At 47.5% G+C, this 144,179-nt stretch overlaps 4 protein-coding genes across 4 annotated transcripts in view; 3 read left to right on the top strand and 1 right to left on the bottom strand.

The window, feature by feature from the left end:
* Positions 1-62,853: 62,853 nt before the first annotated feature.
* LOC132832719 (zinc-binding protein A33-like) lies at positions 62,854-78,655 on the bottom strand. Its single transcript, XM_060850829.1, has 6 exons — positions 78,231-78,655; positions 67,330-67,425; positions 67,016-67,249; positions 65,559-65,581; positions 65,323-65,465; positions 62,854-63,825 (listed from the first exon to the last, which is right to left on the bottom strand). Exons 1-6 carry the CDS (start codon positions 78,645-78,647, stop codon positions 63,296-63,298), a joined length of 1,443 nt encoding a protein of 480 aa, XP_060706812.1. The 5' UTR covers positions 78,648-78,655; the 3' UTR covers positions 62,854-63,295.
* Positions 78,656-87,527: 8,872 nt separating this feature from the next.
* Positions 87,528-107,751, top strand: LOC132832718 (zinc-binding protein A33-like). Its single transcript, XM_060850828.1, has 6 exons — positions 87,528-88,110; positions 98,969-99,064; positions 99,147-99,380; positions 103,919-103,941; positions 104,024-104,244; positions 106,760-107,751. The coding sequence occupies exons 1-6, from the start codon at positions 87,694-87,696 to the stop codon at positions 107,299-107,301; spliced, it is 1,533 nt and encodes a 510-aa protein (XP_060706811.1). The 5' UTR covers positions 87,528-87,693; the 3' UTR covers positions 107,302-107,751.
* A 2,974-nt stretch (positions 107,752-110,725) lies between these two features.
* Positions 110,726-128,746, top strand: LOC132832473 (zinc-binding protein A33-like). Its single transcript, XM_060850508.1, has 6 exons — positions 110,726-111,196; positions 120,351-120,446; positions 120,526-120,756; positions 122,365-122,387; positions 122,480-122,625; positions 126,458-128,746. Exons 1-6 carry the CDS (start codon positions 110,780-110,782, stop codon positions 127,000-127,002), a joined length of 1,458 nt encoding a protein of 485 aa, XP_060706491.1. The 5' UTR covers positions 110,726-110,779; the 3' UTR covers positions 127,003-128,746.
* A 13,295-nt stretch (positions 128,747-142,041) lies between these two features.
* Positions 142,042-144,179, top strand: part of LOC132832469 (zinc-binding protein A33-like) — a 26,152-nt gene continuing 24,014 nt past the window's right edge. Inside the window, exon 1 of the mRNA XM_060850499.1 lies at positions 142,042-142,482. Within this exon, the coding sequence (XP_060706482.1) occupies positions 142,066-142,482 (417 nt within the window). The 5' untranslated portion in view covers positions 142,042-142,065. The remainder of the gene's footprint in view (positions 142,483-144,179) is intronic.

The following is a 144,179-nucleotide window of genomic DNA, read 5'->3' as shown; positions in this document are numbered from 1 at the left end:
AATGGGAGGTGGGTCTGGGTGGGATGCCCTTCAAAGGGTTGGTGTGGACTCAATGGGCAGAATGGCTGTTTCACGCTGTAGGGATTCTATGATTTGATTCGGATCCACTAACTGTGGCTGACTTCAGGGCTCAATGCTCCCTGACTGGTCTGCTGTGTTCAGGACTTCAGTTCAAAAAGCACTGAGAGTCAGTTTGATTGAAATTATATGTTCAGATCGTACGTTTAGGTTTTCAAAAGGAATTGGACAAAAGACCTGGTTCTGTGCTGTATGACTCTATAAATAGATTCCTTCAACTTACATGTGCCTCAAGTTAGAAGAAATAGTGACTTAGAATAAAGAATGTGATAACAAATGGGGTTGGCATAGACTCGTGTATTGTGGACAATTCGGGACACTTCCAGGAAAGTATAAAGATTCAAGATGTAAGTTTGCTTGCTGAGCTGAAAGGTTTGTTTTCAGACATTTTGTCACCCTACAATGAGCCTCTGGTGAAGCACTGGTGTTAGTGACCCATTTTCTATTTATGTGTTTGGTTTCCTTAGGTTGGTGGTGTCATTTCCTGTGGTGATGTCATCTGCTATGGAGATGTCATTTCCTGTTCTTTTCCTCAGTGAGTGGTAAATGGGGTCCAGGTCAATGTGTTTTTTGATAGAGTTCCAGCTGGAATGCCATGCTTCTGGGAATTCTCTTGCGTGTCTCTGTTTGGCTTGATCCAAGGATGGATGTTTGGTCCCCGTCAAAGTGGTGTTCTTCCTCATCGATATGTAAGGATAGTAGTATCCACGCTCACTAGTATCCTTACATACAGATGATGAAGGACGTCTCTCCATCTGGGACAACACATCCACCCTAGGACAAGCCAAACAGGGACATGCACAAGAATTCCTAGGAGCATGGTATTCCAACCAGAACTCATCAGCAAACACATAGAGTTAGACCCCATTTACCACCCACTGAGGAAAAGAACAGGAAATGACATCACCACAGCAAATGACATCCCACAGGAAATGACAGCACCAACCTAAGGAAACCTAAACGCATAAATAGAAAGTGGGTTACTAACACCAATGCTTCACCAGACTCTCACTGACGATGTTAACTAGTAGGATGACAAAATGTCTGAAAATGAACCTTCCAGCTCAAACTTAACTCAAACAGTGAGCAAACTTACATCCAGAACCTCAATCTGAGCTACAAATCTTCTCCAAACTCACTGGGTATAAAGATTTGAGAAAGGGTACAGAGGAGGCTTGTCAGACATTGTCTCACCCTATGTAATGAAGAGAAATGGGGAATGTCAGGATGGTACGCTGTGAAACAGTGGGGTTCAGCATAGGTTACAGTGTCGAAGTTGACTTAGAACCAAAGCAAAATATTGCAGATGCTGGAGACCTGAACTAAAAACAGACAATGCTCAAGAAAAGCAACAAGTCTGACAGTACCCACGGAGAGAAGACATAAAGTTAATGTTGCAGTATGACTCTTCTTCAAAACTGAAAGCTGTTACACAACAGTTTAGATTTTGATACTTTTAACGGAGGCAGAGGAGGAGTGAGAGGGCAGAGACCAAATGCCTAAGACATAGGGGTCATTAATAGTGAATACAGGAAGAGATGTAAAATGGAGGCAAATTAAAGAGTGAAGGGGAGAGAATGGGCCCTCTCTACTAACTGCAAAGAAAACAAGACACAAACTGAGGCGTTGGGGAGGTTGGAGGATAGACGTAACGTGGTCAGGGACTGAAGTTGATGAATTGGTTATTGAGAACAGCAACCTTGGATACAGCCATCCTGACTCCCAACCCGTAATTCTGATAGCCGCTCATTGGCAAACCAAGGAGAGTGATTTTAATGGCATGGGGGGTGTGGGGGGGGTACCACAGCCTGGCAAAGCCCTTGCTTCTCAAAACCTGCTCTTCCCCCTCCTCACTACCTGAGCATGCAGTATTACGGTGAGATCCACCTAGCCTTTACCCAAAGGTTGCCAATAGACAGTGGAATACCACTTCCCACAGATTGTGTGGAATTGCATTCCTTAAAGATGAATCCCACTGGGAACTGATGGGGAATCTAAGGCCGATAACTCTGGAACTCACTCAGAGGACTCTCGTGTTGTGCAGACTTAGGGAAATTGCCGAGCCCGTTGGAAGCTGTCCAGTTCACCCGCTGCAAAGCGATACCAAAGGAAATGCAGCCGGGATGGAGAAACAGGGAGCTCTCATCATGCTGGCAAAATCAAACGCTCTGTGGAGGAAGGTGTGTCTGTTTGTATTTCACTGTCACTGTCCTCTAATGGTTTGTGTGTGTGTTGTATCTGGCACACAGGAGTCGGTCGTGTCAGTCACAGTATTTGGCCTGGCCCAGCGCTGTGCCTATTCACCATGTTGGCAATGGCGGTAGGCGCGGTGTAGTGGACAAGTGCAGTGAGGAGTGTGGGAAAGGTCCGAGCTCAGGTGAGGAAAGACCTGCTTCCCGGTCTGACATCCCATTCAACATCTAAAAGCAAGTGATAATAAGTGACAATGTTCTATTTCTAATCACCTCCTTCTTCTCTTTCCCAGAGAAGCATTAATTGCTGAGGCGTTGCTCATCTCTCACCAGTTGCCCAGCGCTGAATCCATGACTTCGAGGCTATTTCTTGAAAGCAAACCTGAACTGTTTCAATGTCGCCTCTAACACGATAATCCACTGGACTTTGCTGATTTGCATTGTTTATCTCTTACTAATAAATTTTGAAATGTTTGTTCACTCCGCATCTCAGATCTGTACAATGGCCCATGATCTTTGAACCCTGACCCCTGTACAGCCTCCGGTCCTTTTCAGTCCTAAGTTTTCAACCGTATCATCTTGTGGATGGGCCTGTAATATCCAGGACCAAAATCACCGCTGTGTGCAACTCAAATGAAAAGAACCCCACAGGGATGTTCTTTTTCAAAAAAGTGATTTGTTTTTTGTTTTTTCTCCAATTTCCTGATTAAAACTGATTGGAATCCCACACGCTGGACTGTGAGAATGGACTGTGAGCCAAACCAAGATGGAGTGTGCCGGGACTCAGTGGTCAGCACTGCTGCCTCACAGCACCAGAGACCCAGGTTCGATTCCACCCTTGGGTGACTGTCTGTGTGGAGTTTGCACGTTCTCCCCATGTCTGTGTGCGTTCTCCCCGTGTCTGTGTGCTTTCCCTCTCGGTGCTCCGGTTTCCTCCCATAGTCCAACCATGTGCAGGTAAGGTGAATTGGCCACGCTAAATTGTCCATTGTGTTCAGGGATGTATAGGTTAGGTGCATTAGTCAGGAGCAACAGGTTCAGGTGGGATACCCTTCAAAGGGGTAGTGTAGACTTGTTGGGTCGGAGGGCCTGTTTCCACACTGTAGTAATTCTAATTCTTTAAAAAAAATGGGGGTCCTGTAACAGAATGAAATGAATATTCCAAATTAATTCTGTGACTTTTATTACCGAGCTTCTAGTTTGCCATGTGTCTTTTGGAGGTCGATTGTCGCGCCTTTCAGACTTGGTATATTCCAGTCCATTTTGCAATACTTTTGCAGGTGCTCACTGTTCGAACACAGGGGCTGAGGCAGCCAAATTGTGCACAGCACGCTCCCACAAGAAGGAATTTGCTAGTGACTCAAAGTATTCTGTTTCTTTCCAGGTGTTTGTTATGTGGAATGAATTGGCCTTGTTGTGGTCCAGGCCAGACCCCCCTCAAAACTTGTGGGTGGCACGGTGGCTAGCACTGCTGCCTCACAGTGCCTGAGACCTGGGTTCAATTCCCGACTCAGGCGATTGACTGTGTGGAGTTTGCACGTTCTCCCTGTGTCTGCGTGGGTTTCCTCCGGGTGCTCCGGTTTCCTCCCACAGTCCAAAGATGTGCAGGTCAGGTGAATTGGCCATGCTAAATTGCCCGTAGTGTTAGGTTAGGGGTATGGATGGGTTGCGCTTCGGCGGGTCAGTGTGGACTTGTTGGGCCGAAGGGCCTGTTTTCACACTGTAAGTAATCTAATCTAATCTAAAATGTGCCAAGAAGAAAGCCCAAGACCCTCACTTTTCGCGCTGCTTGTAGAGTAGATATATTTCTGGAGAGATGCAACTGGTCAAATCAGTTTTCAATGAAACAGAATTTATTTGCAGACTACTGAATGAAGCAAGAAAAAGAAAACAGAGTTTATAATAATAGCTATTTCAGAACCCGACTGACTCGATAACCCCCGCAACTTAAGAGCTTTTCTTACAACATTTCATAAACACGCCCCTTGTCAAAATCAAACCCAGGTTCTCACAGGGGAGAGGGAGAGAGAAAGAGTTTGCAGGGATCATGAGATGAAAATTGGAATCTCTTCTTTTCTCAACATTTCTCGGGGTCCCCAGCTAAAACTCAACCAAGCTAGCAAAATCCCTGAACGGGGAGAACCGTCCAATTCTCTTTTATTGTACAAGGGCTTTTAAAACAAACCAGAAAAGCCTTTCCTCTGATGGTTGCCTGAGGCAGTATTTGTTAGCCATAATCAAAGTGGCCAAAACCAGACAAAGTGGAACCCCTGCCTTTTACAACCCCTTTTGAGAAAAAAAACCAAAGGACAACATAACCTTGTTCAATGAGCAGCATTGTCGCACCTTTCCCCTTAAATAACGACCCATCAATATTCAAAGATGACTTCATTTTAACACCTCTTAATCTTACACTGTTAGTATACTGCAATACATATGCATTAAATTGACTACAACCATGCATTAGTGCATTCTAAATCAGCCCATTTACTCCTGCCACCAAATGCCTCCATTTTCATCCTAGTCTCAAACATTCGTCAGCAATCACATTTTCTTGTCTCACCCCATGTACAATTCTCAAACTGAATGACTGTAATAACAAGCTCCATCTGAGCAGTCTGGAATTTTTGTCCTTAAATTTCTCCAAAGACTTCAATGGGTCTCAGACACATTGCTGGCAACATGAATGCTGAAATATTGTAACGCCAACACCACGTTCAAAGTCTCCTTCTCAACTGCTGAACATTTCTGCTGATGAGTGTGTTCAATTTCCTGGAGAAATACCCGATAGGTCTTACTATCTTCTCGTTGTCTTCCTGTAAGAGCACAGCACCAACACCCGCATCACTCGCATTGATAGCCACCTTGAATGGCTTTGTGTAATTAGTTGTGGCTAACACTAGTGCAGTGGTTAACACTGTTTTCAGGTTGTCAAATGCCTTCTGACAGTCCACTGTCCACTGCAACTTTCTTGCCCTTCTTTAGTAATTCAGTGAGTAGAGCAGCCACACTGCGAAAATTTCCGATAACATCCAGTCAATCCTCAGAACCGTAGTACTGCTCTGTTTGTCGATGGTATGGAAAACTGCCCAATTACCTTTGTTTTTGCACCCTGTGGGGCCATTTGTCCATCTCCAATAACGTGGCTCTGAAAGGTGACTTGGGCTTTGGCAAATTCACTCTTCACTCAACCCTGCTTTCCAAAGTTAATTGAACAATTCTGATAAATGTGGCAAATGTCCCTTCCATGTGTGATGAAAACTCACCAGGTCATCTGTATGTATGATACAATTGGGTAATCCGGCAATGACCTGATTGGTTAGTTTCTGAAATGTGGCTGGCGCATGTTTCATGTCAAATGGCGTGACTTTAAATTGATACGGTCCATTCGGTGTTACGAAAGGCAAAATTGTCTTTGCTGTTTCGGACAAAGGTACCTGCCAGTATCCTCTTAGTAAGTCCAACTTAGAAATATATGTTGCTTGTCCCCCTTTTCTCCAGTCTTCCAAATCAGGAATCAAGTATAAATCAGTTTTTGTAACCGCATCGATTTTGTGATGGTCCACACATAATCCAGGTACCATCTGGTTTTGGCATCATTATTTTGGGTGAGCTCCAGTCACTGCAACTTACTTTGATTATGTCGCCTTGGAGCGTGCGTTCTATCTCCTTTTGAACCTGTGCCAACTTTAGAGGGTTAAGCCTATAAGGATGTTGCTTAATTGGAACAGCATCTTCTACATCTACATCATGCATAATTCAGTTAGTACTTCCCAGCTTGTTGCCACATATATCCCCATGCAATAGCAATAACTCTTTCAGGTCATTTCAATTTTCCTCTGGAAGATAATTCAATAATTTTTGACAACTTCCTCATTGTCCAATTTAATATGAGGAATGTCCAATTCAGAATCCTCTGGACTTGGTTCTTCCCGCTGTGTTGTAACCAGCAACATCTTCTCCTTTTGCTTTCCTTCCCTGTTAAAGTACCTTTTGAGCATATTCACACAACAGACTCTTTATCAAACAGTTCACCTCACTGAATCTCTATTCAACTTGATAAGATCCACTAAACCTTGCTTTTAAAAGTTCACCTATTACTGAGAATAGCATGGTGGCGCAGTGGTTAACACTGCTGCTGCTTCACAGTACTCGGGACCTGGGTTCAATTCCTGTCTCGGGCAACTATCTGTGTGGAGTTTGCACATTCTCCCCATGTCTATGTGGGTTTCCTGTGGGTGCTTCGGTTTCCTCCCACAATCCAAAAGATGTTTGTTGTAGTTTCTATCACTCATGCATTGAAATTAAGATTGGAAACCAAACTTTGATTTATGGACCAACTCATAATCATTAGCCATTTCAGCTGCTAATTGTGCCGTTTCAACTCTCTACTCTTCCACATGAAGAGTATGGGTGGCACAGTGGTTAGTACTGCTGCCTCACAGTGCCTGAGACCCGGGTTCAATTCCCGACTCAGGCGACTGACTGTGTGGAGTTTGCATGTTCTCCCTGTGTCTGCGTGGGTTTCCTTCGGGTGCTCCGGTTTCCTCCCAGAGTCCAAAGATGTGCGGATTAGGTGAATTGGCCATGCTAAGTTGCCTGTAGTGTTAGGTAAGGGGTAAATGTAGAGGGATGGGTGGGTTGCGCGTCGGTGTGGACTTGTTGGGCCGAAGGGCCTGTTTCCACACTGTAAGTCTAATCTAAAAATGAGTTCACACTACCTCGGGAACCGAAATTTTGAACTGGTTCAAAATAATCATCTCTCGAACAGTGCCATATGCTTCCCAATTTTTAATGCCCTTGTCCACCTATCAAAATTACGTTGATCCTATGAACCTCAATGTAGATTTGACCAGGATTCCTCCTTAGATTCCTGAAATGTTGTCTGCAGGCTTCTGGCAATTGCTCCTGTGCACTTAAGATGGTGACCTTCCCCTCCGCATACACCCCAGATACCTACACTGATACTGATGCAAGTACCTCATTAGCTCCACTTACAACAAAACCCACATAGTCACTGGCCATTTCATTTGCTTAGCTACTTCCTCAAATGAGATGAAAAACACTTCTACACCCTTCTCATCAAATTTATGCAATGCTTGAATATATTTAAACAGATTTCCAACCGGGCCTTCGGCCATGGTGGGTTTGCTTATCCTCACTCACTTCCGCACTAAACTTACCCTCTCCCTTCATCTCCACCCTTCAAAGCCAGCACTCCCTCAGTACTGACCCTCAGACAGTGCAGTACTCCCTCAGTACTGACACTTGACAGTCGGACCTTCCTCAGTACAGACACTCTTACAGTGTGGCACTCCCTCAGTACTGACCCTCTGGCAGTGCGGCACAATCTCAGTACTGACCCTCTGACAGTGTGGCTCTCCCTCAGTACTGACTTTCTGACAGTGCCATACTCCCTCAGTTCTGACTTTCTGACAGTGCGGCACTCCCTCAGTTCTGACCCTCTAGCAGTGCGGCACTCCCTCAGTACGATCCTCTGACAGTGCAGCACTCCCTTAGTACTGACCCTCTGACAGTGCGACACTCCTTCAGTCCTGACCCTCTGACAGTGCGGCACTCTCTCAGTACTAACCCTCTGACAGTGCGGCATTCTCTCAGTACTGACCCTCTGACAGTGTGGCACTCCCTCAGTACTGGCCCTCTGACAGTGCAGCCCTCCCTCAGTACTAACCCTCTGACAGTGCGGCACTCTCTCAGTACTAACCCTCTGACAGTGCGGCACTCTCTCAGTACTAACCCTCTGACAGTGCAGCATTCCCTCAGTACTGACCATCTCGCAATGTGACTCTCCCTCAGTATTGACCCTCACACTGGATGTTTTCCTGAGCTGAGCTGAATTGTTACCATTCAGGAGTTACTTACAATGATTGATATCACCCAGATCACAGAGAGGAACAGAAATGCTCCCGTGTACCTCCTTGCTGTCCGTGACTGAGCAGGTAATCATTTGCTGATTATTTTGTATCTATCACTGTCAGGATGGGAAGATCAGCTGCAGACCCACACGAGGGTAACTGCAGCGCCGATTCCACCTGAGGTGATCGAGACCAGGGGTGAGGCTTCATTAACCTTGGTGCAATTATCGTCATGGCGAGTTGAAATTGCTGTGGAGAATTTGTGAGTACAGCAGACCGAGGTAACCCCTGGATAACCCCAGCTTTCTGACCTGTCCAGGGTTTGTTCCTCCCAGTGCTGGTGTGGGTCTGGAAAGTGACACCGTTGGTCTCGAATTGAGTCCGAAATATTCGCCGTTACCCTTTCGGGAAGGGAGCCGGCCATCCTCACTGGGGCTGACTGACACGTGAATCTAGAATCAGCGCAGTGTGGCTCATTTCTATCTGCCCTTTGAAGGGGCTCTGCAAGCCACTCTGTTCAAGAGGCCGTTCGGGAAGGACACCAAATGCTGGCCCAGCCTGTAGCACCCACATCTCATAAATTATAGTGAGCGGCAGAATGCAGCTTCCCTCATCAGAAATACACAGGCAGGAAGCTGGGCGAACACTGCAAGCCAGACAGGTGCAGAAGTCAATGTTTCGGGTGTAACTCTTCTCCAGGACTGGGAGTGGGTGTAGGGGGCCCTTCAGATAAAGGGGGAGGCGGAGGCAGAGTGGTGAAGTGGACATAGGTGAAGACAGGTAGGGGTACGACCTGGTTGGTCAATGGGAGGAAGGAATCCAGCCACAAGGATCGGTGCCGGGTCCACTACTTCTCGTTGTTTATATAAATGATTTGGATGTAAACATAGGAGGGACAGTTAGTACGTTTGCAAATGACAATTGGAGGTGTCGTGGACAGCGAAGGGGGTTACTTCAGAGAACAACAGGATCTTGATTAGATGGGCCCGGGTGTCCTTGGAGAAGGAGCACGCGGTGTCCACCAACACCCTGGAGTTGTTCAGGGAGAGGTGGGCGCCGCAGGGAGTAGAGTGCGTCATTTCCCCCTCCAGCTCTATTTGATTTAGTCCCTGCCCTCCCCTTCACTGTTTGATCACACAGCATTGCCCTTTGATGTGAAGGGCACTGCTTGTCACTGGCCACTCGGGTGTTTCTTTTCTTCCTGGTGGTGGAAACTGAATAAAGATTCGTACACCTTGTGTTTCTCACTGTGTCTCACACCTGCACACGCACACACCATGGATGCTGGGGAAAAATAAGCACTACCGCAGTTAGGCGGTAGTGTGGGGGTTAATTTTTAAAAAAAGATAAAGAAAAAAAATAATAAAACTGGATTAAGGGCACTGCTTGTCACAGGCCACTCGGGTGTTTCCTATCTTCCTGAACAAAAGAAACACAAAAAAAAAATAAAAAAGAAAAAAAAAATTGCAAGGTGTTGCATTTTGGGAAAATAAATCTTATCAGGACTTATACACTTAATGGTAAGGTTTTAGGGAGTGTTGCTGAACAAAGAGACCTTGGAGTGCAGGGTCATAACTCCTTGAAAGTAGAATTGCAGGTAAATAGGATAGTGAAGAAGGCGTTTGATATGCTTTCCTTTACTGGTCAGACTATCGAGTGTAAGAGTTGGGAGGTCACGTTGCGCCTGTGCAAGCTCTTGGTTCGACCATTTTTCGAATATTGCGTTCAATTCTGGTGTCCTTCCTATCGGAAGGATATTGTGAAACTTGAAAGGGTTCAGAGACATTTACAAGGATGTTGCCAGAGTTGGAGGATCTGAGTATGGGGAGAGGCTGAACAGGCTGGGGTTGTTTTCCCTGGAGCGTCGAAGGCTGAGGAATGACCTATAAACGTTTATAAAGTCATGAGGGGCATGGATAGGATAAATAGACAAAGTCATTTCCCTGGGGTGAGGGAGTCCAGAACTAGAGGGCATAGGTTTAGGATGAAAGGGGAAAGATATAAAAGGGACCTAAGGAGCAACTTTTCACGCAGAGAGTGGTACGTGTATGGAATAAGCTGCCAGAGGAAGTGGTGGAGGCTGGTAAAATTGCAACATTTAAAACAAATCTGGATAGATATATGAATAGGAAGGGTTTGGAGGGATATGGGCCAAGTGCTGGCAAATGGGACTAGATTGGGTTGGGATATCTAGTGAGCATAGACAAGTTGGACCGTAGGGTCTGTTTCCGTGCTGTGCATCTCTATGACTCTATGGTGACAGGGAGCAGTGAAAGGGATGGGAAGGGGTTGGGCAGGGAGTCCAGGGATGGGGAGGGAGGTGATCACCTTCAAAACGTCAGACTGACAGCCTGCACAACATCCTGTACCGTGTTCCCATTCCTCTGAGAAATCAGGACAGAGCTACAGCATCCATCAGTTCCGGAACGGGATTCAGAATGGAATGAAGCTGTACAACAAGGGGATGTTGCTGGGGATTCCTCAGAATCCTCTGTTTGCACATTACAGGAAAGACAAGGAGGTGTTAGAGAGGGGGCAGAAAGGGTTGCTGCCTGCACTAGAGAGTATGAGCTATAAGGAGAGGCTAGAAAAACTCTGGCTGTTTTCTCTGGAGCAGCCGAGGCTGAGGGGAGACTTGATAGAAATCCATAGAATGATTAGGTGCATAGATAGGGTTGACGGCCAGAAACTTTTTCCTAGAGTTCAAATGCCTAATACTAGGGGGTCATGCGTTTAAGGTGAAAGGGGGAAAGCTCAAAGGAGATGTAAAGGGCACATTTTCTCCACAGAGAGTGGGAGGAGTGTGGAATATGCTGTCAGGAGTGGTGATAGTTTAAGAGACTTTTAGATAAGCACGAGAGGATGCAAGGAACAGAGGGGGATGGACCAAGAGGAACTAGTTTAATTTGCCTTCATGTTTGGAGCAACATTGTGAGCCACTATTCCTATGATGTATTGTTCTATGTTCTATATTCTATTGAAACTCATGGACTTGACGTCACTTCAAGTGGGAACCTATGCATTTTGGAAGGCAGAACAAAGAGAGGGACCAGTGGTGAATGTTTATGCTGTTAGAGGGTGTAATGGTCTGAAAGGGTTAATGCTACAGAGTGCATTCAGCACCACCCACTGTGATGGACGCACGCAGGGGGGTACCACTTGAGACATTGAAAGAGTGAGACCTAATATTGAGTTCTCCCTCATTGTCTGTGTAACAATGTCTAATGTGTAACACAATACAAACAATGGGGTTCACTTCATCTTACAGTGTGATAGTAGGCCAGTGGAGGGCTGAAGAACATTCAGGCCTAGCTTGATACACGTTTCTGGTACAGACAGAGAGCAGATGAAAGAGACCCACCTTCCAGAGCCCTACGAAAGAGAAACTTGTTTCAAAATTCCAGTCAGACATAAACAGCATTGCAGTCCTGGATAGAAACACGCAGAGAGGTGTGTGAGTCACCAACTCTGTATAGCTGGAAGACTGGTCACATGTACACAGTGCTAGATTGCCAATAATCAGTCGGAGTGATCTTGTGGTGAATATTAGCGAGAAAGCAAATAGACACTGGGGCTTCGTGAGTAAAATTGAAAGAGCTGGTGTAAAAAGTAGTGCTGCAGAATTACAGGCTGGAAAGCAAAGATTAGATCAAGGAACCTGAACAAAACTGGACTCAATCGGAAACTCTCCAGGGGTTGGAGTCATACCTTGTTCAAAGGATGGTGTCTGTAGTTGTTGGAGGTCAGTCATCTCAGCTCCAGGTGATTGTCAGGGGAGGTAATTTTCTGATTATCTGTCTAATACTGAGCCCTGTCTGATACTGAGTCCTGTCTGACACTGAGCAATGTCTGATGCTGAACCCTGTCTGATACTAAGTCCTATCTGATACTGAGCGCTGTCTGATACTGAGCGCTGTCTGATACTGAGTGCTGTCTGACACTGAGCCCTGTCTGAGACTGAGCCCTGTCTGATACTGAGCCCTGTCTGATACTGAGCGCTGTCTGATACTGAGCGCTGTCTGATACTGAGCCCTGTCTGATACTGAGCCTTGTCTGATACTGAGCCCTGTCTGATACTGAGCGCTGTCTCATATGAGCGCTGTCTGATACTGAGCACTGTCTGATACTGAGCACTGTCTGATACTGAGCACTGTCTGATACTGAGGACTGTCTGATACTGAGCCCTGTCTGATACTGAGGACTGTCTGATACTGAGCCCTGTCTGATACTGAGCCCTGTCTGATACTGAGCACTGTCTGATACTGAGGCCAGTCTGATACTGAGCGCTGTCTGATACAGAGCCCTTTCTGAGACTGAGCCCTGTCTGATACTGAGCCCTGTCTGATACTGTGCACAGTCTGATACTGAACCCTGTCTGATACTGAGCCTTGTCTGAAACTGAGCGCTGTCTGATACTGAGGCCTGTCTAATACTGAGCCCTGTCTGATACTGAGCGCTGTCTGATACTGTGCGCTGTCTGATACTGAGCCCTGTCTGATACTGAGCCCTATCTGATAATGAGCCCTGTCTGATACTAAGCCCTGTCTGACACTGAGCCCGGTCTGATACTGAGCGCTGTCTGATACTGAGCCCTGTCTGATACTGAGTGCTGTCGATTACTTAGCCCTCTCTGATACTGAGCCCTGTCTGATACTGAGCGCTGTCTGATACTGAGTGCTGTCTGAGACTGAGCCCTGTCTGATACAGAGTGCTGACTGATACCGAGCGCTGTCTGATAGTGAGCCCTGTCAGATACTGAGCCTTGTCTGATACTGAGCCGTGTCTGATACTGAGCCCTGTCTGATACTGAGCACTGTCTGATACTGAGGCCTGTCTGATACTGAGCGCAGTCTGATACTGAGTGCTGTCTGATACTGAGCCCTGTCTGATACTGAGCCTTGTCTGATACTGAGCGCTGTCTGATACTGAGCACTGTCTGATACTGAGCCCTGTCTGATACTGAGCACTGTCTGATACTGAGGCCTGTCTGATACTGAGCCCTGTCTGATACTGAACCCTGTCTGATACTGAGCCCTGTCTGATACTGAGCACTGTCGGATACTGTGCGTTGTCTGATACTGAGTTCTGTCTGATACTGAGCCCTGTCTGATACTGAGCCCTGTCTCAAACTGAGCGCTGTCTGATACAGAGCCCTTTCTGAGACTGAGCCCTGTCTGATACTGAGCCCTGTCTGATACTGAGCCCTATCTGATACTGAGCCCTGTCTGATACTGAGCCCTGTCTGATACTGAGCGCTGTCTGATACTGAGCGCTGCCTGATGCTGAGCCCTGTCTGATACTGAGCGCTGTCTGATACTGAGCCCTGTCTCATACTGAGCCTTGTCTGATACTGTGCGCTGTCTGATACTGAGCCCTGTCTGATACTGAGCGCTGTCTGATGCTGAGCGCTGTCTGATACTGAGCCCTGTCTGATACTGAGCGCTGTCTGATACTGAGCCCTGTCTGATACTGAGCCCAGTCTGATACTGAGCCCTGTCTGATACTGAGCGCTGTCTGATACTGAGCCCTGTCTGATACTGAGCCCTGTCTGATACTGAGCCCTGTTTGATACTGAGGCTTGTCTGATACTGAGTGCTGTCTCATAGTGAGTGCTGTCTGATACTGAGCACTGTCTGACACTGAGCCCTGTCTGATACTGAGCCCAGTCTGATACTGAGCTTTGTCTGATACTGAGCCCTGTCTGATACTGAACCCTGTTTGATACTGAGCGCAGTCTGATACTGAGCGCTGTCTGATACTGAGCCCTGTCTGATACTGAGCCCTGTCTGATACTGAGCGGACTCTGATACTGAGCGGAGTCTGATACTGAGCCCTGTCTGATACTGAGCACTGTCTGATACTGAGCCCTGTCTGATACTGAGCGCTGTCTGATACTGAACCCTGTCTGATACTGAGCCCTGTCTGATACTGAGCGCTGTCGGATACTGTGCGTTGTCTGATACTGAGCCCTGTCTGATACTGAGCCCTGTCTGATACTGAGCCCTGTCTCAAACTGAGCGCTGTCTGATACAGAGCCCTTTCTGAGACTGAGCACTGTCTGATACTGAGTGCTGTCTGATACTGAACCCTGTCTGATACTGAGCCCTGTCTGATACTGAGCGCTGTCTGATACTGTGCGCTGTCTGATGCTGAGCCCTGTCTGATACTGAGCCCTGTCTGATACTGAGCCCTGTCTCAAACTGAGCGCTGTCTGATACTGTGCGCTGTCTGATACTGAGCCCTGTCTGATACTGAGCCCTGTCTCATACTGAGCTTTGTCTGATACTGTGCGCTGTCTGATACTGAGCCCTGTCTGATACTGAGCGCTGTCTGAAACTGAGCCCTGTCTGATACTGAGCGCTGTCGGATACTGTGCGTTGTCTGATACTGAGCCCTGTCTGATACAGAGGCCTGTCTGATACTGAGCCCTGTCTGATACTGAGCCCCTCTGATACTGAGCCCTGTCTCAAACTGAGCACTGTCTGATACTGTGCGCTGTCTGATACTGAGCCCTGTCTGATACTGAGCCCTGTCTGATACTGAGCTTTGTCTGATACTGTGCGCTGTCTGATACTGAGCCCTGTCTGATACTGAGCGCTGTCTGATGCTGAGCGCTGTCTGATACTGAGCGCTGTCTGATACTGAGCCCTGTCTGATACTGAGCCCTGTCTGATACTGAGCGCTGTCTGATACTGAGCGCAGTCTGATACTGAGCGCTGTCTGATACTGAGCGCTGTCTGATACTGAGTGCTGTCTCATACTGAGCGCTGTCTGATACTGAGCGCTGTCTGATACTGAGCCCTGTCTGATACTGAGCGCTGTCTGATACTGAGCCCTGCCTGATACTGAGCGCTGTCTGATACTGAGCGCTGTCTGATACTGAGCCCTGTCTGATACTGAGCCCTATCTGATACTGAGCCCTTTCTGATACTGAGTGCTGTCTGATACTGAGCACTGGCTGATACTGATCGCTGTCTGATACTGTGCGCTGTCTGATACTGAGCGCTGTCTGATACTGAGCCCTGTCTGATACTGAGCACTGTCTGATACTGAGTTCTGTCTCACACTGAGCGCTGTCTGATACTGAGCGCTGTCTGATACTGAGCCCTGTCTGATACTGAGCCCTGTCTGATACTGAGCTCTGTCTTATACTGAGCCCTGTCTGATACTGAGCCCTGTCTGATACTGAGCCCTGTCTGGTACTGAGCACTGTCTGATACTGAGGCCTGTCTGATACTGAGCGCTGTCTGATACTGAACCCTGTCTGATACTGAGCCCTGTCTGATACTGAGCGCTGTCGGATACTGTGCGTTGTCTGATACTGAGCCCTGTCTGATACTGAGCCCCGTCTCAAACTGAGCGCTGTCTGATACAGAGCCCTTTCTGAGACTGAGCCCTGTCTGATAATGAGCCCTGTCTGATACTGAGTGCTGTCTGATACTGAACCCTGTCTGATACTGAGCCCTGTCTGATACTGAGCGCTGTCTGATACTGTGCGCTGTCTGATGCTGAGCCCTGTCTGATACTGAGCCCTGTCTGATACTGAGCCCTGTCTGATACTGAGCGCTGTCTGATGCTGAGCGCTGTCTGATACTGAGCCCTGTCTGATACTGAGCGCTGTCTGATACTGAGCCCTGTCTGATACTGAGCCCAGACTGATACTGAGCCCTGTCTGATACTGAGCGCTGTCTGATACTGAGCCCTGTCTGATACTGAGCCCTGTCTGATACTGAGCTCCGTCTGATACTGAGCCCTGTCTGATACTGAGCCCTGTTTGATACTGAGCCTTGTCTGATACTGAGTGCTGTCTAATAGTGAGTGCTGTCTGATACTGAGCGCTGTCTGACACTGAGCCCTGTCTGATACTGAGCCCTGTCTGATACTGAGCTTTGTCTGATACTGAGCACTGTCTGATACTGAACCCTGTTTGATACTGAGCGCAGTCTGATACTGAGCGCTGTCTGATACTGAGCCCTGTCTGATACTGAGCCCTGTCTGATACTGAGCGGAGTCTGATACTGAGCGGAGTCCGATATTGAGCCCTGTCTGATACTGAGCACTGTCTGATACTGAGCGCTGTCTGATACTGAACCCTGTCTGATACTGAGCCCTGTCTGATACTGAGCGCTGTCGGATACTGTGCGTTGTCTGATACTGAGCCCTGTCTGATACTGAGCCCTGTCTGATACTGAGCCCTGTCTCAAACTGAGCGCTGTCTGATACAGAGCCCTTTCTGAGACTGAGCCCTGTCTGATACTGAGCGCTGTCTCAAACTGAGCACTGTCTGATACTGTGCGCTGTCTGATACTGAGCCCTGTCTGATACTGAGCCCTGTCTCATTCTGAGCTGTGTCTGATACTGTGCGCTGTATGATACTGAGCCCTGTCTGATACTGAGCGCTGTCTGATGCTGAGCGCTGTCTGATACTGAGCCCTGTCTGATACTGAGCGCTGTCTGATACTGAGCCCTGTCTGATACTGAGCGCTGTCTGATACTGAGCGCTGTCTCATACTGAGTGCTGTCTGATACTGAGCGCTGTCTGATACTGAGCTTTGTCTGATACTGAGCCCTATCTGATACTGAGCCCTTTCTGATACTGAGTGCTGTCTGATACTGAGCACTGGCTGATACTGATCGCTGTCTGATACTGTGCGCTGTCTGATAATGAGCCCTGTCTGATACTGAGCACTGTCTGATACTGAGTGCTGTCTCATACTGAGCGCTGTCTGATACTGAGCGCTGTCTGATACTGAGCCCTGTCTGATACTGAACCCTGTCTGATACTGAGCTCTGTCCTATACTGAGCCCTGTCTGGTACTGAGCCCTGTCTGATACTGAGCACTGTCTGATACTGAGCCCTGTCTGATACTGTGCACTGTCTGACACTGAGGCCTGTCTGATACTGAGCGCTGTCTGATACTGAACCCTGTCTGATACTGAGCCCTGTCTGATACTGAGCGCTGTCGGATACTGTGCGTTGTCTGATACATAGCCCTGTCTGATACTGAGCCCTGTCTCAAACTGAGCGCTGTCTGATACTGAGCCCTGTCTGATACTGAGTGCTGTCTGATACTGAACCCTGTCTGATACTGAGCCCTGTCTGATACTGAGCGCTGTCTGATACTGTGCGCTGTCTGATGCTGAGCCCTGTCTGATACTGAGCTCTGTCTGATACTGAGCTCCGTCTGATACTGAGCGCTGTCTGATGCTGAGCGCTGTCTGATACTGAGCCCTGTCTGATACTGAGCCCTATCTGATACTGAGCCCTTTCTGATACTGAGTGCTGTCTGATACTGAGCACTGGCTGATACTGTGCGCTTTCTGATACTGTGCGCTGTCTGATACTGAGCCCTGTCTGATACTGAGCACTGTCTGATACTGAGCACTGTCTGATACAGAGCCCTGTCTGATACTGAGCGCTGTCTGATACTGAGCCCTGTCTGATCCTGAGCCCTGTCTGATACTGAGCCCTGTCTGATACTGAGCGCTATCTGATACTGAGCGCAGTCTGATACTGAGCGCTGTCTGATACTGAGCCCTGTCTGATACTGAGCCTTGTCTGATACTGAGTGCTGTCTCATACTGAGTGGTGTCTGATACTGAGCGCTGTCTGATACTGAGCCCTGTCTGATACTGAGCCCTGTCTGATACTGAGCTTTGTCTGATCCTGAGCGCTGTCTGATACTGAACCCTGTTTGATACTGAGCGCAGTCTGATACTGAGCGCTGTCTGATACTGAGCCCTGTCTGATACTGAGCCCTGTCTCATACTGAGCCTTGTCTGATACTGTGCGCTGTCTGATACTGAGCCCTGTCTGATACTGAGCGCTGTCTGATGCTGAGCGCTGTCTGATACTTAGCGCTGTCTGATACTGTGCGCTGTCTGATGCTGAGCCCTGTCTGATACTGAGCCCTGTCTGATACTGAGCGCTGTCTCAAACTGAGCACTGTCTGATACTGTGCGCTGTCTGATACTGAGCCCTGTCTGATACTGAGCCGTGTCTCATACTGAGCTTTGTCTGATACTGTGCGCTGTCTGATACTGAGCCCTGTCTGATACTGAGCGCTGTCTGATGCTGAGCGCTGTCTGATACTGAGCCCTGTCTGATACTGAGCGCTGTCTGATACTGAGCCCTGTCTGATACTGAGCGCTGTCTGATACTGAGCGCTGTCTGATACTAAGCTTTGTCTGATACTGAGCCCTATCTGATACTGAGCCCTTTCTGATACTGAGTGCTGTCTGATACTGAGCACTGGCTGATACTGATCGCTGTCTGAACGGTGCGCTGTCTGATACTGAGCCCTGTCTGATACTGAGCACTGTCTGATACTGAGTGCTGTCTCATACTGAGCGCTGTCTGATACTGAGCGCTGTCTGATACTGAACCCTGTCTGATACTGAGCCCTGTCTGATACTGAGCCCTGCCTGATACTGAACGCTGTCTGATACTGAGCGCTGTCTGATACTGAGCCCTGGCTGATACTGAGCCCTATCTGATACTGAGCCCTTTCTGATACTGAGTGCTGTCTGATACTGAGCACTGGCAGATACTGATCGCTGTCTGATACTGTGCGCTGTCTGATACTGAGCACTGTCTGATACTGAGCACTGTCTCATACTGAGTTCTGTCTCATACTGAGCGCTGTCTGATACTGAGCGCTGTCTGATACTGAGCCCTGTCTGATACTGAGCCCTGTCTGATACTGAGCTCTGTCTTATACTGAGCCCTGTCTGATACTGAGCCCTGTCTGATACTGAGCCCTGTCTGGTGCTGAGCACTGTCTGATACTGAGCGCTGTCGGATACTGTGCGTTGTCTGACACTGAGCCCTGTCTGATACTGAGCCCTGTCTCAAACTGAGCGCTGTCTGATACAGAGCCCTTTCTGAGACTGAGCCCTGTCTGATACTGAGCTCTGTCTTATACTGAGCCCTGTCTGATATTGAGCCCTGTCTGATACTGAGCACTGTCTGATCCTGAGGCCTGTCTGATACTGAGCGCTGTCTGATACTGAACCCTGTCTGATACTGAGCCCTGTCTGATACTGAGCGCTGTCGGATACTGTGCGTTGTCAGATACACAGCACTGTCTGATACTGAGCCCTGTCTCAAACTGAGCGCTGTCTGATACAGAGCCCTTTCTGAGACTGAGCCCTGTCTGATACTGAGCCCTGTCTGATACTGAGTGCTGACTGATACTGAACCCTGTCTGATACTGAGCCCTGTCTGATACTGAGCGCTGTCTGATACTGTGCGCTGTCTGATGCTGAGCCCTGTCTGATACTGAGCCCTGTCTGATACTGAGCCCTGTCTGATACTGAGCGCTGTCTGATGCTGAGCGCTGTCTGATACTGAGCCCTGTCTGATACTGAGCGCTGTCTGATACTGAGCCCTGTCTGATACTGAGCCCAGTCTGATACTGAGCCCTGTCTGATACTGAGCGCTGTCTGATACTGAGCCCTGTCTGATACTGAGACCAGTCTGATACTGAGCTCCGTCTGATACTGAGCCCTGTCTGATACTGAGCCCTGTTTGATACTGAGCCTTGTCTGATACTGTGTGCTGTCTCATAGTGAGTGCTGTCTGATACTGAGCGCTGCCTGACACTGAGCCCTGTCTGATACTGAGCCCTGTCTGATACTGAGCTTTGTCTGATACTGAGCCCTGTCTGATACTGAACCCTGTTTGATACTGAGCGCAGTCTGATACCGAGCGCAGTCTGATACTGAGCCCTGTCTGATACTGAGCCCCGTCTGATACTGAGCGGAGTCTGATACTGAGCGGAGTCTGATACTGAGCCCTGTCTGATACTGAGCACTGTCTGATACTGAGCGCTGTCTGATACTGAACCCTGTCTGATACTGAGCCCTGTCTGATACTGAGCGCTGTCGGATACTGTGCGTTGTCTGATACTGAGCCCTGTCTGATACTGAGCCCTGTCTGATACTGAGCCCTGTCTCAAACTGAGTGCTGTCTGATACAGAGCCCTTTCTGAGACTGAGCCCTGTCTGATAATGAGTGCTGTCTGATACTGAACCCTGTCTGATACTGAGCCCTGTCTGAAACTGAGCGCTGTCTGATACTGTGCGCTGTCTGATGCTGAGCCCTGTCTGATACTGAGCCCTGTCTGATACTGAGCCCTGTCTCCCCTGTCTGATACTGAGCCCTGTCTCATACTGAGCGCTGTCTGATACTGTGCGCTGTCTGATACTGAGCCCTGTCTGATACTGAGCGCTGTCTGATACTGAGCTCTGCATGATACTGAGCGCTGTCTGATACTGCGTGCTGTCTGATACTGAGCCCTGTCTGATACTGAGCCCTATCTGATACTGAGCCCTTTCTGATACTGTGCGCTGTCTGATACTGAGCCCTGTCTGATACTGAGCCCTGTCTCATACTGAGCTTTGTCTGATACTGTGCGCTGTCTGATACTGAGCCCTGTCTGATACTGAGCGTTGTCTGATACTGAGCCCTGCCTGATACTGAGCGCTGTCTGATACTGAGCCCTGTTTGATACTGAGCCCTGTCTGATACTGAGCGCTGTCGGATACTGTGCGTTGTCTGATACTGAGCCCTGTCTGATACTGAGCCCTGTCTCAAACTGAGCGCTGTCTGATACAGAGCCCTTTCTGAGACTGAGCCCTGTCTGATATTGAGCTCTGTCTTATGCTGAGCCCTGTCTGATATTGAGCCCTGTCTGATACTGAGCACTGTCTGATCCTGAGGCCTGTCTGATACTGAGCGCTGTCTGATACTGAACCCTGTCTGATACTGAGCCCTGTCTGATACTGAGCGCTGTCGGATACTGTGCGTTGTCAGATACAGAGCCCTGTCTGATACTGAGCCCTGTCTCAAACTGAGCGCTGTCTGATACAGAGCCCTTTCTGAGACTGAGCCCTGTCTGATACTGAGCCCTGTCTGATACTGAGTGCTGACTGATACTGAACCCTGTCTGATACTGAGCCCTGTCTGATACTGTGCGCTGTCTGATGCTGAGCCCTTCTGATACTGAGCCCTGTCTGATACTGAGCCCTGTCTGATACTGAGCGCTGTCTGATGCTGAGCGCTGTCTGATACTGAGCACTGTCTGATACTGAGCGCTGTCTGATACTGAGCCCTGTCTGATACTGAGCCCAGTCTGATACTGAGCCCTGTCTGATACTGAGCGCTGTCTGATACTGAGCCCTGTCTGATACTGAGACCAGTCTGATACTGAGCTCCGTCTGATACTGAGCCCTGTCTGATACTGAGCCCTGTTTGATACTGAGCCTTGTCTGATACTGAGTGCTGTCTCATAGTGAGTGCTGTCTGATACTGAGCGCTGCCTGACACTGAGCCCTGTCTGATACTGAGCCCTGTCTGATACTGAACCCTGTTTGATACTGAGCGCAGTCTGATACCGAGCGCTGTCTGATACTGAGCCCTGTCTGATACTGAGCCCCGTCTGATACTGAGCGGAGTCTGATACTGAGCGGAGTCTGATACTGAGCCCTGTCTGATACTGAGCCCTGTCTGATATTGAGCGCTGTCTGATACTGAACCCTGTCTGATACTGAGCCCTGTCTGATACTGAGCGCTGTCGGATACTGTGCGTTGTCTGATACTGAGCCCTGTCTGATACTGAGCCCTGTCTGATACTGAGCCCTGTCTCATACTGAGCTTTGTCTGATACTGTGCGCTGTCTGATACTGAGCCCTGTCTGATACTGAGCCCTGTCTGATACTGAGCGCTGTCTGATACTGAGCCCTGTCTGATACTGAGCGCTGTCTGATACTGAGCGCTGTCTGATACTGAGCTTTGTCTGATACTGAGCCCTATCTGATACTGAGCCCTTTCTGATACTGAGTGCTGTCTGATACTGAGCACTGGCTGATACTGATCGCTGTCTGAACTGTGCGCTGTCTGATACTGAGCCCTGTCTGATACTGAGCACTGTCTGATACTGAGTGCTGTCTCATACTGAGCGCTGTCTGATACTGAGCGCTGTCTGATACTGAACCCTGTCTGATACTGAGCCCTGTCTGATACTGAGCCCTGCCTGATACTGAGCGCTGTCTGATACTGAGCGCTGTCTGATACTGAGCCCTGGCTGATACTGAGCCCTATCTGATACTGAGCCCTTTCTGATACTGAGTGCTGTCTGATACTGAGCACTGGCAGATACTGATCGCTGTCTGATACTGTGCGCTGTCTGATACTGAGCACTGTCTGATACTGAGCACTGTCTCATACTGAGTTCTGTCTCATACTGAGCGCTGTCTGATACTGAGCGCTGTCTGATACTGAGCCCTGTCTGATACTGAGCCCTGTCTGATACTGAGCTCTGTCTTATACTGAGCCCTGTCTGATACTGAGCCCTGTCTGATACTGAGCCCTGTCTGGTGCTGAGCACTGTCTGATACTGAGGCCTGTCTGATACTGAGCGCTGTCTGATACTGAGCCCTGTTTGATACTGAGCCCTGTCTGATACTGAGCGCTGTCGGATACTGTGCGTTGTCTGATACTGAGCCCTGTCTGATACTGAGCCCTGTCTCAAACTGAGCGCTGTCTGATACAGAGCCCTTTCTGAGACTGAGCCCTGTCTGATACTGAGCTCTGTCTTATACTGAGCCCTGTCTGATATTGAGCCCTGTCTGATACTGAGCACTGTCTGATCCTGAGGCCTGTCTGATACTGAGCGCTGTCTGATACTGAACCCTGTCTGATACTGAGCCCTGTCTGATACTGAGCGCTGTCGGATACTGTGCGTTGTCAGATACAGAGCCCTGTCTGATACTGAGCCCTGTCTCAAACTGAGCGCTGTCTGATAAAGAGCCCTTTCTGAGACTGAGCCCTGTCTGATACTGAGCCCTGTCTGATACTGAGTGCTGACTGATACTGAACCCTGTCTGATACTGAGCCCTGTCTGATACTGAGCGCTGTCTGATACTGTGCGCTGTCTGATGCTGAGCCCTGTCTGATACTGAGCCCTGTCTGATACTGAGCCCTGTCTGATACTGAGCGCTGTCTGATGCTGAGCGCTATCTGATACTGAGCCCTGTCTGATACTGAGCGCTGTCTGATACTGAGCCCTGTCTGATACTGAGCCCAGTCTGATACTGAGCCCTGTCTGATACTGAGCGCTGTCTGATACTGAGCCCTGTCTGATACTGAGACCAGTCTGATACTGAGCTCCGTCTGATACTGAGCCCTGTCTGATACTGAGCCCTGTTTGATACTGAGCCTTGTCTGATACTGAGTGCTGTCTCATAGTGAGTGCTGTCTGATACTGAGCGCTGCCTGACACTGAGCCCTGTCTGATACTGAGCCCTGTCTGATACTGAGCTTTGTCTGATACTGAGCCCTGTCTGATACTGAACCCTGTTTGATACTGAGCGCAGTCTGATACCGAGCGCTGTCTGATACTGAGCCCTGTCTGATACTGAGCCCCGTCTGATACTGAGCGGAGTCTGATACTGAGCGGAGTCTGATACTGAGCCCTGTCTGATACTGAGCACTGTCTGATACTGAGCGCTGTCTGATACTGAACCCTGTCTGATACTGAGCCCTGTCTGATACTGAGCGCTGTCGGATACTGTGCGTTGTCTGATACTGAGCCCTGTCTGATACTGAGCCCTGTCTGATACTGAGCCCTGTCTCAAACTGAGTGCTGTCTGATACAGAGCCCTTTCTGAGACTGAGCCCTGTCTGATAATGAGTGCTGTCTGATACTGAACCCTGTCTGATACTGAGCCCTGTCTGAAACTGAGCGCTGTCTGATACTGTGCGCTGTCTGATGCTGAGCCCTGTCTGATACTGAGCCCTGTCTGATACTGAGCCCTGTCTCCCCTGTCTGATACTGAGCCCTGTCTCATACTGAGCGCTGTCTGATACTGTGCGCTGTCTGATACTGAGCCCTGTCTGATACTGAGCGCTGTCTGATACTGAGCTCTGCATGATACTGAGCGCTGTCTGATACTGCGAGCTGTCTGATACTGAGCCCTGTCTGATACTGAGCCCTATCTGATACTGAGCCCTTTCTGATACTGTGCGCTGTCTGATACTGAGCCCTGTCTGATACTGAGCCCTGTCTCATACTGAGCTTTGTCTGATACTGTGCGCTGTCTGATACTGAGCCCTGTCTGATACTGAGCGTTGTCTGATACTGAGCCCTGCCTGATACTGAGCGCTGTCTGATACTGAGCCCTGTTTGATACTGAGCCCTGTCTGATACTGAGCGCTGTCGGATACTGTGCGTTGTCTGATACTGAGCCCTGTCTGATACTGAGCCCTGTCTCAAACTGAGCGCTGTCTGATACAGAGCCCTTTCTGAGACTGAGCCCTGTCTGATACTGAGCTCTGTCTTATACTGAGCCCTGTCTGATATTGAGCCCTGTCTGATACTGAGCACTGTCTGATCCTGAGGCCTGTCTGATACTGAGCGCTGTCTGATACTGAACCCTGTCTGATACTGAGCCCTGTCTGATACTGAGCGCTGTCGGATACTGTGCGTTGTCAGATACACAGCCCTGTCTGATACTGAGCCCTGTCTCAAACTGAGCGCTGTCTGATACAGAGCCCTTTCTGAGACTGAGCCCTGTCTGATACTGAGCCCTGTCTGATACTGAGTGCTGACTGATACTGAACCCTGTCTGATACTGAGCCCTGTCTGATACTGAGCGCTGTCTGATACTGTGCGCTGTCTGATGCTGAGCCCTTCTGATACTGAGCCCTGTCTGATACTGAGCCCTGTCTGATACTGAGCGCTGTCTGATGCTGAGCGCTGTCTGATACTGAGCCCTGTCTGATACTGAGCGCTGTCTGATACTGAGCCCTGTCTGATACTGAGCCCAGTCTGATACTGAGCCCTGTCTGATACTGAGCGCTGTCTGATACTGAGCCCTGTCTGATACTGAGACCAGTCTGATACTGAGCTCCGTCTGATACTGAGCCCTGTCTGATACTGAGCCCTGTTTGATACTGAGCCTTGTCTGATACTGAGTGCTGTCTCATAGTGAGTGCTGTCTGATACTGAGCGCTGCCTGACACTGAGCCCTGTCTGATACTGAGCCCTGTCTGATACTGAGCTTTGTCTGATACTGAGCCCTGTCTGATACTGAACCCTGTTTGATACTGAGCGCAGTCTGATACCGAGCGCAGTCTGATACTGAGCCCTGTCTGATACTGAGCCCCGTCTGATACTGAGCGGAGTCTGATACTGAGCGGAGTCTGATACTGAGCCCTGTCTGATACTGAGCACTGTCTGATACTGAGCGCTGTCTGATACTGAACCCTGTCTGATACTGAGCCCTGTCTGATACTGAGCGCTGTCGGATACTGTGCGTTGTCTGATACTGAGCCCTGTCTGATACTGAGCCCTGTCTGATACTGAGCCCTGTCTCAAACTGAGTGCTGTCTGATACAGAGCCCTTTCTGAGACTGAGCCCTGTCTGATAATGAGTGCTGTCTGATACTGAACCCTGTCTGATACTGAGCCCTGTCTGAAACTGAGCGCTGTCTGATACTGTGCGCTGTCTGATGCTGAGCCCTGTCTGATACTGAGCCCTGTCTGATACTGAGCCCTGTCTCCCCTGTCTGATACTGAGCCCTGTCTCATACTGAGCGCTGTCTGATACTGTGCGCTGTCTGATACTGAGCCCTGTCTGATACTGAGCGCTGTCTGATACTGAGCTCTGCATGATACTGAGCGCTGTCTGATACTGCGTGCTGTCTGATACTGAGCCCTGTCTGATACTGAGCCCTATCTGATACTGAGCCCTTTCTGATACTGTGCGCTGTCTGATACTGAGCCCTGTCTGATACTGAGCCCTGTCTCATACTGAGCTTTGTCTGATACTGTGCGCTGTCTGATACTGAGCCCTGTCTGATACTGAGCGTTGTCTGATACTGAGCCCTGCCTGATACTGAGCCCTGTCTGATACTGAGCGCTGTCTGATACTGAGCCCTGCCTGATACTGAGTGCTGTCTAATACTGACCGTTGTCTGATACTGAGCCCTGTCTGATACTGAGCCCTATCTGATACTGAGCCCTTTCTGATACTGTGTGCTGTCTGATACTGAGCACTGGCTGATACTGATCGCTGTCTGATACTGTGCGCTGTCTGATACTGAGCCCTGTCTGATACTGAGCCCTGTCTGATACTGAGCCCTGTCTGATACTGAGCGCTGTCTGATACTGAGCCCTGTCTGATACTGAGCCCTGTCTGATACTGAGCACTGTCTGATACTGAGGCCTGTCTGATACTGAGCGCTGTCTGATACTGAACCCTGTCTGATACTGAGCCCTGTCTGATACTGAGCGCTGTCAGATACTGTGCGTTGTCTGATACTGAGCCCTGTCTGATACTGAGCCCTGTCTCAAACTGAGCGCTGTCTGATACAGAGCCCTTTCTGAGACTGAGCCCTGTCTGATACTGAGCCCTGTCTGATACTGAGTGCTGTCTGATACTGAACCCTGTCTGATACTGAGCCCTGTCTGATACTGAGCGCTGTCTGATACTGTGCGCTGTCTGATGCTGAGCCCTGTCTGATACTGAGCCCTGTCTGATACTGAGCCCTGTCTGATACTGAGCGCTGTCTGATGCTGAGCGCTGTCTGATACTGAGCCCTGTCTGATACTGAGCGCTGTCTGATACTGAGCCCTGTCTGATACTGAGCCCAGTCTGATACTGAGCCCTGTCTGATTCTGAGCGCTGTCTGATACTGAGCCCTGTCTGATACTGAGACCAGTCTGATACTGAGCTCCGTCTGATACTGAGCCCTGTCTGATACTGAGCCCTGTTTGATACTGAGCCTTGTCTGATACTGAGTGCTGTCTCATAGTGAGTGCTGTCTGATACTGAGCGCTGCCTGACACTGAGCCCTGCCTGATACTGAGCCCTGTCTGATACTGAGCTTTGTCTGATACTGAGCCCTGTCTGATACTGAACCCTGTTTGATACTGAGCGCAGTCTGATACCGAGCGCTGTCTGATACTGAGCCCTGTCTGATACTGAGCCCCGTCTGATACTGAGCGGAGTCTGATACTGAGCGGAGTCTGATACTGAGCCCTGTCTGATACTGAGCACTGTCTGATACTGAGCGCTGTCTGATACTGAACCCTGTCTGATACTGAGCCCTGTCTGATACTGAGCGCTGTCGGATACTGTGCGTTGTCTGATACTGATCCCTGTCTGATACTGAGCCCTGTCTGATACTGAGCCCTGTCTCAAACTGAGTGCTGTCTGATACAGAGCCCTTTCTGAGACTGAGCCCTGTCTGATAATGAGTGCTGTCTGATACTGAACCCTGTCTGATACTGAGCCCTGTCTGAAACTGAGCGCTGTCTGATACTGTGCGCTGTCTGATGCTGAGCCCTGTCTGATACTGAGCCCTGTCTGATACTGAGCCCTGTCTTCCCTGTCTGATACTGAGCCCTGTCTTATACTGAGCGCTTTCTGATACTGTGCGCTGTCTGATACTGAGCCCTGTCTGATACTGAGCGCTGTCTGATACTGAGCTCTGCATGATACTGAGCGCTGTCTGATACTGCGTGCTGTCTGATACTGAGCCCTGTCTGATACTGAGCCCTATCTGATACTGAGCCCTTTCTGATACTGTGCGCTGTCTGATACTGAGCCCTGTCTGATACTGAGCCCTGTCTCATACTGAGCTTTGTCTGATACTGTGCGCTGTCTGATACTGAGCCCTGTCTGATACTGAGCGTTGTCTGATACTGAGCCCTGCCTGATACTGAGCGCTGTCTGATACTGAGCCCTGTTTGATACTGAGCCCTGTCTGATACTGAGCGCTGTCGGATACTGTGCGTTGTCTGATACTGAGCCCTGTCTGATACTGAGCCCTGTCTCAAACTGAGCGCTGTCTGATACAGAGCCCTTTCTGAGACTGAGCCCTGTCTGATACTGAGCTCTGTCTGATACTGAGCCCTGTCTGATATTGAGCCCTGTCTGATACTGAGCACTGTCTGATCCTGAGGCCTGTCTGATACTGAGCGCTGTCTGATACTGAACCCTGTCTGATACTGAGCCCTGTCTGATACTGAGCGCTGTCGGATACTGTGCGTTGTCAGATACAGAGCCCTGTCTGATACTGAGCCCAGTCTCAAACTGAGCGCTGTCTGATACAGAGCCCTTTCTGAGACTGAGCCCTGTCTGATACTGAGCCCTGTCTGATACTGAGTGCTGACTGATACTGAACCCTGTCTGATACTGAGCCCTGTCTGATACTGAGCGCTGTCTGATACTGTGCGCTGTCTGATGCTGAGCCCTTCTGATACTGAGCCCTGTCTGATACTGAGCCCTGTCTGATACTGAGCGCTGTCTGATGCTGAGCGCTGTCTGATACTGAGCCCTGTCTGATACTGAGCGCTGTCTGATACTGAGCCCTGTCTGATACTGAGCCCAGTCTGATACTGAGCCCTGTCTGATACTGAGCCCAGTCTGATACTGAGCCCTGTCTGATACTGAGCGCTGTCTGATACTGAGCCCTGTCTGATACTGAGACCAGTCTGATACTGAGCTCCGTCTGATACTGAGCCCTGTCTGATACTGAGCCCTGTTTGATACTGAGCCTTGTCTGATACTGAGTGCTGTCTCATAGTGAGTGCTGTCTGATACTGAGCGCTGCCTGACACTGAGCCCTGTCTGATACTGAGCCCTGTCTGATACTGAGCTTTGTCTGATACTGAGCCCTGTCTGATACTGAACCCTGTTTGATACTGAGCGCAGTCTGATACCGAGCGCTGTCTGATACTGAGCCCTGTCTGATACTGAGCCCCGTCTGATACTGAGCGGAGTCTGATACTGAGCGGAGTCTGATACTGAGCCCTGTCTGATACTGAGCACAGTCTGATACTGAGCGCTGTCTGATACTGAACCCTGTCTGATACTGAGCCCTGTCTGATACTGAGCGCTGTCGGATACTGTGCGTTGTCTGATACTGAGCCCTGTCTGATACTGAGCCCTGTCTGATACTGAGCCCTGTCTCAAACTGAGTGCTGTCTGATACAGAGCCCTTTCTGAGACTGAGCCCTGTCTGATAATGAGTGCTGTCTGATACTGAACCCTGTCTGATACTGAGCCCTGTCTGAAACTGAGCGCTGTCTGATACTGTGCGCTGTCTGATGCTGAGCCCTGTCTGATACTGAGCCCTGTCTGATACTGAGCCCTGTCTCCCCTGTCTGATACTGAGCCCTGTCTCATACTGAGCGCTGTCTGATACTGTGCGCTGTCTGATACTGAGCCCTGTCTGATACTGAGCGCTGTCTGATACTGAGCTCTGCATGATACTGAGCGCTGTCTGATACTGCGTGCTGTCTGATACTGAGCCCTGTCTGATACTGAGCCCTATCTGATACTGAGCCCTTTCTGATACTGTGCGCTGTCTGATACTGAGCCCTGTCTGATACTGAGCGCTGTCTGATGCTGAGCGCTGTCTGATACTGAGCCCTGTCTGATACTGAGCGCTGTCTGATACTGAGCCCTGTCTGATACTGAGCCCAGTCTGATACTGAGCCCTGTCTGATACTGAGCCCAGTCTGATACTGAGCCCTGTCTGATACTGAGCGCTGTCTGATACTGAGCCCTGTCTGATACTGAGACCAGTCTGATACTGAGCTCCGTCTGATACTGAGCCCTGTCTGATACTGAGCCCTGTTTGATACTGAGCCTTGTCTGATACTGAGTGCTGTCTCATAGTGAGTGCTGTCTGATACTGAGCGCTGCCTGACACTGAGCCCTGTCTGATACTGAGCCCTGTCTGATACTGAGCTTTGTCGGATACTGAGCCCTGTCTGATACTGAACCCTGTTTGATACTGAGCGCAGTCTGATACCGAGCGCTGTCTGATACTGAGCCCTGTCTGATACTGAGCCCCGTCTGATACTGAGCGGAGTCTGATACTGAGCGGAGTCTGATACTGAGCCCTGTCTGATACTGAGCACTGTCTGATACTGAGCGCTGTCTGATACTGAACCCTGTCTGATACTGAGCCCTGTCTGATACTGAGCGCTGTCGGATACTGTGCGTTGTCTGATACTGAGCCCTGTCTGATACTGAGCCCTGTCTGATACTGAGCCCTGTCTCAAACTGAGTGCTGTCTGATACAGAGCCCTTTCTGAGACTGAGCCCTGTCTGATAATGAGTGCTGTCTGATACTGAACCCTGTCTGATACTGAGCCCTGTCTGAAACTGAGCGCTGTCTGATACTGTGCGCTGTCTGATGCTGAGCCCTGTCTGATACTGAGCCCTGTCTGTTACTGAGCCCTGTCTCCCCTGTCTGATACTGAGCCCTGTCTCATACTGAGCGCTGTCTGATACTGTGCGCTGTCTGATACTGAGCCCTGTCTGATACTGAGCGCTGTCTGATACTGAGCTCTGCATGATACTGAGCGCTGTCTGATACTGCGTGCTGTCTGATACTGAGCCCTGTCTGATACTGAGCCCTATCTGATACTGAGCCCTTTCTGATACTGTGCGCTGTCTGATACTGAGCCCTGTCTGATACTGAGCCCTGTCTCATACTGAGCTTTGTCTGATACTGTGCGCTGTCTGATACTGAGCCCTGTCTGATACTGAGCGTTGTCTGATACTGAGCCCTGCCTGATACTGAGCCCTGTCTGATACTGAGCGCTGTCTGATACTGAGCCCTGCCTGATACTGAGCGCTGTCTGATACTGACCGTTGTCTGATACTGAGCCCTGTCTGATACTGAGCCCTATCTGATACTGAGCCCTTTCTGATACTGTGTGCTGTCTGATACTGAGCACTGGCTGATACTGATCGCTGTCTGATACTGTGCGCTGTCTGATACTGAGCCCTGTCTGATACTGAGCACTGTCTGATACTGAGTGCTGTCTCATACTGAGCGCTGTCTGATACTGAGCGCTGTCTGATACTGAGCCCTGTCTGATACTGAGCCCTGTCTGATACTGAGCTCTGTCTTATACTGAGCCCTGTCTGATAGTGAGCCCTGTCTGATACTGAGCACTGTCTGATACTGAGCCCGATCTGATACTGAGCGCTGTCTGATACTGTGTGCTGTCTGATACTGAGCACTGGCTGATACTGATCGCTGTCTGATACTGAGCGCTGTCTGATACTGAACCCTGTCTGATTCTGAGCCCTGTCTGATACTGAGCGCTGTCGGATACTGTGCGTTGTCTGATACTGAGCCCTGTCTGATACTGAGCCCTGTCTCAAACTGAGCGCTGTCTGATACAGAGCCCTTTCTGAGACTGAGCCCTGTCTGATACTGAGCCCTGTCTGATACTGAGTGCTGTCTGATACTGAACCCTGTCTGATACTGAGCCCTGTCTGATACTGAGCGCTGTCTGATACTGTGCGCTGTCTGATGCTGAGCCCTGTCTGATACTGAGCCCTGTCTGATAATGAGCCCTGTCTCCTATTGAGCTTTGTCTGATACTGTGCGCTGTCTGATACTGAGCCCTGTCTGATACTGAGCGTTGTCTGATACTGAGCCCTGCCTGATACTGAGCCTTGTCTGATACTGAGCGCTGTCTGATACTGAGCCCTGCCTGATACTGAGCGCTGTCTGATACTGACCGTTGTCTGATACTGAGCCCTGTCTGATACTGAGCCCTATCTGATACTGAGCCCTTTCTGATACTGTGTGCTGTCTGATACTGAGCACTGGCTGATACTGATCGCTGTCTGATACTGTGCGCTGTCTGATACTGAGCCCTGTCTGATACTGAGCACTGTCTGATACTGAGTGCTGTCTCATACTGAGCGCTGTCTGATACTGAGCGCTGTCTGATACTGAGCCCTGTCTGATACTGAGCCCTGTCTGATACTGAGCGCTGTCTGATACTGAGCCCTGTCTGATACTGAGCCCTGTCTGATACTGAGCACTGTCTGATACTGAGGCCTGTCTGATACTGAGCGCTGTCTGATACTGAACCCTGTCTGATACTGAGCCCTGTCTGATACTGAGCGCTGTCAGATACTGTGCGTTGTCTGATACTGAGCCCTGTCTGATACTGAGCCCTGTCTCAAACTGAGCGCTGTCTGATACAGAGCCCTTTCTGAGACTGAGCGCTGTCTGATACTGAGCCCTGTCTGATACTGAGTGCTGTCTGATACTGAGCCCTGTCTGATACTGAGCGCTGTCTGATACTGTGCGCTGTCTGATGCTGAGCCCTGTCTGATACTGAGCCCGGTCTGATACTGAGCCCTGTCTGATACTGAGCGCTGTCTGATACTGAGCGCAGTCTGATACTGAGCGCTGTCTGATACTGAGCCCTGTCTGATACTGAGCCCTGTCTGATACTGAGCGGAGTACGATAATGAGCCCTGTCTCATACTGAGCGCTGTCTGATACTGTGCGCTGTCTGATACTGAGCCCTGTCTGATACTGAGCGCTGTCTGATACTGAGCCCTGTCTGATACTGAGCCCTGTCTGATACTGAGCGCTGTCTGATAATGAGTGCTGTCTGATACTGAGCCCTGTCTGATACTGTGCGCTGTCTGATACTGAGCCCTATCTGGTACTGAGCCCTATCTGATACTGAGCCCTGTCTGATACTGAGCCCTGTCTGATTCTGAGCCCTGTCTGATACTGAGTCCTGTCTGATACTGAGCTTTGTCGGATACTGTGCGTTGTCTGATACTGAGCCCTGTCTGATACTGAGCCCTGTCTGATACTGAGCTTTGTCTAATACTGAGCCCTATCTGATACTGAGCCCTTTCTGATGCTGAGTGCTGTCTGATACTGAGCACTGGCTGATACTGATCGCTGTCTGATACTGTGCGCTGTCTGATACTGAGCCCTGTCTGATACTGAGCCCTGTCTCATACTGAGCTTTGTCTGATACTGTGCGCTGTCTGATACTGAGCCCTGTCTGATACTGAGCGCTGTCTGATGCTGAGCGCTGTCTGATACTGAGCCCTGTCTGATACTGAGCGCTGTCTGATACTGAGCCCTGTCTGATACTGAGCCCTGTCTGATACTGAGCGCTGTCTGATACTGAGCGCAGTCTGATACTGAGCGCTGTCTGATACTGAGCCCTGTCTGATACTGATCCTTGTCTGATACTGAGTGCTGTCTCATACTGAGCGCTGTCTGATACTGAGCGCTGTCTGATACTGAGCCCTGTCTGATCCTGAGCGCTGTCTGATACTGAGCCCTGCCTGATACCGAGCGCTGTCTGATACTGAGCGCTGTCTGATACTGAGCCCTTTCTGATACTGAGTGCTGTCTGATACTGAGCACTGGCTGATACTGATCGCTGTCTGATACTGTGCGCTGTCTGATACTGAGCCCTGTCTGATACTGAGCACTGTCTGATACTGAGTTCTGTCTCATACTGAGCGCTGTCTGATACTGAGCCCTGTCTGATACTGAGCTCTGTCTTATACTGAGCCCTGTCTGATACTGAGCCCTGTCTGATACTGAGCCCTGTCTCAAACTGAGCGCTGTCTGATACAGAGCCCTTTCTGAGACTGAGCCCTGTCTGATACTGAGCCCTGCCTGATACTGAGTGCTGTCTGATACTGAACCCTGTCTGATACTGAGCCCTGTCTGATACTGAGCGCTGTCTGATACTGTGCGCTGTCTGATGCTGAGCGCTGTCTGATACTGAGCCCTGTCTGATACTGAGCCCTGTCTGATACTGAGCCCTGTCTGATACTGAGCGCTGTCTGATGCTGAGCGCTGTCTGATACTGAGCCCTGTCTGATACTGAGCCCTGTCTGATACTGAGCCTTGTCTGATACTGAGCGCTGTCTGATACTGAGCCCTGTCTGATACTGAGCCCTGTCTGATACTTAGCACTGTCTGATACTGAGGCCTGTCTGATACTGAGCGCTGTCTGATACTGAACCCTGTCTGATACTGAGCCCTGTCTGATACTGAGCACTGTCGGATACTGTGCGTTGTCTGATACTGAGTTCTGTCTGATACTGAGCCCTGTCTGATACTGAGCCCTGTCTCAAACTGAGCGCTGTCTGATACAGAGCCCTTTCTGATACTGAGCGCTGTCTCAAACTGAGCACTGTCTGATACTGAGCCCTGTCTCAAACTGAGCGCTGTCTGATACAGAGCCCTTTCTGAGACTGAGCCCTGTCTGATACTGAGCCCTGTCTGATACTGAGCCCTATCTGATACTGAGCCCTGTCTGATACTGAGCCCTGTCTGATACTGAGTGCTGTCTCATCGTGAGTGCTGTCTGATACTGAGCACTGTCTGACACTGAGCCCTGTCTGATACTGAGCCCTGTCTGATACTGAGCTTTGTCTGATACTGAGCGCTGTCTGATACTGAGCCCTGTCTGATACTGAGCCCTGTCTGATACTGAGCGGACTCTGATACTGAGCGGAGTCTGATACTGAGGCCTGTCTGATACTGAACCCTGTCTGATACTGAGCCCTGTCTGATACTGAGCGCTGTCGGATACTGTGCGTTGTCTGATCCTGAGCCCTGCCTGATACTGAGCCCTGTCTGATACTGAGCCCTGTCTCAAACTGAGCGCTGTCTGATACAGAGCCCTTTCTGAGACTGAGCCCTGTCTGATACTGAGTGCTGTCTGATACTGAACCCTGTCTGATACTGAGCCCTGTCTGATACTGAGCGCTGTCTGATACTGTGCGCTGTCTGATACAGAGCCCTGTCTGATACTGAGCCCTGTCTGATACTGAGCCCTGTCTCAAACTGAGCGCTGTCTGATACTGTGCCCTGTCTGATACTGAGCCCTGTCTGATACTGAGCCCTGTCTGGTACTGAGCACTGTCTGATACTGAGGCCAGTCTGATACTGAGCGCTGTCTGATACTGAGCGCTGTCTGATACTGAGCCCTGTCTGATACTGAGCGCTGTCGGATACTGTGCGTTGTCTGATACTGAGCCCTGTCTGATACTGAGCCCTGTCTCAAACTGAGCGCTGTCTGATACAGAGCCCTTTCTGAGACTGAGCCCTGTCTGATACTGAGCCATGCCTGATACTGAGTGCTGTCTGATACTGAACCCTGTCTGATACTGAGCCCTGTCTGATACTGAGCGCTGTCTGATACTGTGCGCTGTCTGATGCTGAGCCCTGTCTGATACTGAGCCCTGTCTGATACTGAGCCCTGTCTGATACTGAGCGCTGTCTGATGCTGAGCGCTGTCTGATACTGAGCCCTGTCTGATACTGAGCCCTGTCTGATACTGAGCCTTGTCTGATACTGAGCGCTGTCTGATACTGAGCCCTGTCTGATACTGAGCCCTGTCTGATACTGAGCACTGTCTGATACTGAGGCCTGTCTGATACTGAGCGCTGTCTGATACTGAACCCTGTCTGATACTGAGCCCTGTCTGATACTGAGCACTGTCGGATACTGTGCGTTGTCTGATACTGAGTTCTGTCTGATACTGAGCCCTGTCTGATACTGAGCCCTGTCTCAAACTGAGCGCTGTCTGATACAGAGCCCTTTCTGATACTGAGCGCTGTCTCAAACTGAGCACTGTCTGATACTGAGCCCTGTCTCAAACTGAGCGCTGTCTGATACAGAGCCCTTTCTGAGACTGAGCCCTGTCTGATACTGAGCCCTGTCTGATACTGAGCCCTATCTGATACTGAGCCCTGTCTGATACTGAGCCCTGTCTGATACTGAGTGCTGTCTCATCGTGAGTGCTGTCTGATACTGAGCACTGTCTGACACTGAGCCCTGTCTGATACTGAGCCCTGTCTGATACTGAGCTTTGTCTGATACTGAGCCCTGTCTGATACTGAACCCTGTTTGATACTGAGCGCAGTCTGATACTGAGCGCTGTCTGATACTGAGCCCTGTCTGATACTGAGCCCTGTCTGATACTGAGCGGACTCTGATACTGAGCGGAGTCTGATACTGAGGCCTGTCTGATACTGAACCCTGTCTGATACTGAGCCCTGTCTGATACTGAGCCCTGTCTCAAACTGAGCGCTGTCTGATACAGAGCCCTTTCTGAGACTGAGCCCTGTCTGATACTGAGTGCTGTCTGATACTGAACCCTGTCTGATACTGAGCCCTGTCTGATACTGAGCGCTGTCTGATACTGTGCGCTGTCTGATACAGAGCCCTGTCTGATACTGAGCCCTGTCTGATACTGAGCCCTGTCTCAAACTGAGCGCTGTCTGATACTGTGCGCTGTCTGATACTGAGCCCTGTCTGATACTGAGCCCTGTCTCATACTGAGCTTTGTCTGATACTGTGCGCTGTCTGATACTGAGCCCTGTCTGATACTGAGCGCTGTCTGATACTGAGCCCTGTCTGATACTGAGCGCTGTCAGATACTGTGCGTTGTCTGATACTGAGCCCTGTCTGATACTGAGCCCTGTCTGATACTGAGCCCCTCTGATACTGAGCCCTGTCTCAAACTGAGCACTGTCTGATACTGTGCGCTGTCTGATACTGAGCCCTGTCTGATACTGAGCCCTGTCTCATACTGAGCTTTGTCTGATACTGTGCGCTGTCTGATACTGAGCCCTGTCTGATACTGAGCGCTGTCTGATGCTGAGCGCTGTCTGATACTGAGCCCTGTCTGATACTGAGCGCTGTCTGATACTGAGCCCTGTCTGATACTGAGCCCTGTCTGATACTGAGCGCTGTCTGATACTGAGCGCAGTCTGATACTGAGCGCTGTCTGATACTGAGCCCTGTCTGATACTGATCCTTGTCTGATACTGACTGCTGTCTCATACTGAGCACTGTCTGATACTGAGCGCTGTCTGATACTGAGCCCTGTCTGATCCTGAGCGCTGTCTGATACTGAGCCCTGCCTGATACTGAGCGCTGTCTGATACTGAGCGCTGTCTGATACTGAGCCCTTTCTGATACTGAGTGCTGTCTGATACTGAGCACTGGCTGATACTGATCGCTGTCTGATACTGTGCGCTGTCTGATACTGAGCCCTGTCTGATACTGAGCACTGTCTGATACTGAGTTCTGTCTCATACTGAGCGCTGTCTGATACTGAGCGCTGTCTGATACTGAGCCCTGTCTGATACTGAGCCCTGTCTGATACTGAGCTCTGTCTTATACTGAGCCCTGTCTGATACTGAGCCCTGTCTGATACTGAGCCCTGTCTGGTACTGAGCACTGTCTGATACTGAGGCCAGTCTGATACTGAGCGCTGTCTGATACTGAGCGCTGTCTGATACTGAGCCCTGTCTGATACTGAGCGCTGTCGGATACTGTGCGTTGTCTGATACTGAGCCCTGTCTGATACTGAGCCCTGTCTCAAACTGAGCGCTGTCGGATACAGAGCCCTTTCTGAGACTGAGCCCTGTCTGATACTGAGCCCTGCCTTTTACTGAGTGCTGTCTGATACTGAACCCTGTCTGATACTGAGTCCTGTCTGATACTGAGCGCTGTCTGATACTGTGCGCTGTCTGATGCTGAGCCCTGTCTGATACTGAGCCCTGTCTGATACTGAGCCCTGTCTGATACTGAGCCCTGTCTGATACTGAGCGCTGTCTGATGCTGAGCCCTGTCTGATACTGACCCCAGTCTGATACTGAGCCCTGTCTGATACTGAGCGCTGTCTGATACTGAGCCCTGTCTGATACTGAGCCCTGTCTGATACTGAGCTCCGTCTGATACTGAGCCCTGTCTGATACTGAGCCCTGTTTGATACTGAGCCTTGCCTGATACTGAGTGCTGTCTCATAGTGAGTGCTGTCTGATACTGAGCGCTGTCTGACACTGAGCCCTGTCTGATACTGAGCCCTGTCTGATACTGAGCTTTGTCTAATATTGAGCCCTGTCTGATACTGAACCCTGTCTGATACTGAGCGCAGTCTGATACTGAGCGCTGTCTGATACTGAGCCCTGTCTGATACTGAGCCCTGTCTGATACTGAGCGGAGTCCGATAATGAGCCCTGTCTCATACTGAGCGCTGTCTGATACTGTGCGCTGTCTGATACTGAGCCCTGTCTGATACTGAGTGCTGTCTGATACTGAGCCCTGTCTGATACTGAGCCCTGTCTGATACTGAGCGCTGTCTGATACTGAGCCCTGTCTGATACTGAGCCCTGTCTGATACTGTGCGCTGTCTGATACTGAGCCTTGTCTCACACTGAGCGCTGTCTGATACTGATCGCTGTCTGATACTGAGCCCTGTCTCATACTGAGCGCTCTCTGATACTGAGCCCTGTCTCATACTGAGCGCTGTCTGATACTGAGACCAGTCTCACACTGAGCGCTGTCTGCAACTGAGCCCTGTATGATATTGAGCCTTGTCTGATACTGAGCGCTGTCTCATACTGAGTGCAGTCTGATAATGAGCCCTGTCTGATACTGAGTGCTGTCTGACACTGAGCCGTGTCTGATACTGAGCCCTGTCTGATACTGAGCCCTGTCTGATACTGAGCTTTGTCTAATACTGAGCCCTGTCTGATACTGAACCCTGTTTGATACTGAGCGCAGTCTGATACTGAGCGCTGTCTGATACTGAGCCCTGTCTGATACTGAGCCCTGTCTGATACTGAGCCCTGTCTCAAACTGAGCACTGTCTGATACTGTGCGCTGTCTGATACTGAGCCCTGTCTGACACTGAGCACTGTCTGATGCTGAGCGCTGTCTGATACTGAGCCCTGTCTAATACTGAGCGCTGTCTGATACTGAGCCCTGTCTGATACTGAGCGCTGTCTGATACTGAGCGCTGTCTCATACTGAGTGCTGTCTGATACTGAGCGCTGTCTGATACTGAACTTTGTCTGATACTGAGCCCTATCTGATACTGAGCCCTTTCTGATACTGAGTGCTGTCTGATACTGAGCACTGGCTGATACTGATCGCTGTCTGATACTGTGCGCTGTCTGATAATGAGCCCTGTCTGATACTGAGCACTGTCTGATACTGAGTGCTGTCTCATACTGAGCGCTGTCTGATACTGAGCGCTGTCTGATACTGAGCCCTGTCTGATACTGAGCCCTGTCTGATACTGAGCTCTGTCTTATACTGAGCCCTGTCTGATACTGAGCCCTGTCTGACACTGAGCACTGTCTGATACTGAGGCCTGTCTGATACTGATCACTGTCTGATAATGAGTGCTGTCTGATACTGAGCGCAGTCTGATACTGAGTGCTGTCTGATACTGAGCCCTGTCTGATACTGAGCCTTGTCTGATACTGAGCGCTGTCTGATACTGAGCCCTGTCTGATACTGAGCCCTGTCTGATACTGAGCACTGTCTGATACTGAGGCCTGTCTGATACTGAGCGCTGTCTGATACTGAACCCTGTCTGATACTGAGCCCTGTCTGATACTGAGCACTGTCGGATACTGTGCGTTGTCTGATACTGAGTTCTGTCTGATACTGAGGCCTGTCTGATACTGAGCGCTGTCTGATACTGAACCCTGTCTGATACTGAGCCCTGTCTGATACTGAGCACTGTCGGATACTGTGCGTTGTCTGATACTGAGTTCTGTCTGATACTGAGCCCTGTCTGATACAGAGCCCTGTCTCAAACTGAGCGCTGTCTGATACAGAGCCCTTTCTGATACTGAGCGCTGTCTCAAACTGAGCACTGTCTGATACTGAGCCCTGTCTGATACTGAGCCTTGTCTGATACTGAGCGCTGTCTGATACTGAGCCCTGTCTGATACTGAGCCCTGTCTGATACTGAGCACTGTCTGATACTGAGGCCTGTCTGATACTGAGCGCTGTCTGATACTGAACCCTGTCTGATACTGAGCCCTGTCTGATACTGAGCACTGTCGGATACTGTGCGTTGTCTGATACTGAGTTCTGTCTGATACTGAGGCCTGTCTGATACTGAGCGCTGTCTGATACTGAACCCTGTCTGATACTGAGCCCTGTCTGATACTGAGCACTGTCGGATACTGTGCGTTGTCTGATACTGAGTTCTGTCTGATACTGAGCCCTGTCTGATACAGAGCCCTGTCTCAAACTGAGCGCTGTCTGATACAGAGCCCTTTCTGATACTGAGCGCTGTCTCAAACTGAGCACTGTCTGATACTGAGCCCTGTCTCAAACTGAGCGCTGTCTGATACAGAGCCCTTTCTGAGACTGAGCCCTGTCTGATACTGAGCCCTGTCTGATACTGAGCCCTATCTGATACTGAGCCCTGTCTGATACTGAGCCCTGTCTGATACTGAGTGCTGTCTCATCGTGAGTGCTGTCTGATACTGAGCACTGTCTGACACTGAGCCCTGTCTGATACTGAGCCCTGTCTGATACTGAGCTTTGTCTGATACTGAGCCCTGTCTGATACTGAACCCTGTTTGATACTGAGCGGAGTCTGATACTGAGCGCTGTCTGATACTGAGCCCTGTCTGATACTGAGCGGACTCTGATACTGAGCGGAGTCTGATACTGAGGCCTGTCTGATACTGAACCCTGTCTGATACTGAGCCCTGTCTGATACTGAGCGCTGTCGGATACTGTGCGTTGTCTGATCCTGAGCCCTGTCTGATACTGAGCCCTGTCTGATACTGAGCCCTGTCTCAAACTGAGCGCTGTCTGATACAGAGTCCTTTCTGAGACTGAGGCCTGTCTGATACTGAGTGCTGTCTGATACTGAACCCTGTCTGATACTGAGCCCTGTCTGATACTGAGCGCTGTCTGATACTGTGCGCTGTCTGATACAGAGCCCTGTCTGATACTGAGCCCTGTCTGATACTGAGCCCTGTCTCAAACTGAGCGCTGTCTGATACTGTGCGCTGTCTGATACTGAGCCCTGTCTGATACTGAGCCCTGTCTCATACTGAGCTTTGTCTGATACTGTGCGCTGTCTGATACTGAGCCCTGTCTGATACTGAGCGCTGTCTGATACTGAGCCCTGTCTGATACTGAGCGCTGTCAGATACTGTGCGTTGTCTGATACTGAGCCCTGTCTGATACTGAGCCCTGTCTGATACTGAGCCCCTCTGATACTGAGCCCTGTCTCAAACTGAGCACTGTCTGATACTGTGCGCTGTCTGATACTGAGCCCTGTCTGATACTGAGCCCTGTCTCATACTGAGCTTTGTCTGATACTGTGCGCTGTCTGATACTGAGCCCTGTCTGATACTGAGCGCTGTCTGATGCTGAGCGCTGTCTGATACTGAGCCCTGTCTGATACTGAGCGCTGTCTGATACTGTGCGCTGTCTGATACTGAGCCCTGTCTCACACTGAGCGCTGTCTGATACTGATCGCTGTCTGATACTGAGCCCTGTCTCATACTGAGCGCTGTCTGATACTGAGACCTGTCTCACACTGAGCGCTGTCTGATACTGAGCCCTGTATGATACTGAGCCTTGTCTGATACTGAGCGCTGTCTGATACTGAGTGCTGTCTGATACTGAGCGCTGTCTGAGACTGAGTGCTGTCTCATACTGAGTGCTGTCTGATACTGAGCGCTGTCTGATACTGAGCCCTGTCTGATACTGAGCCCTGTCTGATACTGAGCTTTGTCTGATACTGAGCCCTGTCTGATACTGAACCCTGTATGATACTGAGCGCAGTCTGATACTGAGCGCTGTCTGATACTGAGCCCTGTCTGATACTGAGCCCTGTCTGATACTGAGCGGCGTCCGATAATGAGCCCTGTCTCATACTGAGCGCTGTCTGATACTGTGCGCTGTCTGATACTGAGCCCTGTCTGATACTGAGCGCTGTCTGATACTGAGCCCTGTCTGATACTGAGCGCTGTCTGATACTGATTGCTGTCTGATACTGAGCCCTGTCTGATACTGTGCGCTGTCTGATACTGAGCCCTGTCTCACACTGAGCGCTGTCTGATAGTGATCGCTGTCTGATACTGAGCCCTGTCTCATACTGAGCGCTGTCTGATACTGAGACCTGTCTCACACTGAGCGCTGTCTGATACTGAGCGCTGTCTGATACTGAGTGTTGTCTGACACTGAGCCCTATCTGATACTGAGCCCTGTCTGATACTGAGCCCTGTCTGATACTGAACTTTGTCTGATACTGAGCACAGTCTGATACTGAGTTCTGTCTGATACTGAGCACTGTCTGATACTGAGCGCTGTCTTATACTGAGCGCTGTCTGATACTGAGCGCGGTCTGATACTGCGTGCTGTCTGATACTGAGCCCTATCTAATACTGAGCCCTGTCTGATACTGAGCCCTTTCTGATACTGAGTTCAGTCTGATACTGAGCCCTGCCTGATACTGAGCGCTGTCTGATACTTAGCGCTGTCTGATACTGAGCCCTATCTGGTACTGAGCCCTATCTGATACTGAACCTTGTCTGATAATGAGCTCTGTGTGATACTGAGCCCTGTCTGATTCTGAGCCCTGTCTGATACTGAACCCTGTCTGATACTGAGCTTTGTCGGATACTGTGCGTTGTCTGATACTGAGCCCTGTCTGATACTGAGCCCTGTCTGATACTGAGCCCTGTCTGATACTGAGCCCTGTCTCAAACTGAGCGCTGTCTGATACAGAGCCCTTTCTGAGACTGAGCCCTGTCTGATACTGAGCCCTGTCTGATACTGAGTGCTGTCTGATACTGAACCCTGTCTGATACTGAGCTCTGTCTGATACTTAGCGCTGTCTGATACTGTGCGCTGTCTGATGCTGAGCCCTGTCTGATACTGAGCCCTGTCTGATACTGAGCCCTGTCTCAAACTGAGCACTGTCTGATGCTGTGCGCTGTCTGATACTGAGCCCTGTCTGATACTGAGCCCTGTCTCATACTGAGCCTTGTCTGATACTGTGCGCTGTCTGATACTGAGCCCTGTCTGATACTGAGCGCTGTCTGATGCTGAGCGCTGTCTGATACTGAGCCCTGTCTGATACTGAGCGCTGTCTGATACTGAGCCCTGTCTGATACTGAGCGCTGTCTGATACTGAGCGCTGTCTCATACTGAGTGCTGTCTGATACTGAGCCCTATCTGATACTGAGCCCTTTCTGATACTGAGTGCTGTCTGATACTGAGCCCTGTCTGATACTGAGCGCTGTCTGATACTGAGCCCTGTCTGATACTGAGCGCTGTCTGATACTGAGCGCTGTCTCATACTGAGTGCTGTCTGATACTGAGCCCTATCTGATACTGAGCCCTTTCTGATACTGAGTGCTGTCTGATACTGAGAACTGGCTGATACTGATCGCTGTCTGATACTGTGCGCTGTCTGATACTGAGCCCTGTCTGATACTGAGCACTGTCTGATACTGAGTGCTGTCTCATACTGAGCACTGTCTGATACTGAGTGCTGTCTCATACTGAGCGCAGTCTGATACTGAGTTCAGTCTGATACTGAGCCCTGTCTGATACTGAGCGCTGTCTGATACTGAGCGCAGTCTGACACTGAGCGCTGTCTGATACTGAGCCCTATCTGGTACTGAGCCCTATCTGATACTGAACCTTGTCTGATAATGAGCTCTGTGTGATACTGAGCCCTGTCTGATTCTGAGCCCTGTCTGATACTGAGCCCTGTCTGATACTGAGCTTTGTCGGATACTGTGCGTTGTCTGATACTGAGCCCTGTCTGATACTGAGCCCTGTCTGATACTGAGCACTGTCTCAAACTGAGCGCTGTCTGATACAGAGCCCTTTCTGAGACTGAGCCCTGTCTGATATTGAGCCCTGTCTGATACTGAGTGCTGTCTGATACTGAACCCTGTCTGATACTGAGCCCTGTCTGATACTGAGTGCTGTCTGATACTGTGCGCTGTCTGATGCTGAGCCCTGTCTGATACTGAGCCCTGTCTTATACTGAGCGCAGTCTGATACTGAGCGCTGTCTGATACTGAGTGCTGTCTGATACTGAGCCCTATCTGATACTGAGCCCTTTCTGATACTGAGTGCTGTCTGATACTGAGCACTGGCTGATACTGTGCGCTGTCTGATACTGTGCGCTGTCTGATGCTGAGCCCTGCCTGATACTGAGCCCTGTCTGATACTGAGCCCTGTCTGATACTGAGCGCTGTCTGATGCTGAGCGCTGTCTGATATTGAGCCCTGTCTGATACTGAGCCCTGTCTGATACTGAGCGGAGTCCGATAATGAGCCCTGTCTGATACTGTGCGCTGTCTGATACTGTGCGCTGTCTGATACTGAGCCCTGTCTGATACTGAGCGCTGTCTGATACTGAGCCCTGTCTGATACTGAGCCCTGTCTGATACTGAGGGCTGTCTGATACTGAGCCCTGTCTGATACTGTGCGCTGTCTGATACTGAGCCCTGTCTCACACTGAGCGCTGTCTGATACTGATCGCTGTCTGATACTGAGCCCTGTCTCATACTGAGCGCTGTCTGATATTGAGACCTGTCTCACACTGAGCGCTGTCTGATACTGAGCCCTGTATGGTACTGAGCCTTGTCTGATACTGAGCGCTGTCTGATACTGAGTGCTGTCTGATACTGAGCGCTGTCTGATACTGAGCACTGTCTGATACTGAGTGCTGTCTCATACTGAGCACTGTCTGATACTGAGTGCTGTCTCATACTGAGCGCTGTCTGATACTGAGCGCTGTCTGATACTGAGCCCTGTCTGATACTGAGCCCTATCTGATACTGAGCGCAGTCTGATACTGAGTTCAGTCTGATACTGAGCCCTGTCTGATACTGAGCGCTGTCTGATACTGAGCGCAGTCTGACACTGAGCGCTGTCTGATACTGAGCCCTATCTGGTACTGAGCCCTATCTGATACTGAACCTTGTCTGATAATGAGCTCTGTGTGATACTGAGCCCTGTCTGATTCTGAGCCCTGTCTGATACTGAGCCCTGTCTGATACTGAGCTTTGTCGGATACTGTGCGTTGTCTGATACTGAGCCCTGTCTGATACTGAGCCCTGTCTGATACTGAGCACTGTCTCAAACTGAGCGCTGTCTGATACAGAGCCCTTTCTGAGACTGAGCCCTGTCTGATATTGAGCCCTGTCTGATACTGAGTGCTGTCTGATACTGAACCCTGTCTGATACTGAGCCCTGTCTGATACTGAGTGCTGTCTGATACTGTGCGCTGTCTGATGCTGAGCCCTGTCTGATACTGAGCCCTGTCTTATACTGAGCGCAGTCTGATACTGAGCGCTGTCTGATACTGAGTGCTGTCTGATACTGAGCCCTATCTGATACTGAGCCCTTTCTGATACTGAGTGCTGTCTGATACTGAGCACTGGCTGATACTGTGCGCTGTCTGATACTGTGCGCTGTCTGATGCTGAGCCCTGCCTGATACTGAGCCCTGTCTGATACTGAGCCCTGTCTGATACTGAGCGCTGTCTGATGCTGAGCGCTGTCTGATATTGAGCCCTGTCTGATACTGAGCCCTGTCTGATACTGAGCGGAGTCCGATAATGAGCCCTGTCTGATACTGTGCGCTGTCTGATACTGTGCGCTGTCTGATACTGAGCCCTGTCTGATACTGAGCGCTGTCTGATACTGAGCCCTGTCTGATACTGAGCCCTGTCTGATACTGATTGCTGTCTGATACTGAGCCCTGTCTGATACTGTGCGCTGTCTGATACTGAGCCCTGTCTCACACTGAGCGCTGTCTGATACTGATCGCTGTCTGATACTGAGCCCTGTCTCATACTGAGCGCTGTCTGATATTGAGACCTGTCTCACACTGAGCGCTGTCTGATACTGAGCCCTGTATGGTACTGAGCCTTGTCTGATACTGAGCGCTGTCTGATACTGAGTGCTGTCTGATACTGAGCGCTGTCTGATACTGAGTGTTGTCTGACACTGAGCCCTATCTTATACTGAGCCCTGTCTGATACTGAGCCCTGTCTGATACTGAGCCCTGTCTGATACTGAACTTTGTCTGATACTGAGCACAGTCTGATACTGAGTTCTGTCTGATACTGAGCACTGTCTGATACTGAGCGCTGTCTTATACTGAGCGCTGTCTGATACTGAGCGCGGTCTGATACTGCGTGCTGTCTGATACTGAGCCCTATCTAATACTGAGCCCTGTCTGATACTGAGCCCTGTCTGATACTGAGCCCTTTCTGATACTGAGTTCAGTCTGATACTGAGCCCTGCCTGATACTGAGCGCTGTCTGATACTTAGCGCTGTCTGATACTGAGCCCTATCTGGTACTGAGCCCTATCTGATACTGAACCTTGTCTGATAATGAGCTCTGTGTGATACTGAGCCCTGTCTGATTCTGAGCCCTGTCTGATACTGAACCCTGTCTGATACTGAGCTTTGTCGGATACTGTGCGTTGTCTGATACTGAGCCCTGTCTGATACTGAGCCCTGTCTGATACTGAGCCCTGTCTGATACTGAGCCCTGTCTCAAACTGAGCGCTGTCTGATACAGAGCCCTTTCTGAGACTGAGCCCTGTCTGATACTGAGCCCTGTCTGATACTGAGTGCTGTCTGATACTGAACCCTGTCTGATACTTAGCGCTGTCTGATACTGTGCGCTGTCTGATGCTGAGCCCTGTCTGATACTGAGCCCTGTCTGATACTGAGCCCTGTCTCAAACTGAGCACTGTCTGATGCTGTGCGCTGTCTGATACTGAGCCCTGTCTGATACTGAGCCCTGTCTCATACTGAGCCTTGTCTGATACTGTGCGCTGTCTGATACTGAGCCCTGTCTGATACTGAGCGCTGTCTGATACTGAGCCCTGTCTGATACTGAGCCCTGTCTGATACTGAGCCCTATCTGATACTGAGCGCAGTCTGATACTGAGTTCAGTCTGATACTGAGCCCTGTCTGATACTGAGCGCTGTCTGATACTGAGCGCAGTCTGACACTGAGCGCTGTCTGATACTGAGCCCTATCTGGTACTGAGCCCTATCTGATACTGAACCTGGTCTGATAATGAGCTCTGTGTGATACTGAGCCCTGTCTGATTCTGAGCCCTGTCTGATACTGAGCCCTGTCTGATACTGAGCTTTGTCGGATACTGTGCGTTGTCTGATACTGAGCCCTGTCTGATACTGAGCCCTGTCTCAAACTGAGCGCTGTCTGATACAGAGCCCTTTCTGGGACTGAGCCCTGTCTGATATTGAGCCCTGTCTGATACTGAGTGCTGTCTGATACTGAACCCTGTCTGATACTGAGCCCTGTCTGATACTGAGTGCTGTCTGATACTGTGCGCTGTCTGATGCTGAGCCCTGTCTGATACTGAGCCCTGTCTTATACTGAGCGCAGTCTGATACTGAGCGCTGTCTGATACTGAGTGCTGTCTGATACTGAGCCCTATCTGATACTGAGCCCTTTCTGATACTGAGTGCTGTCTGATACTGAGCACTGGCTGATACTGTGCGCTGTCTGATACTGTGCGCTGTCTGATGCTGAGCCCTGTCTGATACTGAGCCCTGTCTGATACTGAGCCCTGTCTGATACTGAGCGCTGTCTGATGCTGAGCGCTGTCTGATACTGAGCCCTGTCTGATACTGAGCGCTGTCTGATACTGAGCCCTGTCTGATACTGAGCCCAGTCTGATACTGAGCCCTGTCTGATACTGAGCGCTGTCTGATACTGAGCCCTGTCTGATACTGAGCCCTGTCTGAAACTGAGCTCCGTCTGATACTGAGCCCTGTCTGATACTGAGCCCTGTTTGATACTGAGCCTTGTCTGATACTGAGTGCTGTCTCATAGTGAGTGCTGTCTGATACTGAGCGCTGTCTGACACTGAGCCCTGTCTGATACTGAGCCCTGTCTGATACTGAGCTTTGTCTGATACTGAGCCCTGTCTGATACTGAACCCTGTTTGATACTGAGCGCAGTCTGATACTGAGCGCTGTCTGATACTGAGCCCTGTCTGATACTGAGCCCTGTCTGATGCTGAGCCCTGTCTGATACTGAGCCCTGTCTGATACTGAGCCCTGTCTGATACTGAGCCCTGTCTGATACTGAGCCCTGTCTCAAACTGAGCGCTGTCTGATACAGAGCCCTTTCTGAGACTGAGCCCTGTCTGATACTGAGCCCTGTCTGATACTGAGTGCTGTCTGATACTGAACCCTGTCTGATACTGAGCTCTGTCTGATACTTAGCGCTGTCTGATACTGTGCGCTGTCTGATGCTGAGCCCTGTCTGATACTGAGCCCTGTCTGATACTGAGCCCTGTCTCAAACTGAGCACTGTCTGATGCTGTGCGCTGTCTGATACTGAGCCCTGTCTGATACTGAGCCCTGTCTCATACTGAGCCTTGTCTGATACTGTGCGCTGTCTGATACTGAGCCCTGTCTGATACTGAGCGCTGTCTGATGCTGAGCGCTGTCTGATACTGAGCCCTGTCTGATACTGAGCGCTGTCTGATACTGAGCCCTGTCTGATACTGAGCGCTGTCTGATACTGAGCGCTGTCTCATACTGAGTGCTGTCTGATACTGAGCGCTGTCTGATACTGAGCTTTGTCTGATACTGAGCCCTATCTGATACTGAGCCCTTTCTGATACTGAGTGCTGTCTGATACTGAGCACTGGCTGATACTGATCGCTGTCTGATACTGTGCGCTGTCTGATACTGAGCCCTGTCTGATACTGAGCACTGTCTGATACTGAGTGCTGTCTCATACTGAGCACTGTCTGATACTGAGTGCTGTCTCATACTGAGCGCTGTCTGATACTGAGCGCTGTCTGATACTGAGCCCTGTCTGATACTGAGCGCTGTCTGATACTGAGCGCAGTCTGACACTGAGCGCTGTCTGATACTGAGCCCTATCTGGTACTGAGCCCTATCTGATACTGAACCTTGTCTGATAATGAGCTCTGTGTGATACTGAGCCCTGTCTGATTCTGAGCCCTGTCTGATACTGAGCCCTGTCTGATACTGAGCTTTGTCGGATACTGTGCGTTGTCTGATACTGAGCCCTGTCTGATACTGAGCCCTGTCTGATACTGAGCACTGTCTCAAACTGAGCGCTGTCTGATACAGAGCCCTTTCTGAGACTGAGCCCTGTCTGATATTGAGCCCTGTCTGATACTGAGTGCTGTCTGATACTGAACCCTGTCTGATACTGAGCCCTGTCTGATACTGAGTGCTGTCTGATACTGTGCGCTGTCTGATGCTGAGCCCTGTCTGATACTGAGCCCTGTCTTATACTGAGCGCAGTCTGATACTGAGCGCTGTCTGATACTGAGTGCTGTCTGATACTGAGCCCTATCTGATACTGAGCCCTTTCTGATACTGAGTGCTGTCTGATACTGAGCACTGGCTGATACTGTGCGCTGTCTGATACTGTGCGCTGTCTGATGCTGAGCCCTGCCTGATACTGAGCCCTGTCTGATACTGAGCCCTGTCTGATACTGAGCGCTGTCTGATGCTGAGCGCTGTCTGATATTGAGCCCTGTCTGATACTGAGCCCTGTCTGATACTGAGCGGAGTCCGATAATGAGCCCTGTCTGATACTGTGCACTGTCTGATACTGTGCGCTGTCTGATACTGAGCCCTGTCTGATACTGAGCGCTGTCTGATACTGAGCCCTGTCTGATACTGAGCCCTGTCTGATACTGATTGCTGTCTGATACTGAGCCCTGTCTGATACTGTGCGCTGTCTGATACTGAGCCCTGTCTCACACTGAGCGCTGTCTGATACTGAGCCCTGTATGGTACTGAGCCTTGTCTGATACTGAGCGCTGTCTGATACTGAGTGCTGTCTGATACTGAGCGCTGTCTGATACTGAGCACTGTCTGATACTGAGTGCTGTCTCATACTGAGCACTGTCTGATACTGAGTGCTGTCTCATACTGAGCGCTGTCTGATACTGAGCGCTGTCTGATACTGAGCCCTGTCTGATACTGAGCCCTATCTGATACTGAGCGCAGTCTGATACTGAGTTCAGTCTGATACTGAGCCCTGTCTGATACTGAGCGCTGTCTGATACTGAGCGCAGTCTGACACTGAGCGCTGTCTGATACTGAGCCCTGTCTGATACTGAGCCCTGTCTGATACTGATTGCTGTCTGATACTGAGCCCTGTCTGATACTGTGCGCTGTCTGATACTGAGCCCTGTCTCACACTGAGCGCTGTCTGATACTGATCGCTGTCTGATACTGAGCCCTGTCTCATACTGAGCGCTGTCTGATATTGAGACCTGTCTCACACTGAGCGCTGTCTGATACTGAGCCCTGTATGGTACTGAGCCTTGTCTGATACTGAGCGCTGTCTGATACTGAGTGCTGTCTGATACTGAGCGCTGTCTGATACTGAGCACTGTCTGATACTGAGTGCTGTCTCATACTGAGCACTGTCTGATACTGAGTGCTGTCTCATACTGAGCGCTGTCTGATACTGAGCGCTGTCTGATACTGAGCCCTGTCTGATACTGAGCCCTATCTGATACTGAGCGCAGTCTGATACTGAGTTCAGTCTGATACTGAGCCCTGTCTGATACTGAGCGCTGTCTGATACTGAGCGCAGTCTGACACTGAGCGCTGTCTGATACTGAGCCCTATCTGGTACTGAGCCCTATCTGATACTGAACCTTGTCTGATAATGAGCTCTGTGTGATACTGAGCCCTGTCTGATTCTGAGCCCTGTCTGATACTGAGCCCTGTCTGATACTGAGCTTTGTCGGATACTGTGCGTTGTCTGATACTGAGCCCTGTCTGATACTGAGCCCTGTCTGATACTGAGCACTGTCTCAAACTGAGCGCTGTCTGATACAGAGCCCTTTCTGAGACTGAGCCCTGTCTGATATTGAGCCCTGTCTGATACTGAGTGCTGTCTGATACTGAACCCTGTCTGATACTGAGCCCTGTCTGATACTGAGTGCTGTCTGATACTGTGCGCTGTCTGATGCTGAGCCCTGTCTGATACTGAGCCCTGTCTTATACTGAGCGCAGTCTGATACTGAGCGCTGTCTGATACTGAGTGCTGTCTGATACTGAGCCCTATCTGATACTGAGCCCTTTCTGATACTGAGTGCTGTCTGATACTGAGCACTGGCTGATACTGTGCGCTGTCTGATACTGTGCGCTGTCTGATGCTGAGCCCTGCCTGATACTGAGCCCTGTCTGATACTGAGCCCTGTCTGATACTGAGCGCTGTCTGATGCTGAGCGCTGTCTGATATTGAGCCCTGTCTGATACTGAGCCCTGTCTGATACTGAGCGGAGTCCGATAATGAGCCCTGTCTGATACTGTGCGCTGTCTGATACTGTGCGCTGTCTGATACTGAGCCCTGTCTGATACTGAGCGCTGTCTGATACTGAGCCCTGTCTGATACTGAGCCCTGTCTGATACTGATTGCTGTCTGATACTGAGCCCTGTCTGATACTGTGCGCTGTCTGATACTGAGCCCTGTCTCACACTGAGCGCTGTCTGATACTGATCGCTGTCTGATACTGAGCCCTGTCTCATACTGAGCGCTGTCTGATATTGAGACCTGTCTCACACTGAGCGCTGTCTGATACTGAGCCCTGTATGGTACTGAGCCTTGTCTGATACTGAGCGCTGTCTGATACTGAGTGCTGTCTGATACTGAGCGCTGTCTGATACTGAGTGTTGTCTGACACTGAGCCCTATCTTATACTGAGCCCTGTCTGATACTGAGCCCTGTCTGATACTGAGCCCTGTCTGATACTGAACTTTGTCTGATACTGAGCACAGTCTGATACTGAGTTCTGTCTGATACTGAGCACTGTCTGATACTGAGCGCTGTCTTATACTGAGCGCTGTCTGATACTGAGCGCGGTCTGATACTGCGTGCTGTCTGATACTGAGCCCTATCTAATACTGAGCCCTGTCTGATACTGAGCCCTGTCTGATACTGAGCCCTTTCTGATACTGAGTTCAGTCTGATACTGAGCCCTGCCTGATACTGAGCGCTGTCTGATACTTAGCGCTGTCTGATACTGAGCCCTATCTGGTACTGAGCCCTATCTGATACTGAACCTTGTCTGATAATGAGCTCTGTGTGATACTGAGCCCTGTCTGATTCTGAGCCCTGTCTGATACTGAACCCTGTCTGATACTGAGCTTTGTCGGATACTGTGCGTTGTCTGATACTGAGCCCTGTCTGATACTGAGCCCTGTCTGATACTGAGCCCTGTCTGATACTGAGCCCTGTCTCAAACTGAGCGCTGTCTGATACAGAGCCCTTTCTGAGACTGAGCCCTGTCTGATACTGAGCCCTGTCTGATACTGAGTGCTGTCTGATACTGAACCCTGTCTGATACTTAGCGCTGTCTGATACTGTGCGCTGTCTGATGCTGAGCCCTGTCTGATACTGAGCCCTGTCTGATACTGAGCCCTGTCTCAAACTGAGCACTGTCTGATGCTGTGCGCTGTCTGATACTGAGCCCTGTCTGATACTGAGCCCTGTCTCATACTGAGCCTTGTCTGATACTGTGCGCTGTCTGATACTGAGCCCTGTCTGATACTGAGCGCTGTCTGATACTGAGCCCTGTCTGATACTGAGCCCTGTCTGATACTGAGCCCTATCTGATACTGAGCGCAGTCTGATACTGAGTTCAGTCTGATACTGAGCCCTGTCTGATACTGAGCGCTGTCTGATACTGAGCGCAGTCTGACACTGAGCGCTGTCTGATACTGAGCCCTATCTGGTACTGAGCCCTATCTGATACTGAACCTGGTCTGATAATGAGCTCTGTGTGATACTGAGCCCTGTCTGATTCTGAGCCCTGTCTGATACTGAGCCCTGTCTGATACTGAGCTTTGTCGGATACTGTGCGTTGTCTGATACTGAGCCCTGTCTGATACTGAGCCCTGTCTGATACTGAGCACTGTCTCAAACTGAGCGCTGTCTGATACAGAGCCCTTTCTGGGACTGAGCCCTGTCTGATATTGAGCCCTGTCTGATACTGAGTGCTGTCTGATACTGAACCCTGTCTGATACTGAGCCCTGTCTGATACTGAGTGCTGTCTGATACTGTGCGCTGTCTGATGCTGAGCCCTGTCTGATACTGAGCCCTGTCTTATACTGAGCGCAGTCTGATACTGAGCGCTGTCTGATACTGAGTGCTGTCTGATACTGAGCCCTATCTGATACTGAGCCCTTTCTGATACTGAGTGCTGTCTGATACTGAGCACTGGCTGATACTGTGCGCTGTCTGATACTGTGCGCTGTCTGATGCTGAGCCCTGTCTGATACTGAGCCCTGTCTGATACTGAGCCCTGTCTGATACTGAGCGCTGTCTGATGCTGAGCGCTGTCTGATACTGAGCCCTGTCTGATACTGAGCGCTGTCTGATACTGAGCCCTGTCTGATACTGAGCCCAGTCTGATACTGAGCCCTGTCTGATACTGAGCGCTGTCTGATACTGAGCCCTGTCTGATACTGAGCCCTGTCTGAAACTGAGCTCCGTCTGATACTGAGCCCTGTCTGATACTGAGCCCTGTTTGATACTGAGCCTTGTCTGATACTGAGTGCTGTCTCATAGTGAGTGCTGTCTGATACTGAGCGCTGTCTGACACTGAGCCCTGTCTGATACTGAGCCTTGTCTGATACTGAGTGCTGTCTCATAGTGAGTGCTGTCTGATACTGAGCTTTGTCTGATACTGAGCCCTGTCTGATACTGAACCCTGTTTGATACTGAGCGCAGTCTGATACTGAGCGCTGTCTGATACTGAGCCCTGTCTGATACTGAGCCCTGTCTGATGCTGAGCCCTGTCTGATACTGAGCCCTGTCTCAAACTGAGCGCTGTCTGATACAGAGCCCTTTCTGAGACTGAGCCCTGTCTGATACTGAGTGCTGTCTGATACTGAACCCTGTCTGATACTGAGCCCTGTCTGATACTGAGCGCTGTCTGATACTGTGCGCTGTCTGATGCTGAGCCCTGTCTGATACTGAGCCCTGTCTGATACTGAGCCCTGTCTCAAACTGAGCGCTGTCTGATACTGTGCGCTGTCTGATACTGAGCCCTGTCTGATACTGAGCCCTGTCTCATTCTGAGCTTTGTCTGATACTGTGCGCTGTCTGATACTGAGCCCTGTCTGATACTGAACCCTGTCTGATACTGAGCCCTGTCTGATACTGAGCGCTGTCGGATACTGTGCGTTGTCTGATACTGAGCCCTGTCTGATACTGAGCCCTGTCTGATACTGAGCCCGGTCTCAAACTGAGCGCTGTCTGATACAGAGCCCTTTCTGAGACTGAGCCCTGTCTGATACTGAGTGCTGTCTGATACTGAACCCTGTCTGATACTGAGCCCTGTCTGATACTGAGCGCTGTCTGATACTGTGCGCTGTCTGATGCTGAGCCCTGTCTGATACTGAGCCCCTCTGATACTGAGCCCTGTCTCAAACTGAGCACTGTCTGACACTGTGCGCTGTCTGATACTGAGCCCTGTCTGATACTGAGCCCTGTCTCATACTGAGCTTTGTCTGATACTGTGCGCTGTCTGATACTGAGCCCTGTCTGATACTGAGCGCTGTCTGATGCTGAGCGCTGTCTGATACTGAGCCCTGTCTGATACTGAGCGCTGTCTGTTGCTGAGCGCTGTCTCATACTGAGTGCTGTCTGAAACTGAGCGCTGACTGATACTGAGTGCTGTCTGATACTGAGCCCTATCTGATACTGAGCCCTTACTGATACTGAGTGCTGTCTGATACTGAGCACTGGCTGATACTGAGCGCTGTCTGATACTGTGCGCTGTCTGATACTGAGCCCTGTCTGATACTGAGCACTGTCTGATACTGAGTGCTGTCTCATACTGAGCGCTGTCTGATACTGAGCGCTGTCTGATACTGAGCCCTGTCTGATACTGAGCCCTGTCTGATACTGAGCGCTGTCTGATACTGAGCGCTGATGATACTGAGCCCTGTCTGATACTGAGCCTTGTCTGAGACTGAGTGCTGTCTCATACTGAGTGCTGTCTGATACTGAGCGCTGTCTGATACTGAGCCCTGTCTGATACTGAGCCCTGTCTGATACTGAGCCCTGTCTGATACTGCGCTTTGTCTGATACTGAGCCCTGTCTGATACTGAACCCTGTTTGATACTGAGCGCAGTCTGATACTGAACGCTGTCTGATACTGAGCCCTGTCTGATACTGAGCCCTGTCTGATACTGAGCGGAGTCCGATAATGAGCCCTGTCTCATACTGAGCGCTGTCTGATACTGTGCGCTGTCTGATACTGAGCCCTGTCTGATACTGAGCGCTGTCTGATACTGAGCCCTGTCTGATACTAAGCGCTGTCTGATACTGTGCGCTGTCTGATACTGTGCCCTGTCTGATACTGTGCGCTGTCTGATACTGAGCCCTGTCTCACACTGAGCGCTGTCTGATACTGATCGCTGTCTGATACTGAGCCCTGTCTCATACTGAGCGCTGTCTGATACTGAGACCTGTCTCACACTGAGCGCTGTCTGATACTGAGCCCTGTATGATACTGAGCCTTGTCTGATACTGAGCGCAGTCTCATACTGAGTGCTGTCTGATACTGAGCGCTGTCTGATACTGAGTGTTGTCTGACACTGAGCCCTATCTGATACTGAGCCCTGTCTGATACTGAGCCCTGTCTGATACTGAGCCCTGTCTGATACTGAACTTTGTCTGATACTGAGCACAGTCTGATACTGAGTTCTGTCTGATACTGAGCACTGTCTGATACTGAGCACTGTCTGATACTGAGCGCTGTCTTATACTGAGCGCTGTCTGATACTGAGCGCGGTCTGATACTGCGTGCTGTCTGATACTGAGCCCTATCTAATACTGAGCCCTGTCTGATACTGAGCCCTTTCTGATACTGAGTTCAGTCTGATACTGAGCCATGCCTGATACTGAGCGCTGTCTGATACTTAGCGCTGTCTGATACTGAGCCCTATCTGGTACTGAGCCCTATCTGATACTGAACCTTGTCTGATAATGAGCTCTGTGTGATACTGAGCCCTGTCTGATTCTGAGCCCTGTCTGATTCTGAGCCCTGTCTGATACTGAACCCTGTCTGATACTGAGCTTTGTCGGATACTGTGCGTTGTCTGATACTGAGCCCTGTCTGATACTGAGCCCTGTCTGATACTGAGTGCTGTCTCAGACTGAGTGCTGTCTGATACTGAGCGCTGTCTGATACTGAGCCCTGTCTGATACTGAGCTTTGTCTGATACTGAGCCCTGTCTGATACTGAACCCTGTTGGATACTGAGCGCAGTCTGATACTGAGCGCTGTCTGATACTGAGCCCTGTCTGATACTGAGCCCTGTCTGATACTGAGCCCTGTCTCAAACTGAGCACTGTCTGATACTGTGCGCTGTCTGATACTGAGCCCTGTCTGATACTGAGCCCTGTCTCATACTGAGCCTTGTCTGATACTGTGCGCTGTCTGATACTGAGCCCTGTCTGATACTGAGCGCTGTCTGATGCTGAGCGCTGTCTGATACTGAGCCCTGTCTGATACTGAGCGCTGTCTGATACTGAGCGCTGTCTCATACTGAGCGCTGTCTCATACTGAGTGCTGTCTGATACTGAGCGCTGTCTGATACTGAGCTTTGTCTGATACTGAGCCCTGTCTCATACTGAGCCCTGTCTCATACTGAGCCTTGTCTGATACTGTGCGCTGTCTGATACTGAGCCCTGTCTGATACTGAGCCCTTTCTGATACTGAGTGCTGTCTGATACTGAGCACTGGCTGATACTGAGCCCTGTCTGATACTGAGCACTGTCTGATACTGAGTGCTGTCTCATACTGAGCACTGTCTGATACTGAGTGCTGTCTCATACTGAGCGCTGTCTGATACTGAGCGCTGTCTGATACTGAGCCCTGTCTGATACTGAGCCCTATCTGATACTGAGCGCAGTCTGATACTGAGTTCAGTCTGATACTGAGCCCTGTCTGATACTGAGCGCTGTCTGATACTGAGCGCAGTCTGATACTGAGCGCTGTCTGATACTGAGCCCTATCTGGTACTGAGCCCTATCTGATACTGAACCTGGTCTGATAATGAGCTCTGTGTGATACTGAGCCCTGTCTGATTCTGAGCCCTGTCTGATACTGAGCCCTGTCTGATACTGAGCTTTGTCGGATACTGTGCGTTGTCTGATACTGAGCCCTGTCTGATACTGAGCCCTGTCTGATACTGAGCACTGTCTCAAACTGAGCGCTGTCTGATACAGAGCCCTTTCTGAGACTGAGCCCTGTCTGATATTGAGCCCTGTCTGATACTGAGTGCTGTCTGATACTGAACCCTGTCTGATACTGAGCCCTGTCTGATACTGAGCTCCGTCTGATACTGTGCGCTGTCTGATGCTGAGCCCTGTCTGATACTGAGCCCTGTCTTATACTGAGCGCAGTCTGATACTGAGCGCTGTCTGATACTGAGTGCTGTCTGATACTGAGCCCTATCTGATACTGAGCCCTTTCTGATACTGAGTGCTGTCTGATACTGAGCACTGGCTGATACTGTGCGCTGTCTGATACTGTGCGCTGTCTGATACTGAGCCCTGTCTGATACTGAGCACTGTCTGATACTGAGCACTGTCTGATACTGAGCACTGTCTCATACTGAGCCCTGTCTGATAATGAGCGCTGTCTGATAATGAGCGCTGTCTGATACTGAGCCCTGTCTGATCCTGAGCCCTGTCTGATACTGAGCCCTGTCTGATACTGAGCGCTATCTGATACTGAGCGCAGTCTGATACTGAGCGCTGTCTGATACTGAGCCCTGTCTGATACTGATCCTTGTCTGATACTGAGTGCTGTCTCAGACTGAGTGCTGTCTGATACTGAGCGCTGTCTGATACTGAGCCCTGTCTGATACTGAGCTTTGTCTGATACTGAGCCCTGTCTGATACTGAACCCTGTTGGATACTGAGCGCAGTCTGATACTGAGCGCTGTCTGATACTGAGCCCTGTCTGATACTGAGCGCTGTCTGATACTGAGCCCTGTCTCATACTGAGCGCTGTCTGATACTGTGCGCTGTCTGATACTGAGCCCTGTCTGATACTGAGCGCTGTCTGATACTGAGCCCTGTCTGATACTGAGCCCTGTCTGATACTGAGTGCTGTCTGATACTGAGCCCTGTCTGATACTGTGCGCTGTCTTATACTGAGCCCTGTCTCACACGGAGCGCTGTCTGATACTGAGCGCTGTCTGATACTGAGCCCTGTCTCATACTGTGCGCTGTCTGATACTGAGCCCTGTCTGATACTGAGCCCTGTCTCATACTGAGCGCTGTCTGATACTGAGCCCAGTCTGATACTGAGCGCTGTCCGATACTGAGCGCTGTCCGATACTGAGCGCTGTCTGATACTGAGCCCTGTCTGATGCTGAGCGCTGTCTGATACTGAGCCCTGTATGATACTGAGCCTTGTCTGATACTCAGCGCTGTCTCATACTGAGTTCAGTCTGATACTGAGCGCTGTCTGATACTGAGTGCTGTCTGACACTGAGCCCTATCTGATACTGAGCCCTGTCTGATACTGAGCCCTGTCTGATACTGAGTGCTGTCTGATACTGAGCGCAGTCTGATACTGAGTTCTGTCTGATACTGAGCCCTGTCTGATACTGAGCGCTGTCTTATACTGAACGCTGTCTGATACTGAGCGCTGTTTGATACTGAGCCCTGTATGATACTGAGCCCTGTATGATCCTGAGCCTTGTCTGATACTGAGCGCTGTCTGATACTGAGCGCTGTCTGATACTGAGCCCTTTCTGATACTGAGCGCTGTCTGATACTGAGCCCTATCTGATACTGAGCGCAGTCTGATACTGAGTTCAGTCTGATACTGAGCGCTGTCTGATACTGAGCGCTGTCTGATACTGAGCGCAGTCTGATACTGAGCGCTGTCTGATACTAAGCCCTATCTGGTACTGAGCCCTATCTGATACTGAACTTTGTCTGATACTGATCTCTGTGTGATACTGGGCCCTGTCTGATTCTGAGCCCTGTCTGATACTGAGCCCTGTCTGATACTGAGTGCTGTCTGATACTAAGCCCTGTCTGATACTGAGCCCTGTCTGATACTGAGTGCTGTCTGATACTGAGCCCTGTCTGATACTGAGCGCTATCTGATACTGAGCCCTGTCTGATACTGAGCGCAGTCTGATACTGAGCCCTGTCTGATACTGAGCCCAGTCTGATACTGAGTTCAGTCTGATACTGAGCGCTGTCTGATACTGAGCGCTGTCTGACACTGAGCGCAGTCTGATACTGAGCGCTGTCTGATACTGAGCCCTATCTGGTACTGAACCTTGTCTGATACTGAGCTCTGTGTGATACTGAGCGCCGTCCGATACTGAGCCCTGTCTTGTGCCAGCTATTTGACTGTGGTAAGTCCGTCACTCATCATGTGGCTCCATACTCACTGACACACTTCCCTCTCCCTCTTGTAGGGCAAGGTGACCCACCACGGTGGGCAGCTAAGCGATGTCGAGTCTGGGCATGCGTGGCTGCCTCTGCCCATTGCAGCAAGAGTGAGGTAACATGGGGGCAAGGGTTCAGTCGGAGGGTGGGGAGGGCATTGTGTCAATGTTCAATCAGAGCTCAGCAACAAGTTCAGGTTGGTCTGTACCCCCGAGAGTACATGGTTTCAGGTCAGAGCTGAGGCGAGGAAGGTTGAAACACACAGGCAATTCATTTAGAAATCCAAATTGGGAACCTGAGTCCGAATGGGTAACATGACGAAAGGAGCCGTTGCCACTGTTCTGTACTGCAGTGATGTCCTCTGAAATTGCCTGAGATGTTCCAATATCTCGCAGGTTTCAGGCAGTATCCAGTGAAGCTGATGGATGCAACCAAAAAGGGGGAAATTGCATTTACATAGCACCATTCATGACCCTATGGCGAAAACATGAGACACCCACTCCCAATTCTAGCTCTCTCTCTCTCTCTCTTTCGCTTGAGACACGCATCATCCCTTGAATCCAGGCACTTCCCAACATTGGGGTTCCCCTCCTCGGAAGATGTCCCATGAGTTTGCCGCCCTCCCCCCACCGAGTCAGCATTGGGCTTAGAGTGAGGAGAGCTGCCTCCCAAAGTGGGCCTCAGAGAGGGTGAGAGCTTTGTAGTGGTGAGACAGGCCAGTTATAAAATATCACAAAGAACTTGGATAAGCACATGGATGATGATGAGATAGTGTAGGGGGTTGGGGTGGGGCGGCGGGGAGGTGGGCTTAGATTAGTTCACAGGTCAGCAGAACATCGAGGGCTGAAAGGCCTGTTATGCATTGTATTGTTCTATGTTCTATAACTACAGGTGCTGGAAATCGCTGTGAACATCAGTCACTGGACTTGAAATTTTACGTCTGTTTTCTCTCCGCTGACCTGCTGGGTTTCTCCTATGATGGGCCAGACCAAACCCCCTCAAAACATATCAAGGAGATAGCCTAGACCCTAACTTCCATTCAAAGGTAGTGTGTGACAGTGCATTCCAAATGTGTTTCATTTGGTCAAACTACTGGGGTTTAAGCAAAATACACTTTATTCTTACGTCACAGTTAAAAGACAAACAAAAACTAGAAGAACTGGCAAAATGTTAACTCTATCAAAATACTTAACAAAGCAATTTGTATTGCAACTGTTACTCATCAACTGTTCGAAGATAGCAGCATCTCATGAACACAGCCTTGGCAAAGGCAAATTCAGTAAAATAGAATTCCCTCACTTGCGATCTCCTCCAGTCCAGGAGAGGAAACACTGACTGAATGAATCTCGCAGAAGGGAGAGAACTCGCGCTTTTTGCAGCATTAGAGAGAGCGTTATATCCAGCAGCTTCAACTGCAAGAATCCTAAATTCAACAACTGAAAGCAAAACGAATTCCGAGTCTGTGTCAGCGTGACTCCACCCACACATGCTTTTGTCGACTTGTAAAAAAAGTCCCAAAGTTAATTCCTCTGCTTTCCATCAAGTAGATACCTGGGCACCACATTAATAACATTCCCCCTTCAAAAGAACTAAGACAGACAAATCCCTCTCGAAGAGACATATTGTCACACCCCAGGTATTTTTGCTTTTGTTTGTACCAGTTATAAGGCCTGCCCAACTTTGCTGGGATATTAAGTGAGTACTGCTCATGGTTTTTTTGGACTCCTTACCCTTCCCCCCTTCCACATACCCTTCCCATTCCCCTCATTTCCCTCATGACCCTTCCTAATTTCCTTATATCGCCCATTCCTTCCATACCCTGTCATTTTGTCATGTGATCTCCACCCCAACACTCCTTCCCAAGTCCTCCATCACTCCCATACTCCTTTCATGCTTCCTGTGCAACATTGTCTCTGTCCAGAGTGAATGAGCCATTGGCAAATCTTTGAGCTTCTCCTCAAATTGACAGAACACTTAAAGAGGCTTTGAAAATCTTGATTGGGAGATGCCGGTGTTAGACTGGGGTGTACAAAGTTAAAACTCACACAACACCAGGTTATAGTCCAACAGATTTAATTGGAAACACACTAGCTTTCAGAGTGACGCTCCTTCTTCAGGTGATAGTGGAGGGCTCAATCCTAACACACAGAATTTATCGCAAAAATTTACAGTGTGATGTAACTGAAATTATACATTGAAAAATTGATTGTCTGTTCAGCCTTTCATCTGTTAGAATACAGTGATGGTTTCACTTCTTTCTTGTGTAAATCACAAAACCTTTTTAAAAAAAAGTTGCATTCTTGTGTTTAAAAAAGGTTTTGTGATTTACACGTGAAACTATCACTGTATTCTAACAGATGAAAGGCTTAACAGACAATCAATTTTTCAATGTATAATTTCAGTTACATCACACTGTAAATTTTTGCGATAAATTCTGTGTGTTAGGATTGAGCCCTCCACTATCGTCTGAAGAAGGAGCGTCGCTCCGAAAGCTAGTGTGTTTCCAATTAAACCTGTTGGACTATAACCTGGTGTTGTGTGATTTTTAACTTTGAAAATCTCCTCTGTGAAAAAAAATGCTCAAAGTGTTAATCCATCAACAGCATCAATGTATAAAGCTTTAACACCTTTTAAATTTTGTCCAAACAAACAAAAAGGCACTGAAAAATTCCAAAGAAAACTTTTATAACTTGATAAACATGTCAATCAGAAAAAGTGCGCACTCCCTATTGGGCTGAATCAACAGACTCAAGCTGAGTTGAGTGCATGAGTGCTGCTCCTTGGATGCTGCCTGAACTGCTGTGCTCTTCCAGCACCACTAATCCAGAACGCATGAGTATTCTAGGCAGACGTGGGTACTGCAGATGCTGGAGATTAGAGTCAAGATTAGAGTGGTGCTGGAAAAGCACAGCAGGTCAGGCAGCTTCCAAGGAGCAGGAAAATCAATGTTTCCAGCAAAACCCCTTCATTCCTGGTGAAGGGCTTTTGCCTGAAATGTCGATTTTCCTGCTTTTTCCTCCTTTTGTGAGGGATGTGGAATGGGGGAATGAAGGTTTAATTGTTGCTCCCTCTGGCTCACAAGGCACTAAAGAAAACACATGAAGATCTCTAAAATATGACAAATAGAGGAAATCTTAAAGTCAGGAACTGTGTCTCTTCCCACAGATGCCAAATGTTCTGCTGAGCATAGCTTTATTATTTGAGAAATGCTTTCTGAAGTTCCCCCACACCCAGTTACAAATTCACTTGTGTTTAAAAGAATGAGAGAAGGTCTAATGGAGATCGACAAGCTGCTAAAAAGGATTGAAAACGAGACATATTGAAAGGACGTTTCATCTTGTAGGGAAACTAGTTCAAGAGGTCCTGGCTTTAATTTAAGTAGTGGTAGACTTGATATCCATTGTGAGATGAGGAGGAAGTATTTATCTCAAAGCATCATGAATATGTGGGGAACAAGATCAGAAATCGCTGGGGAACCTCAGCAGGTCTGGCAGCCTCTGTGGAGAGAAAGCAGAGTTAACGCTTCAGGTTCAAGTGACCCTTTCTCAGAAGTCGACCCGAAACATTCACTCTGCTTTCTCTCTGCAGATGTTGCCAGATCCACTGAGCTTCCCCAGCAATGTCTGTTTTTTTTAAATTTCCGATCTATTGCATCAGCAGTTCTTCCGAACCTGTGGAATTCGCTCCCCGTGAGGACTGAATAACTTAAGGAGGAGGTAGAAAGACTTTCCATTAGTAAATGGGTTAAAGGGTTGTGAGAAGCAGGCTGGAAAGTGCAGTTGAGGCTGAGATAAGATCAGCCACTGTAGGATTAAACGGTGGTGCAGGCCCAAGGGGCTAAGTTGCCTATTCCTGCTCGGAGACCTTATGACATGTAATAGCATCGTGAGGGCACAGACAAGTCAACTGCCAACTGCTGTAAAAGTGGCAACATGGGTTGAAGTCACATTTCATGACATTTTTGTTTTGCCAAACCCTTCCCTTCTGTTGGTGGGATTCCTTAATGTGTGACAGTTCCGTCATCAAGGGGAAGGACCTACAGTTAGAAACAACACAGTTTAAGAAGGGCATCATTTTTACTCACATCGTGCAGCCCAGGATAAAAATAAGGGAAGAGTTTCTCGGTGAATGTGTCAGTGAAGGTGTAGAGAACGGACATGTCATCAGCATTGTAAAAAGTCACCAGTCCGCCCTCATAGTCCAGGTAAACTCCAATGCTCCTGGGTTTCACACTCAGACATAATGAAACATTGGCAGCTCCATATTCATTCTCATTTCTCAGCCACACAGCCCAGTAACCATTCTCAGGACCTGTTATTATACATCCTTTCCGATTTGCAAACTCTCGAACTACACCCACATCCCAGTTAGTATTGTCCCCCACCTCCACCTCCCAGTAGTGTTTCCCTGAATTGAATCCATGCAATCCCAGGACGCATGGAGTCGTGTCAAATCTCTCCGGATTATCTGGAAGCTCTAATACTCTGCCACTGTTTCTCACGCCGGTCAGGTCCTCAGACAGGATGAGGCTATGATGTGCTGTGTTTGGATCCAGGGTCAGTGAAACTGGAACTGGGTCAGAAGGAAGGATGTCAGGTTAAATATTTTAGACAAGGGAAGGTGAACAGACACAGTTAAATATTATATTACACCAGCCCATGTGCAAATACTGCAGATAAGAAACTGTGACAAATATATCTGCCAGACTCCAGACTAGAACCAAACGGTGTGGTCTGAGGGTTTAAGACTGAGATGAAGAGAAATTTCTTTTTGTCAGAGGGTGGTGAGCCTTTTGAACTCCTTGCCACAGCTGTACAGGCACAATTTGTGCAGAATTTATAAGAATACTAATTCAAGGGGGATTCTAGCAAATTTCCCTGATGAGCGCAGGACAAAAAGTTGCAACAACATGTCTTTTCTTGGCAACGCTCCAGTTCCCTATGAACACAAAGTTGGGTCCCCAGAAGTGGGCGGCACGGTGGCACAGTGGTTAGCACTACTGCCTCACAGCGCCTGAGACCCGGGTTCAATTCCCGACTCAGGCGACTGACTGTGTGGAGTTTGCACGTTCTCCCCGTGTCTGCGTGGGTTTCCTCCGGGTGCTCCGGTTTCCTCCCCCAGTCACAAAGACGTGCGGGTCAGGTGAATTGGCCATGCTAAATTGCCCGTAGTGTTAGGTAAGGGGTAAATGTAGGGGTATGGGTGGGTTGTGCTTCGGCGGGTCGGTATGGACTTGTTGGGCCAAAGGGCCTGTTTCCACACTGTAAGTAATCTAGTCAAACATCAGCTAAGTTTCTGAGATTAACAGTGGAGTGATAATACCATCACCCCCCCGCAATCCCTTACTGGTGATACTCTCAGGTCACTATAGCTTAAATAAATGCAAAACATAATTACTGTGTGTGAGAGACAGAAAGGAATGTTCACTAACACCATTAAAACTGTGAACCATCTCAAAGCAAACAAAAAATGTGTTAATGACCACATGACGCTGGCTGTACAGTGTATATGTGTCAATGATCTGATGCTATTAATAAAGCCCTGCTCAGCAAGGTCATTTCATTTGATCATGTCAGTTTTGCATTTATTTTTAGCTGGTCATATATTTCGGTGGATTGAATCCATTAACTAAATTCTCATGAAGCCACATGCATCAGCTTGAGTAAGTACTCCATTAAGTCAGCCAAATCTGACCCGGTGTTTTAAGAATATGATTTTTCTGTAGAGTTTCTGCCCTGCTTCTCCTGAAGGTGGTGACTTAGACTCGGGCGATATTTCGACAGCAGACTGGCCAGTAAGGTGAAATCCCTTTGTCAGGTCAGAGAGAACTACAAGCAGCCAGGGCACCCAGTCTAAACCTTGTCCAGTGAGTCACACTGGGAGGTTTGGCTGTCAGGGAAGAAGATTCTCTACTTTCCTGAATCTCTCCAACCTGTGTCCCACAATCAGAACAGCCCCTCGCCTGTGGTCCTAGTGACCTCTACCCATTAATGTGCAGCACCTTCAGAATGGTGGGAAGAGAGCAGGAAACTCCACAGAGGGTGGACACAAAGCTGTGGGGTCTCTTACATGGAGAGATGATCTGTTTCATTTCCTTCCACACAGCAAAGAGTAATGGGCCTTGAAATCCCGTGTAATTCTTTCTTGGAGATATTTGCATTTCTGGATATCCTCCATCTTCATTTCTCCCTTCCTCCTCTTTGTCTTCACACCTGTTTAAATGGGATTGATCTAATCACTCCCTGCAGGATTTGAACTCTTTCCACCGTGTAAAAGCCACGTGCGATTAAGGATTAGATACTCACATTTCTCCCAATCTTTGCACTTCCTGCAGGATAGAGAATCAGAAACATGTTCATAGATAGAATGGTGCTGTTCAGATGGTATTTATATACAACCAGTAGTTTGAGTAAAAGGTGTACAGATCTGATGGGACATTAATTGAGAGTTTGCAGTGATCTGACAGCATGTTAGTTATTAAACCCCTTAGCCCACAAACCACTGCCTTCCCTACTCTGACTAGACTTCACATCGAATCACAAGAGATGTACAGCATGGAAACAGACCCTTCAGTCCAACTCATCCATGCCGACCAGATATTCTCCATTAATCCACTCCCATTTGCCAGCGTTTAGCCCATATCCCTCTAATCCATTCCCATTCATATACCCATCTTGATGCCTTTTAAATATTGCAACTGAACCAGCCTCCACTATTTCCTCTGGCAGCTAATTCCATACATGAATCATGCTCTGTATGAAAAAGGTGCCCCTTAGTTCCCTTTTAAATCGTTTCCCTCTCACCTTAAACCTATGTTCACTAGGTTTGGACTCCCCCACCCCGGGGAAAAAATCTTTGTCTATTTACCTTATCCATACCCTTCATTAAGGTCACCCCTCAGCCCCTACTCTCCAGGGAAAATATCCCCAGCCTATTCAGCCTCTCCCAATAGCTCAAACCCTCCAATCCCGGCAACATGCTTTTCTGAATCCTTTTAAGTTCCACAACATGCTTACTATAGACAAGAAGAAGATTAACTCCCTTCCCTTCTTAAGGCTCTCCTAATTATCTGTTAGGGAATGTTTAAGGGGCTTCTAGGCAGCAATGGTTTATATCCCTGATAATATCTCTGCACACAGTTAGAAGTTATACTGCTGACTCACGACAAGGTCAGACTTAGAGAAGCGATACACTGCATAAGTGATATTTAACAGCAATGGCTGAGTTCTGAATATCAGGCTCAGTGTTTAGTTTCAGTAAAAAGTGAACAGTCACTCCTCACTTTATTAATATTACAAGTGTGAAGGCATCCAGTGAAAGCTTGGTAAATTTGCTGGTTTAATTACAGTCAGTTCTGCTATGACACGGTAGTTTCATTCCTGTGCAGTCCCGTGTTATTAGAAAATCATGTAATAGCAGCACCATTTAAACTAATGGGGCCGGAGCTGCATTATAACCAATGCACGCTTTAAAGGTTTGTGCTTTAGAATCAGTGTCCCCAATTTGTCAAGCGTGTTATAGCCAATTTGTATTAACGAAATGCTCGTTATAGCAGAACAACTTCTATTTTGCAGGCAGTGGGAGGCGGTTTGGACAACATGATATACAGTGTCCTCACCAGTCAGAACTCAATCCCATTGGATATCCATTCGTCCTTAGCTACACTGCATATTGTACATTGTTGAAATGGGGTTTCTACTCTATAACAAAGTGCCATTAACATTTACAGCAACAGCCTGGGGATTGAGTTATAAAGGATCACCTTTAGAAAATAGATATTGTCTTGCTGCTGGATGATTTCAGTCAGGTTGAAAATATTCTCCTCAAGCGAAAACAGCTCCATTTCAGTTCTACTCTGGTTCTCCACTATTAGCTGCAGGTCTTCTTCCTTTTGTCTCATGAGCTCTTCAATTAAACATTTCTCTTTGTCTTCAAGATACTGATGGATTCTGGCAAACTGTGCAGAGATGTCCTTCTCCAAGGATGTCGAGAATTCCTAGGATAGTGAGAGCGATTGTTTAAACAGAGTGCTGTTGAGGGATTGCAATGTTTAAACTGAACTGAAGTCATACTCACCTCCAGTTCTACAAACTCCCTCTCCTGCTGCTCCTTTAATTCACTCTTACTTTCCTTTTCTGCCTCCATGGAGTCCAAGGCTGATTTCAGCTGGTCCTAAAAATGGAATCAGATCTCACCATGAACCGATGTCTGCTGTTCTAGCACAAACAGGCGACGGGACAACTGCTGGCAAGTGGGATTTGGGGAGAGAGTCAAATGGCCTTTTCTGTGTTGCAATGACAATGACGATGAAACTGTGAGGACAGTTGCTTTTAATGGCATACTCGATTTCACAGTGCATCAAATGCAAGGTTACTGATATTTTATGAGGACTTCCAATGTTAAGTCAATGTTGATGTGAAACCACCAGAGATATTAATATCCTTACTCTCAAAATCATTCAAAATATTTTTGGAAGAAATACATGATCATTTTTTCACTTATTAACTGAAACCTCTCATTTCCAAACAATGCTTTGAAACAGCTTTCCTAAAATAAACATTTTGTTCACAAAAAGGTGATTAAATTTAATGATGGTGCCTTGAAAGCATTTCATGATTTTGTTTTAAATTTGAAAGCCTCAGCCTTTGACAGGAGACAGAGTTTGTAGGTGATTTTGTTTTCACCCAGTGTTTTGACTCGGTTTGATTAGATTACTTACGGTGTGGAAACAGGCCCTTCGGCCCAACAAGTCCACACCGACGCACCCGGAGGAAACGCACGCAGACACAGGGAGAATGTGCAAACTCCACACAGACAGTCGCCTGAGGCGGGAATTGAACCTGGGTCTCTGGCGCTGTGAGGCAGCAGTACTAACCACTGTGCCACCCTGCTGCAGACAAATGGTGTGGTCTGAGCTTCTTCTCATTCATCCCTGGGCTGTGGGTGTCAATGGCTTGGCCAGTACATCCTGGCTATGGCTGAACTATCTGAATGGTGAAAGTGGTGGCGATGGTGGTGGTGGTGGTGCTGCTGGTGCTGGTGGTGGTGCTGCTGGTGCTGGTGGTGGTGGTGCTGCTTCTGCTGGTGGTGGTGGTGGTGCTGTTGTTGGTGGTGGTGGTTCTGCTGGTGCTGTTGCTGGTGGTGGTGCTGGTGCTGGTGGTGGTGGTGGTGCTGCTTCTGCTGGTGGTAGTGAGCTGCTTTCTTGAACTGCTCCACGCTCTGAAGTGTTGGGACACCCACAGCATTGTGAGGAAGGGAATTCCAGGATTTGACCCAGTGAAGAAACCGCAAAACGGTCCAAGTCAGGATCGTGTGTGGTTTAGCAGGGACAGTAAAAGATATCCTACACCTTACCCTTCTAGTTTACTGTGTCCTGTCTCACAGTGATCATGCCATATACCTTTAAGAGACATGCTCATTACTGAGATCCAGGTAGATCCAGTGTCCCTCCTCTTGGGTCTACCGAATCTCCCCTCTTTTGATGTGCATGGGAATTTGTGTTAATAAAATGTTCGCTGTTTAATATTCTTTCACATTGTGGACATCCTGACGAGTTGGGTGTCAGAAAATCCCCCAGGACTTTCGGGGTGGTATAGGTTAGCTATGGAGCATGTTCTCCTGGGTGTCTTTACAAGTATGGTGCACTAGAAAATGGAACTCTTTTTGGGTGTGGCGGCCCTTTTTGAACTACAGGTCAACCTCGATTATCCGAATGAGACAGGCAGGGAGTACTTTGTTTGGATAATTGAGACTTCGGATAATGGATTGTTTGGATGATGGATAGCGTTTTTATGGGACGTTGAGATCTTGTTCGGAAAATCCAAAATTTGGATAACTGATGCTCGGATAATCGAGGTTGCCCTGTATATAGATGCAGACTTGTCGGCCATATTGGTCAGGGCCTTTGTGTAGCCATGAAGGCTGTGTTTGGAGGGCTGAGGGCCCCCGGGTGGAAGAATCCCAAATAAAGTGAAGGAATTCTGGGAAGGTGAGTCTGATAACTGTTTAAAAACCTAACTTCAGGCGTCGGGGCTTCCATTTGCCGAGAGGTGCGAGGAAGGACTTCTGGGAAGGTTTTAAGTGGGTGAGATCTAAACCCGAGACCCTACACCACAGAGCGTCCCTCCCACCCACCTCTTCTAACCTTACTAAGAGTCTATAAACTCAGGGACACATCAGGTAAGCATCTCTTTGATTTTTTTTCCCTTTGTGTTAAGGGGACTAGCAGGGAGGGCAGTGCAGGGAAAGCTATGTTCCTCCTGCAGGATGTTTGAGGTGCGGGACGCCATTAGTGTCCCATCCAAGTACATCTGCAGGAAGTGCACCCAACTCCCGCTCCTCCAAGACCGTGTTGGAGAACTGGAGCGGGAGCTGGATGATCTTCGGATAGATAGGAGTTACAGGGAAGTGGTTACTCCTAGGCTGGAAGAAAGCTGGGTGACAGTTCTAAGGGGGATAAAACAGTCAGTCAGTCAAGGGATCCCTGTGGTCGTTCCCCTGAAAAACATCGATACCATTTTGGATACTGTGGAGGGGGACGACATACCAGGGGCAAGCAATGGGGTCCAAGTCACTGGCACAGAGGGGAAGGAGGGAATGAAGGAGGGTGTTAGTCATTGGAGACTCAATAGTTGGAGGTTTGTTGGGATCGAATGAGACTCGATGAAGGGCTTATGCTCGAAATGTCGAATTTCCTATTCCTTAGATGCTGCCTAACCCGCTGTGCTTTAACCAGCAACACATTTTCAGCTGTGATCTCCAGTATCTGCAGACCTCATTTTTTAAACGAATGAGACTCGCGGTGGGTGTGTTGCCTCCCAGGTGCCAGGCTCCGTGATGTCTTGGAGTGTATCTTTGGGGTCCTGAAGGGAGAGGGTGACCAGCCTCAAGTTGTTGTCCATGTAGGTACCAACGACATAGGTAGAAAGAGGGATAGGGATGTAAGGCAGGATTTCAGGGAGCTAGGGTGGAAGCTGAGAGTTAGAACAAACAGAGTTGCTATCTCTGGTTTGTTACCCGTACCACGTGATAGCGAGGCAAGGAATAGGGAGAGATATCAGCTGAACATGTGGCTGCAAGGATGGTGCAGGAGGGAGGGTTTCAGGGTCTTGGATAGTTGGGGCTCAGTGTGGGGAAGGAGGGACTTGTACAAACAGGACGGTCTTCACTTGAACCAGAGGGGTACTCATATCCTGGGGGGGAAATTTGCTGGTGCTATTCAGTGGGTTTAAACTAACTTAGCAGGGGGATGAGAACCGGGGTTAGTTGCAGAGCACAGGAGGATGAGTGTAGGAAGGACAGGGACAGGATTTCAGGGTCACAGGAATGTGCTGACAGACAGTGAAGTGATTTGAAGTGTATCTACTTCGACGCAAGAAGTATCCAAAATAAGGTCGGTGAGCTTGCAGCAGGGATTTCGATGTTGTGGCCATTTCGGAGACATGGATAGAGCAGGGTGAGGAATGGATGTTGCAGGCTCCAGGGTTTAGATCTTTCATTAAGAACAGGCAAGGTGATAAAAGAGGGGGAGGTGTGGCCCTGTTAGTCAAGGATAGTATAATGGTGGCTGAGAGAACTTTTGGTGAGGACTTGTCTACTGAAGTAGTGTGGGTTGAGGTTAGAAACAGAAAAGGAGGGGTCACACTGCTTGGAGTTTTTTATAGGCCTCCACAGAGTTCCAGAGAGGTGGAAGAGAGGATGATTCTGGGCAGGAGTGAAAGGAACAGGATGGTCATTAACTTCCCCAACATTGACTGGAAATACTATAACTCTAGTACGTTGGACGAATCAGTTTTTGTCCAACGTGTACAGGAGGGTTTTCTGAAACAGTATGTCAAAGGGCCGACAAGAGGGGAGGTCACACTGGATCTGGTGCTTGGTAATGAACCTTGTCAGGTGTTTGATTTAGTTGGAGGTGAGCACTTTGGAGAGAGTGACCATAATTCAGTTAGGTACATGCCACAGGGCAAGAGTTATCGTTGGGCCAAGGGCAATTATAATGTGATTAGGCAAGAATTAGGATGCATAGAATGGAGTTGCAAAACACAGGGGATGCAGACAATGGAAATGTGGAGCTGGTTTAAGGAACAAATATTGTGTGTCCTTGATAGGTATGTCCCTGTCAGGCAGGGAGGAAGTGATAAGGTAAGGGAACCATGGTTTACTACAGAAATTGCATCTCTTGTTAAGCAGAAGAAGGAGGCTTATGTGTTGATGAGACAAGGTGGTTCAGATGAGGAGATGGAGAGTTATAGATCAGCTGGGAAGGATTTAAAGAGAGAGTTAAGAAGAGAAAACAGAGGACATGAGCAGTCTTTAGCAAATAGAATAAAGGAGAACCCTGAAGCTTTCTATAGATATGTGAGGAATAAAAGGATGATTAGGGGAGGAATAGGGCCAGTCACAGACAGAAGTGGGAATTGAGTGTGGACCCTGTGGAGATCGGAGAGGTGCTAAACGACCATTTCTCATCGGTTTTCACTCAGGAAAAGGAGAATATTGTAGAGGAGAAGAATGAGGTACGAGATTTGAGACTAGAAAGGATCGAGGTTAGTTACGAACAGGTGTTATCAATTCTAGAGGAAGTGAAAATAGGTAAGTCTCCTGGGCCAGATGGGATTTATCCGAGGATTCTCTGGGATGCTAAGGAGGAGATAGCAGAGCCTTTAGCTTCAATATTTAGTCATCATTGTCTACAGGTTTGGTACCAGAGGACTAGAGGATTACAAATGTTGTGCCCTTGTTCAAGAAGGGCAGTAGAGATGATCCAGGTAATTATAGACCAGTGAGCTTTACTTCTGTTGTAGGAAAGGTTTTGGAAAGGATTATAAGAGATAGGATTTATAATGATCTAGCAAGCAACAATTTGATTTTAGATAGTCAACATGGTTTCATCAAGGGCAGGTCATGTCTCACAAACCTCATTGCATTTTTTGAGAAGGTGACCATGCATGTAGATGAGGGTAGGGCAGTTGACATGGTATACATGGACTTCGGTAAAGCCTTTGATAAGGTTCCACATGGTAGGCTGGTGGAGAAAAATGCAGAGGCATTGAATTGAAGGTGATTCAGCAATTTGGATTAAAAACTGGCTTTCTGAAAGAAGGCAGCGAGTGGTGGTAGATGGAAAATGTTCAGCCTGGAGTCCGGTTACTAGTGGTGTGCCACAAAGATCTGTTTTGGGACCAGATGGATGGATGGATTAGTAAATTTGCAGACGGCACTTAAGTTGGTGGAGTAGTGGACAGTGTGGAAGAACGTTACAGGTTGCAGGGGGACTTGGATAAACTGCAGAATTGGGCTGAGAGGTGGCAAATGGAGTTCAATGCAGCTATATGTGAGATGATGTACTTTGGGTAGAATAACAGGAAGGCAGAGTACTGGGTCAATGGAAAGATTCCTGGTAGTGTGGATGTGCAGATGGATCTTGGAGTCCATGTACATAGATCCCTGAAAGTTGCCACCCAGGTGGATAGTGCTGTTAAGAAGGCATACGGTGTGTTAGGTTTCGTTGGTACAGGCATTGAGTTCCAGAGCTGTGCTGTCATGCTGCAACTATACAAAACGCTAGTGCGGCCACACTTGGAATATTGTGTGCCGTTCTGGTCCCCATATTTCGGAAAGGATGCGGAAGCATTGGAAAAGGTGCAGAGGAGATTTACCAGGATGTTGCCTGGTCTGGAGGGAAGGTCTTATGAGGAAAGACTGAGAGACTTGGGTCTGTTCTCATTGGCAGGAAGAAGGCTAAGGGGGGATTTGATAGAGACATACAAGATGATCCGAGGATTAGATAGGGTAGACAGTGAAAGACTTTTTCCTAGGATGATGACATCAGCTTGTACGAAGCGACATAACTACAAATTGAGGGGTGATAGATTTAAGACAGATGTCAGAGGCAGGTTCTTTACGCAGAGAGTGGTAAGGGCGTGGAATGCCCTACCTGCTAATGTAGTCAACTCAGCCACATTAGGGAGATTTAAACAGTCCTTAGATAAGCACATGGATGATTTTGGGATAGTGTAGGGGGACGAGCTGAGAATAGTTCACAGATTGGCGCAACATTGAGGGGCCTGTTCTGTGCTGTATTGTTCTATGTTCTATGTAAGATGGGTATACCACCTGATGCTCCTGGTGATGGGGAGCTTTAGTGGGGTTGCGCTGAATGTTGTAGCTTAATTTAATTTAATTTTCATTGGTTCCATCCAATATAATTTAGTGTTTTGTTGTTTAATTATTTATTGAATTGTAGTATGGGTAGTTTTCTTAAGTTGTTTTTAAACTGTTTGTGGAGTAGAGTAGTAGTTAGTTTATTGTTATTGTTATATCATAGGATTGTTATACAATTTTGTAGTAATTTTGTAAAAAAATTCAAAATCTTTTCCCAATAAAAATATTTACAAAACAAAAAAAAGAGACATGCTCATGATGTAATCACTATGTCATATCATGTGACCCAAGGATACAAGGATGTCATACTCCACCTTACCTTAGACTACCCCAAGGATGAAACTCTTTTGGAAGCAGGCTTTTCTCTTGCAAACTACTAGCTCTATGTTAGCCCAGACACTTATGTTTGTACTTAATAGTTAGTCATAATAAATGCCTGGCTTCCTCAATACCGCAATGTCACTGTCCAATTTCTTGTGTCACAAGAGATTACTTAAGTAATGCTGTATCAGGTTAGAAAAAAACCCTGTTGAAAGAAAAATCACACATTAGAACAATACTGGCTTTCTAGAAAAGACTATAAAAATGTGGTGGTTGACATCTGGAAAACTATTTGAAGGCCAACCAGACACCAGCTTTGGACAACAGAGAATTTCAACAACAGAAAATGTTTTGGCATTCAGTGGCATCAGGGATGTGTAAGCTAACGATGCAAAATACAAGGTTACAGGGCAGAGGAGGCAGGTCTGGGTGGGAGGCTCTTCGGAGGGTCAGTGTGGATTGTTGGGCTGAATGGCCTATTTCCACACTGTAGGGGCCATTCTAACTGACAAGGAGTGGCCTCACTGAAGTAACACACAGTTTTTTTTTCCCATTGATTAAAGAAAGGTGCATAAAATATTGGAAAGTCATTGATGCAACTTTCAAGATGAAAGCTAACATCAAGACCAACTGTGTCCACCTTGTGCCATGTAGACAGTAGCCCCAAGAGACTATTGACCACTTTGTCAGATGTCACAGAGCTTCATCGATTTGGTCATTGCCTCTATTTAGTTAAAGCCTTTAGGATTGGTTTTCTGGGAAAGAAAAACAGTTTTATATTTATAACTTCACTTTTGAATGGACACATGTTTAAGGCTATCGTCATAGGTCAATAACAATGACATGCTTTGGATGCATCTAACACCATTGCATTTTTAAAATTCATTCACGGGATGAGGGTGCCTCTGGCCTGTCCAGAATGTATCGCCTATCCCTCATTGCCCAGAGGGCAGTTGCAGTGGGTCTGGAGTCACGTGTAGGCCTGGAGTCACATGTAGGCCAGACCAGGTAAGGATGGGACAGTTTCCTTCCCTAAATGGCATTAGTGAGCCAGATGAGCTTTTCCCGACAGTCAGCAATGGATTCACAATAATCGCTGGAATCTTAATTCCAGATATTTATTGAATGCAAATTCCACCAGCTGCCAAGCCAGGATTTGAACCCAGGTCTGCAAAACATGACCTGAGGTCTCTGAATTAACAGTCTAGTGATAATACCACTCGGCCATTGCCTCCCCCTTCAGCAATGGTGGTTGGTCTCACCTAGACAAAAACAGTTCAGCTTCCCTTGATATATTTGTAAAGCAAAAGGATATACCTTTGCAGGAAACCTGGTTCCAAGGCCTAGCTAGGCCCCAGACCCAAATACAGGTGACCTAATAAGACAGTACAACAGCATCATACTGGCAGGTGCTGAGATGCTGCACAAACATAAACATAGTCAGAGTCAACCTCGTGAAAGGCAAACTTCAGAAGAGAGGTATTTTAGTACAACAAGGGTCACGCTTATACAATTAATGGCAGGGTGCTGGGTCGTGTTGCAGAGGGACCTAGAGGGTTCAGGTCCATAATTCTTTGAGGTTTGCGTCGGGGTGGTAAAAAGGTGTTTGGCACACTTGCCTTCAATGCTCAGTCCTTTGAGTATAGGAGTTGGGAATTCAGGTTGAGATTGTACAGGAAATTGGTGAGGCCTCTTCTGGAATACTGCGTCCAGTTCTGGTCACCCAGTCATATTCAATATCGAGTGTGTAATGCTGGAAAAGCACAGCAGGTCAGGCAGCATCCGAGGAGCAGGAGAATCGACATTTCGGGCATGAGCCCTTCATCAGGATTAACGCCAGAAACATCGCCCTCCTGCTCCTCGGATGCTGCCTGACCTGCTGTGCTTTTCCAGCACTACACTGTCGACTCTGAGCTCCAGCATCTGCATAATAATATCCTGCACAAGTTGGAGAGAGCTCAGGCGAGATTTACCAGGATGGTCCTGGGTATGGAAGATTGGAGTTATAAAGGAAGTTATAAAGAAAGGCTGAGAACTTTTTCACTTAAGCACAGGAGGCTGACAGGCGACTGGATAGAAGTTTAGAAAATCATGAAGGGTATAGATAGAGTTAATGGTAGTTGTTTTTTCCTTAGGATGGGGAATTTCAAAACAAGGGGGCATGTCCTTAAGGTGAGAAGAGAGATTGGTAAAAGACATGATGGGTTAGTTTTTTACACAGAGGGTGGTTTATGTGTGGAATGAACTTCCTGAGGAAGTGGTGGACGTGGGCATAATTACAATGTTCAAAATGGATTTGGATGAGTCCGTGAATTCTAAAGCTCTGGCAAGGTATGGACCAGAGACCAGTTTGGGTTGGGATTGTGTTTGCCTTTACCGTAAAAGACCACGGTAAACATCTTTTACTGTGCTTTATGACTCCGTGACTCTATGATCAAGCTTTCCATATCGCTAAGCTCACAAAACACGTTGGCAGGATAAGATGATCAAATGTTTTTCAAACCGTTAATATCATACATCTTGAAAAGGCAGGGTGGCGCACAACAAAAGCTAAGATTGACACAGGAGCTATAGAAGCCCTACAGTGTGAAAACAGGCCATTTGGCCCAACAAGTCCACATCGGCCCTCCGAACAGTATCCCACCCAGACCCATTCCCTATTACTCTACATTTCCTCTGACTAATGCACCTAACCTACACTCCCTGAACACTATGGGACAATTTAGCATGGAAAACCCAGCCTAACCAGCACAGCTTTGCACTGTGGGAGGAAACCGGAGCACCCCTACACAGACAAGGGGAGAATGTGACAACTCCACACAGACAGTCACCCAAGACTGGAATTGAAACTGGGTCCCTGGGCCACCGTGCCGCTATGTGTAATGTGGTACCATTGCACATCCTGAATAACATGCAGGGCTCCATGTATGGTCCATGAAAGACTGTCTCCCAGTGCACAGTGGAGCACCAATTCCATACCTTGGTTTGAGTCACCCTACAGAGCCAACGCACAAGCTCATCTTGGCATCTCAAAATCTCATAACATATGGAGAAAACGTTGTCATGGCCATGTTACACCAAGTGACACAGGGATATTGAACAGGATGAGGAGTTGCTTAAATCCACTTCCTGCACATGGAATGAATCTGGATATTGAATGAGGCAGACCATTAATATTGTTGCAAATAATAAAGACGACGGTTCGTTACAGTAATTTCAACAATTTACATGATGTAAATTGTTTAATCAAATGTAAACAAATATTGTGAAGAAGCTAATTCTTTGTAATTATTAAAGGAAAATCAAGGACATTGATTCCCAAACTGTCTTTATCATAAATATTGGAATAAAATATTACAGAAGTTGTATAAAAACCCTGTTTCTCACTTGGTTCTCTCAATGCAACAATTCAACTGATTCCCTAAGCAACGTAACACAGGTAATGTTATAAATCTGATTCCCATGCAGTTACGAAGTACAAATATTGCAAGCAGTACTGTTTTCAGAAAGGAACCCAGCGATCACCTTCTGGACTGGGAGCCAGTGGTCAGGTTTGAGACAGGGTTCCAACAGTCTGCTTTTGGACAGGGAGCTAGTAATTCAATTCCCGATGGGAACCCAATTAGCCTGTTCTGGATAGAGATCTAGAATCCAGGAGAAGATGGCAACCCAACCAACTGAGCAATTGTGCCAAACCCCCTTACACCTTCACACACACACACACACACACACACCAGACCCACTCAGACCCAGATACACACACACACCCCAGACATACATACACACACACACACACACACACCAGACCCACTCAGACCCAGATACACACACCAGACACACTCAGACCCAGATATATATACACACACACACACACTCAGACCCAGATATATACACACACACACACACACACAGATCCCCTTTAGACCCTGACACTCGCACACACACACACACTCACACACACAGGCACATGGTGACAATGAAATTGGACAGAGATATCGTGATCCAGGACGGAAAGGGACCCAGAAAGCCTATCAGATGTAATCATCCAAACTTTGAAGATCTCAACAGTTCCTCCTGGAAATGGACCGAGTGATGTGGCCCATCCAGAATGGAAAAAAACAGTAAAACCTAACAAACGATACACAGTGGGATCAGACTTGATTTATAACCCTCAGAACTGTGCTCCAGTATGTGCCCTTCCAAGATGACTGGGTTTGAACTGGTTTTGCCCTCTTATAGTCATCAATGAGAGAGACCCTCAGCAATTCAATGGGAGGTGCCAGCGATCTGACTCTGCACAATTTGCTAACAATCTACTGCCTGCCATTGGCTGAGAAATCTGGGTCAAGACACACAGCGATCCCTGTGTGGAACAGGCCAAGGTAATCCTGTGACCTTGTTCCATTCAATGATCCAGTCCTGTTTTTCTCTCTATCCCAAGCACAAGCGCCAGGATAAAAGTCTCTCTCTCTCTCTCTCTCGCCTCTTACCTTGCACTCTCTCGCTACATCAGCGACAGGCAGGAAGCTGTGACCTGAGTGTGCGGGGGAATCTCGACAAATGACACAGATCAGAGCCCGGTCGTCCTGACAGAACAGCTTCAGCTTCTCATCGTGTTCCAGACAGCGGGGACCCCCTTCCTGCTGCAGAGCCGGGTTCAGCTCCAGCTGCCGGGCTTTCTCACAGAGATTGGCCAACACCCTGGCCTTCTTATAACTCTTCTGCTGGGAAACCGCGCGACATTCCGGGCAGGACACCACCTCCCCCTGGTTTTCCCAACACGCCTGGATGCAGGATTTGCAGAAATTGTGCTCACACTCCAACTGCACCGGCTCCACAAACAGAGATAGGCAGATCGAGCAGGTTAAATCCTCAGTCAAGGTGAGGATGTGTTTACTGACTGCCATCTCGTCTGCACTGCTTGTGCTGTCACTAAATTTACTTTCAATTTCACCTCCAGACTGGAGAGTGAAATAACATTTCCAAATCTGTCTTCTTAAAGGGACACGCCGTCAGGCAAAATGACTGGTCCAGCGAGATTTAATTTGCTCACTAGGCATTTACCAGCTGGATAAGTTAAAATGCATTTTCACAAATCATTACTTTGTAATATCTGATATAAGGGTCATCAAACTCGAAACATTAACTCTCCTTTCTGCCCACACATGCTGCCAGACCTGCTCAGATTCTCCAGCAATGTCTGTTTTGGTTTCAGATCCCCAATATTGGCAATTCTTAGTTTTATCTTTGCAATATCATCCTCAAATTATTGCACATGGTACTTCCCCAGAGACAAAAAAAGGTCTTTTGCCCAACAGAGAGTGAACCCTAAATTAGTGGCCAAGTTTAATCAGTATGTGAGAATTTTACCTGATAGAAATTTCAGAATAACCTTTCAAGTTGCAGGAATTGTTGCAATGTGGAGGTCAGCTCTGTTCTCATTTATTCACCATCCTGACATGATCTGACCTATGAGACAGAAACCCATATCTCATGCTCAAATTGTTTAAACGTACAACACTAGTATCACAGGAACACAGAGACAGCCACCTTTGAATGTAGGAATGACAACACTAATATCACAGGGACACTCACTGTGGGAATATCAGAAATACAGCACTGATATCACAGGGACAGACACTGTGTGAATATCAGAAATACAGCGCTGATATCACAGGGACAGACACTGTGTGAATATAAGAAATACAGCACTGATATCACAGGGACAGACACTGTGAGAATATCAGAAATACAGCACTGATATCACAGAGACAGACACTGTATGAATATAAGAAATACAGTGCTGATATCACAGGGACAGACACAGTATGAATACCAGAGATACAGCACTGATATCACAGGGACAGACACTGTGTGAATATCAGAAATACTGCACTGATTTCACAGGGACAGGCACTGTGAATATCAGAATTACAGCGCTGATATAACAAGGAGAGACACTGAGTGACTATCAGAAATACAGCGCTGATATCACAGGGACAGTCACTGTGTGAATATCAGAAACACAGCACTGATATCACAGGGACAGACACTGTGTGAATATCAGAATAGCAGCGCTGGCATCACAGGGACAGTCACTGTGTGAATATCAGAATGAGAGCGCTGATAACACAGGGACAGACACTGTGTGAATATCAGGAATACAGCATTGATATCACAGGGACAGACACTGGGTGAATATCAGAAATACAGCGTTAATATCACAGGGACAGACACTGTGTGAATATCAGAAATACAGCGCTGATATCACAGGGACAGACACTGTGTGAATATTGGAAATACAGCGCTGATATCACAGGGACAGTCATTGTGTGAATGTTGGAAATACAGCGTTGATATCACAGGGACAGTAACTGTGTGAATATCAGAAATACAGCGCTGATATCACAGGGACAGACACTGTGTGAATATCAGAAACACAGCACTGATATCACAGGGACAGACACTGTGTGAATATCAGAAATACAGCGCTGACATCACAGAGCCAGACACTGTGTGAATATCAGAATACAGATCTGATTTCACAGGGACAGACACTGTGTGAATATCTGCAGCATCCATCCATCAGGTTTTTACTGTTTGACTTCACCTGTCTGTATCCTGCTGTAGACTCCTTGTGTCATCCTCACTACCTGCCTTCCCATGTATTTTTGTGTCATCATGATAACAGTGTACTTAATTTCCTCATCCACGTCTATATTACAAATAATTGTGGACCTAACCACTGATTCCTGTGGATTCCACTAGTTGCAGGTTGCTATCCTGAAAATGCCACCTTTATCCAACTCTCTTTTCGTAATCCAATCCTCCGTTTGTGCTAATATACTCCCACTATATCCATGAACCCTTATCTTTTGAAGTAACCTTCTGTGCAGCATTGAAATATGTTACATCCACTGGTTCACAATCATCAATCATGTTTGTTACCTTTTCGATAATTTTAATTGTACGAGATAAGAAGTTTCAAAAATTGATTGGAGTAGACCATTTGCTGGTAAAAGGACTTGGTAAAGCGTGGGTCTTCAGAACTGTGATAACAGGAGTTCAGAGTTATACAGTGAAAAGTAAGGATGGTAGGATGAGGAAACAGTGGATGAATAAGATATTGAGGTTCCAGTCAAGAATAAAACAAAATCATACATTAGATATAGACAACTAGGTTCAAATGAATCTCTTGTACAGTTAAAAGATTATTGGGACATCAGGGAGATCAGGAGGGCAAGTGACCATATGAGATAGCTAGCCTTAGCAATTAAGGTTAAAGATATTCCAAAGAGTGAGAGAGCAACTATACAGAGTAGGTCCCCTTAAAGATGAAAGAAGTTGTCTTTCTGTTGAACCTTCGGAGATGGGAGAGATAGTAAATGAATATTTCATGTCAGTTTTACTGTGGAGAAAGAAATGGAGACTAGGGAACTCAGGGAAATAAATATCGATGTTTTGAAAACAGGTCGCACCACAGCAGAGGAAGGTGGATAAATCTCCAGGACATTGTGGGAAGTTAGGGAGGAAATTGTGAGGCCCCTTACAGGAATATTTGTATTAAATATAAATACAGTGAGGTGCCGAATGACAGATTGGTTAATGTTGTACCTTTGTATAAGAAGGGGTGTAAGGAGAAGCCTGGGAACCATAGGCCTGTGAGCCTGACTTCAGCGGTGGATAGGTTTTTGGAAGTGATTCGGAAAGATAGGATTTATATATATTTGGAGAGACAAGGAATGACTAGGGATAGTCAGCATGGCTTTGTGCGTGGGAAATTGGGACTCACAAATTGGGTTGACTTTTGAGGAAGTAAACAAAAAGATTGATGAGAGCAGAGTGATAGACGTTGTTTACTTTGACTTTAGTCAATCTTTTGACAAAGTTTCGCCTGGTAGACTACTGCATCTGTTGCTCCCGATGTGGTCTCCTCTGCATTGGGTAGACAGGACGGCAACCTGCTAAACAGCTCAGGGAACATCTCCAGGACACACGCACCCAACAACCCCACCTCCCTTTGGCTGACCACTTCAACTCCCCCTCCCACTCCACCAGGGACATGCAAATCCTGGGCCTTCTGTAGTGCCAAATCCAAGCGACTGACACCTGGAGGAAGAACACATCACCTTCCACCTTGGGACCCTCCAACCACATGGCATCAATTTCGATTTCACCAGTTTCCTCATCTCCCCTCCTCCCACCTTATCCCAGATCCAACCCTCCAACTCAACCCTGCCCTCTTGAACCATCCTACCTCTACATCTTCCTATCCCACCTATCTGCTCCACATTCCCTTCCGACCTATCACAACTGCTGCCCACCTTCATCTACCTATCGCATTCCTGGCTACCTTTCCAACCCCCCCCCCCCTCCCCCCAGCCCCATGCCCCTCCCATTTATCTCTCATGCCCCTTGGACACACCCCCAACACATTCCTGATGAAGGGCTTATGCCCAAAAGGTCGATTTTCCTGCTCCTTGGATGCTGCCTGACCTGCTGTGCTTTTCCAGTGCCACGCCTGTTGACTCTGACCTCCAGCATCTGCAGACTCGCTTTCTCCTAGTTAGTAAAGTTAGATCACATGGGATTCCAGGTAACCTTGTCAAATGGATACAAAATTAGCCTGGCAGTGTAGCAGTGTCGGTCTCTGAGGGAAGAAGACTCTGAGAGCATCAAGAATGCATCAGGAACAGCAGTTTATTTGAGCAGGAATCAATCACAGCAAGGAGAGGAACTCAAGATTGTCACACTACGCAGCACTATTTTTATACTTCCTTAGATTGAAATTACGTAAGTCTACAAGCTGACTGTTACTCATGCAGTTGATTATATCTGTCATTTACCTAAGCGATAGTTACATCAAGTCTGTTAATCAGTTGACTGGCAGTTAATTACATCTGTGAATGAATTACATCGAGTTTATAATTCAATTAACTAGGCATTTCAATTACATCATATTGCTGTGCATTAAATATCTACTAATCAGATTCAAGCACACGGTGCTCATTTGCTTATGTCATCATCCCTCTCTGTTCCCCACCATTCTGTGGTCTGCTCATGTTCTGCCCTGCTTACTCATTTCAGTTGGCAACTAACCATGCTCCTGTGGTTTGGGTGGTCTGTCCTTAGCCACACAGTGAATCAATCACCGCAAACATCTCATTCCGTGGCCCTGACACCCACACATGCGCCTCTGCCGAGCCAGGAGCCCCAAAGGAACATCCCCCTCCCTGTCCTCCCTCTTCACTCCACTGTCTCTCCTACCACTGCTTCATTGGAGGAACTTGGTCCCACACCTGAGGTAATTCCGAGCAACCACTGAGTACCCTATTTCCCCTCCCACAGTGGCAGCAGACAGGTGGAGATGTGTTCATTGGTTTGGAGGCCTGTGACCAGCAGTGTTCCACAGGGATTGGCGCTGGGTTCATTTTTGCTTGCCATTTAAATAATTGCTTTCAGTGAGAATATGGAAAGCAGGTTAGGTAGTTTGCAGATGACACCAAAAATTGGTTCAACTGTGGACATTGAAGAAAATTATCTAAGATTTCCAAGAGATCTTGATCGATTGGGTCAATGGGCTGCAGAGTGGCAGTTGGAGTTTAATTTGGATAAATGTGTTGTATTGCATCTTGGTAAAAATACACAAGGGCAGGATTAAAGAATTAAAAGTGGGAACTTCGGTAATGTTGTGGAACAGAGAGATCTACGGGTTCAGATACATACTCTTTTGTGGTTTGCATCACGCATAGATAGAGGGGTTAAGAAGGCATTTAGCATGTTTGTCTTCAATGCTCAGATGTTTGAGTATAAGATTTGGGACCTTATTTCACTGGAGCTGAGCAGGTTGAAGGGTGACCTTGTAGAGGTTTATAAAATCATGAGGGGTATAGATGAGTTGAATGACAGGTGTCCTTTCACTAGAGGGAGGAAATTGAAGAGGAGGTGGTTTATTTTTTAGGGAAAGGAAAAAGATTTTAAAAAGACATGAGGGGTAATTTTTTTAAAACGGATTGGTGTGTGTGTGGAAAGAACTTCCTGAGAAAGTGGTGGATGTGTGTACAGTTACATTTGAAAGACATTTTAGGTAGTATATAAATAAAAAATGTTTGGGGGGATTATGAGCCAAGTGCTGGCAGGTAGGACTAGTTTAATTTGAGATTGTGGTTGGCATGGACTGAAGGGTCTGCGTCTGACTCTGTGACTCAATAACTGTAATATGTTTGTCATGATTTCCCAGTCAAGAAACCATGCTGACTCTGATTTAATATATTATGAATTTGTAAATGCAGTGCTATTACAACCTTTAAAATAGACTAACATCTCCTGACTATGTCAAGCTAACTGGTCTTTGTTTACCTTTTTATTGTCTTCTTAGTGATATCAGCGCTTTATTTCCAATATTCAAACAGTGTCTGTCCCTGTGATATCAGCGCTGTATTTCCAATATTCACACAGTGACTGTCCCTGTGATATCAGTGCTGTATTTCTGATATTCACACAGTGACTGTACCTGTGATGTTAGTGCTGTATTTCTGATATTCACACAGTGACTGTCCCTGTGATATCAGCGCTGTAATTCTGATATTCACACAGTGACTGTCCCTGTGATATCAGGCCTGTATTTCTGATATTCACACAGTGTCTGTCCCTGTGATATCAGCATTGTATTTCCAATATTCACACAGTGACTGTCCCTGTGATATCAGCGCTGTATTTCAGATATTCACACAGTGTCTGTCCCTGTGATATCAGCATTGTATTTCCAATATTCACACAGTGACTGTCCCTGTGATATCAGTGCTGTATTTCTGATATTCACACAGTGACTGTACCTGTGATATCAGCGCTGTATTTCTGATATTCACACAGTGACTGTACCTGTGATGTTAGTGCTGTATTTCTGATATTCACACAGTGACTGTCCCTGTGATATCAGCGCTGTAATTCTGATATTCACACAGTGTCTGTCCCTGTGATATCAGCGCTGTATTTCTGATATTCACACAGTGACTGTCCCCGTGATATCAGCGCTGTATTTCTGATATTCACGGAGTGTCTGTCCCTGTGATATCAGCACTGTATTTCTGATATTCACACAGTGATTGTCACTGTGATATCAGCACTGTATTTCTGATATTCACTGAGTGTCTGTCCCTGTGATATCAGGGTTGTATTTCTGATATTCACACAGTTTCTGTCCCTGTGATATAAGCACTGTATTTCTGATATTCACACAGTGATTGTCACTGTGATATCAGCACTGTATTTCTGATATTCACTGAGTGTCTGTCCCTGTGATATCAGGGTTGTATTTCTGATATTCACGGAGTGACTGTCCCTGTGATATCAGCGCTGTATTTCTGATATTCACACAGTGACTGTCCCTGTGATATCAGTGCTGTATTTCTGATATTCACACAGTGACTGTACCTGTGATATCAGCGCTGTATTTCTGATATTCACACAGTGACTGTACCTGTGATGTTAGTGCTGTATTTCTGATATTCACACAGTGACTGTCCCTGTGATATCAGCGCTGTATTTCTGATATTCACACAGTGTCTGTCCCTGTGATATCAGGGTTGTATTTCTGATATTCACACAGTGACTGTACCTGTGATGTTAGTGCTGTATTTCTGATATTCACACAGTGACTGTCCCTGTGATATCAGCGCTGTAATTCTGATATTCACACAGTGTCGTCCCTGTGATATCAGCGCTGTATTTCTGATATTCACACAGTGACTGTCCCTGTGATATCAGCACTGTATTTCTGATATTCACACAGTGTCTGTCCCTGTGATATCAGCATTGTATTTCCAATATTCACACAGTGACTGTCCCTGTGATATCAGCGCTGTATTTCTGATATTCACACAGTGACTGTCCCTGTGATATCAGGCCTGTATTTCTGATATTCACACAGTGTCTGTCCCTGTGATATCAGTGCTGTATTTCTGATATTCACACAGTGACTGTACCTGTGATATCAGCGCTGTATTTCTGATATTCACACAGTGACTGTCCCTGTGATATCAGCGCTGTAATTCTGATATTCACACAGTGTCTGTCCCTGTGATATCAGCGCTGTATTTCTGATATTCACACAGTGACTGTCCCCGTGATATCAGCGCTGTATTTCTTATATTCATACAGTGTCTGTCCCTGTGATATCAGCACTGTATTTCTGATATTCACACAGTGATTGTCACTGTGATATCAGCACTGTATTTCTGATATTCACTGAGTGTCTGTCCCTGTGATATCAGGGTTGTATTTCTGATATTCACACAGTTTCTGTCCCTGTGATATAAGCACTGTATTTCTGATATTCACACAGTGATTGTCACTGTGATATCAGCACTGTATTTCTGATATTCACTGAATGTCTGTCCCTGTGATATCAGGGTTGTATTTCTGATATTCACGGAGTGTCTGTCCCTGTGATATCAGCACTGTATTTCTGATATTCACACAGTGATTGTCACTGTGATATCAGCACTGTATTTCTGATATTCACTGAGTGTCTGTCCCTGTGATATCAGGGTTGTATTTCTGATATTCACACAGTTTCTGTCCCTGTGATATCAGCGCTGTATTTCTGATATTCATACAGTGTCTGTCCCTGTGATATAAGCACTGAATTTCCAATATTCACACAGTGACTGTCCCTCTGATATCAGCGCTGTATTTCCAATATTCACACAGTGACTGTCCCTGTGATATCAGTGCTGAATTTCTGATATTCACACAGTGTCTGTCCCTGTGATATCAGCGCTGTATTTCCAATATTCACACAGTGACTGTCCCTGTGATATCAGTGCTGTATTTCTGATATTCACACAGTGTCTGTCCCTGTGATATCAGTGCTGTATTTCCAATATTCACACAGTGACTGTCCCTGTGATATCAGCGCTGTATTTCTGATATTCACACAGTGTCTGTCCCTGTGATATTAGCGCTGTATTTCTGATATTCACACAGTGTCCATACCTGTGATATCAGCGCTGTATTTCTGATATTCACACAGTGACAGCCCCTGTGGGATTTAGTTAGTGCTGCTGTTAATCTCATATTTGTATTTCAATAAATTCCCCCCAGATTCATTTTGCTATCTCCATGAATTTTCGCCACAGCTCAGTATTGTGCTGGTGTACTTTTTTTTAAAGAAAGATGGTTTCTGTGTACCAGTGGATGAGAGGGGAGCATTGGATGTAATTAGTGGCCAGCTATGTTCTATTCGGCCTTACAATTCCTGATGAAGGGCTTATGCTCGAAACGTCGAATTCTCTATTCCTGAGATGCTGCCTGGCCTGCTGTGCTTTGACCAGCAACACATTTGCAGCAGCTGACAATTCTACCCCTGAAGTCAGTAGGTTTTTGTCGCTCTGCCTGTGATCTCTGCATCTCACTTTTCTTGACTCCCTTCCTTATGAACATCCGATCTCTGTCGGAGTTGAATAAAAAGCAATAATTCAGACTGCTCGAGCGGCATACAATTCTGGACCTTGTGTGTGAGAGAGAAATTCTAAACTGGACACGGACGTGACATGTAACCTCATCCCTAACCTTTAAATCTAATCTTTGTGCTATGTTTCTGAGTGTGAGAGGGAAATTCTCATCCCTGTCCAAACGGGGGGGTTATTTTCTGACCGGTCTGCATCTTTTTCTGTGAAATGCAATTCCTGTCGCTGAGGAAGTTTGTTTGTGTCTCCAAGTGTGGAAATATTACTCAGCTCGGTCTATAGAGGGAGGTGTTCCTCAGGGCTCTGGTCGTTAACTCCCACAAAAGAGGAAATACCCAGCCATCAGTGCTTCATGCTATCAGCTCCCTTCCTGTGTCGACTGAAGGGGAAGGGATTGTGAGAGTCCACGGGGATATTGTGTACACCCACCTTGATGACTGTGTAGAGAGTGAGGGGATCGACTCTGAAGGTGCAACCTCAAGAGATGGCCCTCAGCAAACCGGTCTTCAGCCTGATGGAGGACCTGACCTGCTCCATCTGCCTGTCCCTGTTTGTGGAGCCGGTGCGGCTGAGCTGCGAGCACAATTTCTGCAAGTCCTGCATCCAGAGGTGCTGGGGGAAGCAGCGCAAAGCGGCGTGCTGCCCGGAGTGTCGCGCTGTGGCCCCCAGCAGAGGCTACACCAGCAACAGGGTGTTGGCCAATCTCTGTGAGAAAGCCCGGCAGCTGGAGCTGAACCCGGCTCTGCAGCAGGAAGGGGGTCCCCGCTGTCTGGAACACGATGAGAAGCTGAAGCTGTTCTGTGAGGACGACCACGCTCTGATCTGTGTCATTTGTCGAGATTCCCCCGCACACTCAGGCCACAGCTTCCTGCCTGTCACTGATGCAGTGAGAAAGTACAAGGTAAGAGGGCCTTTTGTTGCTGCAAAAATATGCGTTAGTTATGACTTCTGGGTGAGTACATTGCAAAACAGGAAGCAGTTCAAAATATATGGCGTTCCTCATTTGCTAAGTGCAACAGCGGGCACACACAGAGAGGGGGGAGCCGGAAGGTAACTGGAGACCAGTGTAAATTCACGTGTTTCTTTTCGCAAGTCTGTTCTTTTTTCCCCAGCGGGAACCCGGAAATCGTCAACTGGAAAGGTAAGAAGTTTGAGTGGAGAAGTACAGACAGGCGGTTCTGTGGACATGGGCGAGACTCTCGGCTGGTCTGTTGCCTCCCAAGTGCCAGGGTCTCAGACCATACCTTCAGAATTCTTAAGGGGGAGGGTGTGCAGCCAGAAGTCGTGCTGCACATTGGCACCAACGACATAGGTAGGAAGAGGGGTGTGGGGAGGTCATTCAGGAGCTCAGGGAGTTAGACTGGAAGCTAAAAGCTAGGACAGACAGAGACGTCATCTCTGGGTTGTTGCTGGTGCCACCTGACAGTGAGGCAAGGAATAGGGAGAGAGTGGCTGCAAGGATGGTGTAGGAGGGAGGGCTTCAGGGTATTTGGACAATTGGACTGCATTCTGGGGAAGGTGGGACCTGTACAAACAGGACGGGTTGCACCTGAACCAGAAGGGCACCAATATCCTGGGAGGTAGGTTTGCTAGCACTCTTCGGGGGGGGGGGGGTTTAAACTAATTTGGCAGGGGGATGGGATCCGGACTTGCAGTCCAGCAAGTAGGTCAGCTGTTTTTCAGGATGTCCAAGAATGTAGGGAGGCTGTGGAGAAGGTAGCACTGACAGGGAATACTTGCGGACACAGAGATGGCCTCAAGTGTGTATACTTCAACGCAAGGAGTATCAGAAATAAGGTGGGTGAACTTAAGGCGTGGATCGGTACCTGGGACTACGATGTTGTGGCCATCACAGAAACGCGGATAGATGAGGGACAGGAATGGTTGTTGGAGGCTCCTGATTACAGATGTTTCAGTAAGATTAGGGAGGGTGGTAAAAAAGGAGGGGGTGTGGTGTTGCTAATTAGAAATGGTATAATGGCTGCAGAAAGGCAGTTTGAGGGGGATCTGCCTTTGGAGGTAGTATGGGCTGAAGTCAGAAATAGGAAAGGTGCAGTCACCTTGTTGGGTGTTTACTATAGGCCCCCCAATAGCAGCAGAGATGTGGAGGAACAGATTGGGAAACAGATTTTGGAAAGGTGCAGAAGCCACAGGGTAGTAGTCATGGGCGATTTCAACTTCCCAAATATTGATTGGAAGCTCTTTAGATCAAGTAGATTGGGTGGGGTGGTGTGTGTGCAGTGTGTCCAAGAAGCTTTTCTAACTCAGTATGTAGATTTTTTTTTACTTCAAAAATATACTTTATTCATAAATACTTTGATCTCTACAACTGGACATGCCGTACATATATAAACATTCCATTTGTTTGCATACCGAAACAGAGTAATCGTTCCTATTTACAGGTCTGGATGATTACATTTTTAACAGAGCCCAAATGACTGGGTGGGCCCCCTGTTCTTCTTTAGGCAGGCAGATGTTACACGGTGGTCTTTCCCCACCGCGCCTTGGCGGCAGCTGCCCCAAGCTTCAGTGTGTCCCTCAATACATAGTCGTGGACCTTGGAATGTGTCAGTCTGCAACACTCAGTTGGGGTCAACTCCTTCAGCTGGAAGATCAACAGGTTTCGGACCACCCAGAGAGCGTCCTTCACCGAGTTGATGATCCTGCAGGCACAGCTGGTGTTCGTCTCGGTGTGCGTCCTGGGGAACAGGCCGTAGAGCACGGAGTCCCGCGTCACGGCGCTGCTCGGGATGAACCTCGACAAATACCACTGCATTCCTCTCCACACTTCTTCTGCATAGGCACATTCCAGAAGGAGGTGTGTGACAGTCTCGTCCCCCCCGCAGCCGCTTCGAGGGCAGCGTGCGGTGCGGCTGAGAGTCCAGGCGTGCATAAAGGATCTCACAGGCAGAGCCCTTCTCACCACCAGCTAAGCCATGTCTTGGTGCTTGTTGGAAAGTTCTGGTGATGAGGCATTCTGCCAAATGGCTTTGACAGTCTGCTCAGGGAACCACTCAACAGGATCCGCCCCCTCCTTTTCCCGAAGGGTCTCAAGGACGCTACGTGCTGACCACTTCCTGATGGACTTGTGGTCAAAGGTGTTTTTCTTCATAAACTTCTCCACGAAGGACAGGTGGTACGGAATGGTCCAACTACTCGGAGCGTTCCGCGGCAGCGAGGCCAGGCCCATCCTTCGCAACACCGGGGACAGGTAGAACCTCAGTACGTAGTGACACTTGGTGTTTGCGTACCGGGGATCCACGCACAGCTTGATGCAGCCACACACAAAGGTGGCCATCAGGGTGAGGGTGGCATTGGGTGTATTTTTCCCCCGTTGCCCAGATCTTTGTACAGCGAGTCCCTTCGGACCCAGTCCATCTTTGATCTCCATATAAACTGGAAGATGGCCCGGATGACTGCAGTGGCACAGGTTCTGGGAATAGGCGTATGCCATGTATAACAGCAATGACCAGTGATGGAGAGCGTATATTGGGAGCATAGGCTGTCAGGGAAGGATGTCATTGAAATGTGGAACTTTTTCAAGGAACAGATACGACGTGTCCTTGATATGTATGTACCTGACAGGCAGGAAAGAAATGGTCGTGTGAGGGAACCTTGGTTGATCAAGGACAGTAGTGGGAGATTGTGTATTGAGTCAGAAGAGATAGGAGAGATCTTGAATGAGTACTTTTCTTCAGTATTTACAAATGAGAGGGATCGTATTGTTGAAGAGGAGAGTATGAAACAGGCTGGTAAGCTAGAGGAGATACTTGTTAGGAAGGAAGATGTGTTGGGCATTTTGAAAAACCTGAGGATAAACAAGTGTCCCGGGTCTGACGGCATATATCCTAGGATTATATGGGAAGCAAGAGAGGAAATTGCAGAACCGTTGGGAATGATCTTTTTGTCTTCACTGTCAACGGGGGTGGTACCATGGGACTGGAGAGTGGCGAATGTGCCCCTGTTCAAAAAAGGGAATAGGGATAACCCTGGGAAATACAGGCCAGTTAGTCTTACTTCTGTGATAGGCAAAGTAATGGAAAGGGTACTGAGGGATAGGATTTATGAGTATCTGGAAAGTCACTGCTTGATTAGGGACAGCCAGCACGGATTTGTGAGGGCTAGGACTTGCCTTACAATCTTATTGAATTCTTTGAGGAGGTGACCAAGCATGTGGATGAGGGTAGAGCAGTGGATGTAGTGTACATGGATTTTAGTAAGGCATTTGATAAGGTTTCCCAAGGTAGGCTTATGCGGAAAGTCAGGAGGCATGGAATAGTGGGAAGTTTGCCAGTTGGATAGAGAACTGGTTAACCGTTCGAAGTCAGAAAGTGGTGGTAGATGGTAAATATTCAGCCTGGAGCCCAGTTACAAGTGGAGTTCCGCAGGGATCAGTTCTGGGTCCTCTGCTGTTTGTAATTTTTATTAATGACTTGGAAGAGGGAGTCGAAGGGTCTGTAAATTTGCAGACTATACGAAGATTGGTGGAGTTGTGGATAGTGAGGAGGGCTGTTGTCAGCTGCAAAGGGACTTAGATATGATGCAGAGCTGGGCTGAGGAGTGGCAGATGGAGTTCAACCCTGTCAAGTGTGAGGCTGTCCATTTTGGAAGGACAAATAAGAATGCGGAATACACGGTTAACGATAGGGTTCTTAGTAAGGTGGAGGAGCTGAGGGATCTTGGGGTCGATGTTCATAGATCTTTGAAAGTTGCCACTCAGGTGGATAGAGCTTGTAAGAAGGCCTATGGTGTATTAGCGTTCATTAGCAGAGGGATTGAATTCAAGAGTCGTGAGGTGATGTTGCAGCTATCTAGGGCCTTGGTAAGCCACATTTGGAGTACTGTGTGCTCCATTTTAAGAAAGATGTGGAAGCTTTGGAGAGGGTGCAGAGGAGATTTACCAGGATGTTGCCTGGAATGGAGAATAGGTCGTACGAGGATAGGTTGAGAGTGCTAGGCCTTTTCTCATTGGAACGGCGAAGGATGAGGGGTGACTTGATAGAGGTTTATAAGATGATCAGGGGAATAGATAGAGTAGACAGTCAGAGACTTATTCCCTGGGTACAACAGAGTGTTAGAAGGGGATATAAATTTAAGGTGAAGTGTGAAAGGTATAGGGGGGATGTCAGGGGTAGGTGCTTTACCCAGAGAGTGGTGGGGGCATGGAATGCGCTGCCTGTGGGAGTGGCAGAGTCAGAATCATTGGTGACCTTTAAGCGGCAATTGGATAGGTACATGGATAGCTGCTTAAGCTAGGACAAATGTTCAGCACGACATCGTGGGCCGAAAGGCCTGTTCTGTGCTGTATTGTACTATGTTCTAACCTTTGCACTGCCAGATACCTCAACCCTAATGTAAACACTATAATTGTTATACTGGGATTGAGGCACCTCACAGTGCAAAATACGATACAACTGTTCTCTGAATGTCTCAAGAAACTACAGTATTTACATTCCCAAACTCTAACTTAGACCCTCAGTATATCAGTATATAATGTGCTGGTGTTGTACTGGGGTGGACAAGGTTTAAAAAAATCACAACACCAAGTTATAGTCATAGAGATGTAAAACACAGAAACAGACCCTTCGGCCCAACTCGTCCATGCTGATCAGATATCCGAACATAAACTCGTCCCATTTGCCAGCATTTGGCCCATATCTCTCTCAACTCTTCCTATTCATGTACCCATCCAGGTGCCTTTTAAATGTTGTCATTGTACCAGTCTCCACCACTTCCTACTTCCTCTGGCAGCTCATTCTATACACGCACTCACCCTAAACCTCCCCCACCCAGGGAAAGGACTTTGTCTATTTACCCTATCCATGCCACTCATGATTTTATAAACATCTATAAAGGTTAAACCCCTCAGCATCTGATACTTCAGAAAAAAAAGCCCCACCCTATTCTGCTGCTCCATGTAGCTCAAATCCTCCAACCCAGGGAACATCTTTGTTAATCTTTCCTGAACCCTTTCAAGTTTCACAACATCCTTCTGACAGGAGGAGACCAGAACTGGAGGATTGGAGCTATAGGGAGAGGCTGAATAGGCTAACGCAATTTTCCCTGGAGCATCGGAGGCTGCGTGGTGACCTTATAAAGGTTTATAAAATGATAACGGGCATGGATAGGATAAATAGATAAAGTCCTTTCCCTGGGGTAGGGGAGTCCCAGAACTAGACAGCATAGGCTTAGGGTAAGAGGGGAAATATTTAAGAGACCGACCTAAGGGGCATTATTTTAATGCAGAGGGTGACGCATGTATGGAATGAGCAGCCAGAGGAAATGGTGGTACAATTACAGTTTGAAGGGATATGGGCCAAGTGCTAGCAAAAGGAGCTAGGTTAGTTTAGGATATCTGGTTGGCATGGCCGAGATAGATCGAAGGGTCTGTTTCCATGCTGTACATCTCTATGACTATAACCTGGAGTTGTGTGTTTTTTAACTTTGTCCACCCTAGTCCAACACTAGCACCTCCACATCATTGATATGCCAAGGGTCTAAGTTAGAGTTTGGGAATGTAAATATTGTAGTTTCTTGAGATATTTAGTGAACAGTTATATTGTTTGTACTGTATTTTCACTGCAAGGTGCCTCAATCCCAATATAACAATTGTATTGTTTACTTTGGGATTGGTGAATAAACCTGTAAGACCATGCAACACCAGGTTATAGTCCATCAACCTTATCTAGTGGATTTTCCCCTCTGCACCTTGGCACCAGCTGCTCCATGTTTAAGTGTGTCACTCAGCACATAGCCCTGGACCTTGGAATGTGCCAGTCTGCAACACTTGTTCGAGGTCAATTCCTTCCTATGCAAGACTAACAAATTTCAGGCAAACCAGAGAGTTAATGGTTCTCCAGGCACAGTTGATGTTCGTCTCCGTGTTCATCCCAGGGTACAGAGCGCAAAAGTGGAATGCTGTATTCAATGTCCAATGTCCTGTACAACCATAACATGACCTCTTAACTCCTCTACTCAATACACTGACCAGTGCAGTGTTCATCTGAGGATCACTGTGTTTCTGTTCAAACTTCCCTTGGTTTTGTCAAGGTGCAGATTGCTGGCTCCAGGATTATACTATTTAGTTGTGTTGGAGTCAGTTTCATTACAATAGGGCACTGCTTGACGACAACAATGGTGAAGCATGATTCTCTCATTCGAGAATGATGACCTGATTAGAGAGGTTTATCCTGAAGGTTATCATGCCTCAGGCAAGGGGTGAGGTTGAGAAGGCTCGATCTTCAAGGTGACCTCAACCAGTACAAGAATTGTACCCATGTTATTGGTGTCACTCTGATTGGTGAACCAGCTGTCCAACCAACTGAGCTAAATATTCATCAATAAGCATAGAGAACAACTTTATTACCAAAACGTTAACTCTGATTTCTCTCCACAGATGCTGCCAGACCTGCTGAGCTTTTCCAGCAGTTTCTGTTTTCGTTTCTGATTTACAGCATCAGCAGTACTTTTGGTTTTATTTTATTACACTATTACCTCGTTTACGTGAAATAAATATATAGTATCATTCTAATTGCTATTAGGGGTGGCACGGTGGCTCAGTGGTTAGCACTGCTGTCTCACAATTCCAGCCTCAGGCAACGCTCTATGTGGGGTTTGCACATTCTCCCTGGGTCTGCGTGGATTTACCCTGGGTGCTCTGGTTTCCTCCCACAGTCCAAAGATGTGCAGGTTGTGAATTGGCCATGCTATATTGCCCATAGTGTCCCAGGATGTGCAGGTTAGGTGGATAGGCCATGGGAAAGGCAGGGTTACACGGATTATAACACCAGGCTATAGACCAACAGGTTTATTTGGAAACGCTAGCTTTAGGAGTGCCGCTCCTTCATCAGGTGGTTATGGAGGGCACAATTGTAAGACACAGAAAATATAGCAAAAGTTTTCAGTGCGATGTAACTGAAATTATACATAGACACTCTCAAAATCCCACCCCAGACACACACACACACTCCTTCAGACACACACACTCCCACACTAACACATGCATCCTCTCACCACAGACTTAACCCCTTTAACCTCACACACTCATATACACACACACACACACACACACACACACACACACACACACACACACACACACACATACACATTTGTGGGGTGAATTTGTACTTGCAGGGTTACATTGTACTTTGCCCAAAAACTGCATGAATCCATGTAAGATTCTGTTAATTCATTTTTAGATTAGAATCAGTGTAAACATTATGGCACAGACAGCAGCACACAGGGGTGCTAATACCCAATACATTATTTGGGCTGACACCAATTGTTAAAGTTAACCTGAGAATGTAACTTTTTTTAAAATAAAGTTTGTGAAACTATCATGGTCATTCTAACAGATGACGGACTTAAACAATTAGGGTATCTTCAATGTATAATTTCAGTTACATCACACTGTAAACTTTTGCTACAAATTCTGTCTCTTACAATTGTGTCCTCCACATCTTCCTGATGAAGGAGCGACGCTCCGAAAGCTAGTGTGCTTCCAATTAAACCTGTCGGACTATAACCTGGTGTTGTGTGACTTTTAACTATGTAGATCCCAGTCCAACACTGGCATCTCCAAATCAGTTCAAGGATAAGGTAGACATCTGGGTGGGATGCTCTTAAGAGGGCCAGTGTGGACTCAGTGGGCTGAATGGCCTGCTTCCACCCTGTAGGGATCTAAGATAATTGTAATAATGATTATAGTGACTCCTGTGACAATTTTTACACTACGCAACTATATGTGAATTAGTTTCATTAGATTCTTTATCTTTAAATAATGTTACGGTATCAGTTTAGTTATAACCCATGCAGTATTCTGCAGAAACATTCAGCCTTTGGCCTCAGGAACGACAGGAGGTCTGTCAGTGGATCGCCCTCTCCTTTTTACAGACATTTGTTCGATTTTAAAAAAATAAAGACCTCTCCTGAAAGTTTCTGAAGTTTACCCCCCACAGCTGTTCCTCAAAACATTGAGAGACACTCTGAGCACAAACCACTTGAATCGATTGGAAAAGTACTCCGTTAATTTACCAGCTTGACTGCTTTTGATGCATGCTGGGAAACTGGGTTCGATGTCTTAGTGGGACAACACAATCCGTACACAGCAAAGGGTGTCGGGTCTCTGGCCAAACAAACAACAGATGCAAACTCAGCCTCATGTAAAAAGCATAGGCTTTAAAGTAATAACTTCCGTTAAGATATAGTTTTGACCGGGTGCAGAACGTAAGAACTAGGTGGAGGAGTAGGCAATTCAGCTTTCGAGCCTGCCCTACTCTTTAATACAATTGTGGCTGATCTCATCTTGTTTTCAACTTTATTTTGCCCTAGAACATAGAACACTCCACACACAACAGACCCTTCAGGTCACTGTTCTGAGCTGACTATGAATCCTGTCTATCTGCATGTGGTCTGTACCCCTCTATTCTTTGTCTGTTCACATGTCTCTTTAAATGCCTGTTAAAGGTTGCTATTTTATCTGCTCCACCCACCTTCCCTGGCAGTGCATTCCAGGCACCAGTACCCTCTGAGTAAAAAAAACTAGCATTGCACATTTCCTTGAAAGTTTCCCCCATGTCCCCAACTATTTGACACTTACACTCTGGGAAACAGACACCAACTATGGGCGGCACGGTGGCACAGTGGTTAGCACTGCTGTCTCACAGCGCTAGAGACCCAGGTACAATTCCTGTCTCGGGCGACTGTCTGTGTGGAGTTTGCACATTCTCCCTGTGTCTGCGTGGGTTTCCTCTGAGTGCTCTGGTTTCCTCCCACAGTCCAAAAATGTGCAGGTTAGGTGCATTGGCCATGCTAAAATTGCCCGTAGTGTTAGGTGAAGGGATAAATGTAGGGGAATGGGTCTGGGTGGGTTACTCTTCGGAGGGTCGGTGTGGACTTGTTGGGCTGAAGGGCCTGTTTCCACACTGTAAGTAATTGAATGTATCCATCCTATTCATGCCTCTCATAACCTTATGTAGATCTATGACCTACAGGTTCCAGCATCTGCAGTGATTTGCTCCAACATCCTGGTCAGCCTCTTCTGCACCCACACCATATCCTTCCTACAGTGTGGTGAGTAGAACTGCGCACAGTGCTCCAAATGTGGCCTCACCTTAGATATCTGCAACATGACTCACCAACTTTCCTTTTGCTCTGCTCCGACCAATGAAGGCAAGCATGCCTCACATTCCTTCTTTATCACCTTATCCACTTGTGTGGACACTTTCAGGGACTTGGACACCAAGATACCTCTGCATATCAACGCTCCTAAGGCTGCGGCCATTTACTATATACTTTTCTCCTGTGTTTGACCTCCCAAGAAGTATTACCTCACACCTGTCTCGATAAAACTCCATTTGCAGTTTCCTGCTCAACTTTCCAGCTGATCTATGTCCTGCTACATCCTTTGATATCCTTCCTCCCCACTCATAACTCCATCAACTTTGTGTTGTCTGCAAACTTACTACTCAGTCCCCAATATTTTCATCGAAGTCACTTAACAATATATTTCAAACAACAGAGGCCCCAGCACTGACCATTGAGGTCACGGACCTCCTGTCAGAACACCCCTTCGTGACTACCCTCTGTCTTTAATTGCTAATTTTGTATAAAAATTGCCAACTCACCATGAATTCCATGCGATTTGATCTTCTGGACCAGCCAATCATAAAGGATTTTGTCGAATGCTTCAGTTACATTTCAATTAATTATTAATTAAAAATCTACCTACTCCTTACATTTATTCAATGTCCCGGCACCCACTGAGCTCTGGAAATGAGGTCAGGTTGGATTGGTTGGACCGAAGGGTGTGTTCCCATGCTGTATGTCTCTGTGCAAATATGTCCAACTTCCTACAAGTGCAAAAATATACATGAATATGTACAAACAAAAACTATACAGCATATCAGACATTTAATCTATATATGTATGTGAGAAGTGAAGCCAGTATTTATTTAGGGATTGTCTGGAGATTTGTTCACAGCTGAAAAACATCAATTTCCACAGTACTTCCTGATAGTTTGCTTTTGTTTACTGTAGCAATTGCATGTCTTTTTTTTTCCCCATAGAATCCCTAGTGTGGAAACAGGCCCTTCGGCCCAACAAGTCCACGCTGCCGCTCCGAAGAGTAACCCACCCAGATCTATTCCCCATCTCTATTATACTCTATTTGCCCCTGACAAATGCACCTAACCTGCCCATCCCTGAGCACTATGGGCAATTTAGCACGGCCAATTCACCTAACCTGCAAATCTTTGGATTGTGGGAGGAAACACTCACAGACACAGGGAGAATGTGCACACTCCACACAGACTGAGGCTGGATTCACATCCGGGTCCCTGGTGCTGTGGGGCAGTAGTGGTTAAGCACTGAGCCACCCTGCCTCCCATTTGTTTGCTGCACTTTTTATTTGGAGATAGTATGTTAGAATCTTTTTCAAACTGTTTGCAGTTTGGTCGAAGTGAAATCCTGTGAATGCTGGATGTCTGAAATACGAACTGAAAGTGCTGGAGAAACGCAGCAGGTCTGGTAGCAGATGTTGTAAAGATGAGTCATGGGACTCAGGCTGTTGCTGGAAACATAAACAGTTTTAAATCTATATTTGCAATGCTGATAGCATCTGGGAGGATTACAGCAACACCATGTAGATTATTTGATACACCACTTAAACAGAAGATCTCTGGTTAATGCCTGAACTCTGTCTTCATAGTTTGTGATCTAACAACACACTTCACAATGAAATCTGATTCTACTTTTAGGATCAGTTGAAAGCATCTTTGGATTCCATGGAGAATGAAAAGGAACGTAAAAGTGAATTAAAGCGACAACTGCAGAGAGAGATTTCCGAACTGCATGTGAGTATGACTTCAGTTTCCCTTTATAATCCCGTGATACTTTACCTAACTGCTGTTGAAATGATCTCCGTCGCTGTTGTAGCAACTCACCGGATCCCTGGAGAAGGACATCTCTGCACAGTTTTTCAAAATCCATCAATATCTCGAAGACAAAGAGAAATGTTTAATCGAAGAGCTGAGGCAAAAGAAGGAGGAAGATCTGCGACCAATGGAGAAGAACCTGAAAAGAATCGAAGAGGAACTAACTTCGCTAGAGGAGGGGATATCGAACCTTTCTATAGACATCAAACAGCAAGACAATATCGCTTTTCTCAAGGTGATCATTTTATATTAAAAAGACCCTAAGCTACTGGTGTAATTGCAAACAGAAATTCATGAGATGGTCTGAAATTGGTGAACTCAGTGTTGAGTTCAGAGAGCTATATCGAAAGATGAGACGCTGCTTCTCAAGCTAGCGTTGAGCTCCATTACAGCACTGTAGCAGGACCTAGTTCAGAAACGTCAGTGTCGCAACAAGTTGGAGAATAAGTGTTTGGAAGCTCCGGGTCACACGTGTTGTCTGAATGGGGGTGTTCTGCAAAGCCATTACCCTGTGAGTGTTTGGTCTCCCACAGTACAACATCCTGAAACGCAAATGATGTATATGAGAGTAAAATAGGAACAAAGCAATCACTGTTTCACTTGAGGGGAGTGTTTGACTCATTGGTTGGTGTAAAGGAAGGATGTGGAAGCGAAGTGTTGCATCTCCTGCATTTGCACGGAAAGGTGGTGTTTGGGATGAAAGCTGTTGTTGGTGACGACTGAGGAGTGGACCAGGGTGTCTTAGAGTCTCTTTGGAGCACTGAAAGGGGGAGGGAAGGGGAAGGTGTGATTATTGGGGGCACTATGCTGGAGGGTGGCAGGAAAGACAAAGGATGACGATTTAATATGTGGGCTGGTGAGGTGGGGGGGTGACAAGAAGGGAAAATTTATCACGGTGCTAGATGGGAGAGAAAAGGTGGAGAGAGACACACAATGGATCAGCCATTATGGAGGGTCCTATCATCCACAACAGTGAAGAATGAGGGGCTGACCTCAGTTGAGGAAAACAGCAAGACTTGGTGGTAGCACAATGGCTCAGTGGTTAGCACTGCAGCCTCACAGCACCAGGGACCTAGGTTCGATTCCAGCTTCAGGCGGCTGTCTGTTTGTATGGAGCGTGCACATTCCTCCTGGCGTCTGCGTGGATTTTCCTCTGAGTACTCCAGTTTCTTCTCACAATCCAAAGATGTGCAGGTTTGGTGGATTGATCATGCTAAATTGCCCATAGTGTCCAGGGGTGCGTAATTATTCATGGGAAATGCAGATTTACAGGGATGGGGGGGAAGTGGGCCTGGGTGGGATGTCCTTCAGAAGGTCGATGTGGGTTTGAAGGGCCGAATGGCCAGTTTCCATACGATAGAGATTCTATGATTCAATCTGTTCAGAAGCAAAATTCCCAAAGATTGCACTGTCAGGACAGAAGCCACAGACTTGGGAAAAACTTGGAAGCAGGATGTGAAAACGTGCTGCAGATATAACTGAGGGAGTTGATGGGTTTATAATGAAGCAGCTTATCCTCAGAGATGGGGACTGAATTGTTCAGGAAGGGTCAGAATTGGACTCGGGGAAGGTGAAACAAGGCTGGAAATTGACAAGGAATGTTTTGGAGAGAGTTGTAAAAGGCTCCGATCGAGTCTGGAATGAGTGAGGGAGGAAATTTAGGGCTTGAACGATCCACGTTCAACATATCTCACAAAAGGTCAGCCTTTGCCAGGCAGGTACCCATAGCAACACCTTCCACTGCAGTGGAAGTGAGTGGAGTTGGAGGTGAGGTAGTTCAGAGTGGGAACAAGCTCAGACAGGAGGCCGAGGGTGGTGCTGGATCTGGACTGGTCTAACCTCTGTTAGAGACACAGAGAGGCTTCACTTAACAGGGTTGTTAAGGAGGTGTTTGGTGGGTTGCTGTTTATTGGTAAGGGGATTGAGTTTCGGAGCCATGAGGTCATGCTTCAGCTGTGCAAGACACTGGTAAGGCCACACCTGGAGTATTGCATACAGTTCTAGTCATTGTGTGGAAGGAAGGATGTGGAAGCTTTGAAAGGGGTTCAGAGGAGATCCATTAGGATGTTGCCTGGTATGAGGGAAGGTCTTACGAGGTAAAGCTGAGGGAAATGAGTGTGTTTTCACTGGAGAGAAGAAGGTTGAGAGGTGACTAGACAGTATATTCTTGCCAGGGTGAAAGGAAAGGCTGGTAGATATAGGGAATGCTGGATGACTAAAGAAATTGAAGGTTTGGTTAAGAAAAAGAAGGAAATATATGTCAGGTATAGACAGGATAGATCGAGTGAGTCCTGAGAATAATATAATATAAAATATATAAAATGAAGAGGGAAATCAGGAGGGCAAAAAGGGGACATGAGATAGCTTTTCCAAATAGAGTTAAGGAGAATCCAAAGGGCTTTTACAAATACATTAAGGACAAAAGGGTAACTGGGTAGAGAATAGGGCCGGCCAAAGATCAGCAAGGCGGCCTTTATGTGGAGCCGCAGGAGAGGGGAGGGATATTAAACGAGTATTTTGCATCAGTATTTATTGTGGAAAAGGATATGGAAGATATAGACTGTAGGGAAATAGATGGTGACATCTTGCAAAATGTCCAGATTACAGAGGAGGAAGTGCTGGATGTCTTGAAACGCATAAAAGTGGATAAATCCCCAGGACCTGATCAGGTGTACCCCAAGAACTCTGCGGGAAGCTAGAGACGTGATTGCTGGGCCTCTTACTGAGATATTTGTATCATCAATAGTCACAGGTGAGGTGCCCGAAGACTGGAGGTTGGCAAACGTGGTGCCACTGTTTAAGAAGGGTGGTAAGGACAAGCCAGGGAACTATAGACTGGTGAGCCTGACTTCGGTGGTGGGCAAGTTGTTGGAGGGAATCCTGAGGGACAGGATGTGCATATATTTGGAAAGGCAAGGACTGATTAGGGATAGTCAACGTGACTTTGTGCGTGGGAAATTATGTCTCACAAACTTGATTGAGTTTTTTGAAGAAGTAACAAAGAGCATTGATGAGGGCAGAGCGGGAGATGTGATCTATATGGACTTCAGTAAGGTGTTCGACTAGGTTCCCCATGGGAGACTGATTAGCAAGGTTAGATCTCATGGAATACAGGAAGAACTAGCCATTTGGATACAGAACTGGCTCAAAAGTAGAAGACAGAGGGTGGTGGTGGTGGGGGGTTGTTTTTCAGATTGGAGGCCTGTGACCAGTAGAATGTCACAAGAATCAGTGCTGGGTCTACTATCTTACATCATTTATATAAATGATTTGGATATAAGCATAAGAGGTACAGTTAGTAAGCTTGTAGATGACTCTACAATTGGAGGTGTAGTGGACAACGAAAAATGTTACCTCAGATTACAATGGGATCTTGACCAGATGGGCCAATGGGCTGAGAAGTGTCAGATGGAGTTTAATTCAGATAAATGCAAGGTGCTGCATTTTGGGAAAGTAAATCTTAGCAGGACTTATGCACTTAATAGTAAGATCATAAGGAGTGTTGCTGAACAAAGAGACCTTGGAGTGCAGGTTCATAGCTCCTTGAAAGTGGAGTCGCAGGTAGATAGGATAGTGAAGAAGGCGTTTGGTATGCTTTCCTTTATTGGTCAGAGTACCGAGTACAGGAGTTGAGAGGTCATGTTTAAACTGTACAGGACATTGGTAAGGCCACTTGGAATGTTGCATGCAATACTGGGCTCCTTCCTATCGGAACGATGTTGTGAAACTTAAGAGTTCAGCAAAGATTTACAAGGATGGGACATCTGATCGGCATAAACAAGTTGGACCGAAGGGTCTGTTTCCATGCTGTACATCTCTTATGACGTAATCGAGTTGTATAAGGTAATCAGAGGGTTAGGTAGGGTGGACAGTGAGAGCCTTTTTCCTCAAATGGTGAAAGCTATCACGAGAGGACATAGCTTTTAAATTAAGGAGTGATAGATTTAGGACAGATATCAGGAGTAGTTTCTTCACTCGGAGAGTTGTAGGGGTGTGGAATGGCCTGCCTGCAACAGTAGTAGACTCGCTGACATTAAGGGCAATTTAAATGACATTTAAGGGTAGATAGGGATAATAATAGTTAGATGGGCATCAGGTTAGTTTCCCAGGTCACCGCAGCGTCAAGGGCCGAAGGGCCTGTACTGCTGTAATGTTCATTGTTCTACGAAAACAAAAAATGCTGGCAACCACAGCAGGTCAGGCAGCATCCGTGGACAGTCAGAAAGGTAACGTTTCGAGTCTCAAAATGACACTTCACCCACTCCGGGATGAACCATTATCTAGACTTGAGACGTTAACTTTCTGTCTCTCCACGGATGCTGCCTGACCCGCTGTGATCTCCAGCATCTGCAGTAATTCGCTCCTGTGGAGACAATCAGGATGGACAATGAATTGTAAAGGGGTTCGGCGACCATGGTGAAGATGGCCTGGTTGCTGTAATCCTTCATATAAACTAAAAGATTGCCTTGCTTTAGTTTTTTTTTAATTCCCCGCTCCCTGAATTTCCTGAAGTGAATGACATGTTGGGGGGGTTCAGTCTGATGAGTATGAGTATCAATCTTTTAAACTTTAAAGTCTTAAACAGGAGAGCAAATCCTATCAGATGTGTTGAGGGCAGGGGTAACTGATGTGGTATCACTGTATTGTGTCAGTGAAAGCTCCAATCGGTTCCATTCGTTTTTTTACTAAAATCACTGCTTATTTATTTTTGTAAGGTACAACCTAAACAGCACCATGTATCTATTAACGTGATTCTGATTCTTTATCCTGCAGGAAGCAAAGAGATTGGGAGAAAGGTGAGTATCTAATCTCAATGTGCGTCTGGGTTTTGTTGCCTGCACCCAGCAACGAGTGATTAATTCAATCCCATTTTAACAGATATCTGTCCAAGAAGGAGGACAGCGAAGATGCAGAGAGCAGTGAAGCTGAAGAAGATAACAATAAAAGCCAGGATTCTGAGGATGATGAAGGAGAAGGAAGTGAATGCTCAGCAGAAGAAGAAAAAGAGACGCCTCTGTATTCAAGAAGGAAATACACAGGATTCCGGGGCCCGTTGCTCTACACAGTGTGGAAGCAAATGAAACAGATGATCTCTCCGGGTAAGAAACCCCACAGCTTTGTGTCCATTCTCGGGAAAGTTTCTGTTCTGTTACTGAGTGGAGGAGGTCACTGTTGGCAGTATCCCCTGGGATCTCTCACGCAAGGGCCATACTTTGGGTGGGACCTGAGGGGAAGTGATACAACAATGTTCGGGAACAGAACAGCGTTTGGTATGGCATTCACCCCCAGACGTTTAACAGAATTGGAAGTGGTCAGAAATCACGAGTCCTTTCCTAGGACCCGGCACCTCCCACGTTGGCAGGGGGCAGAAATGGAGTCGGTTCCAGATCCACAAATGTGTTTACAGTGGCTGCTCGACACTTAAATTCTCCACAGTGTCACTTTTCAGACAGGTTAAGGGCGAGTGTACACCTTACTTTGGGATAACAGGGGTGTGCTTTTGGAGAAGTAAGGTGTCATGTTGGACTCCTGGGGCAATTTTTGAAGGAGTAAAAACTGCTGAGATTGAGGTAGAGTAGCCATCCTTCGTGAGAAGTGAGCTACAACATTGGGAGAGGACAGGTGCCATCTTGAATTGTTAAATCTAGACAAGCTTGTCACAAAATAGTGCATCGAGAATTCCTACCTGTCAAAGGACTGTCATCATTGTCAAAAACTATCATGGCATCAAAGGGATCGGTCACAGCATTTAAAACTCCCGATATATAAATTAATGAAAACAAATCTGGAAAGTTTCTATCTCACTCTGTTGACATAAGCCTGACAATTTCCTCTCTTGTCGAAGAGTGTGCTGCTGGAAAACTACAACCGGCCAGGCAGCATCTGGTGAGCAGGAGAGTTGACATTTTGAGCATTAGCTCTTCAACAGGAGTGTTGACACCCATGGACTCTCCTGCTCCTCAGATGCTTCCTGACAGGCTGTGCTTTTCCAGCACCACACTTTTCGACTCTGACCCCCAGCATCTGCAGTCCTCACAATCTCCTAATTTCCTGTCTTGGGTGACTGCTGGAAAACTATGCGAATTCAGGTTATTACGGTAGGGTTCACTTGAGGTAGACAGCGACAATTGCTTTTGGATTTTTTTTTGATGTGGGACTGTGAATTCCAACACGTGATACACTTGAATGCAACATTCCCTGTCATAAGGCTGTATCTTGCTGTTGAAATGTGCGTATAATAATTGTGCTTTTATGACTGAGTATGTTTCTTAGTATATGAAGTCCGTAAAACATTTACATTAGAACAATAGAACTTTAACTTTCATTATCTATGCTTGGGTCTGGAGGTATGCCATGGTTGATGCTCAGTGTGTTGGCATGGGAGGTCAAAGAGCATAGGATAGTAACTGGGTGAAATGGGTTGGCATGTAATGTAATGTTGGCATAGGTGCCGCCCAGCATCCAGTCTGTCTGATCTTGAAGGTGACCACAAGTAGGCCATCACTAACTGAGGAAATGTTGGTGAACTACTGCAGGTATGGCTACATTGGACCTGAAGCATTCACTCTGTTTCTCTCTTCACAGATGAGTTTCATCCAGTATTCTGTGAGTGTATTATAGCCTTACCTGTGGTCACCTTGTTGATCAGACAGACTGACTGCTGAGTGAAAAACTGCAGATCAAGGATAACTGTCACCTCGCCCTCCCCTCTCAGACTGTTCAGAGGAAGTGGTGTTTCACATGGAACACTGGCATTCATTTATTGACATCCATATTTATTCCAGGCAGTTACTGTCCCGTCACCTTACAGTGATGCACCATTGAAAGCCAGTGTTTCTGCACATGCACAGTCCCTGCACCATTAATGGTCAAGTTTGGACAATAAACACTGCCATCTACTGTACCCAGTCTGTAATCCATCTGTACTTATTGGAGAGCAGCAATGTGTCTATACTCTGGACCTAGTCTGTAATACGTCTGTCCGCTGTACACAGAGGTATGGAAACAGACTCTTCAGTCCAACCAATCCATGCCGACCATAATCCCAAACTTGAGTAGTCCCACTTACCCACTTCTGCCCCATATCCCTTCAAACCTTTCCTATTCATGTGCTTTTCCAAATGTCTTTTAAATGTTGTAACTGTACCCACATCCATCACTTCAGGAAGTTCATTCCACCCATGAAACATCTTCTGTGTAAAACAATTGTCCCTCATGTCTTTTTTTTTAAACCTCTTTCCTCTCCCCTTAAAAATGTACCCCCTATTGAGGGAAAAGACAACTACCATTAACTCTATCTATACCCTGCATTATTTTATAAACTTCTACATGGTCACCTCTCAACTTCCTACACTCCAGAGAAAAACATCCCTGTTTATCCAGCCTTTCTTCATATTGGAGTGTGGTAATCTATCTAACTATGCACTGTACCCAGTCTGTAATATAGCGTCCACAGTACATATTGAAGTGTATGATATATCTAACTACAAAGTGTAACCAGTCTGTAATACATCTGACCACTGTACACATTGGAGTGTGGTCACACATTAAGCTATATTTTCCTAACCATTTTGGTGAAGATTACTTAACGTGATGTATTTGCTGTTTTTGCAGCCCCAGCCTCACTGACCCTGGACCCAAACACTGCGCACCGTAATCTCATCCTGTCTGAGGATCTGACCAGTGTGAGACACAGTGACAGGGAATTGCAGCTTCCTGACAACCCAGAGAGATTTGACAGGGCTCCATGTGTTCTGGGGTCACAGGGATTCACATCAGGGGAACACTACTGGGAGGTGGAGGTGGGGGAGAAGGCTGAGTGGGACGTGGGTGTGACTAAAGAGTCTGCAAATAGGAAGGGAAAGATAACACTGGGACCGAGGAGTGGGTACTGGGCAGTGTGGCTAATAAATGGGGATGAATATGAAGCCACTGAAAGCTCACTAGTCACCCTGACTCCAACTGTGAAACCCAGGAGCATTGGAGTTTACCTGGACTATGAGGGCGGACTGGTGACCTTTTACAATGCTGATGACATGTCCGTTCTCTACACCTTCACTGACACATTCACCGAGAAACTCTTCCCTTATTTCTGTCCAGGGTTCTTCGAAGAGGGTAAAAATGATGTTCCTCTTCAACTGTGTCATTTCAAATAATAGATTCCTAAACTGGTGGCTCTGAGTAATTCTCCCTCATTGGCGGATGGAGGGGAGGACATAAAGTGAAATGTGACCTCAGCCCTCAGTGTATGTCATACATATGTCTGATGGTGACTTATGAGTTTGTCTGTGTTTCTACCTTGTGGTACCTTAAAAAACCTGATTGAAACTGTGTGTAGTCTGGCTGGGTGTGAGGTGGGCAAACCAGGAGTCAGGTGGGATCAGGCGGAAAGTGTTTTGCCTCTTCTGCTTTTCCTGCCAGGAGGGTCAGGAATTTAACCCAAGGAATCAGCCTGCATCTTCAGAAAGGGGAATGATTTTGGGAATCCGAATCTTTGTTTTGTGCTGTTTGAACAATTGTAAGCCGCGCATCACTTGTGGGTGGTGTTCGGTTCTGATGTAATATTTTCCTAATATACAATACATTTTTTGACATATGTATGAAGACCCAGTTTGTTGTTGAAATTTATTTGTAAAAGGAACCTTCATGTTAAACCATAAATGCTAAGTGGCTTTCCTATAGTTTTGGATCCCCCATCAAACAAATCATCCGTAATTATACAAACTATTATCAAACGATACGCATCAGAGGCAGTACAACAATAACAAAAGGGGAGGGAAGGAGGGAGGGAAATGAATTAAGAAAGGCTTGGAGGGGGAGCATTGAACTCCAACCCCTGCAGTGCTCACCTCTGTCCAAATACCTTAAGGCTGCTGGGAGACACTGCCTTCTTCCTCTCTGCAGTGACCTGGGCATGAACATAGGCCCAGAAGAGGGCAAGGCAGCTGGGCATCACTAGCTCCCCCCTCCCAGCCTGACATCTGGGCCTATGGGGTGGCTGTGTTGTTGGATTCTTGGTAATTGGATTGAAATCAGCAGAAACCCGTGAGCCAGCTCAGGCCACTTTTGCTGTGCCGAACCCCCATGTAAAAGTCACTTTAATAAGTTAGCGATGTGTGAGGATCATGCTTGATATGTGCCAAAACATTCACTTGCCTTACTCCTTCAGCGCCAGCTTAACACGATGTAGCAGGCGCTGTATTTGAAAGTAAATTAAGAATGGCAATAACCTATTTATGGCGTCTTCATTGTGGATGGTCTTTAACAGCAACCTAATATTTCTAATCCTCCACCTCCAACCCCATTGCTCACTGCGGTGAAAGTGCCTGCATTTGGCACTTTTTATTGATAGCCAGATTAAGATTGGCAATCCGTCATATAAAGTCGCAGTCATAGAGATGTACAGCACAGAATCAGACCCTTCGGTCCAATTTGTCCATGCCGACCAGATATCCCAACCCAATCTGGTCCCATTTGCCAGCACCCGGCCCACATCCCGAAAAGGGGAAGCCTCTATCCTGCCACGAAAAAAGAATAAAAGTCACTTCACGCTGAATCTGCTCTCAGTGAGATGAACATGGGAAGTCTCTGCCTCTGAAAGGAGGGTTTTCCAGTTAATCGCCTCTCGGGACGTCAGTCTGCATCTTTACCACATTTCTGAAGGATTGACTAAGAGACCCGAATGCGTTCTCTTCCATTATTTTTTAGAATTGTTCATTTCGTTCATCAAACGGGTGACTTGGTGGCGTCACAAACTAAAGCAGTGCACAACATTGATTGGTCCCGTGTAGATGTTCAAATTAATCGCCAGAGCGTTAAAATTCAGTGGCTCACTCACGGCCCAGTTCTGTTCTCAATAACAACGTTTGTTTGTATTTCACCCCCACACCCCCATGTCTCAGGGAGAGAGGGTCTCCCAGGTTGAATCACTGAACAAGCTGCCAAGGTCAATGGAGAGGCTATCTTCCACCCACAGCACCATGCTTATTCCTGAAGCAGACTTGTACAACGTCTCCTCTCAGCTCCCACAGAGATGAGCTGGGAGTGGGTCAAATGAAGCCTGAAAGTTCAAACAAACCCTTGCTTAAAATTGGTCAAAAAATGGAGATTTTGAGGAATGAGGACTGGGGCTGATAACGTGTTGAAAGCCAGTTGACAGGTAACCATAGAACGTACAATGCATTTCTGTATTCCCCCCCCCCCGCCCTCACAAAATCTCATGCCCCATCTATACCACTGCTACGACCTCACACCACTCCCACCAACCCCTCCATGCCTCTTCCATAACCACTCTTCTGGTGATATGGTGCTGGAAAAGCACAGCCCCAGTCAGGTAGCAACTGAGGAGCAGGAGAGTTGAGATTTTGAGCATAAACTCTTCAATTATCCAGCTCTTCAACTCTCCTGCTCCTCAGATGTTGCCTGACTGGCTGCGTTTTTCCAGCACCATAATTGTGGACTCTGATCTCCGGCATTTGCAGTCCTCACTTTCTCCTACTTTTCCAGTGATCACTCTTTATTAGATTAATGTCCTGTGGCTCGGGTGACTGGCCTTCAGCAGCTACAATCATATGACTTCCAACAGTTTTCCCTCGGATCCCACTTGAGTTATATTTGGCCAGAGTTCTTTGATCCGCAGGTCAGTAAAATACTGCCTTGATGCCATGCACAGTCAAAATTTGCGCAGTGACTAAACCTGTGGTATTGGTACTCAGAATATTTTTTTGTTTTTTTAATTTTTTTTTTCTCTTACCCCCGCACTACCGCCTAACTGCGGTAGTGCTTATTTTTTCCCCAGCACCCATGGTGTGTGTGTGTGTGTGTGTGCAGGTGTGAGACACAGTGAGAGACACAAAGTACACAAATCTTTATTCAATTTCCACCACCAGGAAGATAGGAAAACACCTGAGTGGCCAGTGACAAGCAGTGCCCTTCACATCAAAGGGCAATGCTGTGTGATCAAAACAGTGAAGGGGAGGGCAGGGACTAAATCAAAATAGAGTTGGAGGGGGAACTCAGAAATTTTAAGTCCTCTTTGTGACAGGGATTTGTCTGTATCTGTAATCAGGGGTCGATAAGCCAAATCAATGACTTGTGGACATGTCTGTTTCATGTCTTTGAGCTGTATAATTGACAAGCAAGGAAACCAAAACTGACCAAAATGGCTTGGAAAGGGTAGACGCTAGGAATTTTTTTCCGTTAGGCGAGGAGACTAGGACCCGTGGACACAGCCTTAAAATTAGAGGGGGTCAATTCAAAACAGAAGTGCGGAGACGTTTCTTCAGCCAGAGAGTGATGGGCCTGTGGAATTCATTGCCGCAGAGTGCAGTGGAGGCCGGGACGCTAAATGTCTTCAAGGCAGAGATTGATATTCTTGATGTCTCGAGGAATTAAGGGCTACGGGGAGAATGCTGGTAAGTGGAGTTGAAATGCCCATCAGCCATGATTGAATGGCGGAGTGGACTCGATGGGCCGAATGGCCTTCCTTCCACTCCTATGTCTTATGGTCTTATGGACCAATGATGTTGCTCGGTGCCACTGTCCCTTTTTGAGAGCGCCAATCGAGAAGTGGTAGTTTGACAGTGAAACTGCAGGAGTGAAACCAAAAGTTAAAGTGAGTTACAAGCAATCGAGATGGCGGCCTGTCAATCCAGTTTATCCCTGACCGAGGACCTGACCTGCTCCATCTGCCTGTCCCTGTTTGTGGAGCCGGTGCGGCTGGGCTGTGACCACAATTTCTGCAAGTCCTGCATCCAGAGGTGCTGGGCAAACCAGGGGGAGGCGGCGTCCTGCCCAGAGTGTCGCGCTGTGGCCCCCAGCAGAGGCTACACCAGCAACAGGGTGTTGGCCAATCTCTGTGAGAAAGCCCGGCAGCTGGAGCTGAACCCGGCTCTGCAGCAGGAAGGGGGTCCCCGCTGTCTGGAACACGATGAGAAGCTGAAGCTGTTCTGTGAGGACGACCACGCTCTGATCTGTGTCATTTGTCGAGATTCCCCCGCACACTCAGGCCACAGCTTCCTGCCTGTCACTGATGCAGTGAGAAAGTACAAGGTAAGAGGGCGACAGAGAGAGAGAGAGAGACCCAGCGGTCTGATTGCAAACAGAGATCCGGGGATCCCGAGGCTTCAGGCAAGGCAACAAGTGGCTGCAGCCCTTCACTGCTGCAATCCCAGTCACAAACTGAAGGTCTCTCTCTACTGGGATTGCAGCAGTGAAGGGCTGCAGCCACTTGTTGCCTTGCCTGAAGCCTCGGGATCCCCGGATCTCTGTTTGCAATCAGACCGCTGGGTCTCTCTCTCTCTCAACCCGGCAATGGGGGTTTAGCTGAGAGCCCGTTCAAAAGCAGTGCCCACATTCGTCCCCAGAATTTGATTGCTCAGTGTGAGGGATACGGTCAGATGCTGTGGTTTGTGGGTGTCTGACTCTGGGCTGGGTCATTTTGATTGATGTCCTTTTGTTTACCTTTGATCACCAATTTTTCTACGGTGCAGCAAGAGGCCCTTCGGTCGCTTTCTTCTGCCTTCCCCGCCCCCAAAGAAGACCCCCTTGGTTATTGTGAATAAACATCTAGTGGCCCAATTCAATTACCCCTCCAACACTGGCTACTTTATGTCTCCCCTCCCATGTCCTTCTACCTTCAGTGAATGATTCTTCAGCACAGAGTTGCCAAAAGGCTCTCCAAACGTTCAGGGTAACCAAACTGGTTGGAAATGTTGGAGGACTGAAAATCTGTTTAATTGGAATATTTACGTTAAATCCTGTGATGGTATGGACAACACGGTTTCATTGGGAGGAGAAAGTGAGGTCTGCAGATGCTGGAGATCAGAGCTGAAAATGTGTTGCTGGAAAAGCGCAGCAGGTCAGGCAGCATCTGAGGAGCAGGAGAGTGCAGACTCACAGCAACGTGCTTGACTCTGAGCCATCCTCTGGGCACTGGAGGGTTGGCAGTAAATGCTGGCTTGGCCAGTGTTGCTCCCACTCCACACTCTGTGAATGAATAGTGAAAAATAAAAGGTGTTTTCATGTACCCTGAAGTCCCTCCTGGAGAATCATGGCTGAGTATGTTGTTCCTCCTTGTTTTTCTGGCCAAAACGCTTTGCTTTACTCTTCTCGACATTAAATTCCTTCTGCCCTTGCCCACGGTTTCCATTTTGTCTTCATCCTCCTGAAATTTGTGAGCACAACCCCTCAGAATTCACAATACCACCAAAGTTGTGAAATGGTTGCCTGTATGTCTAATGTTTTAACACAAGATAAACAGTAATCCTCGTGCTGACCCCGAGGGAAATGCACCGTAAACTGTACCAGGTCAAAAGCAGCCACTCCCCACAATGTTCTTGCACACCTTGTGCGCTGAAATGCAGAATACCTGGAGTTCTGCATTACTACAACTGTTTATGTTACCAATACAACATCATATTCTTACCAAGACTCTTAACAATTTTTATAGATGAGCCGTGGAAAGCATTCTATCTGTATGCATCGCAGCTTGGTATGACAACTGCTCTGCCCAGGGCCATAAGAATCTACAGAGTTGTGAACACAGCTCAGTCTATCACTTTCCACCATTGACTCTGCCTGTACTTCTAGGTGCCTTGGGAAGGCAGCCAACATCATCAAATGCCCCTCCCAGCCCGGTTGTAAGCTCTTCCAACCTCTTCCACTGGGCAGAAGATACAAACGCTTAAACACACGTACCAACAGATTTAAGAGCAGCTTCTTCCCCACTGATATTAGATTTCCAAATGGACCTCTCAAATTTGAAATTTAAATGCTGATCTTGCTGTATACGTTCCTTCTCTGCAGCCGTAACATTGTATTTGTCACTCTGTTCTATCATGGGATGATCTGCCTGAAAAACAAATCTTTTCACTGTACCTGAGTACATATGACAATAATAAATCAAATCAAATTATATTCCCATATGTGCCTCCAACTCTCCTTAGTTACCACATTCCATACATACACAAGAAACTGAATTTTGACCTGTCGGCATTTCCTCTTACTCTGCATATGTTACTAACTCTTTTCAAATTGCTCTCTGTCTCTCTTCCTATTCTTTTTGCCTCTTGTTTTTCCTCCCTACAGGTACTGCTTGATTTGCAAACCTGTGCTAAGTTAGTTCAAATCCTCCCAACAGCACAAGAAAATTGTCGCACAAAAACATTTAACCCAGTTCAAAGCCCTACTGGCCTGTGCAGTTCCCAGCATCCCCAAACTGATGAGAGTACAAATCCAAAACCTTCCATCTTCTCTCCAGCAATTTATTACGCTGCGATTTCAATATTCACGAGTATTACTATTGGCAGCAAACCGGGATTGCAATGGTTAAAGAGACTCTGTATTCACAACATGGGACATGGGTATTGCTGGCTGGCCAGCAGTTATGAGCCTTCCTTGACTGCCCCTTAAGAAGGTGATGGAGAACTGAGTTCTTGAAACACTGCATCCCACGTGCTGTCGGTAGACCCACAATGGCATTCCGGACGGAATTCCATGATTTGATCCAATGATTGAGGAGAAACAGTGATACATTTCCAATTGGGGATGACTTGAAGGGAAACTTACAGCTGGTGATATTTCCATGTATCTGCAACTTTCCAGATGGGAGTGGCTGTGGGTTTGGAAGGTACTGCCTGAGGATCATGACTGAATCTCTGCATCTTGTAGATAGTGTGCACCGCTGCTACTGAGCGTCAGTGGTAGAGAGAGTGGATGTTTGTGCATGTGGTGCCAATCAAATGAACTGCTTTGTCCTGGATGGTGTCAAGCTTCGTGGGTGTTGTTGGAGCTGCACCCATCCAAGCAAGTGGGGGGGGGGGGGGGGAATCCCATCACACCCCCTGCCTTGTGCCTTGTAGATGATGGATAGACTTCGGAGAGTCAGGAGGTGAGTTATTCGCTGCCGGTATTCCTAACCTCTGACCAGCTCTTGTAGCCATTCTATGGTGTATTTGAATATGACTGCTTCAGCATCTGAGGAGTCATGAATGGTGCTCAACATTGTGCAAGCATTCACCATCATCCCCACTTCTGACCTTATGATAGATGGGATGGCATTGATGAAGCAGCTAAAGATGGTTGGGTCTTGGACACTGTACCAAGAGACCCCTGTAGAGATGCTGTGGTACTGACATGGCTGACCTCCAACAACCACGACCATCTTCCGATGTGCCAGGTATGACTCCAATCAGCAGAGAGTTTGACCCCCGAACTCCCACTGATTTTAGTTTTGCAAGGGGCTTCGTGATGCCACACTTGGTCGATGTGGCCTTGATGCCAAAGGCTGTCCCTCCCCCCTCCCCTCTGGACTTCAGCTCTTTTGTCCATGTTTGAATCTAGTCTGTAGTGAGGCAGGAGCTGAGTGACCCCAGCAGAACCCAAACTTCTCACTGAGCAGGTTATTGCTGAGCAGCTGCTGCTTGAGTGTACTGTTGATGATCCCTTCCATCACTTCACCAATGATCGAGAGTAGACTGATAGAGTAATTGGTTGCATTGGATTTGTCCTGCCTTTTGTGTACAGGACATACCTGGGCAAGTTTCCACATTGTTGGGAAGATGAACAGTATTGTAAGTTGCTGGTTTCTCACCTAGTTGCCTAACACTTGTATTTAGGACCACATTCCTCTTTCAGCGATGTAGTGGCAATTAGCACAACCGCTGTTCATTCCCTTTCTCAGCCTTTGAGTACTCTGCCACTGCTCAGTGATATCCTTCACCTTGGCTCCAGTGAGGCAGCACTCCTGCCTGCAGCAAAAATGCCCATCTCTTCCCCCTAATGATTGAATTGCCCTGTCTCTGGTGTTTCTCCAGTCTTCTGCCTGCCAACTACCTCGGCCTCACCTCTACACGCTCTGACAGCCCAACCCACAGGAATCATCACTCTCACAAGTATTTCAGCTGCTTTGCCAGTTGGAATGAACTACACCCTTTACTATCCGCCTCCCCCTCTTTGCTTGCCTGGTGGTCACCCATTCTCACCCTTGCGGCACACCCTTAAGTTGGCAGAGTGGCCTCATCCAGAAGCATGCCGTCTTTCAGTCTTGACAAGAGGATGTGGGTTCAAATCCCACCAGGGCAGCTGCTAAATACAAATCTGAAATTCAAAGCTGGCCTGTGCAGTTCCCAGCATCCCCAAACTGATTATAGTACAAATCCACAACCTTCCAGCTTCTCTCCAGCAATACATTACCCTGCGATTTCAATATTCACGAGTATTATTAATGGCAACAAACTGTGATTGCAATGTCTGAAGAGACTTTTTACAACTGAGCATCTGATTCACTGATGCCCTTTACAGAAGAAAGTCTGCTGTTTTTACGTGGTCTGTGATTCTATATCCACAGTAACATGGGCGTCTCTTCAAAACGCTCAGTGATTACGGCCGAAGAGGCCACACTGCTGTTTCCACGCTCCAATCAAAAGAGAGACCAACTCGCATCAACCAAGTCATAGGGAATGATAATTACAAACCTAAGCCCTTGTAAAATCTTCCTTGCTCTTGGTGGTGTCGTGGACAGCGAAGAAGGTTACCTCCGAGTACAAAGGGATCTTGATCAGATGAACCAATGGGCTGAGGAGTGGCAAATGGAGATTTATTTGGATAAATGCGAGGTGCTGCATTTTGGGAAAGCAAATCTTAGCAGGATTTATACACTTAATGGTAAGGTCCAAGGGAGTGTTGCTGGACAAAGAGACCTTGGAGTGCTCCTTGACAGGATAGTGAAGAAGGTGTTTGGTATGCTTCCCTTTATTGGTCAGTGTATTGAGTACAGGAGTTGGGAGGTCATGTTGCAGCTGTACAGGGCATTGGTTAGGCCACTTTTGGAATATTGCATGCAATTCTGGTCTCCTTCCTATCGGAAGGATGTTGTGAAACTTGAAAGAGTTCAGAAAAGATTTACAAGGATGTTACCAGGGTTGGAGGATTTGAGCTATAGGCAGAGGCTGAACAGGCTGGGGCTATTTTCCCTGGAGCGTTAGAGGCTGAGGGGTAACCTTATAAAAGTTTATAAAAGCATGATGGGGATAGATAGGGTAAATAGGCAAAGTCTTTTCCCTGGGGTGGAGGAAGTCCAGACTGGAGGGCATAGTTTAGGGTGAGAAGGAAAAGATATAAAAGTGAACTAAGCGACAACTCGTTCACGCAGAGGGTGGTACGTGTATGGAATGAGCTGCCAGAGGAAGTGGTGGAGGCTGGTACAATTACAGCATTTAAAAGGCATCTGGATGGGTGTATCAGGAAGAAGGGTTTAGAGGGGTATGGGTCAAGAGTGTGGTGCTGGAAAAGCACAGCAGGTCAGGCAGCATCCAACAAGCAGGAGAATTGCCATTTTGGTGTGAAGGGCTCTTGGCTGAAACATCGATTTTCCTGCTCTTCAGATGCTGCCTGACCTGCTGTGCTTTTTCAGCAGCACACTCGCGACTCTGATCTCCACCATCTGCAGTCCTTGTTTTATCCTTCGAGGGATATGAGCCAAGTGCTGGCAAATGGGACGAGGTTCAGGTTAGGACATCTGGTCAGCATAGATGAGTTGGACCGAAGGGTCTGTTTCTGTGCTGTACATCTCCATGACTCTGAAACAGCTGGAGGTTTGTGCCAACATTTGGAGAGCTGTCCCACAGACTAGTCGAGCAATGGCCTGACACAGTAATCCCAATGGATCGTACCTATCAGGCAATGTTCCGATGCTGCCATCATCAGCCTGAAGTAAATCCTGTTGCAATGATAGGACAGACCCAGCAGAGGTGAAGACACAGTCAGCAGGGAGTTGCCCTGGGAGTCCTCCCTATGTCTACTTTGTCTAGAACATAGAACAGTACAGCACAAGGAAATGTCCTTCAGCCCACAGTGTGTGCTGAACATGACACCAAATCAATCTAATCCCTTCAGCCTGCCCTTGCTCCACACCTCCCCATTCCTTGCATATTCATGTGCTTATCCAAACTTTTCTTAAATACCCCTGTCGTGTCTGCCTCCATCACTGCCCCTCATTTACCTCAATTAGATCTCCTCTCATTCTTCTAAAGTCCAGAGAGTAGGCCTGGACGGACATGTGGTAAGTAACGTCTAGGCCACAGTCGTTCCAGGCAGTGACTATGTCTCAACAGAGAAGGTAACCATCTCCCTTTGATGCTCAATGGCATTACGACACTACGAACATCCGCGTGATTGGAGTAAACAGAGAAATATTGTGGTCAGGGGATAGGAATACCACAGCAAGCAACTCATCTCGTGTCTTCCCATTGTATGTGCACCATCTACAAGTACCAAGGCAAAGGAGTGATGGAATACTGGTGATTCGGGGGTGCCCGTGTTGGACTAGGGTGTACAAAGTTAAAAATCACACAACACCAGGTTATAGTCCAACAGGTTTAATTGGAAGCACACTAGCTTTCGGAGCGACACTCCTTCATCAGGTGATTGTGGAGGGCTCGATCGTAACACAGAATTTATAGCAAACATTTGCAGTGTGATGTAACTGAAATTATACATTGAAAAATACTTTGTTTGTCTGCTGAGTCTTTCATCTGTTTGAATACCATGATAGTTGCACTTCTTTCATGTGTAAATCACAAACCCTTTTTTAAAAAAAGTTGCATTCTCAGTTTAACTGTAACATGGTGATAGCTAGACAATATGTTGAAGGTGTTAGCCCCCTGTATTCTCTGTCTGTGCCATGATGTTTAGATTGATTCTAATCTAAAAAGTGAGATAACAGAGTTTTACATGGATTCATGCAGTTTTTGAGCAAAGTACAATGTAACTCTGCAAATACAAATTCAACCCACAAAGTGTGTGTGTGTGTGTGTGTGTGTGTGTGTGTGTGTGTGTGTGTGTGTGTGTGTGTCTGTCTGTCTGTCTGTCTGTCTGTCTGTCTGTCTGCCTGCCTGCCTGCATTGGGGGTTCTGAGTGTGAGAGAGAGAGAATGTGTGTGTACTGAGTGAAGAGTGTCTTATGTCTGTGAGGGTGTGTGTGTCTGGGGTGGAGGGGTTGTGAAAGTCTGTGAGAGAGACTGTATATGTGTGTGTGTGAGTGTAAAGTGGTCTAAGTCAGTGAGGGGGTGCATGTGTGAGTGTGGGAGTGTGTGTGTGTGTGTCTGGGGTGGGGTGTTGTGAGTGTCTGTAATAGAGAACGTATATGTGTGTGCATGAGTGTAGAGTGGTCTAAATCTCTGAGGGGATGCATGTGTGAGTGTGTGTGTCTGTAAGGGTGTGTGTGAGTATCCGTGTGTATGTGTATGTATAGCAGTGTGTGTGTGTGTATGTGTGTAGGAGTATCTGTGTGTGTGTGTGTGTGTATACAGTGCAATGGTGGTCACCTGTAATGTGACATGAACCCAAGGTCCCATTTGAGGCCCTCCCTATGGGTACCGAACTTAGCCATCAGCCTCTGCTCAGCCACTTTTCTCTGCTGCCTGTCCCGATGTCCACCTTGGAGGATGGTCACCCGAAGGTCCGAGGCTGAATTACCTGGCCCATTGAAGTGTTCCCCAACTGGGAGGGAACCCTCCTGTCTGTTGATTGTTGTGTGGTGCCCATTCACCCGTTGTCGTAGCCTTTGCTCGGTTTCCTCAATGTACCAAGCCTCCGGACATCCTTGCCTGCAACATATAAGATAGACACCGTTTGCTGAGTCACATGAGTACCTGCCATGTATACAGTGGGAGGTGTACCCACATGTAATGGTGGTATCCATGTCCACACTCTGACACGTCTTGCTGCGCCTCTCATGACAGGGTTGTATGGAGTTGTCCTGAGAGCTGGGCAGCTTGCTACAGAACAACGATCTGTTTGAGGTTTGGCGGTTGTTTAAAGGCAAGTAGTGGAGCTGTGGGGAAGGTCTTGGTGTGGTGCTCATCCTCATTGATATGTGTTGCAGGTCACAAAGAACATGGCGTAATTTTTCAGCTCCTGGGAAATACTGAACAACGAAGTGTACCCTGTCGGTTGCAGCAGTGTCCATGTCCTGAGGAAGTCATTACGGTTCCTTGCTGTGGCACGTCGGAACTGGCGGTCGATGAGTTGAGCATCGTACCCCGTTCTTGTGAGGGCATCCCTGAGTACTTCCGGATGTCCGTCACGTTCCTCGTCATCTGAGCAGATCCAGTGTATGCGTAGGGCTTGTCCATAGGGAATGACTGTTTTAATATGTTTTGGGTGGAAGCTGGAGAAGTGTAGCATTGTGAGGTTGTCTGTGGGTTTGTGGTAGAGTGTGGTGCTGAGGTGCCCATCCTTGATGGAGATGCATGTGTCCATGAATGAGACAGGTAGTTGAGAGTAGTCCATGGTGAGTTTGATGGTGGGATGAAACGTGTTAATGTCACTGTGTAGTTTTATCAATGACTCCTTGGCATGGGTCCAGAGGAAGAAAATGTTGTCAATGTACCTGGTGTACAATGTTGTTGGAGATCCTGCGTCGAGAAGAAGTCTTGTTCGAAACTGTACATAAAAGTGTTGGCATTTGGGGTGCAAATTTGGTGCCCATGGCTGTTCCGTGTGTCTAGATGAAGAACTGGTTGTCAAAGGTGAAGACGTTGCGATCGAGGATAAAGTGGATGAGTTGTAGGATGGTGTTTGGAGATTGGCAGTTGTTGGTGTTGAGTACTGAAGCTGTTGCAGTAATGTATACTATTTACAAAATTTAACCAAAGACCCTTAGACAACACCTTCCAAACCCATGACCACTTCCATCGAGAAGGACAAAGGCAGCAGATACACGGGAACAACACCACCTTCAAGTTCTCCTCCAAGCCACTCACCATCCTGACTTGGAAATGTATCGGCGTTCCTTCACTGTCACTGGGTCAGAATCCTGGAATTCCCTCTCTAAGGGCATTGTGGGTCACCCCACAGCAGGTGGACTGCAGCGGTTCAAGATGGCAGCTCACCACTAGCTTCTGAAGGGCAATTAGGGGTGGGTAATAAATGGTGGCCCCAGCCAGCGATGCCCACATCCCGCAACATGAAGACATCATAAAAAAGCCAGGCAGCAACTGTGGAATTTTACCAGCACTTTCTTCATTATCAGCTGTCCACCATCTGCAGTGTTATGCTGACCCAGTGAAAGCCCTTCATCAGGCTTCTCATTCTCTGCTACCTCTTCCCAAATTATAAAAGCTAGTGTCTCCTTGCGCCTGACTGGGTTGTGGTATAAAAGTAGAGATTACAATAGTTGATGGTGAGATCTGATTTCATTCCAGAATGAACTGAAAGAGCTCTTGAGTTCCGAGGACGACGACGTGAAAATGATAAGCGAATTAAAACGAAACCAGGCGAAGGAGATTTCAAAACTGGATGTGAGTATTACTTCAGCTCCCTTTAAGCACAGCAATCCGTGAACAACCCACCGTTTAAACCATTCTCTCACTGTCTTAGCAATTCACAGCATCCCTGGAGAAAGACATCACTGCAAAGTTTGCCAAGATTCACCAATATCTCAAAGACAAGGAGAAGCATTCAATTAATCAGCTGAGGAGACGAAAGGAGGAAGATCAGCGACGATTGGAAGAGAATATGAAACAACTAGAAGAAGTTGCTGCACTTTTTGAAACTCTTATGAGCTTTGTTGAGGACAATGAGCAGAATACTGGCATCTCCTTTCTCAAGGTGATTTATTTTTTATATATACAGCCCAATCTCCAAGCTTTTAGTCCAGTGTGCTATTTTACAACCCCATCACAACATTTGAGAAAGAGGGGTTAGTCAGGACTGGGCTTGATGTGCGGGGGTGGGGGAGATGTTCCACACTGTTGGTGCCTCATTTTAGTCACAGTGCAGCTGGAACCTGAGTAAAGGTGAATTACTGAGCCTCTTGCAGGTCCCCGATGTGTTTTCAATGTTCGTAAAGGACTGAGGGGCTGAAGGTAAGCACTGACACTGAGAAACCAGCCAACATCTTCAAACACGTACATGTTGTGTTGGCTTCTCCCAGTTTGACAGCAATATATAGTCATTGATCCCTACAGTACGGAAACAGGCCCTTCAGCCCAACGCTCACCCTCCAAAGATTAAGCCACGCAGACCCATTCTCCTATCCTATTGCTCTCCATTTCCCCTGCACTGGGCAACACAGTAGCTCAGTGGTTAGCATTGCTGCCTCATGGCACCAGGGATCTGGGTTCGATTCCAGCCCCGGGCAACTGTCTGTGTGGAGTTTGCACATTTTCCCCGTGTCTGCGTGGGTTTCCTCCGGGTGCTCCAGTTTCCTCCCACAGTCCAAACATGCGCAGGTTAGGTGAATTGGCCATGCTAAATTGTCCATAGTGTTCAAGGGTGTGTAGGTTAGATGCATTAGTCGGGGGTAAATGTGGAGGAGTGGGTCTGGGTGAGTTGCTCTTCGAGGGTCAGTATGAAGTTGTTGGGCTGAAGGGCCTGTTTCCATAGAAGGGATTCTATGACTAATGCACCTAACTTACAGATTGGGTTTGGAGGGATATGGGCCGGGTGCTGGCAGGTGGGACTGGTTTGGGTTGGGATATCTGGTCGGCATGGACAGGTTGGACTGAAGGGTCTGTTTCCATGCTGTACATCTCTATGACATCCCTGAACACTATGGACAATTTAACATGGCCAGTTCACCTACCCTGGACCGTGGCAGGAAACTGGAGCACCTGAAGGAAACCCACACAGACACAGGGAGAACGTGCAAAATCCACATAGATGGTCGGCCGAGGCTGGAATCGAACCGGGGTCCCTGGTGCTGTGAGGCAGCAGTGCTAACCACTGAGCCACCGTGCCGCCCTTGAGTGAGGGAGCCCCGTGAGTGTTAACCCTGGCAGCAGAAATGGGTTTGGATTCACGGGACTAACGTCAGAGAGCAGTGATATGTCGGAAAGGATCGATAAATTCTCAATATAAACATAAAGAAGTACAGATACTGTGAATCAGAAACAGAAACAGAAAATGCTGGTGAAGCTCAGCAGCTCTGGCAGTGTCTGTGGAGAGAGATCAGAGTTAACATTTCAGGCCAGGTGACCCTTCCTGAGAAGTCAGTAAATTCTCAATGTGTTCAGTAGCGGAGGAAAACCTGTCAAGTGCCCACAGAGTTGGGGCAGGAGATGGAGTGACTATCACATCATTGAATCTAGTCAGTGAAGATTCCACCCAAATCCCTTCGTATTTTTCAGGAATTACTGGGTAATCATTAAGAAAACAAAATACAGTTGAAACATCATTGTCTATTTGTTAAAATGCTTCTAATTCTCTCTCCTGCAGAAATTGGAAAGATTGAAAGAAAAGTGAGTATCAAATGCAAACCCATATACAGGTTTCTACGTTGATCACAGTTTGTGCCCAGTAACGTGTGGTTAAATTAATCCCATTTGAACAGATTTGAGGACGAAGTGAAGGAATTGGAAATTTTCCAGCACAACGATGAGATGGAGACGGTGGAGTTTGAGAGAGAGAAGTACACAGGGTTTCAAAGTCCCTTACTGTGTGCAGTGTGGAAGGAAATGAAACCAATCATTGCTCCAGGTAAGAAGCTGCAAGCAGGAAGAGAGGGGTTGAAACGAATGAGACGGGGTGAGGTGAGGGGAGATATGGTCAAGCAAAGAGGGGGGCAGGAATGTGATGTAGCACGGCAGCAACTTGAGGAATGATTGCAAAGTGTGGCGGAACGGGTCAGACTGTAGCCATGTTAAAAACAAAGGCATCAGCAGGTGAGGCCAGAAGTTATTGAAAAGAGAAGGAAATGGGTTTAAGACCCTGTACCTGAATGTACGCAGCATTCATAACAAAAAGGATGAACTGTTACCATTGATGGAGATGAATATGTATGACCCGATATGCATTACAGTGACATGGTTGACTGTATAAACAGGGAAAGAGAGGAGGCCACTTGGCCCCTTGACCCAGCTCTTTCTTCCAATAAGATCAGATTTTAACCTCAGCTCCACACTCCTGCATGTCTCTGATAATCTCGCATCCCCTTGGGAATCAAAAATCTACCTACTTGTACCTTGGAAATGTTTAACGATTCTGCATCCATTGTCCTTTGTGGAGGGGAATTCCAAAGACTGTATCCTTTGAGGACGGAAATGATCTGTACTCATCCCTGCCTTAAATAGGCGACCCGTTGTGATCCTTAGTTCTAGATTCTACCACAAGAGAAACAGACCCTTCGGTCCAACTCATCCGTGCTGACCAGATATCCAAAATTAATCTAATCCAATTTGCCAGCATTTGGCCCATATCCCTCCAAGCCCTTCCTATTCACATACCCATCCAAAAGCCTTTTAAATGTTGCAATTGTCAGGCCTCCACCACATCCTCTGGCAGCTCATTCCACACACTACCCTGTCCATGAAAAGGCTGCCCCTTCGGTCTCTTTTAGGTGACTGACTGTGTGGAGTTTGCACGTTCTCCCCGTGTCTGCGTGGGTTTCCTCTGGGTGCTCCGGTTTCCTCCCACAGTCCAAAGATGTGCGGGTCAGGTGAATTGGCCATGCTAAATTGCCTGTAGTGTTAGGTAAGGGGTAAATGTAGGGGTATGGGTGGGTTGTGCTTCGGCGGGTCGGTGTGGACTTGTTGGGCCGAAGGACCTGTTTCCACACTGTAAGTAATCTAATCTAATCTAAATCTCACCTTAAAGCTACGCTCTCTAGCTTTGGACTCCCCTATGCTGGGGAAAAGACCTTGGCTTTACACCCTATCCATGACCCTCACAATTTTATAAACTTCTACAAGAGGAATCGGTCTGGTAAACCTTCACCGCACTCCATCCATAACCAGAACATCTCTCCTCAGGTAAGGAGACCAAACCTGCACACAGTATTCCAGGTGTGGTCTCACCAGTGCCCTGTTTAATTGCAGAAAGATATCCCTGCTCCTGTACTCAGATCCTCTCACTCTGAAGGCCAACATACTATATGCCTTCCTGACTCCCTGTTGCTCCTGCATGCGTACATTAAGTGACTGGTGTATGAGGACACTCAGGCCTCCCTTAATTTATAACCATTCAGCTAATAATCCATCTTCCCATTTCACAAAATGGATAACCTCACATTTATCCAACTTCATATTGCATCAGCAATGTGTTTGCTCACTCACCCGACCTGTCTAATTCACGGTTCGGCATCTCCGCATCCTTCTCGCAGCCTTGTGCCACCTGCAAATCTGGGGCTAAAACATTTAGTTTGCTCCTCTAAATCGTTAATTTATATTGTGAATAGCTAGAGCCCTGACACTGATCCCTGCTGTATCCCACAATTCATGCCTGCCATTCGGAAAAAGACCTGTCTCTTTCTATATGAAAACTGAAAGAACTGTGGACGCTGGAAATCAGAAACAAAAACAGAAACTGCTGGAAAAGCCGAGGAAGCCTCACTCGACCTGAAATGTTAACTCTACACAGATGCTGCCAGACCTGCTGAGCTTTTCCAGCAATCTCTGTTTTTGTTCCTGTTTATTTCTACTCTCTGTTGCCTCTTCATTTCAATACACTACCCCAGTCCCATGCACTTCAATTTTAGGAAGGAAGGAAGATGTGTTGGGCATTTTGAAAAACTTGAGGATTGACAAGTCCCCCGGGCCTGATGGGATATATCCTAGGATTATGTGGGAAGCAAGAGAGGAAATTGCAGAACCGTTGGCAATGATCTTTTTGTCTTCACTGTCAATGGGGGTGGTACCAGGGGACTGGAGAGTGGCGAATGTTGTGCCCCTGTTCAAAAAAGGGAATAGGGATAACCCCGGGAATTACAGGGCAGTTAGTCTTACTTCAGTGGTAGGCAAAGTAATGGAAAGGGTACTGAGGGATAGGATTTATGAGTATCTGGAAAGACACTGCTTGATTAGGGACAGCCAGCACGGATTTGTGAAGGGTAGGTCTTGCCTTACAAGTCTTATTGAATTCTTTGAGGAGGTGACCAAGCATGTGGATGAGGGTAGGGCAGTGGATGTAGTGTACATGGATTTTAGTAAGGCATTTGATAAGGTTCCCCATGGTAGACTTATGCGGAAAGTCAGGAGGCACGGGATAGTGGGAAATTTGGCCAGTTGGATAGAGAACTGGCTAACCGGTCGAAGTCAGAGAGTGGTGGTAGATGGTAAATATTCAGCCTGGAGCCCAGTTACAAGTGGAGTTCCGCAGGGATCAGTTCTGGGTCCTCTGCTGTTTGTAATTTTTATTAATGACTTGGAAGAGGGAGTCGAAGGGTGGGTCAGTAAATTTGCAGACTATACGAAGATTGGTGGAGTTGTGGATAGTGAGGAGGGCTGTTGTCGGCTGCAAAGGGACTTAGATATGATGCAGAGCTGGGCTGAGGAATGGCAGATGGAGTTCAACCCTGCCAAGTGTGAGGTTGTTCACTTTGGAAGGACAAATAAGAATGCGGAATACAGGGTTAACGATAGGGTTCTTAGTAAGGTGGAGGAGCAGAGGGATCTTGGGGTCTATGTTCATAGATCTTTGAAAGTTGCCACTCAGGTGGATAGAGCTTGTAAGAAGGTCTATGGTGTATTAGCGTTCATTAGCAGAGGGATTGAATTCAAGAGTCGTGAGGTGATGTTGCAGCTGTATAGGACCTTGGGGTAAGGCCATATTTGGAGTACTGTGTGCAGTTCTGGTCACCTCATTTTAGGAAAAATGTGGAAGCTTTGGAGAGGGTGCAGAGGAGATTTACCAGGATGTTGCCTGGAATGGAGAATAGGTCGTACAAGGATAGGTTGAGAGTGCTAGGCCTTTTCTCATTGGAACGGCGAAGGATGAGGGATGACTTGATAGAGGTTTATAAGATGATCAGGGGAATAGATAGAGTAGACAGTCAGAGACTTATTCCCCGGGTACAACAGAGTGTTAGAAGGGGACATAAATTTAAGGTGAAGGGTGGAAGGTATAGGGGGGATGTCAGGGGTAGGTTCTTTACCCAGAGAGTGGTGGGGGCATGGAATGCACTGCCTGTGGGAGTGGCAGAGTCAGAATAATTGGTAATTGGATGGTACATGGATAGGTGCTTAAGCTAGGACAAATGTACGGCACAACATCATGGGCCGAAGGGCCTGTTCTGTGCTGTATTGTTCTATATTCTATGTTCTGTTCCCTCTTCATTTCAATACACTACCCCAATCCCATGCACTTCAATTTTCTACACTAGTCTCATACGTGGGACCTTACCAAAAGCCTTTCAAAAGTCCAAATAAACCACATCCACTGGCTCCTCCTCATCAACTCTATGAGGTGTGTCCTTGAAGAACTCCAGTAGATTTGTCAAACATGATTTCACTTTTGTAAATCCATGCTGACTCTGTTCAATTCTGCTGCTATTTGCTGAATAAAACTTAACATCATGTGTTTTAATTTCCCCTAGATGCTATCTTCCTGACCCTGGACTCAAACACAGCACATCCAGGCCTCATTCTGTCTGAAGACCGAACCAGTGTGAGATATGGTGCCAGACAATTACAGCTTCCTAATAATCCGGAGAGGTTCGACACGGCTCCTTATGTCCTGGGATTGCAGGGATTCACTTCCGGGAAACATTACTGGGAAGTGGAGGTCGAGGACAAGACTGAGTGGGATGTGGGTGTGGTCAGAAAGTCAGCCAGTCGGAAGGGAAAGATAACACTAGATCCTAAAACTGGATACTGGATTGTGTTGCTGAAAAATGGGAATGAATACAGAGCCAGTCAAAGTCCATTAGTCCCCCTGAGTCCGAGTGTGAAACCCAGAACCATCGGAGTTTACCTGGACTATGAGGGAGGGCTGGTGAGCTTTTACAATGCTGATGACATGTCTGTACTCTACACGTTCACTGACACATTCACCGAGGAACTCTTTCCTTTATTCTCTCCTGGAGTGTGCAAGGCAGGTACAAACGTTGCCCCTCTTAAACTCCATCGTTTCGGACCATAGATCCCTAAATTCTTGTCAGAGCAAGAAGGGATAGAGTGCTGACATTGACCCCCAATAAGGTGAGAGAAGGGTAAAATGGCCATTTTATGAAATGTGATCTGTGGAGTGAAGTAGAGAGTAGCTAAGTGTAGCTCAGCAACAAGAGCTTCCCCAGCACTGCCTATGAGCCATGGAAGCAGGAATTAAAGCCTTGTCTCAAATCCTCCTTCCCCTTCAAGCAAGATGCTGTGGCTAAATCACAACAAGTTAGCTTTAGTTTGGCTACTTATGAAGAAATATCACAGATGGTTAAGTACAAAATGAATGATTTAAACATTATTGCATGTAGCAGCCAAAAAAGACCCCTCAGGGAGGCAAGTTAAGCTTCACAGCTCAACAGGGATATTATCAAAACTGAGATGAGGAGGAGTTTCTTCTCTCAAGAGGGTTGTGAGTCTTTGCACCTCCTTCCCACAGAAAGCTGTGGGGGTAGAGTCCTTGTGTATATTCAAGACTGAGACAGCTAAATTCTTGATCAGCAAGGGAATCAAAGGTTTATAGCGTAAAGGCAGGAAAGTAGATGTTCGGAATGTCAGACAGGTATGGAAACCACTTTGAGGATCCTGACCACACTGTCCTCTGAGGTAACCGTTTTTTAGCAGAGTTGTTTTCTAACTTAAGTTGTTTACAATAATTCTTTTGCCAACCTTGCTGCTGTGTCCTCTCACCCACTCTCTCTATATGGGAGCTGTGTCAGAACCGCACCACTAGTTATCTGCTACTAACTTCTGCTAACAGTATGCTACGTCACAGCCTAATGTTGTTAGACCACCTAATGTTGTTAGACATGCATTGTTCTGTAACTAACAGTAGGGTCATTTGTAATCCTATATAACCTGTGAGACCCTGCAGCTTGGCGGAGAGATCGTGGTGTTGAGTGGTCACTGCTCTCTTCCCGTGACATCATGAATAAACGCGTCAATTACTCAAGGCCTGCACATGAGATTTAATCAGCGAGAAACAGAAAACTGCTACAACAATAGGCTATCATCTATTGAAGCAAGCTCAAGGGGCTGAATGGCCTCCTCCTGTTCTAATTTCTCATGGTCGGAAGGTCTTGCAAAGAGGTGGTATTTTCCGATGTTTTCGTGCTGTGGATTATCTAAGTCTCTAAAGCATGCAGGAACCCAGGTTTCACTACTGCCCATTTAACAATGACTTCAGTCTCAGGTTTGAGATGTTGGTTGCTGATGTTTTTAACGAGAGCATGGCCTCTGAACTGTGCCTCCCTGTCAATGCTTCCAACTGATGGCTTTTTTGAAAGGCCATTTAGGGGTGTTATTACACACCTCTGGAGCAAGTGGACTGGTCTTCTGCTTCACAAGCGCCCTCCCTTTGGAGTGCTCTTTTGAAGTATTATAACTATAGGCAGGACAGACTGCAGCAATGTAAGGACCTGATTACCCTAGCTGATATCCCAGCATCGCTACTACGCAATCTGAGCCATTAATGTTCGAATCATAGAATCCCTTCAGCACGGAAGCAGGCCATTTGGCCCATCAAGTCCACACCGATCCTCTGAGGAGCATCCCACCCTTACCCAACCCCTCTGTAAGCCTGCATTTCCCATGTCCGATCCACCTAACCTGCACATCCCTAAGCACTATGAGGCAACTTAGCATGGCCATTCTCATAACTGAACTTATTGCATCTCATACTAATAAAGCTGCTCCACCATCTTTTCATCCTTGCCTATCCTTGTCAAAACTGAAAATGTGTTGCTGGAAAAGCGCAGCAGGTCAGGAAGCATCCAAGGAGCAGGAGAATCGATGTTTCAGGCATGAGCCCTTCTTCAGGATTCCTGAAGGAGGTCTTATGCCCGAAACGTCGATTCTCCTGCTTCTTGGATGCTGCCTGACCTGCTGCGCTTTTCCAGCAATGCATTTTCAGCCCTGACCTCCAGCATCTGCAGTCCTCACTTTATCCTTTCAAAATGTCATATATGTAGTTCACAACTTTGTATAAATATCCTCTGTATTAGCTACAAGAGCATACCATTAATTCATTCATATGGCTTGTAATATTACACAATTTAAGTAAAGAGTCATTACTTTTGCCTTTTCTGCCCTTTGACTCTGTTTGCTAGTTTTATATGCTCATACACTGGGCCCCAGGCCTGACACAGAATGAAACCAAAATGGATTCTCAAGAGATACAAACAGGTAACACATCCATCTTAACAGAGGTGACAATGGTAAAAAGACGCTGACTACATCATACCATACAGACTTCCTTTGGCAGAGAATTGAAAGAGGAAATGGTATTTTAAATAAAATAATATCCTACCTCTCCTCCCAACCAAACCTGTCTTCCCTTTTAATAGACGACTAATGGTATACAAAGGCACAGCATTTGCAAATCTGTCTTTGCTTGCCTATTTCATACATATTTATATGTGCAAAGATTATATACACATTGCAAGTTCTGCTTTTTGACAATGATTTGAAGTATTAAATTGTGAAAAAAATTGGTTGCTGAGGCGTTTCCGAATATGTATAGCAAACAATAAGAAAAATACTGCAAGTGATTGCATTCACCAGTATCATGCCTATTTCATTCTAAGACAGCATTGTTTTCCATTGTTTTAATAAGTGACACTTTTTCTTCATAAAATCATTTCTGACATTTTTGGGCAAAAAGCCGATAGGTGAATAGTAAGTGCATTTGTAGAGGGGAGCTTTCTCCTAGTTTTGTCAGTATTTGGGGGGGTTAAATCTGACGAATCCAGTCAATTCAGTTCAGTCTTGATGTAACTGCAACCCTGCAGTGAAAGTCATTTCTCTGCATCACAGAGCCTCCGTTGGAAACAGGGGCGTTGGTGATTTTTAACCCATCAAGACAGGTTTACAAAGTAAGTATCTCTGAAAGGTACCAGAAGGCGTATTAAAAATGTTTCCAATTTTTTAAAAAAGGATTTAATTTGTTAAGAAACGGACTGGGATACACCTCTGAAAGCAGTGCATGGTTTGGTTTTGGATTCCATGTTATTTTCAGAGTGTTAACATTCAGAAAATGGAGGGACACACTTCAACAGCTCCAATTTAGTTCCCAGCCCGAGCACTCATTGGGAGGACAACTTAGACCCATCCTTGAAGGATACTTTAGATCATAGAACATTACAGCGCAGTACAAGCCCTCGATGTTGCACTGACCTGTGATACCAATCTGAAGGCCATCTAACCTACACTACTGAGTGCATAAAATTCCCAGGATAATACATGATCCAAGGGGATTACAGTCAGAGAGTAGGGAGCTGGAATCAGGAGTAGACCCAATCTAAATTCAGTCACAGGGTTGTTAAAGTTGTTATATTAATGCAGAGTCACACAAACCTAACACAGAGAGCACCGATTTAAGATATGAGTTCTGGTGGAAGATCCTGCATGTGGAACATTAAAGCTATTTTCACTCAGTGCAGTTGCTGCCTGGCCTGTTTTCCTGTTTTGATCTCAGATATCCAGCTTCTGCAGTGTTTTGCCTGGAAGTATAAGGAGGTCTGGTGAGAGGAATGGGATTTTTTAAATTTCAAAAATATACTTTATTCATAAATACTTTGATCTATACAACTGGACATGCCAGACATATATAAACATTCCATTTGTTTGCATACTGACACAGAGTAATCATTCCTATTTACCGGTCTGTACGGTTATATTTTAAGCTGAGGCATCAGCAGAGCCCAAATGACTGCAGGGCCCCCTGTTCTTCTTTAGACAGGCAGATGTTAAACGGTGGTCTTTCCCCATCGCGCTTTGGCGGCAGCTGCCCCAAGCTTCAGCGCGTCCCTCAACACGTAGTCCTGGACCTTGGAAGGTGCCAGTCTGCAACACTCAGTCGGGGTCAACTCCTTCAGCTGGAAGATCAACAGGTTTCGGACCGCCCAGAGAGCGTCCTTCACCGAGTTGATGATCCTCCAGGTGCAGTTGATGTTCGTCTCGGTGTGTGTCCCGGGGAACAGGCCGTAGAGCACGGAGTCCCGCGTCGCAGCGCTGCTCGGGACGAACCTCGACAAACACCACTGCATTCCTCTCCAGACTCCTTCTGCATAGGCACATTCCAGAAGGAGGTGTGTGACAGTCTCGTCCCCCCCACAGCTGCTTCGAGGGCAGCGTGCGGTGCGGCTGAGAGTCCGGGCGTGCATAAAGGATCTCACAGGCAGAGCCCTTCTCACCACCAGCCAAGCCATGTCTTGGTGCTTGTTGGAAAGTTCTGGCGATGAGGCATTCTGCCAAATGGCTTTGACAGTCTGCTCAGGGAACCGCTCGATAGGCTCCCCCTTCTCCTTTTCCGGAAGGGTCTCGAGGACACTACGTGCTGACCACTTCCTGATGGACTTATGGTCAAAGGTGTTTTTCTTCATAAACTTCTCCACGAAGGACAGGTGGTACGGAACGGTTCAACTACTCGGAGCGTTCCGCGGCAGCAAGGCCAGGCCCATCCTCCGCAACACCGGGGACAGGTAGAACCTCAGTACTACTCAGAAATGGAATGTTTACATACATATGGCATGTCCAACTGTACAGACCATCAAAGTATTTTATGAATAAAGTATATTTTTGAAATAAAAAAAAAGATTTTGCCTTCACAATGTTGTAATTGTACCAGCTTCCACCACTTCCACTGGCAGCTCATTCCATACACGCACTACCCCCTGGGTGAAATAGTTTCCCTTATGCTCCTTTCGTATATTCACCGTCTCACCCTAAACCTATGCCTCTAGTTCTGGACTCCCCCACCCCAGGGCTGTTCACCCTATCCCTGCCCCTCATGATTTATAAACCTCTACAAATTGACCCCTCAGCCTCCGATGCTGCAGGGAAAACAGACCCAGCCTATTCAACCTCTCCCTACAGCTCAAAACCGCCAACCCTGGCGACATCTTTGTAAATCTTTTTCTGAACCCTTTAAAGTTTCACACAATCCATCTGATAGGAGAGGGACCAGAATTGCACACTGTATTCCAAAAGTGGCCTGACCAATGTCCTGTACACCTGCAACATGGCCTCCCAACTTCTATTCTTAATGTTCTGACCAATAAATGAGAGCATACTAAGTGCCTTTTTCACAATCCGATCCACTTTTGACTCTACCTTCTCAGAGCTATGAACCTGCACTCCAAGGTCTCTTTGTTCAACAACACTCCCCAGGACCTTCCCATTAAGTCTATAAGTCTTGCCCTGCTTTGCCTTTCCAAAATGCAGCACCTCGCATTTATCTAAATTAAACTCCATCTGCCACTCCTCAGCCCAATGGCCCATCTGGTCAAGATCCCATTGTACTCGGAGGTAACCTTCTTCGCTGTCCACCACACCTCCAATTTTGGTGTCATCTGCAAACTTACTAACTTTACCTCTTATGCTCACATCCAAATCATTTATATAAATAATGAAAGGCAGCGGACCCAGCACTGATCCTTGTGGAACTTCACTGGTCACAGGCCTCCAGTCTGAAAAGCAACCCTCCACCACCACTCTCTGTCTTCTAACTTTGAGCCAGTTCTGTATCCAAATGGCTAGTTCTCCCTCTATTCCATGTGATCTAAGCATGCTAACCAGTGTTCCATGGGGAACCTTGTTGAACGCCTTACTGAAGTCCATATGGTTCACATCCTCTGCTCTGACCTCATCAATGCTCTTTGCTACTTCTTCAAAATCTCAATAAAGTTAATTTCTATGGCACTGGATTTGCACTGGGCTCTTTGAACCTCAATGATCAATCTTGAATGGTGGACGAAGAGGGGATGTGGGAAGGACACTTGTGTATCTCTGCCCTGACTTTACTGGCACAGCCCCACCACCTCTGCAGTTTATGGAGAACAGGTACATTAAGACCAGGAAGGGACCTCAGTCCCTGAGAAGCCTGCCCATTGAATTAGGTGAAATGTCCCCAAAACATGGCCAAGGTTGACTATCTACAGCCTTCTGGGAAATTATGGATGGGTAATAAATGCTGGTCCACCTAGTGACACCCTCATCCTGTAAGCAACTGAAAATACATTTTCGAGTCAGGATGGCGAGAGGCTTAAAGGGGAGCTTGCAGGTAGCTGGAGGTGTTCCCATGTATCTGCTACCCTCCTCCTTCCAGATAGGAGTGATTGTGTGTTTGGAAGGTGCTGTCTGAGGGCCTTTGGTGAATTTCTGCAGTGCATCTTGTAGATGGTACACTCTGCTGTGATTGAGGATCAGTGATGCAGGGAGGGAATATTTGTGATTGTTGTTGAGTGTGAATCCTGAACGCTGTCGCCATATTATTACAATGACTACAGAGCAGATCAGGGGTTAGGAATCCTGCAGCAGGTATTGAATCACAGAATCCCTCCAAGTCAGGCAGAGGTCATTCGGCCCATTGATTCAGCGCCAACCCACTGAAGAGCATCCCACCTAGACCCAAGACCTCACCCTATCCCCAAAACCCTGCATTAACCATGGCTAACCAACCCAGCCTGCACATCCTTGGGCACTACAATTTAGATGAGGTTAGATTCTCTACAGTGTGGAAACAGGCCCTTCAGCCCAACAAGCCCACACCGATCCTCCAAAAAGTAACCCACCCAGACCCAGCTCCCTCTGGCTAATGCACCTAACACTATGGGCAATTTAGCACAGCCAATTCACCTCACCTGCACAACTTCCAACACATAAGGTGGCACGGTGGCTCAATGGTTAGCGCTGCTGCCTCACAGCACCAGGGTCCCAGGCTCGATCCCAGCCTTGGGGGTGACTGTCTGTGTGGAGTTTGCACATTCTCCGTGTCTGTGTGGGTTTCCTCCGGGTGCTCCAGTTTCCTCATACAGTCCAAAGATGTGTAGGTTAAGTGAATTGGCCATGCTAAATTGCCCATACTTCTAGGTGCATGAGGGAGATGGGCCTGGATAGGCCGAAGGGCCTGTTTCCACCCTGGAGGGAATCTAATCTAATCATATCATATAATCTCCAGTGTGGAAACAGGCCTTCTGTTCCAACAATCCACACCGACACTCCGAACAGTAACACACCCAGACCCATTCCCCTACCCTATTACTCTACATTTGCCCCTGACTAATGCACCTAACCTGCACATTCCTGAATACTATGGATTGTGGGAAACCCATGCAGACACGAGGAGAATGTGCAAACTCCACACAGACACTCCCCCGAGGCTGAAATTGAACCCAGGCCCCTGGTGCTGTGAGGCAGCAGTGCGAACCACTGAGCCACCGTGCTGCCCTGACTGTGGGAGGAAATTGGAGCACCCAGAGGAAACCCATGCAGACATGGCAAAATGTGCAAACTCCACACAGTCGGCTGAAGCTGGAATCAAATCTGGGTTCCAAGAGTAGTGTGACGGTAGTGCTAACCACTGAGCCACTTTATCTTCCCCAAGTCACCTCCTGACTCCCGTCTCCCATCTACAAATCCGGAGTGTAATAGAATACTCTCCACTTGCCTGGATTCCAGCTTCAACACTCTCCAAGTCTAACACCAGCTATAACAAAACATCCCACTCAATCAGCATCCTATGTAAGCATTCACTCCCTCCATATTGGTACACATTGTTGCCAGTCACAAGATGCAACACAGCAACTTGCCAGTACTCCTTTGACAGTGCCTTCCAAACCCATGCCCTCTACCATCTAGAAGGACAAGGGCAGCAGATGCATGAGAACACCGAGCCCTGCAGGTTCCCCTCAAGTTAGTTCACCATCCTGACTTGGAACTGTATCGCTCTGCCTTCAGTGTCGCTGGGTCAACATCCTGAAACTCCCTTCTCTCAAATGACTGTAGCAGCTCAGGGAAATGGCTGAGCACCAACTTCTCCAAAGTAAAAGTAGTATGCTCAAAACCCTCAAAGGAGTTTTCACTCCAGAGGTGAGGCCCCAAACCCAGAACCGATTATGGGGAGATACTCCCTATCACAGAAACAGCCAACCGTGTGTGTAGAGCCACTGAGTAGAGACATCATTGTTGTGACTGCTGCAATGCAGGGATAGGGACCGATGCGATCTTATCCAGTGGAACATAAAACACTTCGGCCTAATAATCCAGGCACATCCTTCCCTTCACAGATCCACATTGACTGTTCGATCACTTCACAATCACTGTGATTCCAGCAATTTTTTTGTTATTTGGTTTCTGCGCCTCACTGGTTATTAATGGCAGAGTGATACTTCCAACTTTTTAACCCGAGGCATGATTCCACAACTTCTTAGTGACATTTTCCTAAGCTTTCAATCAGATAATATAAACACAAAGTAGATGGGACTGGTCATGGGCTGAGAAGGTGTTACGTGAGGTACCTTCTGCAGTGCATCTTGTAGATAGTACTTTATACACTAACGGTACTGAGCATCATTGGGAGAGGAACTGAATTTTGTGGATCTCGTGGGCTCCTTTAGATTATATAGTATGGAAACAGACCCTTCAGCTCAACAAGTCCACACTGACCCTCCAAAGGAGAGCAACCCATCCAGACCCATTCCCCCATCTAACATTTACACCAACTAATGCAGCTAACAGTATGGGCAATTTAGCATGGCCAAGTCACTTGTCCTGCACATTGTTAGATTGTGGGAGGAAACAGACACAGGGAGAATGTGCAAATTCCACATAGACTGTTCCCACAAGGTAGGAATTGAACCTGGGTCCCCAGCGCTATGCTAACCACTGAGCCACTGTGCCACCCAGCTTTGTCAAGTTTCTTCAATGGTGATGTGGAGGTGCCAGTGTCGGACTGGAGTGGATACGACACAAGGTCATAGTTCAACAGGTTTATTTGAAATCACAAGCTTTCACAGCACTGCTCCATTACCTGACAAAGATGCAGCGCTCAGAAAGCTTGCGATTTCCCTGGGTGAACTATAACCTGGTGTCGTGTGACTTCTGACCTTCTTCAGTGTTGTTGGAGCTGAACACATCCAGGCAAGTGGGGGAGAATCCCATCTGACTTACACCTTGCAGAAGGTCATGGCAGAAGATGTTTGCATTTTCCGACAAATTCACTGCTCACCCATTGCATGGCAGCCTATAGGATCCTGCTGTCCACATGCTGGTTACTGCTTTCCCTGTGCTACAACAGTGACCATACTCCATAGTGACCACTGTGAGAGATCACAGCATCCTGAAGGGTGCTAGATCAACGCAAGAATTTTGCTTTCTTTTAAAATATCTTTCACGGTTAATTGCACTGATCGATGAGGGACCATTTCACACTGACTGACTCCTGGTGTTTTTATATTGTTTCAGAGCTCTAGCCGCGTGTTGAATGAAGCACCGTTAATGCTGTCATGACCCTGCTGTGACCTCTGGTAACAGTAATTCATAACCACTTAGTTATCAAGGCTGTGGGTGTGGTTTGCTGTCGGTTGACTTTCTGTGGAGACAAAATGCAGTGTCAGTGGGTAAGTTGCTTATTTAAGTTGAGATGTAACTGGGCAGATAGAGGTGCCCCCCGCGTTGTGATGGACAACAGTTGCTTTTCCCTGCCCGGAGAGTTTGAGAAATATCATGGTAAACCTCTCCCTGGAATGCTCACATCATTATAATGATCCAACATGAAGTGAACAAAACTGTCCCGATTCTATAAACCAAGCCTTTCGCTGCTGCTGGAGCCATCTGCCAATAATGAATGTGCTTTACATGTTCAAACAGAATGGCAGATCCATCCTGCCCCACAGAGACCCTGCTGGTTGAAACGCAGCCTGACCTTGGCAGCTGCATTGAATGTCTGAGGGATGATACAAGCTGCGGGTTCGTTTCTGGGAAATAGCAACTGTTGTTGGCCGAGGGTCAAGTCATTCCCACATCATGGGGTGGAGTCAGGGGAAACACAGGAAATAACAAAATGCATTAAAGTCAGGCCTTTCACAGCCTCAGCTCTCATTGTCAACGTTTGAGACAGAGCCATTGTTATAAAGTAGGAAACGTGGCAGCGAAATGTGCCCAGAAACCCCCCTCTTTGAAATAGTGCCCTGGGAGATTCCACATGTACCCAGACAGGCAGATGGGGTGTCAGCTTAACGTCTCAATGATGTTAAAAGGCACAAGCTCTGACAGTGCAGCACTCCCTCAGTACTGTACTGGATTAAGACAGCAGACATTCCTGCACTCCGATCTCTGGAGGGAGAACCACAGCCCCTTGTGTCTGATACCAATTCAGTCACAACCTTGAAGCAAAGTCTCAGGGGAAAACAGCACTCAACAGAAACGCAGAGCTGGGTTTTATATGCCCCCATTCTTTGGCCAGGGATGGGGGAGGGTGACATAAAATGGGATGGATGCCCATCAACTTCCCTGAGCTGTTCCTGACAGCATGGTGTGGTGGGCGGCTCTGAAATAAATTAACCATTGAGGGTCGATGAGCTCATATGAGGCCATGTGTTCTCATCCCATCCCACAACAGGGATGGTGTTGGCCGAAGGAACCGTTTGCTTTTTACTTCTCCAAGAAATGACTTTTGAAAGGCAGAAAACACAGAGTGGCCCTATCGACAGGGGCACTCTGTACTCTCCTTCCAGAAACCCAGCTTGCATTTACAACGAAGCTTGGCACTGCTCAGGGATTTCAACAGCTACCAGCCTGTGGAGCATTACCACCCCAGCGAGGGGTTGGCAATCCAACTGTGCCCTTGTTTAACACAGCCCACTGTATGATAAGGGCAGGGAGCAGGCATTCCTTGCTATCAGTCAGATACAGACTGGTTTATAATTGCAGAGGGCAGGGAATGGGTTAGCATTTCACCCCCGAGCTCCCCCACTCCAACAAAACATTTCACCTGTAAAATCTCCAGGGTCCATCACAGCCTGGATTGAATGGAAATGGTAATCCCTTGGGGGGGGAACGATGCCCTCAGCCCCATGCCAATTTACCCCAGACTCACCAGTGACAATTCTAACTGAAACCAGCTAGTGTGGGAGACCATCAGGTTCAGGGGTCATGCTGGTATACACTCCCACTCAACTGGAGTCATAGAATTCCTATTGTATGGAAGCAGACCATTCAGCCCATTGAATCCACACTGACCATCCAAAGATTATCCCACACAGACCCACCCCATCCTTGTAACCATGCATTTACCATGGCTAATCCTGCACATCCCTGGACACTATGAGCAATTTAGCATGGGCCATCCGCCCTAACCTGCATATTGTTGGACAGTGGGAAGAAACCAGAGAACCCAGAGGAAATCCACACAGTCACGGGGAGAGTGTGCAAATTCCACAGTTACCTGAGGCTGGAATCGAACTAGGGCTCCTGGGACGATGCGGCAGCAGTGCTAACCACTGATCCACCATGCCACCTTGAAAGATTGCAAGCAGTATTGTCAAACAGGTTTAAACTCAGTGAACTGACAGATTTAGGTTCAGTGTTCTGATAAAGAGTCACCGGACCCAAAATATTGACTTGGCTTTTTTTTCCCCAAAGATGCTGCCAGACCTGCTGAGTTTCTCCAGCAATTTCTTTGTTTTTGTTACTTTGTTTTATTTCTGTTTGATTTTGATCCAGTGTTAGGTTAGGTTCACCCCATGAGATCAGCATTGATGAAACACTGAGCCAATAAGGAAGAGGCGATGGTGCAGTAGCAACATCAGTGAACTAGAAACTCTGGTTTAGACCCTGGGCGATCAATGCACCCGTCCCACGAGTACAATTGGTGGAATCTAATTTCAATTAATTCATTTGGAAAATAAAAGTGAGCAACAACCATTTATGCCAATTGTTATAAAGCCCATGCGGCTCACTAATGAGAGTGAATGTAGATGCTGGAAAAGCACAGCAGGTCAGGCAGCATCTGAGGAGCCCTTCATCAGGAATTAACCTTAACCTGGTCTACAAAACTCCGGACCCAGCACAGTGTGGTCAACTCTTAACGGCCCTCTGAAATGATCTTGTGAGCGACTCAGCTTACGGGCAACAACTGGTGACCTTGTCAGTGCTGGCACCCCATGAAAGAGTTGTAGAGTGTTTATAGTGCTGAAAGAGGCCCTTAGACCTCATGAATCCACACTAATCATCAAATTACAGAGCGCAGAATGAGGCCATTTAACCCATTGAGTCTACCCTCACCCTCCCAAAAGCATCCCATCCAGACACCCACCCTATCCCTGTAACCCCAACTTTACCATAGTTAATCCACCTAGCCTGCGTATCATTGGACACTGTGGGGCAATTTAGCACAACCTAACCTGCGCTGGACTTTGGGCTGTGGGAGGAAACTGGAGTGTCCTGCAGAAACCCACACAGATGCAAACTCCACAAAGACAGTCACCCAACGGAGGGTGAGGGACCCTGGGTCTGTGAGGCAGCAGTGTTGCCATGTTGTCGACCATTATATTCCAAAACCAACACAGAGAATACTGGAGAAACTCAGCAGTTCTGTCAGCAACTGTGGAGAAAAATAGAGTTGTGAAAATTGTGACTATTTGTGAATACTGGGTGGCATGGACAAGTTGGGCTGAAGGGCCTGTTTCCATGCTATAAACCACTGTGAATGAATGAGTTCATGCTTTGAATATGGTAAGACTCAGAACTGATTTTCATCCATCTATTCTATTCTGGAGCACTTAGCCCACAGCCTTCCATGTTATGACATTACAAGTGCTTATCTAAATCATTCATAATATCTTGAGGATTCTTGCTTCCTGGACACTTTCAGGCATAAAGTTTCAGATGCCCACAACTCTCTGAGTGAATATTTATTTCCTCAAATCACCTCAAATTGGGGTGGCACAGTGGCTCAGTGGTTCGCACTGCTGCCTCACAGCACCAGAGTCCCAGGTTCAATTCTAGCCTTGGGTGACTGTCGGTGTGGAGTTTGCACATTCTTCCCGTGTCTGTGTGGGTTTCTTCCCACAGTCCAAAGATGTGTAGGTCAGGTGAATTGGCCATGCTAAATTGCCCAATGTGTTAGGTGCATTATTCAGAGGGAAATGGGTCTATGTGGGTTACTCTTCGGAGGGTCAGTGTGGACAGGTTGGGCCGAAGGGCCTGTTCCCACACTGTAGGGAATCTAATCTAATCTTAAAAACAAACCTCTAAAGCTCCTGCTCCTTATCTTAAAAGCTATTGATTCATTCCTCCATTAAGGGGAAACATTTCTCCCCATCATACCCTGTCAAAATATGGTACATCTCAATTGTATTCCCCCCTCAAATTTCTCTGCTCGAGGGAAGCTACCCCAGACTGTCCAGTCTTTCTTAATAGTTGAAACTATCCAGGCAAGGCAACCTTCAGGTGAACATCCTTTGCACCCTCTCTCATGGCACGGGTGACTCAGTAGTTAGCACTGCTGCCTCACAGCGCTAGGGACCTCAGTTTGATTCCAGCCTCGGACAGCTGTCTATGTGGGTTTCCTCCAGGTGCTCCAGTTTCCTCCCACAGTCTAAAGATGTGCAAGCCAGGTGAATTGGTCTTGCTAAATTGCCAATTCAGGCAGTGTTCAGAAATGTATAGGTTAGGTGCATTAGTCAGGGGTAAATGTGTGGACAATAGGGTAGGAGGATGGGTCTGGGTGGGTTACTCTTCAGAGAGTTCGTGTGGACATGTTGGGCCAAATGGCCTGTTTCCACACTGTAGGGATTCTATGATCCTTCCTATAGTGTGGTAATTAAACTGTACGCAATACCCCAGCTGTGAACTCACTAACATTATATATTACTCCCTCAACACAACTTATTCTTGTATTCAATATCTTGACTAATCGAGCCAAAAATTCCACAGTTCCATTTAAGCGGTTTTAGAGACACTGATATACTAGCGTGCATTGATTTCAATCACTTTTTCTAAAATAAACTTAAGTCATTTTGACCAGCTTGTATTCACTGGGCTGAGGGGCAGAGATCAGATGAGACCTTGAGAAATTAGACTCGAGTGGAAATGCAGGTGGGACCATGACCTAGTAGTGCCATCACTAGGCTATTAACCCAGAAACTCTGGTGATGTTTTGGGACTCAGGTTGGAATCCTGCCACAGCAGTTGGAGGAATCTGAATTCAATAAAGAAAAACTGGAATTAAGAATATGCTGATGAGCATCGGACCATTGTGGATGGTTTAGAAATATCCAATTGGTTCCCTAATGCATTTCAGGGAAGGAATTCTGCCATCCTCACCTCCATGTGACTCTCGACCCCACAACAATGTGGTTGACTCTCACCAGCCCTCTGAAATGGCCGAGCAAGCTGGTCAGTTGTATCAATAACGACTAAAGCTCAACAAAGAAATGAAACTGGATGGACCACCTGGCATTGACCTCGGCACCGAGAAAGACAATGGCAATAAACAGCCCTGTTGACCCTGCAAACTGCTCCTTCTGTACATCTGGGGGACAGTGCCAAAATTGGGAGAACTGTCTCACAGACCAGTCAAGCAAAAGCCTAAACACAGTCATGCTCATGGAATCACACTTTCCAGACATTGTCCCAAACATCACCAGCACCATGGAGGGTAGGCAATGGTTTACTGGCATTATCACTGGTCGTTGTGGTTCTGTTCGCCGAGCTGGGAATTTGTGTTGCAGATGTTTCGTCGCCTGTCTAGGTGACATTCTCAGTGCTTGAAGGCTCCCAAGGCCTGAGGATGTCACCTAGACAGGGGACGAAACGTCTGCAACACAAATTCCCAGCTCGGCGAACAGAACCACAACAACGAGCACCCGAGCTACAAATCTTCTCACTGACTTTGATCACTGGTCTGTTAACCTGGGGCACCAGGTAATGTTCGGGGGACCCTGGTTCAAATCCTGCCATGCCTGATGGTGGATGCGGCCTATTCCAGTGGCCTCTAGCATCTTCAGCCAATTCCATTCACATGAAAACAAGGAAGAGTTTAAGGGCCATTTTGAGACACAGTTCCTAGCCCAGGTTCAAGTCCCACCTGCTCTAGAGAAATAACATCTTTGAACAAAGACAAGTTGTATATTTCAAACCCTTCAGGGTTAAAATTTGGGACAACATGCGGAAGTGAAAGCGATTGTTGGCGGGATTTTTTTTATTTGGAGGGAATTCTATTCATTGATCTGCATCCAATGCGGGGAGAAGCTCTGGGACAGTCATGGCATCCAGTCTGGAGGTGCAGAGCCTTGTGGAGGAGCTGACCTGCCCGATCTGCCTGTCGCTGTTCACGGAGCCGGTCAGGCTGCAGTGTGAGCATCACTTCTGCCGCGGCTGTATCAGTCAGTGCTGGGGCCCCGAGGGCTCCGAGCCGCTGTGTCCGCAGTGCCGGATCCTCTGCTCGGACAGGGTGCTCAAGCCGAACCGGGTGCTGGCTAACCTGGTGGACAAGCTGCAGCGGCTGGGCGAGCAAGAGGAGCTGAAGGCGAGTGGGGAGATCCAGTGTCCCGAGCACCAGGAACATCTCAAACTCTTCTGCCGGGATGACCGTGAGCTGGTGTGTTTGGTCTGCAGGGATGATCCCGGACATTCCCAGCACAGTTTCCTACCTCTGAAGCAAGCTGCCTCCCTCTACAAGGTACACCCCCCACTCTGGGGAGAGTGAGTGACTGGGGACACAGAGCTGGGAGCTCAGAATGTACATGTCCCTCGTTGCATGTAATTTCTACCTCGCCCCCGCCCCGACCTGTCGAGCGTCTCAATGAAAATACGAGCCGCGAGGTTCTGAATGGCACAGAAAGCGGCCATTCGGCCCATTGCGTCTATGCCAGCCCATCAAACATTCCGCTCTTTAAACCAAAAAAACAAGGATTACTGGAACAGAAATGCAAATTCACGGTTAAGGGAAACTTATTAAACAACCAAAAAGTTACTGAATCAAAACGACACTGTTTCCGGTGATGATACACCCCAGCTGTCTGTTCAAATCCGATTTTCCTTTTTTCTTACTTTCCACATCATGCTTTATTCATTAAAAAAATCTTTATATATAAACGCAGTTCTGTTCCGTACAGTAGCATATCAAGGAAACAAACTAACATTGGAGTTTGACTCTTAAAAACCCGAAGGCCTCTCTAACACACACGGTGCTGTATTTACACCGAGTTGAGGCATCAGGAGGTTCCTATTCCGTTTCCCAGCCCTGTTTGCCGTGACATTTCAATTGGTTAGCTGAACGCTTATTTCCATGTGGTGAGGGTTCCTGTCTCTAGTGCTCTTTGAGGCAGTGAGTCCCAGATTGGCACCACCCGACAGGATAAAGACACTTGAATTGAATTTATTGTCACGTGTACCGAGGCACAGGGGAAAGCTTCTTCAACTTCAGGCCACTTACCTTAAACCTGGGCCCTACTGTCCCCTGAGGGGGATTTCTTTTTCTTGCTGTCTATGCCCTTCAGAGTTGTATATGTGGAAATGAAGGCCGACATTTTCCCTCACCCCCGCACCGCGCCTTCCCCACAGTCATCTCTGGTCCAAGGAAGACAACGTCAGTCTCCCTCCTTCACCTTCACAGCTGAATCCTTCCAGTTTCCCTCTCCACCCCTACCAGCATTCGGGAGAGACCGTTCCCCCCCAACCCTCCACTCCCAACACAGCAGGAAGTATCGTGTGTGTGAAATAGTATGGGTGCAAAATTCTGTGGGGTGTAAAGATTGTGAAGTGTAAACTGGATGGTGTGTATTATTTTTGTGGGATGAAAGATTGTGGGCAGGATGTTGGGCTCAGTGATGAGCTCTGCTGCCTAACAGCGCCAGGGACCCAGGTTCGACTGTCTGTGTGGAATTTGCAAGTTCTCCCTGTGTCTGTGTGGGTTTCCTCGGGGTGCTCCTGTTTCTCAGACGGTCTAAAGATGTGCAGGCTAGGGTGGATTGGCCATGCTAAATGGCCCATAGCTGCAGGGGTCTGGAACATTTAAAGGGACACTGAGGGGATCTCTCCCTGATCAGTGCTGCAGGGGTCTGGAACATTTAAAGGGACACTGAGGGGATCTCTGCCTGATCAGTGCTGCAGGGGTCTGGAACATTTAAAGGGACACTGAGGGGATCTCTCCCTGATCAGTGCTGCAGGGGTCTGGAACATTTAAAGGGACACTGAGGGGATCTCTCCCTGATCAGTGCTGCAGGGGTCTGGAACATTTAAAGGGAGCCCAACATCACCAGCACTATTGAGACTGGGAACAGTTCAAGGAACCCCTCTCTCAGCATCACACGATTTGATGAACATTTAAAGGGATCCTACCCCTAACTATCTCTCCAAAGACATAGTATAAGTGAT

Source organism: Hemiscyllium ocellatum, chromosome 35, assembly GCF_020745735.1.
Source record: "Hemiscyllium ocellatum isolate sHemOce1 chromosome 35, sHemOce1.pat.X.cur, whole genome shotgun sequence".
Classification (NCBI taxonomy): Eukaryota; Metazoa; Chordata; class Chondrichthyes; order Orectolobiformes; family Hemiscylliidae; genus Hemiscyllium; species Hemiscyllium ocellatum.
This window is presented reverse-complemented; position numbering and strand designations above follow the sequence as displayed.

Excerpts from the sequence above, each read along its gene's own strand:
- LOC132832719 (XM_060850829.1), bottom strand. The coding sequence starts at position 78,647 with ATGGCAGTCAGTAAACACATCCTCACCTTGACTGAGGATTTAACCTGC. Across the intron at positions 67,426-78,230 it reads ATGTAGCGAGAGAGTGCAAG|GACCAGCTGAAATCAGCCTT; the intron begins GTAAGAGGCGAG and ends TTCCATTTTTAG. Across the intron at positions 67,250-67,329 it reads GGGAGTTTGTAGAACTGGAG|GAATTCTCGACATCCTTGGA; the intron begins GTGAGTATGACT and ends TCACTATCCTAG.
- LOC132832473 (XM_060850508.1), top strand. The coding sequence starts at position 110,780 with ATGGCGGCCTGTCAATCCAGTTTATCCCTGACCGAGGACCTGACCTGC. Across the intron at positions 120,447-120,525 it reads AGGAGATTTCAAAACTGGAT|CAATTCACAGCATCCCTGGA; the intron begins GTGAGTATTACT and ends TCACTGTCTTAG. Across the intron at positions 120,757-122,364 it reads CTGGCATCTCCTTTCTCAAG|AAATTGGAAAGATTGAAAGA; the intron begins GTGATTTATTTT and ends TCTCTCCTGCAG.
- LOC132832718 (XM_060850828.1), top strand. The coding sequence starts at position 87,694 with ATGGCCCTCAGCAAACCGGTCTTCAGCCTGATGGAGGACCTGACCTGC. Across the intron at positions 88,111-98,968 it reads ATGCAGTGAGAAAGTACAAG|GATCAGTTGAAAGCATCTTT; the intron begins GTAAGAGGGCCT and ends TTCTACTTTTAG. Across the intron at positions 103,942-104,023 it reads GCAAAGAGATTGGGAGAAAG|ATATCTGTCCAAGAAGGAGG; the intron begins GTGAGTATCTAA and ends CCATTTTAACAG.